General features: G+C 33.8%; 9 protein-coding genes, 1 long non-coding RNA gene and 1 pseudogene across 12 annotated transcripts in view; 8 read left to right on the forward strand and 3 right to left on the reverse strand.

Moving 5' to 3' along the window:
* The window catches only part of LOC131605309 (protein MAIN-LIKE 1-like), a 2834-nt gene extending 400 nt beyond the window's left edge, over positions 1 to 2434 (forward strand). The window contains exons 1-4 of the mRNA XM_058877683.1: positions 1 to 173; positions 262 to 635; positions 2219 to 2303; positions 2414 to 2434. The exon at positions 1 to 173 is cut by the window's left edge and continues 400 nt beyond it. Coding sequence (XP_058733666.1) covers positions 1 to 173; positions 262 to 635; positions 2219 to 2303; positions 2414 to 2434 — 653 coding nt within the window. The remainder of the gene's footprint in view (positions 174 to 261; positions 636 to 2218; positions 2304 to 2413) is intronic.
* A 34-nt stretch (positions 2435 to 2468) lies between these two features.
* On the forward strand, positions 2469 to 6587 carry LOC131607176 (uncharacterized). Of its 2 annotated transcripts, XR_009285220.1 has the most exons (6): positions 2469 to 3620; positions 3692 to 3750; positions 3907 to 3963; positions 5366 to 5761; positions 6001 to 6242; positions 6330 to 6587. It is a non-coding gene; the product is annotated as an uncharacterized LOC131607176 (long non-coding RNA). The 2 variants fall into 2 exon arrangements; XR_009285219.1 differs by having other exon boundaries at positions 2469 to 3750.
* Positions 6588 to 27519: 20932 nt separating this feature from the next.
* LOC131602275 (sulfite reductase [ferredoxin], chloroplastic) lies at positions 27520 to 31813 on the reverse strand. The gene is made up of 8 exons (XM_058874351.1): positions 31484 to 31813; positions 30448 to 31227; positions 30072 to 30368; positions 29334 to 29531; positions 28569 to 28703; positions 28350 to 28466; positions 28089 to 28247; positions 27520 to 27976 (listed from the first exon to the last, which is right to left on the reverse strand). Exons 1-8 carry the CDS (start codon positions 31643 to 31645, stop codon positions 27758 to 27760), a joined length of 2067 nt encoding a protein of 688 aa, XP_058730334.1. The 5' UTR covers positions 31646 to 31813; the 3' UTR covers positions 27520 to 27757.
* Positions 31814 to 33160: 1347 nt separating this feature from the next.
* Positions 33161 to 61081, forward strand: LOC131605310 (protein FAR1-RELATED SEQUENCE 5-like; annotated as a pseudogene).
* Positions 61082 to 74617: 13536 nt separating this feature from the next.
* On the forward strand, positions 74618 to 79061 carry LOC131602277 (cytochrome P450 81Q32-like). Its single transcript, XM_058874353.1, has 2 exons — positions 74618 to 75578; positions 76568 to 79061. Exons 1-2 carry the CDS (start codon positions 74679 to 74681, stop codon positions 76643 to 76645), a joined length of 978 nt encoding a protein of 325 aa, XP_058730336.1. The 5' UTR covers positions 74618 to 74678; the 3' UTR covers positions 76646 to 79061.
* A 144-nt stretch (positions 79062 to 79205) lies between these two features.
* On the forward strand, positions 79206 to 87245 carry LOC131602276 (cytochrome P450 81Q32-like). Its single transcript, XM_058874352.1, has 2 exons — positions 79206 to 80566; positions 86447 to 87245. The coding sequence occupies exons 1-2, from the start codon at positions 79664 to 79666 to the stop codon at positions 87065 to 87067; spliced, it is 1524 nt and encodes a 507-aa protein (XP_058730335.1). The 5' UTR covers positions 79206 to 79663; the 3' UTR covers positions 87068 to 87245.
* A 20843-nt stretch (positions 87246 to 108088) lies between these two features.
* On the forward strand, positions 108089 to 112842 carry LOC131602278 (cyclin-B1-2-like). The gene is made up of 4 exons (XM_058874354.1): positions 108089 to 108302; positions 108575 to 108675; positions 110787 to 110884; positions 112582 to 112842. Exons 1-4 carry the CDS (start codon positions 108174 to 108176, stop codon positions 112680 to 112682), a joined length of 429 nt encoding a protein of 142 aa, XP_058730337.1. The 5' UTR covers positions 108089 to 108173; the 3' UTR covers positions 112683 to 112842.
* A 2936-nt stretch (positions 112843 to 115778) lies between these two features.
* LOC131602281 (protein VASCULATURE COMPLEXITY AND CONNECTIVITY-like) lies at positions 115779 to 117481 on the forward strand. The gene is made up of 3 exons (XM_058874356.1): positions 115779 to 115939; positions 116367 to 116569; positions 116789 to 117481. The coding sequence occupies exons 1-3, from the start codon at positions 115844 to 115846 to the stop codon at positions 117123 to 117125; spliced, it is 636 nt and encodes a 211-aa protein (XP_058730339.1). The 5' UTR covers positions 115779 to 115843; the 3' UTR covers positions 117126 to 117481.
* Positions 117482 to 118191: 710 nt separating this feature from the next.
* Positions 118192 to 120514, reverse strand: LOC131602279 (glycylpeptide N-tetradecanoyltransferase 1-like). Its single transcript, XM_058874355.1, has 2 exons — positions 120344 to 120514; positions 118192 to 119738 (listed from the first exon to the last, which is right to left on the reverse strand). Exon 2 carries the CDS (start codon positions 119712 to 119714, stop codon positions 118410 to 118412), a length of 1305 nt encoding a protein of 434 aa, XP_058730338.1. The 5' UTR covers positions 119715 to 119738; positions 120344 to 120514; the 3' UTR covers positions 118192 to 118409.
* Positions 120515 to 131381: 10867 nt separating this feature from the next.
* On the forward strand, positions 131382 to 136971 carry LOC131602282 (uncharacterized). Of its 2 annotated transcripts, none has more exons than XM_058874357.1 (10): positions 131382 to 131517; positions 132309 to 132731; positions 132817 to 133061; positions 133785 to 133869; positions 133979 to 134164; positions 134256 to 134423; positions 134520 to 134666; positions 135713 to 135884; positions 135980 to 136151; positions 136405 to 136971. In XM_058874357.1, the coding sequence occupies exons 2-10, from the start codon at positions 132366 to 132368 to the stop codon at positions 136496 to 136498; spliced, it is 1635 nt and encodes a 544-aa protein (XP_058730340.1). In that variant the 5' UTR covers positions 131382 to 131517; positions 132309 to 132365; the 3' UTR covers positions 136499 to 136971. The 2 variants fall into 2 exon arrangements, with proteins under 2 accessions (XP_058730340.1, XP_058730341.1); XM_058874358.1 differs by having other exon boundaries at positions 131408 to 131517; positions 132298 to 132731.
* Positions 136972 to 142757: 5786 nt separating this feature from the next.
* LOC131602283 (altered inheritance rate of mitochondria protein 25-like) overlaps positions 142758 to 144179 on the reverse strand; it is a 7420-nt gene continuing 5998 nt past the window's right edge. Inside the window, exons 9-11 of the mRNA XM_058874360.1 lie at positions 143381 to 143458; positions 143198 to 143304; positions 142758 to 143004 (exon numbers count right to left, since the gene is read on the reverse strand). Of these exons, the coding sequence (XP_058730343.1) occupies positions 142974 to 143004; positions 143198 to 143304; positions 143381 to 143458 (216 nt within the window). The 3' untranslated portion in view covers positions 142758 to 142973. The remainder of the gene's footprint in view (positions 143005 to 143197; positions 143305 to 143380; positions 143459 to 144179) is intronic.

A 144179-nucleotide genomic window follows, 5' to 3' on the forward strand; every position in this document is an offset into this window, starting at 1 on the left:
TGGACAAGAGCGCCAGGTACGTCGACGTGACCTACCTCCGCTATTTCATGGACCTGGATACCGTTCACCAGTGGAACTGGGGGGCAGCTACTCTGGCATATCTCTACCAGAAGCTGAATGAGGCCTCCAACTGGAGGACGAGGCAGCTGGTCGGATCCTGCACTCTGCTTACGGTACGTTTGATTTTAACACATTCTCGTATTTATTTATTTATTTATGTTTCGTATTTATTTTTAATACATTATCGTATTTGTGTTTCAGAGCTGGATCATCTCCTACTTCTCCCGCATCCACGGCTTCCACATCGATCCTGCGTACGTTGACGCCATGCCCAGGGCCGCCAGATACGCCCTCCAGAGGGGGAACGATGCGGTGGGACCATACCGCCTGTACCTGGACCGCACGATGCACGACGACGTCACCTGGAGGCCGTTCGCCGACTATGCTCAGGTTGTCCCCTTCGACGGGGTTGCTCTATATTCAGGCTGGTTGGCATGCGGGACCGGCATCATGGTCCGGTATCTCCCGGAGCGGTGCATGCGGCAGTTTGGGTTCGTGCAGATCATACCCAGGTCACCCTTCGAGGCTGCTCCTGACACAGTGACCAGAGTGCAGCTCACTGCCATATGGGAGGAGTGGCAGCATCATGTGGTACCGGAGGAGTACCGTCGCATGCGGGTCACCCAGGACTGGCACAATGTGGAGGGGTACGTCACATGGTTCTACCGGGTGTCCCATCCTCTCTTGAGACCCGACGTTCCCGACGCTCCTAGGCCAGCACACGAGGAGATCCTAGAGAACCGGCAGGCGGAGGATGACCACGCCATTGATCTCCTTCCGATCTGCCAGCGGATAGAGATGCTTTGGCAGGACGCGTTGGATCGAGGTGTCATTCATCAGGGCGGACCAGAGGCAGTCGCCGTGATGGAGATCATCGTCACTGATGCGGGCCGTGCGGCGGGGTACAGGCGGCAGAGGAGGGCCCAGGGTGAGCGGGTTAGGCACACCCAGTAGTGGTGGGGTTTATTCATTTTTTGATTTTGGATTGTATATTTAGCACACTATTTTTATTTATTTCGGTTTGTATATAATATTTTCATATTAGTATTTTTTTTTGTTTATTTATCATATTAGTGTTTTCAGTCTATCTATTGTTTATTTTATTTGCCGGTAACGTTTAATTAAAATGCGGTTGCGTTTAAGAAAAAACATAAAAAAAAACACAGTTTCTGCATAATTCGGAAGTTCATTTCCGAATTCACCCTCCATGAGGTGTTTTCGGATGTTCATCTCCGAACGCACCCCCCATGAGGTGTTTTCGGAGATGAACTTCCGAATCAAGGAAATTTTTTAAAAAAAAAAAAAAGCGCTTCGGAAGTTCATTTCCGAAGCAGGGGTAGTTTGGGAATTTCGCTGGGGGTGACCCCCCATAGGGAGGTGGGTAAAGAAATTTTCATAAATTTATGTTTTATCGTTTGAATTGATTAAAAACGAATGGCATTGAGCGGTATCGTATGAATGCATTACGTCTCATTCCATCATTTTATATACCCCCGAGTTAGACAGAATGAAAAAATTGTTCTATTCCATCATGAAGTACCCACTAGTGCAAAAAGCACAATATAATTTTAACATTTACACCCAATATATTAAAAACGGGTGTAAATAAGAAACGCGGTGGCAATTTTGTAAATAAATATCATTTTAAATATTAGCATGCGACAACTTACACCCTATTTTTTAAAAACGGGTGTAAACGAAAAATATTATTATAATTAGATCTCAATTACTCCCGTTAAATTTAAAATGGGTGTAAATTTAAATGGACTAAAAAAATATTTAATTTTATAACATAAAATATTTATCTATTTCACTGAAACCTTATTGTATAACATGTATTGTTATAATATATATTAAATATAATTATCACTTATCATATGTTTTATTACATTTCATTTAATATGTCACTTAACATTCATTATGCAAAAGAAACAAATAATAAGTTACCTACAAAGCGTAGCTTCAACAAACGTGAAAATCGAAAAGCGATTCTTGCTCCTCTTAAAAGTGCTTATCTAACGTGGTTTTCATTCTCGTGGCAGAGCATGGTGATTAATGGAACAAGCAAATGAGAATGAAGTTAAGAGAAACCAAAGATACATGAAGATGATGCCGACGCAGATTCATGATGGAATTTGGTACGTGCATTTTTTTCCAGTGAATTTCACTTTCAATCTTCTTCGTCTCTCTTTTTCGATTGCTGCTGTGTGATTGTTGTTCAATTATGGATTAATAACGAATTCGTAACATGCACACCAAGTGTTGGGTGAAATGCCTGAGCTGAATTCTTTCTCTTTTTTGTTTGATATCTACTGCGGAATTGTTGTTGTGTTGATATTCAATGTTGTAACAGGTTGTGGTTGGCGAATTATGATTTGTTATTTAAAGGTGGGAAAGGGAAGGGAACAGGTAGGGTATTTTCCCATTAGAGCTAGAATTGTAGGTTGAAACTGAATAATATCTACTAGAGCAGGTGCTAGATCAAAGTCAGTTACCTAGAATGGAGAGGACTTGGATTAGACATTGGTCAAATGGTTCAATTTACCAATCAGACAGGTTACTATGATCCTCAAACAATTCATGTTCCTTTATGGAAAAGTTCCTTTGGAGGAATTGAGTGTTGTTAGGGCCTAGCCATAGCCCAATATTGTTGAACCTGCCCAAAATCTCTAAATAGTCACTGGCTAGTCAGCAAACCTATAGTAGAGAAGCTCCAATAATGTCAAGCAGCTCTCTTATGTATTTCGAGATTCAGATGCCTAGAGTGTTGGCTAGGTGACAGAGAAGGATTATTCTGATTTGTTATTCTTTGTCCCTCCAAATAAATCATTGTTCAAGACTTCTAGTACCCTAATAAAAATATAGGGACAATTTCAAGGAATTTAAACGAGAAAATATTTGAGCAAACAAGAGCCATAATTATTAGTAGCATCCAATATGGGTTCAACCTGGGCCATAGAAGCTTTCGCGTGGTAAAGCTTGTGGCTGTTGCTATTTCATTTTCTTTCACGTGGATAATGCACAACGTCCAAGTAGAGTGTGACAAGGATCTTTTACTTGTCATTTCTTATTTATTATTTGATGAAAAATATGATGCAATCCACTCACTTTTAAATGCCAATTATTTTAGTCTAACTCTTCATTGCTGTGAATTTAGTAATCTTAATCTTCATAATTATTTTTATTTACTCACGCCGTTATCTAGATTTATCATTGCTTAATGAATATAACTTGATTGGTTCACTTGTAATGCTATATGCTAATGCTTCTGAGCTTTTCAAAAGCACCATTTGAATTTTGAGCAAAAGTGTTATAGTTTTCACACCTTGTTTTGAGCCACTAGTGCCTTTTGGAATTTATTTGCAAGGCAGAGTTGAAAGATTCATAAATGATGAATCCTTCGATTTCCATGTTTGTTTCTTGAAGCTTCCCTGCTGCATTCTTGAAGCTCAACTTTTGATTTCAATTTCCAAAAGTTCTCATTTCACTTTTCTTCTTTCCAGTTTTGTCATTGAATTTCTATAGGTTTCGGCTTCTGTTTGTTCTGGTTTTTGTCTAAGGTACGCTAAAACTGACCTTTAGTTTACAACTTTTTTAGCTGCCATTGTTTTGTACTAATCTTATTTGACAGTTTTTTAATATATGTAATTTGGCGTTTGTCATCGAGACATCAAACCACATAACCTACTGGTAAGTTTGGTTTTGTTAGTTTCAGTATTTCAGCTAGATCATTGTTTTTAAATTTCATTTCCACTTTTTACTCTTTATGTATGAACTCTTGTAATGAATATTCCAACACTATGAGAGCATTTTGAAATTTGAACTAACATGTGATGTAAATGATAGGTCAATCAACAGACACATCAGTCGAAGATATGTGATTTTGGGAGTGCAAAGATATTGGTGAGTTTCTTCACTCTTTGAATTTGAAGAGTTTATGTTACTATTGAATATGATGATAGTATGTATATGAGTTTATGATATTGTTGCATTTAAGTTACCTGGTGAACCCAACATTTCGTACATATTCTCAAGATATTATAGAGCTCCAGAACTTATATTTGGAGCACCTGAATACACAACTGCTATTGATATGGGAGCATACAAAACTTGTATCACTTTTTGGATGCTGCCAACCAGGTGTATTTTTTAGTGCAGCCAATCGTAAATCTCAGAAAAGGCTATATAGCTATTGGATAACCTATTATACTTCATCACCTATCATTACAACACTATAACAGCAATTTGTCAACACTGGTTTTTTGTTTCCTTCAAGTAGATGAACGGTAGAAAATCCTAGTATGTGTGTCCAATATATATCTTTATTAGTGCACACAGATTGAATTAGTATCATTCAGAAAACTAGAAATCCTAGTATGAAACTATGACTATAAATTCATTATATTGATATATATTTTGTCGACAAGGAAGAGATTCCATCAAGTGTTAAGAATCACTTGCCATTTAAGTGGCCAAAAATAAAGGATACAACAAGATTCATATAACTAATCAATACTACTTTCTAAATAAAATAAAATTTTAAATATATTCTTGGCAAAGTGAGATGCATGTTCTTATTGGGTCAAATAATTGCCTATCTTTATCAATCCAGTGCATGACTAGGTGGCACATCACATGTATCCACACTAAGGAATAACTCTTTATATCAGTCCCATCAACAGTTTTTTCACTTGGGATCATGCTCATCTAAAGTGAGATGCTCACTTTAAAATGTCAAACATTGATAAACAAATCAGTGGTTGTTAAAATGTAGTTTTGATTTTTTTTTCTTCACTTTATTAACTACTCACTTAAAAGAAGTTAAATCATTCATTTATCTAACTTTACACCAATATAAATTCTTTCTTTTAATTCATTGTTATTAGTATCACATCAATAAAAGGATAAAATATGTTCAGGAACCGTAGTTTTTTTAAAACTAAAAATGTGATACTAATAAACATCAATAAAGATCAATAACACTTCCACCCATGACTCTTGTGAGACTTTTCAGATTTGAGAAATATTTGATTAAATCGTCTTCGACTACTGTCTTTAGTTCGGTTGATCCATCATTCGACTAATAGAAAAGTGATGTACTTCATATTTCATTTGTTTGTACTGAATCTTTAATGCATAGAAAAGTTATTATTTTGGTATGTGTTTCTATCCTTTGTATAATGTCCAATAGTTCTTGGTAGTAATGAGGAGAAAACTATATGGAGAGGTCTACATTAATTGATAACTACATCCCATGATTGTTATTTGAATTATGACGCATGGAACATGTTTATTTGTGATGAAGATGGGATCTTGTTGCTTGAAGTTAATAGGATGCTAAGAGCATGAGGGTATTTTGTTTGGGCTGCCCAACCGGTTTATAAGCACGAAGAAGCTTTAGAAGAACAATGGGAAGATATAGTTGAAATAAGTTTCCATTTAGATTGAATTTATTGAAGCTATTTAGCTATATTTTTATTGAATTTATGTATTCTTCAGTTATGTACTTTTCTTGAACTGGCCTGAACAGTCAATAAGTTATTGGAGAAGAAGGATCCAAGTGCATCTAAGATTATCAGTCAGCACTCAAGAAGAAATGACATGTGCAGGATGATTCAACAAAAAGCCTAGTTTCTAAGGCTCTTGTCTCCCATCCAATTCTCCATTCATGGACGACGCCTTTGCTAGATATATTCCGGAGGTAAATTCCCATTGTTTATATAACTTTTCACTCGTTCTCAATCCATCAAATCTTATTGTAACTTCAGAAAAGAATCTAGATGCAAATATTTGTTGATTGTTCTTGAGTTCTATATACAACTTACTAATATATATCTAAGTAATTAGTCGCTAAAAAAATCAAAGTAATTACTATAGTTGAAATATTTAATATGTTAGTGAAAACAGTCTTACATGATTGTTCTTGGTTTTTTTTTACAGTTATGTTTGATTGATGTGCATGTAAATCTGAAATATTTGATCATATAGACTCTTAAAGAGGCTTTTGAGGTCTTTTGCAACAAAGGTGTTGCTGGAAACTCTAGTGCAGAACTTCTTGCCACTTTTTGTGATAACATTCTCAACAAAGGATGCTTTCATTATTTTATGGACTTTGGCAGTACATGTTCAACAAGTTAGAGCTTCATGTACTCATTTTAGGGATTGACAAGGCTGGCAAAACGGTAAAACATTTTTTAACCTCGTAGTTTTTAAGAAATTAGAGGTTTGTTGTTTGACTCTGAATTGCTATATAATGAATAATTTTGTAGACTTTGCTTGAGAAGATGAAGTCGGTGTACACGAATGTAGAAGGTCTTCCTCCGGAACGAATTGTGGAAAGCAATTGCTTCTCCAGGGCGTGGTATTTTGGCCATGGATGAATCCAATGCTACATGTGGAAAGCGGTTGGATTCAATTGAACTAGAGAACACCGAAGCTAACCGTCAATCATGGCGTAAAATTATATATGAAGAAAGTGTTATGAGTTGGTTAAAATATAATTTTTATGTGTATGATTTTATAGTACTTGAAATATTATGAATGCACATGATATTGTATACTTTTTGGTTAATATTAAAAATATTTTGAGTTAGTCAAAATATGATTTTATAGTATTTGCAATATTATGACTGAAAATGAAATATAACTAAATGGTGTATATGAAATAGGGTGTAAATAGATTTAAATATAATATAATTGTTCATTCATAAATGACATATTTACACCCGATTTTTATTAAAATAGGGTGTAATTAAGAACATATCTACACCCGATTTTAATTAAAACAGAGTGTAATTAAAACGTAATTACATCCGATTTTTATTAAAACAGGGTGTAATTAAAACGTAATTACGCTCAATTACACCCAATTTTTACTAAAACAGGTGTAATTAAAAACGTAATTATGCCCAATTACACCCAATTTTTATTAAAACAGGGTGTAATTAAAAATGTAATTATACCCAATTACACCCGATTTTTATTAAAACAGGGTGTAATTAAAAACGTAATTACGTCCAATTACACCCGATTTTTATTAAAACAGGGTGTAATTAAAAACGTAATTACACCCGATTTTTGTTAAAATAGGGTGTAACGTAGAACATATTTACACCCGATATTCTTAAAATAGGGAGTAATTACGAACGTATTTACACCCGTTTTAAAATAGGGTGTAAATGCGTTAGACATTTCTCACCCTGTGGATATACACCCGATTTTTATTAAAAATAATGGGTGTAAATTAACATTTTTGTACTAGTGACCCAAACAATAAAATGACATATTTATTACATTTCGCTCAATTCCGCTCCATTCCACTCTATTCTTTTTATTGTATCCAAACTTAGTATTAGTGTCTTCATTGTTAGATAATATTATTAATATTATTATATGATTTATTTTATCTCAGTAAAACTAGTTTATTCTTTTTTATTTTTACTTTATTGTAATATGTACACTTTATATTTTGTCCATTCTAATAAAACTCTAAGTTAAATGTGTTCCTCTTCTCTCTAGGTTTTGATTGATTATTTTTGTATTTTGACATGCTTGTGCAGCTAAAATAAGGAGAAATACATATTGATGGAATGTAAAGTTTGTCGTTTTAATCCTTCATTCTCATTTGGAAAAGTTAATAACACGTAGTGGAAAAATGTGTGAAAAGTGTTGTTCCTGTTTTGAGAAGAAAAAAAGTGATTTGATTGTTGTTTTTATCTCTCCTATTTGTATGTTTGAGTTGCTTATGTTGTGAAGCTTTGACAATAGGAAATTAATTTTCACAATTTACTCAAATGGTTAGTGATAATGATTCCTTTCAATATGGTAATGTTCAATTTAATGGAGTAAATTAACCTTATTTGAGTTATAAAATTAGGATTTTTTCGAAAATAAAAGAGGATGTGGAGTTATATTGATGGAACCTCTATTATGCCCACAAATAAAAAGGATAAAGCCAAATTTGTAATAAAGTTAGAAACTTAGGATGATAGCAATTCAAAAATCCTTACTTGAATCAATAATTTTGTTTTTCAGTCAATAGATCTGCAACTAGAATAATGTGATATTACTAAGAAGGTTTGGAACCACTTAAGACATTTGCATAATCAGTCTAATTTTAAAAAATGGTATCAGGTAGAGAGAGTGATTTTAGGGTCCTTAATAGTGTTCACAAATTTTATTCAGGTATGGCTAATTTATGGAATCAATTGGCTCTTACAGAATCAGTTGAATTAAAAGTTGTGAGGTACATAGATAAAAAAGGATAGTGTTTAATTGGTTCATTTTTTGATGTCTCTTCGAGATGATTTTGAGGGCCTTTGTAGTAGCTTTCTACTCCCTCCTTTTTTTATAAGTCGTTTTTTTGACTTTTCACATATATCAAAAAAGTTGTCATTGTCGTATGAGAAAGAGAAATTATGAAGGATTTTATAATATTGTCCTTTACTAATTGCATGAGAAAGATAAATTTAAATAATTGAAAGAAGAGATTATAATAAATACTTAAGGGTATAATAGAAAAATGACATTAATGATTCCTTAGTATTGTAAAACGACTTATATTTTGGTACAAATTTGTTCTCCAAAGCGACATATAAAAAAATGGAGGGAGTACATCATACTCTTTTTCCAAGTGTTAATTCAATTATTAGTGAATTGTTGACAAAAGATATAATCAAGTCTAACTCCATAATGATTTGAGATAAAGGAACGCTCTTCACTCTCCTATCTATTTGTTTTGCTTATGTTCACAAAGAAATGCCTCAAGGGAGGATTTTTCTTTACAGTGATGAATGCATTTTTTGCAATGAGAAAAGTCATTGGATAGGCATAGTTTCCAAAATTGTTTAGAGCGAATAAGTAGAATTTTAAATGTTTGTCATCAAATGTTGTTGTTTTTCCTACTACCATTGGTTCCCGTCATGTATATCCAAGTTAGACTATTTCTCAATATGTCTTTGCATATGAATTCTTGACTATGGAGCATCACACAATATGTCATATGATGATAAATCATTTATGTCTTTAAATCATGTACCATCTTTGTTAATTATGACTTGATGACACTCCAATGCCATTAACAGAAATTGGTTCTATATCTACACCTAAATTGTCATTTTCTAATGTTTATTATATTTCTAACCTCACCTTAAGTATTGAGTTTGTGAGTCAGATGTGTGGTTCTAGTTACTCATTTATGTTTTTTCCACTTCTTGTTGTGTGCAAGATCCTCAATCCGGGAAGTTGATTGAGACTGGCCGTAGATAAGAGGAAATTTATGTTTTAGATGACCTAAGAGTCCTAGATATTACAACTTCTACTTCATATTCTAATTTACTATCCTCTTTTTGTTTGAACTCTTCGTCTTCAAGCTTTTATTTATGACATTTTTATCTTGGACATGTTTCTGCTTCTATGTTAAATTATTTGGCTTCTATTAGAGCTATAGGAAAGTTAAAATTCAACATTTCAAATTATTGTGGTTGTAAGCTTACTAAAAAATTTCAATTTTACCTTTTAATAAAAGTATTTCTATTTGTAATAAAAACGTATTTCCATTTCACGTGCACCTTTTGACTTAGGTCATTTTGATGTATGGGGTCCATCGTCGGTTCTTATCAAAGGTCGGTCTAGTATCACATTTCATATATTATTGCCTATACTCGTTATTGTAGGGTTTACCTTATGAAAAATCACTATGAATTTTTTTACAATTATCATTGTTTCATGTTATGATTAAAACTCAACATAATATTTTTATTAAGTTCTCCAATTGTAATTTAGATGGTCAATATACTTCTAATGAATTCTTTTAATTACTTGATTATGATGATAATGTTAACCACGCGTCTTGTACTAATACTTCTAAACAAAGTGAAATTTTTGAAAGAAACATTGTCACATTGTTGAGACGCTCATTCTATTTTGTTGTCTTCTTTGATTCCTAGTAAGTTTTTGGGGTGAAACAATTATTACTATTGTTCATGTTATTAATAGAATCTCCTCATCTATCACATTAGGTTTGTCTCCATTTAAAAATTGTATGACTCTATACCTTATTATTATTCTTTGAAAGTCTTTAGTTCTACTAGCTTTGTTTTTTTGTCCAAAAGTATAACGTAGTAATTTTTCTTCTCCTCTGCCATTTGTATTTTTTCTTTGTTACAAGAATGGCCAAAAGGGTTGTCGTTATTATGATTTCATGCTTAAAAAAATTGTTTTTTGTCTTGTTGTTTTTCTTGAACGCGTTTCTTTTTACTCTATTTCCGATGATTCTCATATTATTAAAAATTATAAACTCACTCATTAATGATAATGTTTTAAGTGATTGTAGTTTTCAAAAATTGCAGGGCTGATATTAATGTTACTCTTGATATTGACACCCTCATTGTACTCACGGTTACCTAACAAACTTTCCTGATTGTCGATCTTATGCCTTGTACGCATCATCCACTTATTCATTATCCATATTGTAACCGTAAGTCTACTCAATTGATTGATTTTGTCTATTCCACGTACTTTGCTTATTTTGCTTCTTTTCAAACATCTATTCACACACTATTACGGAAACCCCATTTAACAACGGTTGGAAAGTACATATAATCACGCGGGTTCATGCGTTATCATGTAGAGTGCTGTTGTAAATATGTTATTTACAATCATGATCCTGAGACCGTTGTTGTATTCTAGAAAGTGTGCATGATATCACAACGGTTAGTTAATCCAACGGTTGTGATAGACCTAATGGTCCCAAGATCGATTCTCAGCAACGACATTTTGGAACATGGATTATAATTTATCATGGTTACATTAGATGACCGTTGTGATAAGTACCCATAGTTTATTTTATACTATAGAGATTGCTTGTTTTTCCATACACCTCATTAAAGAAATACAATCATTCAAATTGATGAAGAAGTATATAATGTGAAAATTAAACTATTTTTGCATCTCTCTCATCATTCATTTCCTGCTCTTTAACACATAAATTAGATTTTATTCAAATTAAACTATAAGAGAAGATATCAATGTAATGAAGGAATCGGGTCATTGAATCACATTTGAAATGCTAAAGAGCGTGAAATAAATTATGAGAATTATGTAATTCGGAGAATATTAATTTATATAAGTTGGTTTTCAAATACAACTTAATTTTCAGATTATAAGTTTCTATATCAATTTAAATGAATGTATTTTCACTGAAAGGTTAATGAAACAAATAATCTACGTAGCATATAATAAATTATACTTCATCTACTATCAACCTGTATAAGAATTTAAAGAACAAAACATTGGTAAGTCACAAGAAGCCTCTTTCTTTCTTGTGACTTAGCAATATTTTATTCTGATTTTTTTACTCATGTGCCACAAAAATGAAACAAAAATACCAATTTTGCCACAATTTAAAAAAAAAAAAATCCCTTTCTGCCACCTTTCCAGTTATGGTTCGGCCAAGGGTTGGCTGAACCTATGCATGCATTTTTTTTTCATGTTGGAGTTCGGCCAAGGGTTGGTTGAACCCTAACTAGGAGTTATTTTTTTGTTTTTTAATTTGTATGAATTTATTTTTAATGTTTTTGAATTATTAATAATATTAATTGATCATTTTAAATATTAATTTAATTTAATTTATATATATTTTTAATATAATATAATTATTTTATAATTTATTTAATAATATAATATAATATTTTCGGTAATTTAATAGCGAAACAGTTGAAACGAGTATACCAAAATGCCGCACGTTGAAAAAAGTGATTCAGGTAGTCACCTTTTTAGAGTAGGTTTGGCAGAATCTATGAAGGTTAATTTTTTTTTCATTTTCCAAAATGTCACACTGTTGAAGAAATAGAATTTGTAATGGGCGGCGGTCAATTTCAGCAAAATGCAACCCCTCAATCTGAAAAGAAAAATATTATAAATATTTTGAATAAATTTTAATGTTGTCCATTTCAGGTTGAGGAGGTGCGTTTTGCTGAGATGGACCACCGCCCATTACAAATTTTAGAAAACCAAAAAAATTAATTTATTAACTAAAATATATTATTAAATAAATTATAAAACAATTATATAAAATTATTATATTATATTTTTAAAAAGTATTAAATTAAATTAATATTTAAAATAATTAATTAATATTATCAATAATTCAAAAACATTAAAAATAAATTCATACAAATTAAAAAACAAAAAAAAATAACTCCTAGTTAGGGACTTAGGGTTGAACCAACCCTTGGCCGAACCCCAACATGAAAAAAAATACATGCATAGGTTCAGCCAACCCTTGGCCGAACCATAACTGGAAAGGTGGCAGAAAGGGAATTTTTTTTTCAAATTGTGGCAAATTGGTATTTTTGTTTCATTTTTGTGGCATATAAGTAAAAAAATCTTTTATTCTTGTTTTAAGAACATTTGCCAACAACATCCAACAACACAATAAATACATGCAACAACATAAAAAAAACATACATTTTAGAAACAAAACACTAACAACATACAACATCGCAAGATATATTGAATAGTTTCAAGAATGTACCTTTTATTGAAAATGATTGTGGAACTATAACAAATTATAAAGTTCATCTAGTTTGTGATGCTATGAAAAAGAAATACAAGGTGAATGAAGTTTTTACAATAACTTCATACTTCTTGTATTTTTCCATAGCAACGCAAATCATATGTACGATAGACACGCATGCGCTTTGTTAAGGTGGTAAAGACGAATCTGAAAACATCATGTCAACAAACATTTATCTACATTTATCAACAACAACATATAACAACAGCAAAGCTAATGACATTGAAGAAGAGAAAATCTTATGAAACTCATGTGAAACATAGCAACAACATTCACGAAAACGAAAGTATAAGGAAGAACAAGAATACCTTCATGTATGAAGAACAAGATCGACGGTTATTCTGTAGAATAGGAAAGCTAATGACGAAGAAGAAGAGAAAAAATAGGTGCTAGGTTTTTTGCTGTCAAGGATACGGTGATACTGTCCAGAAGCGAGAGTTTATTCTCTTATATATAGGTAAAATTATTACAATGATTTTCATTACCAACCGTAGTGATATCCCTTTTATTTATTTTTTAAAAACTAAATAAAAAAGAAAATGTGCGTCTTAACGTTAAAGGAATAAAAAAATTAGGACGCTGAGGTTTGAACCCATGAAAGCTGGATTTTATCACCACGGTGAGCATAACAATCGTTATCATATCCTAACAAATTTTAATTTAAAAATAAAAAAATGTTAGAACCTGAGAGTTGAGATGTCACCACGGTGTTTGGAAGAACCGTGGTGACTTGGGCATTGTTGTTTGCACGTTTTGAAGTAGTGACAGTTTTTCTGATCCTTTTTCTTATAAAGATGATATTCTTGATCCACTTCGGCACCAAGCTATGGCAAAAGAACTTTCTTCTTTATACAAGACAAATAATTTGGAAGTAGTACATCATACTCTTAGATATGTGTTATTATATGTCTCGTTGGGTATACAAAATCAAAAGTAATTCTGATGGGTCAGTTGAGCGCTATAAAAACATGTATTTTTCCTAAGAGATTATCTCCATGATATGGTATGGACTATGAAGAAACTTTTTCTCCAGTGGTCAAAATGACTATTATTCGTACTCTTACTCCAATTGATATGTTTGTAATTAGCTGCATATTTAACAAATGGGTGTTAAAAAACGTTTACACATTACGAAAAACTTGGGAAACAAGATTAAACACATTATTTGACACAATATTTCAATAAATTTTGTAAAAAAATTGATTAAAATTCATCCGGACCTAGGACCTTATAGGAATTCATAGAGCCTTATAGAAATTCATAAAGAATATAATTTTTTTAACATCCAAAAATGTATCAAATTAAAAAAAAAAAAAAAAAAAAAGAGAATATGATGATTTTGATCCATTCGTAGTATACAAAACTTTAGGGATCACAATTAGTTATTATTCTAGAAAAGATTTTTAAATATTAGTTATTAGAGAGTAACATTGTATATTTTAATATAAAAATATATTTACACTACAATTTAAAGATAATTAAAAAATGGTTAAATCATCTAAATTAATAGTTGTGCAGCTATAAATGATAAATGATTGTAGAATTGTTGGTTCAAATTTTCTACATTTCATTTATTTATACCTCTTGTACTAAGCTATTAGACCTAAAAAATATATAATTAAAAAAAAGGAATATTACCTATTTTATTTACTTTATTTAAAAAAAAAACTATGGGTCATTGAATGAAACATTCACCCAAACAAGTGAGGGAGACATCACTTATTTATCCAAAACTTTAAAATATTGGGTGTATGAGTCGTCTCACTTATAAAATATTCAACCTCCATTTTTTCAAGCAATGTGAGACTTTTAACTCACACTTATTTTTTAATATTCTTTCTCTCACGTGTGAGTCCATCAACTATGATTCCCATCACATCACGTTACACCCTTACCACATCACGAAAGTTTTTACTAGTCACGTCGCATGATCACCACCTTGTCAAGAAATTTTTCGATACAAAGAGTCGGTTGCTTACTCGAACTGTCGGCTCTAATACCACAGTTCTAAAATGTTAAATCTTTTCCCTTAATAATACATTCATTGTCCATAAACTTTAAATTTTACATATAAAACACTTATAAACACATTTTAGCTAATATGAGATTCATAATTAGTATATCTGAGCTCCTTAAGATACTAATTCAAAATTAATCCATTTAATACTACTATTAATTTTAAGTGGAGAGAATTCTAGCCACCATTCTCTATACAAAACGAATTATTTATGGGATTTGGCCCTCTAATATATGTGCTAACAAGAATATAAAGGACCATGTGTTTAATTTATATATAAATTAAATATATTAACTATTTTCACCTTTTGAAGATATTCATAATTTTACCGTTACGAATTGTACCATGTTGTCTTTTCCTGAGCAAGTTGTTAGATGCCAATTTGCTAATTATAATTCTTTATTGCAACTTTCTAAATAGAATAATTTTATTATTCCAGAAACTTTGCTTTGTTAACACTTCTTTTCAATAGAAATATATGAGATATCCGAGACAAGTCGCAATATTACTATATAACTCAATCTTTAAGCTTTTTTTTAAAGGCACACAATATTAATAACAAAACAATAGTATATAAAAAATTAAGAAAGTATATAGATAAGATTACATGATCTTTGTTTTAATTTTTACATGCAACTAGTAACAAAAACACATATTTATTTTAAATAGAAAATTAAAATATATATATTTAAATTAATAAAAAAAATGATTCGAAGCAATTTGTATTTTTAACTAAGTTATAATCAATTTTATATTTTGAATTTTTTTAAGTCAATTTCTTTCAGAATATTATTTTCATGAAAAAATTATTTTCTTATTTTTAGAAAAAAAATTAGAAATTTAAAAAAAAAAATCAGGAAAAAGTATTTCATTTTATTTTATGCGGAGGGAATTACAACTAGAAGAAGAAAACTAGCGATGCATTGGGGTCCTTCTCATTTCCAAACTAACCTATACAATACAATTATTTCTGACCAAGGTAACTGCCAAAACTTCAGAGGCTGATTTAACTGTTAGTTTACAATCTTATGTGATACACATACACCATATAATAATATTTCAGGCGTAATTATTGGACTGGCTCTAGATACAAAATACATTAATTTTCTTGGATGAATTTTTATTTTTATTTGAGACCAAAATTTCATTATTATCTTCATCAATTTAAGAATTAAAAAAGAAATTCTCAATCTATGCATGTATGTTTAAGAGTGCCATTGATAAGATTAAAAAATTTAGTTTGAAGTTTTAGACTTGTTATTGTTTCTTTCATTTATATTGTTATTATTTTAACAAAAATTCATTCTTATATTATATATTTTATTATAATTTGAAGTAAAATAAATATGTAATAACACTGTAGCTTTATTGTGGAATATAAGTTAATAAATTTATTTTTATTATTATTTTAAATTACATAATTGAATTTAATATTAAAATGCTATTATTTTAAATTAATAAAACTTATTTTTATTATTATTTTAGATTAATATAACTTATTTTTATTATTATCTTAGATAAATATAACTTATTAAATTTTACTACTATATATATATATATATATATATATATATATATATATATATATATATATATATATATATATATATATATATATATATATATATATATATATATATATATATCGTTTGTATAGGTCTTCACAAGTAATGGTGTGATGAATTCCTTCCTCTGTACCACACTTTTGTTCGGTTAGAGATTTTTCTCTTTTCTATCTTTGGCGTTGATGCATAAATTTGAGGTGGTTCTCGAGCGTACTATTGTTCACTGTTTTTGTTTGGATGGTTCTCCGTAGAATTGTTTCAGTCTACTTTGTGAACTGATTGTTTTGTCATGAAAAACAAACAAGAGTTTATTATAAATTGTTGGTTAGCGGGGGTTTGACTTGTCTCTAATCTCTGATTCTTTTTAAATTTATTAAGATCAACACTTTTCAAGGTGTTTGGGTTGACGTCATCCAAACAATGAATTTGTTTTGTTTCACAGTATTGTCGTCGCCTTGTTGTGTGTGTTTTTACTGTTGGAAAAAACGTAATCATAAGATAATGATTAATAATGGAGAGATGGAGAGAATGAGAGAATTATAGAGAATTATGGTGAAAATATGATGTTACTTTATTAATGACCCAACATGGGTATTTAAACAATCATACAAAACAATGTAGCTAACTTGGTGGAGGCTTGGGTCTTGAGAGTGTGTTGCTCTCAAGGTTCTCAGTTAGTCCATACAGAGAGTGGACTGAGAGATTGGTCCTCTTGGATTAGTCGGTCGCAAGACCAGATACCAAGATTTAAAAAAAACAATGTAGCTAACTAACTAATGAGAAAAACAAATTTTGCAACCCTGTAACCGGTCACACCAAACATGTAGTCGGATACAACAAGCTAGTGACTTCTATAATCTGAAATACTTTATTTTCTTAACACACCACCTTAATTCAAGTTCTACAAGTCCTCCATACTCATGTGTTTCTTAAACACTTCAAATGTTACTCCTTTGGTTAACAAACTGGTCACTTGATCTTCACTTTTGCAATACCCCAACTTCAATTTTCCTTCACTCACAAGCTCTCTATAAGTAGTAAAATCTCATATATATATATATATATGTGTGTGTGTGTGTGTGTGTGTGTGTGTGTGTGTGTGTGTGTGTGTGTGTGTGTGTGTGTGTGTGTGTTTGCTTCTCTCATGTACAATGGGATTCTTAGCCAGGTTTATAATGGAAACGTTGTGTATCATCAAACTCATAACTTCATACTCTTCGTTGCATAGCTCCTTCATCAACCATACAACTTGACACGCACATATAGACACTACAATGTACTCTGCCTCATAAGAAGAGAGCGCCACAATTGGTTCCTTCTTAAAACATCGAGAGATTGGTGTTTTTCCATACATAAAGATGTGTCCAGGAGTGAACTTTCTATCATATTTATCTCTACGCAAGTTTGAGTCGGTATAACTGAACAATTCATAACTTCTACCTTTATCCATTGTGGGAAATAGAATTATGCATCCAATCAAACCTTTGACATATCTTAGAATTATCTTGATTGCTGCCAAGTGTGATGCCTTTGGCTTCCCCATAAATTTTCTCACCATGCCTTCTCTTCACCAAAATCCTTTTGCAAATAAGCGAGCCTTATGCTTGATTATTTCACCCTTGGGATTTGCCTTCACTTTGTACACTCATCTTATACCAGTTGGCTTATTTCCTTGAGGTATATCAACTAGTTTCCATGTCTTGTTTTTCTTAATTGACTCCAGATCCTCCTTCATAGCACATATCCACTTTGGATCACTCAAAGCCTCCTCCGTTTTCACCGGTTCGAATTCATCCATGAGCACAAAATGGATGAGATCACCATTGTCGTTTACTTGCAGCATGCCTTTTTTCCTTGTTAATTTTCTAACAATTCCTTCAATTTGGACTTCATCAACTGCATTTTATTCATTTTCAAATACTTCAGGAACAACTCCTACACCATTTTAATTAATTTTAACATGTTGCCAGTCCCTCAATTCATCAAAAATAACGTCCCTACTAATCATGATCTTCTTGTTAAGTGTGTTATAGAGTTTGTAGACACACGTAAAGTGATACCCAACAAGTATCATTTACTTTCCCTTGTCATCTAGATTTTTTTAAGTTGATCTGGAACATGTTTATGCGCAACTGACCAAATACCTTCAAGTGACTCATTTTTGGCTTGAATCTGGACTAAGATTTTTTAAGTGTAATATTTTTCAGCTTCTTTGTTGGACACTTATTCAACAAATATGCAGTTGTGGACACCGCTTCTCCTCCATGATTATTTTGGCAAGTCCTTCCATTTCAACGTGCTTTTCACCATGTTCATAATCGATCGATTCTTCCTCGCGACGAATCCATTTTGTTGAGGCGTATAAGGTGGCATTGTCTCATATACAATGCCTTATTGACCATAAAATTTCACAAATTCATTTGAGACATACTCTCCTCACCATCTATTTTTAGAGTTTTGATTTTGTGATCACTTTGTCTTTCCACCTTGGATTTGAACTTCTTGAATACTTCCATCACCCCTTCTTTTCTTTTGATCAAGTAAGTCCAAAACTTTAAACTAAAATCATAAATGAAACTGAAAAAGTACTTATTACCTCCGATTTAATCAACTTGCATCAGTCCACAAACCTCATAATACACTATCTCAAGATGACACTTGGTTATGCATCCTGCATCTTTGCTAAAGTTGCCTCGGTGTTGCATGGCATGTACATACTATTCATAACTTTAGTTGGCATATTGATCAATGGCAGCCTTGTAACTAGGGGTGGAAAACAGGCATGCCCACCCCATTTAGGCGCGCCCCCTAAAAATGGGGCGGGGCGGGCCCGCTGGCACCTCTCTTTTTAGGTCTAAAAATACAAAAATTCATGTAAATACATGTGCCCTCAAAAGCCCTCATAAAAAGCAGGGTGGAGCGGGGAGGTCACATTAGAGGGTGAGGGTCTAAATCCTTGGCCCGCTCGCACTAAAGTGCTGGTAAAACGGGCATGCCTAATGGGTCAAGCCCATTTTTGCACTCTTACTTGTAACCATGTTACTTTTTTGCATAGCATTGATGTCATTGAAACTCAAGTGCCCAAGCCTATAGTGTTGTACCCATTCTTCCCTACTAGCAGCTGTTGCAACCCATCTATGTTCCATTACTTTGAATTAAACCTTAAAGGTTCTTTTTTGAGCCATGGGATCATTTAGGATCAAATTCCCATTTGCATCCATAACTTTCAACACTTTATTCTCAATGTGAATTTTTTAATTTCTTTCAAGTAATTAACCAATGCTTAAAAGATTACACTTGATTCCCGAAATATAAAACACATATTTAATTAAGGAATGTTCACCATTCTTCCTCTTGATTAATACGTCGATGATACCCTTTACTGCAATTGTGTTATCATTCGCGAATTTCATCTTGTTATTTCATGCTTGATTAATTTTAACAAACCACTTCTTCTTTTCCATCACGTTGAATACTCGGAGTCTAGGAACCATTGATCGTTGCATTAAGCATCTTCTTGTGTAGTCATCATCATGTTTTCAAGTGATTGTACACGGATTTGGCTTCATTTTTCTGTGTTATTTTATGCTTCAGCAATCACCATTAACAGTATGGTCTCATCATATTCTTGCCTTGAGAAATTTGCTTTAACTTCTTGTGGATCATTTTTGTTGGCATGATATTCGCGAGCAAAATGTCCAATTTTTTGGCAATTGTAACATTAAATGTTGCTCTTGTCATTTCTCCATCTTCCTCATATTCCTCTATTGTTGCCACCTTTGTTTTTGCTTGATCCACCATCTTTGTTGTAGCTTCTTTCACCCTTTTGAAATGTTGAATTATTGGAATTTTGGGAATCTCTCCCACCATTGTTGTGGTAGTTTCCTCTACATTTACTCATGGACCACTTTCCCTTCACCTTCTTGTCCTTCCAAAGAAATGAGCTTGCAAAGCAACTTTAACATTTGCTTTGTCAACATTCCTCTCCTCCATTATCTACTCATGAGCCTCAAGAGAACTTTGCAAATCTTTTTTGTTCATGGTTGAAAGATCCTTGGACTCTTCAATAGTAACCATTACATTATCGAATATTCACATCAACGAATTCAAGATTTTACCAACCACATACTGCTTAGTGATTGTCTCCCCACACGCTTTCACTTGATTCACCAATCTTGTGATTTTTGTAGTAATTTTTTCTCCTCCATTTGAATTAATTTTAGCTTCCTTTTGTGATTTCGTAACCTCACCACCTTTTCCTTATCAGCTCTTGCATAACATTTCTCCAAGATTTCATAAGCTTGTTTTGAGGATGTACAATCACCAAGTTTCTCAAAGCTGTCAGCACCAACATATTGATGAATGAGATACAAAGCTTTAAAATTTTCCAACCTCTCTTCCTTGTGTGCCCTCTTTTGTGCAACCATTACACCTTCTACAAGTGGATTAATATCATTCTTAATCATTTCAAGAACATCTTGATAACCAAACAACACATTCATTTGTTTACACACTTGTTATAATTATTTGCATCGAGAATTGGGAGAATCGCAGGAATACATTCTTTGGAGATGGAAAGCATTTTCACACACTAAGTATTCAATCAAAGAAAAAAGGGCACTTGATATCAAATGTTAGGAAAAAACTCAATCACAAGATAATGATGAATAATTGAGAGATAAAGAGAATAGGAGAATTAGGGTGAAAAATATGGTGTTACTTTATTAATGACCCAACATGGGTATTTAAATAATCATACAAAACAATGTAGCTAACAACTAATGAGAAAAGAAAACTCTGTAACCCTGTAATCGGTTACACCAAACCTGTAATCGATTACTATAAGTTACTTACTTCAAAAAACTGAAAAACTGGAGGGTGGTAACAAATTACACAAAAGTTGTAACAGATTAAATGATGCTTCTGTTTGATTCTAAACACTACTGAAGGAGTGATAACTGATTACACTTCTGTTGTAATTGGTTACACACTTGTTGTAACCTGTTAAACCAACTTAAATAACTATTTTCATAACATTTACTTCTTTCTTTTAGACCTGTAATTGTAGTCTATTTGAGATGTTTACTATTTTTTAATGTGGTCTAACTTTTAAGTGTGTGTGTGTGTTATGTTTAATTTTAGAATTTTTTTTTCAAATAGTCAAGTTTTTCCAATAAAATACTCAAATAACCAACATTTCAAATTATTCACCAAAGTACCCAACTTTCAAACAAAAAAATTTGCATGCAAGAGGATGCGCCAATGCTGACGGCGCATGCACTCTAAATTTAACCCATTCTCTAAAATCTCTGGTGCATGTACTAGTATCATGCCAAAGCTATGGGCGCATGTTTTTGAAATTTAAGAGCAGTTTTCAATACCCTGACGTCTATGTAGATTTGGTTAGTTTTTTAATTAACCTAATAACAAAATAATAATAATAATAATAATAATAATAATAAATAAAATGTTAAATAAAATTAAATTATCACATTATTTCATAAAATAGAACTACACAACGATTGAAGAGAATTTTAATGACCTGCTCGTTCATAACGCCCACTGGTTCCACACCTCGGCGCATTCGCTTGTCGTCATGGCCTCCCATGATTTTATTAATGTGATTGGAGTCTCCTAGTATTCTCCTAAGCTTGAGGCATTTGGTGCGAGGTTCCTAGGGTATTAGTGTCATCTAACCAATTGTTGATCATACCTCCTCAGTAGTCTGTGTTACCGTAATGGATATTGGTGCTCATGTCCTTGTAGTTGGGTCGTGTTGGTTAGGTTATATCTGGGTGGTTTGGTTGGTTGAATTATGGCATTGATTCATTTTGGAAACGTTGTAATGGTTGTTGTGGTGTTTGATAGGTATAAGATGGTTGGGTGCTTTGGTTGTGTGATGTTTAGGTTCTTTTGTAGTGTGATGTTCGGGTGTATATTGGTTGGGTGTTATGGTAGGATGGAGTGACATCATATGCCTCATTGGCATATGGTTGTTGGTATGTGTCGTGTTCTTGGTTTACTATTGGGTGTGTGGCATGAATTGATCGCAGATTTGGTAATGGTGTGTGGTTGGGTGTATGTGGTTTGGTAATGTTGTGAAATTGGTTGTTAGATGTAGGTGGGATATTGATATTATGGGGTAGGGATGTCAACAGGGCAAAGAATGTTCGGAGGATGCTTCCCCGCTCCCTTCCCCACCCCTAGATTTTTTTCCCGTCCCCATCCCTAATCCCCGCCACGGAGGAATATTTCCCCCCATCCCCATCCTCACGGATCTCCACAGAGATCCACAGATATTAAATCTTAAAAAAATTTCTTTACTTTTTTATCAAAAATGTAACACTAATATTTAGTTTTTTTCTTCCTTTGTTTAGAATTAAAAAATGCAAAAGCACTGGTTGTTTCTATTTTTTTCTATAAAAAAAAATAAATATTCAACCGAACTTGTTGCTACAATGCATGCCCTTGTACAACCATGATGTAATGCCACAATACATAAGCAAAAAAAACAACAATAACCCCTTATGAGATGATGAATAAGGAGACAAAGAGTTGAGAAAATAAAAGGAGGATACGACATGTACACTGTATGTATTGGATACACTTTTCTAGGGTTTGGTAATTAGAGTAGTGAAATAATACATTATACAAAACAAAACAAAAATGATTCATCCACTAATGACTCTTTATTTTCTAATACATTAATATATTTTTTGTAAAAAAAAAAACATGTTAAATTATATATATGATTATATATTAAATAATATATAAAATATAAAATTTAAATAATATGATTGGGGTCAGAGAATCTGCGAGGCGGAGGATACTTTTCCAATCCCCGCCCCAAAGTGTCATCGGGGGAACCTTTGCCTCCATCCTCGTCCCTATGGAGGAAAAAATCCCCAACTTCGGAGCTCCCAACAGATAATCTCCACATGGATCCCCTTTAACATATGCAAATTGACATCCCTATTGTGGGGTTGAATGTTGGGTGTATGTGGGTTGGTGATATTGTAGAGTTGGTTGTTGGTAGGTAATCATGTTGGGTGTATAATGACAAACCTTGTATGCATAAGTAGATCAAATACCTCGGGTCAAACACAAAATATTGGCTAGTCACCGATCTATACCAATTCATATAATTTTGAGCTGGTTAAGATTCTTCCGACATGATAGGTCCGTTTATGGTTCGTTGATGATGGCGATTCCACTCTTTACGCGCATCCTTAACGAAATATCTCTAATCGTTAAAATTTCATTGGGCATCAACTCTAAGTTTATGCCATTGTCGGTCACTATGGTGCATCTCCACAGTAGTGAACCTGGTCATTGTTGATATGGCCTCTAGATAAACTGTAGAGGAAAAATAAATTATTGGATTAATAAATTATTAATATTAAAACTAAATTAACGAGATGATGAGTAGTATAGTTGAAATACATCTTCTGGTCTAAGGTGATTCAAAATGGTAAGATTATGCAGTACATGTTATCAACCCGGACACAATCGGAAAAAATTGTTCCAATGTTGGTCAAGCTCTGCAACATGATTATTGTATGCACTCTTGATATGTAATTTATTTTTTGTAACCATGAAATTTCATATTGAATACAACTTTCAATTCATATCGAATACAACTTTCATTCTATATCGAATACAACAAAACAAACACCAGCACGCAAAAAATAACACGAAAAAACAAATAAAAGACTAAACACAACAACATATCTAAGAGATTACAATCATCAGGACAATATCATCTGATCCATACATCATAACAAGGCAGTCACTGTCAATTTTAATTGACTCCCACACACTATGTAATCCATTACTGTTGAAAATCGTAACAAGTCTATCGATTCTTCTAATCTGTTCACTGTCTTGAATGTATTTGTCTAACCAACAGATCAAGCTCTTCTCAAGATTATCAAAAGTCTCAATGTTCCAAAGTCGAATCTTCATCGGAGGCTTTTATGACAAATAAAAAAATTGAGCATTTCTTTTAATAATGTGAGACATTTTGAAGAAAGATTTACGAATGAAATGAGAATATGGGTCAATAATGGTGGAGAATGAATGACCTATTTATAAAAAAAACATTACGGCATAGGCGTCGGAGGAAATGACGGCTTCTCTTAGGAAAGCAACACATGCGCCAGAAGGAATGGCGCTCTGGCGCCTGCTCTTAAATACACAAAGCATGCCCCACATGCATTGACATGACAGCAGTGCACGCCCTAGAGACAATGATGCATGAATTAAATTTTAAATGCACGTGTCAGAGGGAGTGGCGCCTTCTCTTTGCATGTGAATTTTTTTAAAAAAAAGCATGGTTACTTTAATAAATAATTGAGAATTGTGGTTATTTAGATATTTTATTTGAAAAAGTTGGTTATTCGAAGAAAATAAATCTTAATACTACTCACATATCTAAAATGTTGCATATGTTTATTAATGCATTTATTTTGATCGAATAAAACTTAATTTTAAAATATTATATAAAAAATGAAACAATTATTTATTAATTAAAAATATCTTTTTATATCATTTAGTATAACAATTAATTTATCAAAAATTAGTTATTTCTTAAATTAAATTATTAACTATCATTGACTCTAAATTATCAATTATCAACTATAACTAATGGTGACAAAACGGGCCGTGGCCCGTAGTGCCGGTCTACTCACCCACCATAAATGGCGGGTTGGATTGAGATTTCGATTCCACCAAAGCTCGCCCATTCAAAGTATGTTGTCTGCCACGCTTATTTGTTTCCACCATTTTTAATTTAATTCTAGTAATTTTAATTTTTTTATGGTTTTATTTTATATATTTATTTGTAAATATATGTAATTTTTTTTAAGTAAAATATGTTTAAAATATCTTTTATAAGAAATTATTTTAAAAAATAAGTGAAAAATCTAATTGAAAAGTAAAAAAAACTATTAAACTATTAAAAAAAATAAAAGATAGGCGGATAAATCTGCCGTCCGCCAACTCACCATCTTGACGGAGCGAATTAGATTTGTATGCTCATTTTCACTTAGCAGATTTGTTCGTCCCGCTCTTTTTTTGACGGACATAAGGCAGGACGGATGACCGATTTTATCATCCCAAACTATAACTTTTGATAGTCAACACCTATTTTTACTTTATCATCTATCAATTTTTTTCCGAACAAAACCTAAATAAAAATATGATATAATCGGCTGTTTTTCTAAAAGATTCATTGATAAACTCCAAAAAAATCACCTATTATCAATGGCTTCTTTTTGTTTCTCATCAGTTCACTTATTAGCCACTTTTATTTTTCTTGTTAGTTTAACTGTCAATTTCTTCTCTCTTCGTGTATCCTGTCAATTTCCTGTCTTGCCAAACTGTTGTTCTCATGTGTAGTTCTATTCGATTACTTGCACATCTTCATAACTTTTCAATTGTCAGGTGTTTTTAAATTTACCATTTCTTCATCAAAGTCATTTTCATCAGCTTTAAATGTTATCAATTTATGATATCGTCAAATTTATATACAAGACCTCGCAGAAGTTTCTTATTTCGGTAAACACAAATTTTGAAAGATTGAACCCAAACATATGCTCCATGAATCAAAATTCATTCCACTCTAACCATCTCCTTTACAATGTCAGTGAAATCATTATCATCAACACCATTATAAAAAAAAGTAAAAACGGAGCAAGTTCACATGGATCGTGAGAAATTAAAATATTTGCATTCTGGCCCAAACACATCATATGGTTCTCAGATGCACCATAATATGTATGTAACTAGTAGTGACTATTAATCTTATCATTACAATTATTAAATCCTTATTCAGATTGATTGACTTTATAGGAATAAAAACAAAACTCAGCAACAGATCATACCAAACAGGAATAATTAGGGGTGTAATCGGATCGGTTTGGACCGGTTTTTGGTTGAAAAAAGGTCCGAACCAATGATATTTCCATCGGTTTGGTTTGGTTCGGTTTTCAACATTTTTCAAAAATGGAACCGAACCAAACTAACAGGTTTGGTTCGGTTTGGTTTGGTTTGGTTGATCGGTTTACAATGTTTATTTTTTAAAATATTATATTCATCCGTATATTCTCCATTATCGTGTTTTTTGGTGTATTTTATACTATTATTTTTTGGGTTAATAGTCATTTTCCCCCCTGCAATAGTAGCGATATTCGGTTTACCCCCCTTTTAAAAAAAAAATTTGTATTACCCCCCTATAATATTTGGGTACCCCCCTAAACGTGTAAAAACCAGGGAGTAAAATCAAAAAAATATATTTTACAGGGGGGTAATTTTCCCTCTTAGGGGGCAAAAGACTTACAATTTTAATATTATAGGGGGGTAATACAATTTTTTTTTTAAAAGGGGGTAAACCGAATATCGCTACTATTGCAGGGGGGCAAATGACTATTAACCCTTATTTTTTTAAACATTATATTCATCTGTATATTCTCTCCATTATCGTATTTTTTGGTGTATTTTATACTATTATTTTTTAAAATAATATGTTTCATGCTATATTTGTTCAAACAAATTACAAGTTGCTCTTATTCCATACGAAATAGTAACATGATTTCCTTTGAATCATGAAATAAGTTTCCTATCAAATAGAAAAGTTAACACTTAGTATCATAAAGTTGGAAAGGGATTTCAAAGCTTAACATATAGAATATAACAAAACACACATTCATTAACATGTTTCACACCTCAAACACACATCAAAACTATTTTGTAACAAGATCTAAATGAGTTTTGATGAAGAAAAAGAAGAAAAAAAGGTACAAAAATATATGAAAATTAACAAAGAGAACTTGAATACGAAGAAGACGACCATAACATATCATAATGACGGTAGTGAAAGGAACAATAGTTGTGGGCAGCAAGAGCATCAGTTTTGTGAAAGCATAACTTTTGTGACTTATGGTTTCTATTGTCTATGCTTTAGAGTTTGATTCTAGATGTGTGTTTTGCTTAAAGGAAGGAAGTGTAAACAAAGATGGATAATGGTTGGACCGATAAAAAAATTGAGTTTAATGATGGGTAGAATAAAATATATAGAGAGTCATTATTTCCATTGGTTCGGTTCATCGGATTGGCGGTTCCTAAAAACTAAATCCGAGAACCGAATCAAACCACATCGGTTTTTATTGGTTTGGTTCGGTTTTTGAACCAAACCAATAATAATCGGTTTAATTTCGGTTTGGTTTGGTTTGGATTATCGGTTTAATTGGATTTTTTTTATCCACTTACACCCTTAGGAATAATTGAAGAAATACCTGACGTTGTGCAAACTCAAAAAGAAATAGAGGCTTATTTCTGTCTTCAAAAAAGCTCTAAATGAAAATAAAGTACCAAAAGACTCTAGCTGAAAGCTTGTTTTATACAAAAAAGTAACGAAAAACCAAACATTAATTCAGTCTATCCTCAGGGTTACCACACAGTAACAGTACTGAGAGTTTTGCTCAGTAGCCATTCCCAGTCAACCAAAATGCAACATCACATACATCTTCAATGGCCTAATCAATTAAATGTTTCACCTTTTCCATTTTGGTTGGAAGCAATATAATTGCGGACAACTTCCATGGCCAACTGATGAGCATTTTTGTTTTGAAGCTTAGCTAACCCATCCATTGCTTCGTATGTCTCTTTATCGGTAAAAAGCTTCAGGTTGTGGCGTGCTGTTGGTGCTACTACTGGACCCTCCCATTTCTCAATGAATTCTTTAAGCTTCTCAAATCCCTATAAACAGACAGTGGTATCATTTTGGCTAAACACACCAATAATATTTTTTTAAAAGAAAACTAAAAAGAAGGCTCCAAGATGCAACAAAAAACATAAAGGTCAAATATACCAGTCGAACTGTAAAGTCGCCAAATGATTCTTTAGAATTACGCTTTTGCTTCCAATGATAAAACAATGGCTCCAAAACTTTTTCAAGGTCTTGAAGCTTCACCTTGTCCATGAAACTCCGCGCTATTGATGTTTGGTTACTGCTGCCTCCAAGCCAAACCTATATCAGGATCCGGAGAGAAAGAGAGGGAAAGATGTGATCAAGGTGAGCTTTTAGAATTTTCAACTAACCGTAATTGGGTTGAACCACTGATTAACAAACCTGGTAGCTATTTGGGCCGTCACCAACCAGTCCAAGTTCAGCCATATATGGTCTAGCACAACCATTAGGACAGCCAGTTATCCTTACAACCACAGATTCATTATACTTCAGACCAACCTGAATTGGGATGAGATAATTAGAAAGTTTCTTAATTAGTTATTTCCATCAAATCAATAATGTCATATACTTCAGAATTAGACTTTTATCTGGCAACAATACCTTCTCAAACATGTCACGGATCCGCTTAAGAATACTTGGTATTCCACGTTCAGCTTCAGTAATTGCCAGGGGACATAATGGGAAAGCAGGGCATGCCATAGCCGTTATATTAAGGGGATCTACATACCTAGGTTGCTATTCACAGCAAAACAGAGTTATTATAGGTCTAATAATGAAAAATGAAATAATAAAACATATATAATAAAGTAAGTGATCTAATAATGAAAAATGTAATAAAACATAACTAACAATTAGCATGATGTCAAGCAAAAGTGATCTTTAAGAAATTGACTAAAGTTCAACCATATATAATAAAGTAAATTTATGTCAAAATATATTCAAATATCTTGCAAAATATTGACTGTGGCTAAGAGTAATTTAGGGTAACTTAGATTATCTCTAAAAATTGGTTTCCATAATTCCTTATATATAAGCATTAGTCAAAAGTGACCCCATAGAAAATATGTCATCACAAAAGCAGCAGCTAATCAGATTTATAAACACCTATAAGATACAAATGAACATCCTTTTCTTAATGGAATAATCAATATAATGTGGAACTTGTAAGCACAATTTACACGTCTTCTAAATGCACCATCTAATTGACCACTAAATGACGCAATGTGGGGGTAAAAAACAATGTCAAATGTCAACCACGCAGGGATAAGCCAACTGCATACTTTATTAACAAATATAGCTTAATATAAACAATCAGGGCAAGGGTATATCTATTTCTCTGTAAGAATTAAGCTATGGACATCTTACCAGCAGACCAGCCTGAGAAAGAATGGTTGTGATGGGACGTTTCCATGCAGCTCGAATATCAGTCAATATGATGTTCTGATTTGGAGTTAATCTAACATTCAAATGATACTTCTCAATAACCTCCCTCAATGCCGTTTTCATTTTTCCAGCAATACGACCATTGTCAACATGAAGCCCACAATATAAACCACCATCGCCCTGGAAGATAAAACCCAATGAGCCAACATACATAAAGTCAGAGTTACAATTTAGCCAAAGACAATATCATCATGGAATGAGCTACCTGCAGGTTACTTTGCCACATATAAAGGAGATATGTAGTTCTTTCACATAGGCACACAGCAAAAAATTATATGCATATTTACGGTACGGTTACGGAAAAATTTAAAATGCACCAAAACATCAGAACTAACTATTAGCTTCATTTAAGTACTCAGCCCGATATTTTGTCTGTTTATATGTTATGCTTGGCATACCTTTACAGATAAAACAGAACTGAAACAAGTGTACACTTTGGAGGTGAGAAGGCATGTATGAAGAACCATTGTCATCATATCAGCTATTAAATCCATGAAAAGACATCAAACATGTCAAAAGCCTGTCCACCCACTTTCTGATCACATGGAAGTCTATGCAACTATGAATGGTGTGCATCAACAACCAATCAACAAACAATAATAGTATACCTACAAGCAAGCATAAATACATTGATACTATTCACTCATCTGGAGAACCAACCTGCTGATGCCATCCAAGATAACTTTTGAATTCCCATTCTGGCAAGCTGCGGAAAGGTTCAAACTTCTTGCCATAATATTGCTCGACTTCATTTCTGAACTTATCTATTCCCCAAGAGTCGATCAGATATTTCAATCTACTATACCTGCGGTCATCTCTTCTCCCGTTTTCTCGTTGTGTAACAACAATTGCTTTCACTGCATACAAAATATCCTCTTTTGGCACGTAACCCAATGGTTCAGCCAAGCGGGGAAAAGTGGTTTCCATCCTGTGTGTTCTTCCCATCCCCCCACCAACCTGCAAAAATAATTGCAAAATCCCAGTTAGACTGATGCAGAAAAAACTTTAAATGAACTGTCATTTAAAATAGTCTTACATAAAGATTGAATCCTTGAGGCTCCCCATCATCACCAGTAACAACAACAACACCAATATCATTTGTGAGAATATCCACAGAGTTATCAGTTGGCACGGTAACTGCAATTTTGAATTTCCTTGGCAAGAACTGAGTTCCATATATGGGCTCAGGTGAATCCGTGAAGTTTGTACCATGAGAATTATCATTTCGTGCCTGAACTACCTCAGGCGGTTCTGCTGACATAAATCTTTCCCCATCTACCCAAACATCATAATAAAAACCAGATTGAGGAGTCAACAGTGCAGCAATATTCTCTGCAGTTTCCTGAGCAAAGAGATAATCCTTCCTCACAATCGGAGCAGCAGGAGCCAGCACATTTCTATTAAGATCACCACACGCACCTAAACTCGACCCCATATTTCTAATAATAGAACCCATAACCGTCTTAAGATCCTTCTTAACAACACCATGCAGCTGAAACGTCTGTCTAGTAGTCAATCTAAGTGTCCCAATTCCAAACTGATCAGCAAGATCATCCATAGTCAAGTAAAGCTGATTCGAAACCTTACCACAAGGGTTCTTCGTCCGTATCATAAACGAATAGGTTCTCGAACCACGCTCGTCTCTGTTGTACTGTTGATAACTACCATGAAACTTGATCAACTGAGTTGCAGCTTCGCTTAAATTCGGCGCATCATTCAACATATCCTCGTTAAGAGGATACCTTATGAAATTGCTCTGTTCCTTGAATATCTCAACCTTGCTCCTCTTCTCAGTAACTGTTTCAGACTTTGCAGGCTACAGAGAAATAAAATAAAATCCAACCACAACAGCATCATCATAATCATCAACAACAACAGCTTAATAACAGTTCATAACAAACTCATCAAAATGAAACTCAAATTCACTATTCGAAATATAAAATTAAAGAATATTACATGAATTTAAAAAATATAATTAACGGAGGTGTCAATTCAAGAAATGAAAGTGGATAATTAATAATCGGAGATTATTGGAAGAAGCTGAAAAAGGAAAGCGAAAGGTGAATACGAACAGTGGAAACAGCGCGTATGAGGGAGGAGGAGCGAGTGGATGAAGGGATGGAGAGAGCATTGCGGGAGAGAGAAGATGCGGCGGAGGAAGAGCGTAAGCCATGGTAGGTTGGGATCTGAAGCTTAGGGTCTCTGAGCGCCGCTGCTGCAAACGACGTCGTCATGAGAGGGTTTTCGGTTTTCGATTTTCGGTAGCGTTGTTTCTGAGAGAAAGAGAGAGCACAGTGTGAGAGTGAGTGAGTGCTATTAGATGCTTTTTAGGCAAATAATATCTGCTTTTGAGTATTCAATTATGAATTAACGCAACTTTATACCACTAGTAGTGAAATGAAATGAAATTTGTATTGTTCGATTGACTGAAAAGGCGAAGGCAAAATTGGTTTTGTTTTTTGTGTGGGTGTGCGCAGCCACGTGCTAACCACGGGACCATATTTAAAGTGGAGCATTATATTTATTCGGTTATTGACTGATTGACGTACGCGCTCACGCACCACGCTCCTTCTTTGTGGGAAAAGGATCCCTAACTTTTTAGCGGCAATTGCATCATTCCTCTCTCTGCCCTACAATAAATAATCCAGCACACTATTTCATACAGATTAAAAAAAATATAAAAAAATTAAGAGAGATAATATTATTTTTATTATAATCCTATTATCATGTATTGGGAATGATGAATTTTTTAATAATTGGAGGGTAAGATTGAAAAAAATGTATTGAAAATAGAATTAGATCATTCATTTTAGGACATCATTTTATTCCAAGTGAGTCACTCATTGTGGAACGGAGAGAGTACATGATAATACATTTCTTTATTTAAAAAAACATAACAAAATATTTAAATATGAAAAAAAAAACATTACTTTGGTTTTCTTTCATCTTCTTTAGCGTCGTGCATTTCAGCTCATCATGGAACTTATTTGTCGTCGTCCTCATCATCACCGTCATCATCGTGTCTTTGATTGTCATCACCATCACCGTAAAGTTTCATTATCATCAACAATATTCTTTGTTATTCAATTTCGTCGTTGTCATTGTTGTTGCCGCCGAACATCACCGTTGTCACATCTTAGATCATCGTCACTGTTAAGTTTTCTGTAAAATCACCAACATTACATCTTTGATCATCGACACAGTTAAGTTTTATGTAAAATCATCATCTTTTCATTTTCTATTACACTGTTTGTTTGTGTATTTTTCTATTCTTTCTTTTCTTTTGTGTTTTTGTATTGTTCTACAATTAACATTATTTTTTGGATTAAATAAGTTTTTGGTCTCTATAAATATCACAATTTTGGTTTTTAGTCCTTATAAAAAAAGTTGACTTTTAGTCCCTATAAAATTACATTTGCACTCACTTTTGTCCTTGTAGAGGGACTAAAAGTGAATACAAAAGTAATTTTATAGGAACTAAAAGTCGACTTTTTTTTATAGGGACTAAAAATAATTTTTTATAATTTTATAGGACTAGAAACATATTTAACCCTTAGTTTTTTAATCTTTTATTTTTTTATTTTATAGGTATTTCACGTTACTTGGTTTCTATTTTTATTTTTATTGAAATTCATCCAAGTTGTTTTGTGGTTTATATTTAGAGTATGTGTGTTTAAATTTTTTTGAGATACTTACTATTGCTTTTTCTTCTTAATCAGATTATAAGACATACATAGAGTTTGATTATTATGGGATCTTCGACTATTGATTGGAGGCCGTTGATTAGAGGCCATTGATTGGTATGAAATTTGACTCAATAGAGACGACTTATCAATTTTGGCTCGCGTACAGTGCACACGTTGGCTTTGGTGTTAGAAAGACGGTTTTATATCATCATGCAGGTTTGTTTGTAGTAAGGAAGGATTGCGATAGCCTGACAAGAGAGATGTCTTTGTTAGCAACCATAGAGCTGAGACCAGAATAGATTGCAAAGCAAGGATCTCTCTTGTATTGAAAAATGAAAAATTTGTCATCCATAAATTTGTACAAGATCATAATCACCATTTACAACCACCGGAGATAACACACATGTTTGCATCACATAGAAAGATAATTGAAGTCCAAGCGCGTGAGATTGATCTAGCTGATGACTCTAGATTGAGACAAAAATCAACATTTCAACTCATGAGCAGACATGCATGCGGGGCACAAAGCTAATCTTGGATACACGCTTGGATGTAAAAAATTATCTTAAAGCAAGAAGACAAATAAGTATGGTGTATGGCAAGGCCAGATGTCTTTCATAATATTTTCAACGACAATTGTTGGAGAATCCATCTTTTTTTCATGCATACCAGATGGATATAGAAGAACAAATCACCAATGTGTTTTGGTGTGATACAAATATGGTGTTGGATTGCGGATATTTTGGGGATATTATGTATTTAGATACTACCTATTGTACCAATCATGCTAATAGGCCATTTGCTCTATTTTCCGGATTCAACCTCCATATGGGTTCAATGATTTTTGATGTTGCACTATTGTATGATGAGACTATTGAATCATTTAAATGGTTGTTTGAGACATTTTACAAGCACATAGTAAAAAAAACATAGACTGTCTTTACGGATCAAGATCAGGCAATGTCTAGAGCTCTTGCTGAAGTGATGCCTGAGACTTACCATGGTTTATGCACGTGGCACTTGTTGCATAATGGAATTAAACATCTTGGAAATTTGATGAAAGGAGGCAGTTATTTTTTAAGAGATTTTAAGAAATGCATGTATGAGTTTGACACTAAAGAAGAATTTGAGGCAACTTGGAAGTACTTGGTCAATCAATATAATCTTCATGAGAATAGGTGGATCAAATCAATTTATGTTATAAAAACAAAATGGGCTTCGTGTTACATGAAGAAAGCATTCACACTTGGTATGTGAAGTACCCAACTTAGTGAGTTTGAATGCTCACTTCAAATCTTGCATGAAACCAAATGTGGATATTATACAGTTCTTAAAACACTTTGAATAAGTTGTCGAGGAGAAAATAGGGAACAAATTAACTTGTGAGTATGAGTCCAAACACAAGCTTGCAAGGTTGAGATATGAGACATTTCCGATATTAATACAAATGGGAAAGGTTTACACACATGTTGTATTTGATTTGTTCCAGAACGAGTTTAAGTTATTCTTAGCAATGAGCATACTAGAGAGAAATGAATCTCACACTTTATGCAAATATACCATATCATTATGGAAAACCATGAAAAATCTTGGAAAGTATCATTTGACCGTGTTTCATCATCCATATCTTGTAGTTGTAGAAAATTTGAAACATTTGATATACTTTGGTCACACACATTAAAAGTGTTTGAAGCAAATGATGTTAAAGTTGTTCCTAATGAGTATATTTTAAGAAGGTGGACATTAGAAGCTCGTTGTGGTGTTGTGCAAGATTTGAGGGGGAAAGAGGTAGAAGGAGATCCAAAATTATCAATCATGCAAAAATGTAGAAACGTTGTTTCTAAATTCATTAGAGTAGCAGCCGAAGCATCTCCTTTTGAAGAGTGTCTTGAGATTGTAGATAACAGAGTAGATTTATTGAGTAAACAATTAATGGAATTTCACTTACAAGCTAGAAACAATAATGGTGATAATCTGAATCCGTGACTTTTAACGTTACGCAACCTAATGGATCCAAGATACGACTTGGCTCAAAAGGACAAAAGAGACATAAAATTTGGTAACAAGTTATCTTTCTTAAGGAGTATCTTGTTCGGCACCTCCAACTTATGAGTTCCCTCAAACACAAGATGGCCAATTTATTTTACAGTATTCTTGATTATAATTTCACATGTCTCACTATGAATATGACTGCAGAATTTTATAGAATTGTCTACAGAATTTTGTATAATTTGGTTGTAGAATTTGAATGAATTTTGTATAATTCTGCTGCATAATTTTGACGGCATAAGTAAAATTATTCTATATAGCTTTGTAACATACATGCATGATTTTGTAACGTTCAGCTGTATAATTTTGTAACATTCTGCTGCAAGATTTTGTTATATTTGATTGCATAACTTTGTTAAATTAGAATGAATTTGACTGCATAATTATATTTTGGCTAAATAATTTGGTGATGATATTGATTATTTTGTACTATTATGCAGGCACCTTTCAATGATGCAAACATTAAAACAATGGATTAATTGATTCAACAACTACCTAAAAAATTTGAGTTGTTTGATGATAATATTACTTTTTGGTACTTATATTATTTTGATATTGATGTGTATTCTGGTTTTTTGAAATAGTAAAGTTCAATCCAACTAACTAGAGAGAATCACAGTTATAGTTCATACAATGTGTAGTCTATGTATTTTGTGAATTACAAAGTTATGTTGATTTATAACATTCTGCTAGAAATATATTGCAGAAAGTGATGTTAATAGAAATTAGTAACATAATCTCCATCAATTATTATGTTTTACATTGATATCAATTATTTGAAAAGTTATGCAGAATATTAATTAATTGGATATCAATTATTTGAAAAGTTATGAAGAATGTCAAATATATTACCCTGATATATTTATACAAATGTAAGCATAAATTTGTAACATAATCTCCCTTATCCATGCAATTCAATTGGCAATATGAATTTATCCATTTCAATGCTAGACTATATAATATAAGTACCATTCAATTGACAACTTTTATATAATGAGTTAGACTATATAAATTTATCTGTATATGTGATCGGTAAAATAGCAAGTGTACTATTTTGCCTCTGTAGTAATAAAGGGAAAATTCCCCGAATATCGATCTCAAGGACTGCGTGATATTATAGAGTTAGTAGGAATTCAATTAAACAAAAAGCCTTGGGGTTTTTGGTTTTTATAATTACGAATTAAATTGCAAATAAACTTAAAAAGGTTGATTTGGCTAAATATGAGTAACATGTCAGGATAGGTGTGTGCATTAACATGTAACAATTCTGAACCCTTATTTCACTAACAAAATTCAACTTATCAATTACCGGTTCTTAAGGGTATTTGCTCCTAAGTCCTTAGTGGGCAAACCTTTGAACATTGAAATCCTAATCCCAAAGTCCTTCGAAATTAGTGATCAAATCAAGTATTATTATAATCAAGAACAATCCGGTTACTATAGGGTATCCCTAGTCCTAGGTGATATCTACTATAGTATAATGGTATAAAAACCCTAACAATGGAGGTCAATCCTAATTGTCAGTCATAAATCGATCCAGTTGGTCCGACGAGGAAAGCGTTAAAAACCTTATACCATTAAATTGAACGTGAAAGAGAAATATGTTATTGAAATTCGGAATTCAAAATCATCACAAATGTTAATCAGGGACACCCCCTAGCATTGGGGGGTTTAGCTACTCATATCATCCAAAGAAATTACAAAGATATCAAATAAAGACATTACAATAGAGATGATGAACTTTGATCTTCAATGGCTTCCGCTCATGAGAGTTCTCTGTTCTTCTCCAATTGCATAGGCTTCTTTTTCAATCCTTCAATTCTTCGTGTGGCAAAAAAGATCCCTAATTCATCTTGAAAACCCTCCTAAATAGTACAGACTCACTTAAGTTGGTTGGAAATCTCAAAAACACCCTTGCAGACAAACCACTGAACAAAATCACAAAAATCACTAAAATCAACGTCAAACCTAACACGGGCCGTGTTGAGCAACACGGGCACCCGTGTTGGTCCCCTGTCATATTATTTTTATTGTTGAGTCCCAGGATGTGTAACACGGGCACCCGTGTTGCTTCACTGTCTTCCTTTCTCTCAAACTTCGCTCCCAGCTCTCTTCCTGACACGACCCGTGTTGAGCAACACGGCCACCCGTGTCAGGCCTCCTGAAACATGTTTTCTGAACTTCCTCGAAACTCCGAGTTTTGCACTGATTTACTCCGATTTCTCCATATTAGTCTGAAAACATTAAAACATACAACCAAAGCATAAAATGGCAAATAATGAAATAAAACACTAGATAATATAACTTAAAGATACTTAAAAACAATGATAAATATATGTGTGAAAACCACTGATCAATATGACATTAACAATTTATAATTAGAGCTAGACTAAATAAGTAAGAATTGATGTTCCAATTCAATTGAAAATCAAATGTCAACTTTTTATTCATAAATTTGCATTACATTGATATGGACCATAAATTGATCCTCTTAAATGAATTTATACATGAAAAAATAAATTGATCCTCTAAAACTATTATCTTTCTAAAACTTTCAACAAGTGTAGTGTAGTGTTCCTAAATCTATTATGTTCCTTTATCTTCTGCTTCATAGTGTTCTGCTTCCAAGTTGCAAAAATTCACATGTGTGTTCTTTCGAGTTGCAGAAATTCACAAGTAGTGTTGACATAAATTCATCAAATTTTCTTCTTCATTCTTCAGAAGTATTTGTCCTGCATAATACAAATATATCAGTTCCAATGTTGACATGAATAAAATAAAGGTTAAGAAATTTACAATTGAATTCGACTCATAACCAAACAAGAACCACTTAATTCAACTCATAATCGGAATTCGACAATTTTTCAAATTAGATCTGATGATGACGGCAAGACGATGACATAATGTCGGCATAAATGCATCAAACTTTCTTCTTCATTCTTCAGAAGTATTTGCCCTGCATAATGCAAATTGAAATATATCAGTTCCAATTTTGACATGAACAAAATAAAGGTTGAGAAATTTACAATTGAATTCGACTCATAACCAAACAATAACCATTGAATTCAACTCATAATTGGAATTTGACAATTTTTCAAATTGGACCTGATGATTGTTAGAACAAGATTTGTTCTGATCAATTATCTTAGTTTTGATGATAACAATAATATGAATTTTGCTTAAGATTATATGGTACTCTAATCCAATGCAATTTCCTTTTCAGGAAATATATAAAGAGTACGCATAATTCAACGCTCAGAAGCTTTGTCTCAAAGGGTTCAGCATGCAACATCAGAACATGGTCTGGCAAGACATCAGAAGATGGTCGAAGCAGAATCAGAACATGGGTCTATGGAAGCATCAGAAGAACAAGAGAACAGAAGCACTGAAGTACTGATGGTATCACGCTCAGAAGCACTTCAAGGTCAGAAGATCAGAAGATGCTATGCACCAAGCTGTTTGACTCTGATGATATTCAAATGTTGTATTCACAAACATCAGATCAGAAGAAAGTACAAGTGGCAAGCTACGCTGACTGACAAAAGGAACGTTAAAAGCTATTAAAGGCTACGTTAGTAGACACAGCGTGAACAAGGCTCGAGGTAGTTGACAAAAGCGTATAACATTAAATGCGATGCTGTACGGAACACGCAAAGCATTAAATGCACTCAACGGTCATCTTCTCCAACGCTTATAAATATGAAGTTCTGATGTGAAGCAAGGTTAACAATTCTAACGATTCCGCACCAAAACAACTCAAATTAACTTGCTTAAACTCTGTTCAAATCAAAGCTCAGAATCTTCATCTTCATCAAAGCTCACTACATTGCTGTTGTAATATATTAGTGAGATTAAGCTTAAACGTTAAGAGAAATATCACAGTTTGTGATTATCGCTTTTAAGAAGCAATTGTAATACTCTTAGAATTGATTACATTAAGTTGTAAGGAACTAGAGTGATCGTGTGGATCAGAATACTCTAGGAAGTCTTAGAGGTTATCTAAGCAGGTTGTAACTAGAGTGATCGTGTGGATCAGTATACTCTAGAAAAGTCTTAGAGGGTATCTAAGCAGTTGTTCCTGGAGTGATCAGTGTGTGATCAGAAGACTCTGGAAGACTTAGTTGCTGACTAAGTGGAGAACCATTGTAATCCGTGCGATTAGTGGATTAAATCCTCAGTTGAGGTAAATCATCTCTGCGGGGGTGGACTGGAGTAGTTTAGTTAACAACGAACCAGGATAAAAATAACTGTGCAATTTATTTTTATCTGTCAAGTTTTTTAAAGCTACACTTATTCAAAACCCCCCCCCCCTTTCTAAGTGTTTTTCTATCCTTCAATTGGCATCAGAGCGCCGGTTCTAAGGTGCAAGCACTTAACCGTGTTTAGAAAAGATTCAGGAAGAGAAAAACGCTTCAGTAAAAGATGGTTGATGAAAGTGAAAAGTCTACACCTGCATCTACATCTGGCTCTGCTGAGCAATACAACGGTAACAATGGTTATACTAGACCGCCGGTATTTGATGGTGAAAACTTTGAATACTGGAAAGATAAACTGGAAAGTTACTTTCTTGGTCTAGATGGTGATCTATGGGATCTTCTGATGGATGGTTACAAACATCCAGTAAATGCCAGAGGCGTAAAGCTGACAAGGCAAGAAATGAATGATGATCAGAAGAAGCTCTTCAGGAATCATCATAAATGCAGAACTGTTTTGCTGAATGCTATCTCTCATGCTGAGTATGAGAAGATATCTAACAGGGAAACGACCTATGACATATATGAGTCCTTGAAAATGACTCATGAAGGAAATGCTCAAGTCAAGGAGACCAAAGCTCTAGCCTTAATCCAGAAGTATGAAGCCTTCAAGATGGAGGATGATGAAGACATTGAAAAGATGTTTTCAAGATTTCAAACTCTTACTGCTGGATTGAGAGTTCTTGACAAGGGATACACCAAGGCTGATCACGTAAAGAAGATCATCAGAAGCTTACCCAGAAGATGGGGTCCTATGGTGACTGCATTCAAGATTGCAAAGAATCTGAATGAAGTTTCTCTGGAAGAGCTTATCAGTGCCTTGAGAAGTCATGAAATAGAGCTGGACGCAAATGAGCCTCAAAAGAAAGGTAAGTCTATTGCATTAAAATCCAATATCAAGAAATGCACTAACGCTTTTCAGGCTAGAGAAGAAGATCCTGAAGAATCAGAATCTGAAGAAGAAGATGAATTGTCCTTGATCTCCAGAAGGCTAAATCAACTCTGGAAGACCAAGCAAAGGAAGTTCAGAGGCTTCAGAAGTTCAAAGAAATTTGAACGTGGAGAATCGTCTGATGACAGAAGATTTGACAAGAAGAAGGTCATGTGCTATGAATGCAATGAGCCTGGACACTTCAAGAATGAATGTCCAAATCTTCAGAAGGAAAATCCCAAGAAGAAGTTTCATAAGAAGAAAGGTCTTATGGCAACCTGGGATGAGTCAGAAGATGATTCAGACTCTGAAGATGAGCAGGCTAACTGTGCGCTGATGGCGACAGAAGATGACGGATCAGAATCTACATCAGAATCAGATTCTGAAGAGGTATTTTCTGAACTTACTAGAGATGAGTTAGTTTCCGGTCTAACTGAACTTCTGGAACTCAAGTCTCAGATAAGTCTCAAATACAAAAAGCTGAAAAAGCTATTTGAATTTGAAACAAAGAAGCTTGAGATGGAGAATTCTGAATTAAAAGAAAAACTTTTAAAATTATCCAATAATGTTGGATCTCCTTCTGATTCAGAAAAATCCACTCCTAGTCTAAACCATATTCTGAAAGAATATGACTTAAGCTTCAGGAAGTTCTTATCTAGAAGTATTGGCAGAAGTCAGCTAGCTTCTATGATATATGCTGTGTCTGGAAACAAAAGAGTTGGCATTGGTTTTGAGGGTGAAACCCCATACAAACTTGAACCTGTTGATGAAATGAAATTCACATACAAGCCATTGTATGATCAGTTCAAGTATGGCCACTCTCATGATATTAGGCACACTTCACATGCTCAAAGTTTTCACATAACACACACCAAAAAGCATGTGACACAACCTAGGAAATATCATGAAACTCACATTAAAAATTATCATGCTGTTCCTCCTATTGCTTACAATGTTAAACCCAAGTTCAATCAGAACTTGAGAAAATCTAACAAGAAAGGACCCAAAAAGATGTGGGTACCTAAGGATAAGATTATTCCTATTGCAGATATCCTTGACTGCAAAAAGGACAAAGCACAACATGTCATGGTACCTGGACTCTGGATGCTCACGACACATGACAGGAAGAAGGTCTATGTTCCAAGACCTGGTGTTTAAGTCTGGAGGAGAAGTCAAGTTTGGAGGAGATCAGAAGGGCAAGATAATTGGCTCTGGAACTATAAAGTCTGGTAACTCTCCTTCCATTTCTAATGTACTTCTTGTAGAAGGATTAACACATAACCTCTTATCTATCAGTCAATTGAGTGACAATGGTTATGATATAATCTTCAATCAAGAGTCTTGCAAGGCTGTAAATCAGAAGGATGGCTCAATCCTATTTACAGGCAAGAGGAAGAACAACATTTATAAGACAGATCTGCAAGATCTTATGAGTCAGAAGGTGACTTGTCTTATGTCTGTTTCTGAAGAGCAGTGGGTCTGGCACAGAAGATTAGGTCATGCTAGTTTGAGAAAGATTTCTCAGATTAACAAACTGAATCTTGTCAGAGGACTCCCTAATCTGAAATTCAAATCAGATGCTCTTTGTGAAGCATGTCAGAAGGGCAAGTTCTCCAAACCTGCATTCAAGTCCAAGAATGTTGTTTCTACCTCAAGGCCATTAGAACTCTTGCACATTGATCTGTTTGGCCCAGTCAAAACAGCATCTGTCAGAGGGAAGAAATATGGATTAGTCATCGTGGATGATTATAGCCGCTGGACATGGGTAAAATTCTTGAAACACAAGGATGAGACTCATTCAGTGTTCTTTGATTTCTGCATTCAGATTCAATCTGAAAAAGAGTGTAAAATCATAAAGGTCAGAAGTGATCATGGTGGTGAATTTGAGAACAGATCCTTTGAAGAATTCTTCAAAGAAAATGGTATTGCCCATGATTTCTCTTGTCCTAGAACTCCACAGCAAAATGGAGTTGTAGAACGAAAGAATAGGACTCTGCAAGAAATGGCCAGAACCATGATCAATGAAACCAATATGGCTAAGCATTTCTGGGCAGAAGCAATAAACACTGCATGCTATATTCAGAATAGAATCTCTATCAGACCTATTCTTAATAAGACTCCTTATGAATTGTGGAAGAATAGAAAGCCCAACATTTCATATTTCCATCCTTTTGGATGTGTATGCTTTATTCTGAACACTAAAGATCATCTAGGTAAGTTTGATTCCAAAGCACAAAAGTGTTTCCTTCTTGGATATTCTGAACGCTCAAAAGGCTACAGAGTATACAATACTGAAACATTGATTGTAGAAGAATCAATCAATATCAGGTTTGATGATAAGCTTGGTTCTGAAAAACCAAAGCAGTTTGATAATTTTGCAGATTGTGATATTGATATATCAGAAGTTGTTGAGCCAAGAAGAAACGCATCAGAAGCAGAGCTTCTCAGAAGCAAAGAATCGGAAGATCAAGTATCAGCTTCTCTGGAGAATCTAAGCATATCTGAAGAACCATCTGTCAGAAGATCATCCAGACTCATCTCTGGTCATTCAGAAGATGTCATTCTTGGAAAGAAGGATGATCCAATCAGAACAAGAGCATTCCTTAAGAACAATGCAGATTGTCAATTAGGTCTTGTATCTTTGATCGAGCCAACTTCTGTTGATCATGCTCTAGAAGATCCAGACTGGATAATTGCTATGCAAGAAGAACTGAATCAGTTTACAAGGAATGATGTTTGGGATCTTGTTCCTAGACCAGATGGATTCAATATAATTGGTACAAAATGGGTCTTCAGAAACAAGCTCAGTGAGAAAGGTGAGGTGGTAAGGAACAAAGCCAGACTGGTGGCTCAGGGTTATAGTCAGCAAGAAGGGATTGACTATACAGAAACCTTTGCACCAGTGGCCAGGTTAGAATCTATTCGTCTATTAATTTCATTTGCCACTCAACATAACATCACTCTCTATCAGATGGATGTTAAGAGTGCCTTCTTAAATGGTTATATAGATGAAGAAGTTTATGTCCATCAACCTCCTGGTTTTGAAGACTCTATGTCTCCTAATCATGTTTTTAAATTAAAGAAATCGTTATATGGATTGAAACAGGCTCCCAGAGCTTGGTATGAACGCTTAAGTTCTTTCCTTCTGGATAATGGTTTCACTAGAGGAAAAGTGGACACTACTCTCTTTTGTAAAACCTTTAAAAGGGATATTTTAATTTGTCAAATATATGTAGATGATATTATTTTTGGAACATCTAATGCTACACTTGGAAAGGAGTTTGCTGAGTCTATGCACGCTGAGTTTGAAATGAGCATGATGGGAGAACTCAAGTATTTCCTTGGAATACAAATAAATCAAACATCAGAAGGAACGTATGTTCACCAAACCAAGTATGTGAAGGAACTTCTGAAGAAGTTTAATCTTCTAGACTGCAAAGAAGCCAAAACTCCTATGCATCCAACATGCATCCTAGGTAAGGATGAGGTAAGTAAGAAGGTAGATCAGAAGTTATACAGAGGTATGATTGGATCTCTTCTATATCTGACTGCTTCTAGACCTGACATTCTGTTCAGTGTTTGTTTGTGTGCTAGATTCCAATTAGATCCTAGAGAATCTCATTTAACTGCTGTTAAGAGAATTCTAAGGTATCTGAAAGGTACTACTAATGTTGGCTTAGTTTACAGAAAATCTAAAGAATACAACTTAGTAGGATTCTGTGATGCTGACTATGCTGGAGACAGAATTGAAAGAAAGAGTACTTCAGGAAGTTGCCAATTTCTTGGAAGTCATTTGATCTCCTGGTATAGCAAGAAGCAAGCAACTATTGCTCTATCAACAACAGAAGCAGAATATGTCGCTGCTGCTGGTTGTAGTACACAGATGCTCTGGATGAAGAGTCAGTTAGAAGATTATCAGATATTTGAGAGTAACATTCCTATATTCTGTGATAATACTTCTGCTATATGTTTATCTAAGAATCCTATTCTTCATTCAAAAGCTAAACATATTGAGATTAAACATCATTTCATAAGGGACTATGTTCAGAAGGGTGTTATATCTTTAAACTTTGTTGATACAGACCATCAATGGGCTGATATTTTTACAAAACCCCTGGCTGAAGATAGGTTTAAGTTCATTCTGAAGAATATCAGTATGGATTTATGCCCAGAATGAGAAGATGAGAAGTTCTTATGTATGAGTATCTTCTGAAATGAAAATGGATTATTTTTTTCGGAAGTTCTGATTGAAATCTTTTAGAAATTATGATTCCGTTATTACTAACGTTTCATTGTCTAAGTTGATTCAGAACCTCTTTTAAAGCAAAACAGCTGTAACGTTTTATCTCGGGATGGTAAACCTGTCGTTACTATTCATGGATAAGCGCGCGTGCAGTTGAAGGGACGCCGACCATAGGTAACTGTGCTAGTCACCTCATTTGTCTTTATTATCTCTCCTCACGTCACGTAACATTAAATGCTTTTCATCATTTACTCTCTTTCAGTTTTTCTTTATATTCTTCAAACATTTTTCCTTCCCTCTCATATTTTCTCTATTCACTCTATCTTTTTGCTTTCATATCAAACCCTACCCGTTCATTATCTGCAAATCCATCATGAACTCCTCATCAAGCCCAGGAAACCATGGAAAAGATCAAAACAACAAGAGGAAAGCTGTTGAAACATCTCCCTCCAAACCCAAAAAGATAAAGATCACCTATGACCCTCTCAAGGTGAATCCTTTCGAAGCAATGTTATCTGGAAACTATTCTAGACGTGTGTTTCAACCCCCTGGTGAAAGCCCTCCATCATCTCCATCTTCTTCCTCATCCTGTTTCCTTCTAGACTCAACTTCCTCTTCATCTAATCTTTCCTCTCCCTCAACCCATTCCGAAGAAATCTCTTCATCCTCACCCGCTGAGAATGTTGTCTCTGATAAAGATTGTGGAAGATCTGCATCAGAACCAAGTCTCCCTGACCCCTCGCCTGAAAGCCCAAGAAGCAGTCAATGAGGCGTTTCTCTCCTTCATGGCATGCTGGCACAGACTTTGTCTTAGCTAGGGTCTTAGGATTTGGTCTTAATAGTTTTTCTTTCCTTGTTGCATCTGCTTGTTAAAAATCTTCTCTTGTAATCTGTTTTGATTATCAATAAAAAGTTTCCTTGATTTACATTCCAGTGATTTTATTTGTCGTTTTATTCATCTGAATTTTTTTTTTAAATATTCTTTTTGATGTTATGACAAAAAGGGGGAGAAGATAAATGATAAATGATTTGATTAATCTATCAGTTGCTGGGTAAAGCTCCCACACATTTACTAACAAGAACTGCAAGTTCTATATGGTTTAAGTGTTTTGCAGGTATAAAGAAGTGAAGAGAATCTTCAAAGCAAACACAAGAAGCTAAACCATGGAAACTGAAGCAAGCTAAGTGCTGTCAAGCTTCAGAAATCAGAAGCAAGAAAGAAGAATGAATCAGAAGCACTGATAATAGAATTTGATCCATATTTGTCTATTTGATCTGACAAAATTCTATTTGCTTTGATACATTATTTTAGCCTATATGGCTCTGATACATATAATGTGTTCTAATATACATTTTATGTTCTGACTTGTTCATGCTGACTTTTGTCGTTTAGTTTTTTGTTCTGTAACATTTCAGGATGTAGAGATGCTCAGATGATGCTCTGGTACATTCAACAATGTTCTGATACAAATCTAGCATGAAGTGATGTTGGTAGAAATTCAAAGCTCTGAAGCTATCCGAGGGAAGCAGAAATCAGAAGCTGTGAATGTTCTAAAGATCCAGAAAACTCAAGTTCTGAAGCTGTCCTAAATGGAAGCAGAAATCAGAAGCTGTGAATGTTCAGAAGATCAAAGAAATTCAAGTTCTGAAGCTGTCCTAGATGGAAGCAGAAGTCAGAAGCTGTGAATGCTCAGAAGATCAAAGAAATTCAAGTTCTGAAGCTGTCCTAGATGGAAGCAGGAATCAGAAGCTGTGAGTGTTCTAGGGATCTAAAGAAATTCTAGTTCTGAAGCTGTCCAATGGAAGCAGAAGTCAGAAGCTATGAATTCTCTAAAGACAGAAGCTTATATGATCGTCTCTACCGAAATAATCAGGGAAGTCTTTTATTAAAGTTCTTCGAGTATTTATTTCAGGGGGAGATTATTTATCTCAGGGGGAGATTGTTAATCTCAGGGGGAGACATATTCATATGCTTATGCTATAGCTGTGTAATTTGTCTTTTGCCGTCTATTCTTTCTGATCGCAAATTCATATCATTTATATATGTTTTTGTCATCATCAAAAAGGGGGAGATTGTTAGAACAAGATTTGTTCTGATCAATTATCTTAGTTTTGATGATAACAATAATATGAATTTTGCTTAAGATTATATGGTACTCTAATCCAATGCAATTTCCTTTTCAGGAAATATATAAAGAGTACGCATAATTCAGCGCTCAGAAGCTTTGTCTCAAAGGGTTCAGCATGCAACATCAGAACATGGTCTGGCAAGACATCAGAAGATGGTCGAAGCAGAATCAGAACATGGGTCTATGGAAGCATCAGAAGAACAAGAGAACAGAAGCACTGAAGTACTGATGGTATCACGCTCAGAAGCACTTCAAGGTCAGAAGATCAGAAGATGCTATGCACCAAGCTGTTTGACTCTGATGATATTCAAATGTTGTATTCACAAACATCAGATCAGAAGAAAGTACAAGTGGCAAGCTACGCTGACTGACAAAAGGAACGTTAAAAGCTATTAAAGGCTACGTTAGTAGACACAGCGTGAACAAGGCTCGAGGTAGTTGACAAAAGCGTATAACATTAAATGCGATGCTGTACGGAACACGCAAAGCATTAAATGCACTCAACAGTCATCTTCTCCAACGCTTATAAATATGAAGTTCTGATGTGAAGCAAGGTTAACAATTCTAACGATTCCGCACCAAAACAACTCAAATTAACTTGCTTAAACTCTGTTCAAATCAAAGCTCAGAATCTTCATCTTCATCAAAGCTCACTACATTGCTGTTGTAATATATTAGTGAGATTAAGCTTAAACGTTAAGAGAAATATCACAGTTTGTGATTATCGCTTTTAAGAAGCAATTGTAATACTCTTAGAATTGATTACATTAAGTTGTAAGGAACTAGAGTGATCGTGTGGATCAGAATACTCTAGGAAGTCTTAGAGGTTATCTAAGCAGGTTGTAACTAGAGTGATCGTGTGGATCAGTATACTCTAGAAAAGTCTTAGAGGGTATCTAAGCAGTTGTTCCTGGAGTGATCAGTGTGTGATCAGAAGACTCTGGAAGACTTAGTTGCTGACTAAGTGGAGAACCATTGTAATCCGTGCGATTAGTGGATTAAATCCTCAGTTGAGGTAAATCATCTCTGCGGGGGTGGACTGGAGTAGTTTAGTTAACAACGAACCAGGATAAAAATAATTGTGCAATTTATTTTTATCTGTCAAGTTTTTTAAAGCTACACTTATTCAAACCCCCCCCCTTTCTAAGTGTTTTTCTATCCTTCAATGATGACGGCAAGGCGATGACAAGACGAAGAAAACCAAATGAGACTACTGGAGGCAGCAACAACAACAAACCAGTGGTGGCCGGAGTCGAAAATGAATGAACCATCGGAGGCGGCAAGTGGAAGTGGCAATTTTAGTAGATGACGGTAAGGATTTAGGGATTTATGGGTTCGTAACAATTTTATTTCTCCCTTTCTTGATTCCAAATTCTCTCTTTTGATTCTAAATTTATTTGTTGAAACAAATCACACGTGGAAACATCTTAACATTTTGATTGATCGTACGACTGAGAAATGTTGCAAGTTACTCTAACGTTCCTACGTGAACGTTAGAGAATCTGTTCCCTTCTTTTTGCTGCTAACTTTTTTAGAAACGGTGATAAAACTTGAAAACGCTTGTTGATTGTTTTGTATTTTAAAATTTAAATTGAAGTTATTTTTTAAGCCCTCGATAAAGGAGAAAGATTTGAATTGAAACAGATGGTATCATGGTCATCAAAGTTTTCTCCATCTCCGGATTTATCCCTTTAAGGCTTAAACATAGGTGACAAAGTAATGTGGATCCTTATAATCAAAGTAACATCATTATCACTCATATACACATAGAAGGGAACTCTTGTGTTGATTATTTTACAAATATAGATCTCAATACAAGTTCTATCATATTGTTTTACTCCATTCTAATAGAGATTAGGAGGGATTTTGTAAAGAATAAATTAAGTATATATTTCTTTAGATTTTCTACTTCTTGATGGGTTAACTTAGTTATTTTTTGTTCCTTCGTAACATCTTTCCTTTTCAATATATGAGCCTTTATTCAAAAAAGGATGTCATTATTGATAAAAAGATATTAGAAGGATAATCACACAACATGAGGAATTCATTGTGAAGCATGTGTATAGAGAAGCGAATGCATGCTGATGCATTGGCCAAGGAGGGGTGTAATAAGAAGTTCTCTAGAGTTTATAATGAAGCTCCTATTTTTGTCAAGTCCATGTTGGACATGGATGAAGGATAGAAAAACACTTAGAAAGGGGGGGTTTGAATAAGTGTAGTCTAAAAACTTGAAAGATAAAAACAATTTGCACAGTTATTTTTATCCTGGTTCGTTGTTAACTAAACTACTCCAGTCCACCCCCACGGAGTGATTTACCTCACCTGAGGATTTAATCCACTAATCGCAACAGATTACAATGGTTTTCCACTTAGCCCACGACTAAGTCTTCTAGAGTATCCTGATCACAACCTGATCACTCTAGGAACAAATGCTTAGACACAAGCTAAGACTTTCTTAGAGTATCCTGACCACCACGTGATCACTCTAATTACAACTGCTTAAACACAAGCTAAGACTTCCTAGAGTATCCTGATCAACACTTGATCACTCTAGTTACTTACAAATTAATGTAATCAAATAAGAGTTTTACAATACTTCTGAAAAGCTATAATCACAACAGTGATATTTCTCTTAACGTTTAAGCTTAATCTCACTAATAAATTACAACAGCAATGTAGTGAGCTTTGATGAAGATGAAGTTTCTGAGCTTTGATTTGAGCAGCGTTTTAGCAAGTTAATATTCACAGAAATCGTCAAGAATTGGTAACCTTGCTTCTCATCAGAACTTCATATTTATAGGCGTTTTGAGAAGATGACCGTTGGGAGCATTTAATGCTTTGCGTATTCCGTACAGCATTGCATTTAATGTTTCACGCTTTTGTCAACTACCTCGAGCCTTGTTCACGCTTTGTCTACTGACGTTGCCTTTAATAGCTTCCAACGTTCCTTTTGTCAGTCAGCGTAGCCTGCCACCTGTACTTTCTTCTGATCTGATGTTTATGTATACAACATTTGAATATCATCAGAGTCAAACAGCTTGGTGCATAGCATCTTCTTGTCTTCTGACCTTGAAGTGCTTCTGAGCGTGATACCATGAGAACTTCAGTGCTTCTGCTTCTGCTCTCAAGTTCTTCTGATGCTTCCATAGACCCATGTTCTGATTTTGCCTTGACCATCTTCTGATGTCTTGCCAGACCATGTTCTGATGTTGCATGCTGAACCTTCTGAGACAAAGCTTCTGAGCGCTGATTTGTGCATACTCTTTATATATTTCCTGAAAGGGAAATTGCAATGTATTAGAGTACCACATTATCTCACACAATATTCATATCCTTGTTATCATCAAAACTAAGAATATTGATCAGAACAAATCTTGTTCTAACAATCTCCCCCTTTTTTATTATGACAAAAACATATATAAATGATATGAATTTGCGATCAGAAAGAGCAGACGGCTAAAGACAATTTACACAGCTATAGCATAAGCATGTGAATATGTCTCCCCCTGAGATTAACAATCTCCCCCTGAGATGAATAATCTCCCCCTGAAATTAATACTAGAATAATTTTATAAATAAAAGACTTCCCTAAGTATTTCAGTAGAGACGTTCACGCATGCTTGATCTTCAGAACATTCATGACTTCTGATTCTTGCTTCCATAGGACAGCTTCAGAACATTGAATTTCTTTAAATCCTCAGAACATTCACAGCTTCTGACTTCTGCTTCCATCGGACAGCTTCAGAACTTGAATTTCTTTGATCTTCAGAACATTCCCAGCTTCTGACTTCTGCTTCCATCGGACAGCTTCAGAACTTGAATTTCTTTAGATCTTCAGAACATTCACAGCTTCTGATTCTTGCTTCCATTGGGACAGCTTCAGAGCTTGAATTTCTTCTTACATCACTTCATGCTAGATTGTATCAGAATATTGTTGAATGTACCAGAGCATCATCAGAGCATCTCTACATCCTGAAATGTTATAGACCAAAACTAAACGACAAAAGTCAGCATGAATGAGTTAGAACATAGAATATGTTTCAGAACACATAATATGTATCAGAGCCATATAGAATGTATCAGAACAAATAGACATAATGTTTCAGATCATATTCTATCATTAGAATATCTGAACATTCTTCCTTCTTGCTTCTGATTCTGATTCTGAAGCTTCATAGCACTCAGCTTGCTTCAAGAATCCAAGAACTTGATTCATCTTGTTGCTTCTTATATTGATCTTGAATCTTCAATTCCTGCATCAACACAACTTAAAGCATAGAACTTTGCAAGTTCTGTTAGTAATGTGGGGCCTTTTTACCCGGTAACTGATAATATTAATCAGATCATTTATCATATATTTTCTCCCCCTTTTTGTCATAACATCAAAAAGAATATAAAAGATTCAGATGTAGAAAACGACAAAGGAAAGAAACAGAATAATTTTTCATTGATTAGTCAAACAGAATTACAAAAGATGTATGCAGAACCAGCAGATGCAACAAGGAAAGAAAACTACAAAGACTTAAAGACTACAACCCTAGCTTAGACATAATCTTAGCTAACATATCATGAATCCCTGCGGTGTTCTTAGTTTGTCTAGCCATGAAAGCTTGAAACTCTGCATGCCTGTCCAGACTGGAACCTCCACTGTAAGAGAATGCATGAATTCAAGGAGGAAGTGAGAGACAGTTCTCAGGAAGAGAGCTAATGTCTCAAACGGGGCTTTCCCTTAACATAGAAGTCAAGAACATGATCCTTAACTTCATCCAATATTTCAAGAAAGTCTTCTTCCTTTGGATAAATGTTGATAACAGCATCACAGAAGAGATCTGACTTGAGACTTCTTGGAATCTTGAGAGATCCGTCTTGAAATCAATGTTAGCGATCCCCGAGATTTGTTTCTCAACCTGGAACCAGACAACCCTTCCAACCGTTCTATTCAAATAGATCGACCACCCTTCCATTTCTGATGGAGAAAGGTAGCGAGTTCTCAGTGGAGAAACCTCTTGAGAGGAATTTAAGGACGGATTCATGGTGACTGCTAGGTTGAAGATGAGCAAACTAGGGTTTATGCAAAATGCAGATAGAGAGAGAGAGAGAGAGAGAGAGAGAGAGAGAGAGAGAGAGAGAAATAGAGGGAAAAGAAACGTTTGAAGAGTATTAACAGAAAAAATAAAAGGAAATGATGGATAGCATTTAATGTTACATGACGTGAGGAGAGATAATAATGACAAAAGAAGTGATTAGCACAGTTACCTAAGTAGGCTTCCCCTCAACTGCACGCACGCTTGTCCAGAAATAGTGAACACGTGTTTACCATCTGGATAGCCAGTTACAGCTGTTTTACTTTAAAAGAGATTCTGAGTCAACTTAGACAATGAAACGTTAGTAATAACAGAATCACTACTTCTAATTGATTACAATCAGAACTTCTTATAAAAGAATAATCCAATCTCATTTCAGAAGATACTCATACATAAGATCTTCTCATCTTCTCATTCTGGGCATAAATCCATACTGATATTCTTCAGAATGAACTTAAACCTATCTTCAGCAAGGGGTTTTGTAAAGATATCAGCCCATTGATGGTTTGTATCCACAAAGTTTAAAGATATAACACCCTTCTGAACATAGTCCCTTATGAAATGATGTTTAATCTCAATATGTTTAGCTTTTTAATGTAAAATAGGATTCTTAGATAAACATATAGCAGAAGTATTATCACAGAAAATAGGAATGTTACTCTCATATATCTGATAATCTTCTAGCTGACTTCTCATCCAGAGCATTTGTATGCTACAACCAGCAGCAGCAACATATTCTGCTTCTGTTGTTGAGAGGGCAATTGTAGCTTGCTTCTTGCTGTACCATGAGATCAGATGACTTCCAAGAAATTGACAACTTCCAGAAGTGCTCTTCCTTTCAATTCTATCTCCAGCATAGTCAGCATCACGGAATCCTGCTAAGTTGTATTCTTCATATATTCTGTAGACTAAACCAACATTAGTAGTACCTTTCAAATACCTTAGAATTCTCTTAACAGCAGTTAAGTGAGATTCTCTAGGATCTGATTGGAATCTAGCACACAAACAAACACTGAACAGAATGTCAGGTCTAGAAGCAGTTAAATATAGAAGAGATCCAATCATACCTCTGTACAACTTCTGATCTACCTTCTTACTTACCTCATCCTTACCTAGTATGCATGTTGGATGCATAGGAGTTTTGGCTTCTTTGCAGTCAGAAAGATTAAACTTCTTCAGAAGTTCTTTCACATACTTGGTTTGATGAACATACGTTCCTTCTGATGTTTGATTGATTTGAATCCCAAGGAAATACTTGAGTTCTCCCATCATGCTCATCTCAAACTCAGCCTGCATAGATTCAGCAAACTCCTTTCCAAGTGTAGCATTAGATGTTCCAAAAATAATATCATCAACATATATTTGACAAATTAAAATATCCTTTTTAAATGTTTTACAGAAGAGAGTAGTGTCCACTTTTCCTCTAGTGAAACCAATTTCCAGAAGGAAAGAGCTCAAACGTTCATACCAAGCTCTAGGAGCTTGTTTCAATCCGTATAATGATTTCTTTAATTTGAAAACATGATTTGGAGACATTGAGTCTTAAAAACCAGGAGGTTGATGGACATAAACTTCTTCATCTATGTAACCATTTAAGAAGGCACTCTTAACATCCATCTGATAAAGAGTGATGTTGTGTTGAGTGGCAAAAGAAATTAATAGACGAATAGATTCTAACCTGGCCACGGGTGCAAAAGTTTCTGTATAGTCAATCCCTTCTTACTGACTATAACCCTGAGCCACCAGTCTGGCTTTGTTTCTTACCACTTCACCTTTCTCACTCAGCTTGTTTTTGAAAACCCATTTTGTTCCTATAATATTGAATCCTTTAGGTCTTGGAACAAGATCCCAAACATCATTCCTTGGAAACTGATTTAACTCTTCTTGCATGGCAATTATCCAGTCTGTATCTTCAAGAGCTTGATCAACAGAAGTTGGCTCGATCAGAGAAACCATACCTAATTGACATTCAACATTGTTCTTGAGGAATGCTCTTGTTCTGATAGGATCATCTTTCTTTCCAATAATGACATCTTCTGAGTGAGCAGATGTGAGTCTAGATGATCTTCTGATAGTTGGTTCTTCAGAAATTCTCAGATTTTCCAAGGATGCAGCAGCCTGATCTTCTGATTCTTTGCTGCTTAGGTTTTCAGCTTCTGAAACTTTTCTTCTTGGTTCTTCAACTTCTGAGATATCAATATCAATATCTGCAAAATTCTCAAACTGCTTTGGCTTTTCAAGACCAAGCTTATCATCAAACCTGATATTGATTGATTCTTCTACAATCAATGTTTCAGTATTGTATACTCTGTAGCCTTTAGAGCGTTCAGAATATCCAAGAAGGAAACATTTTTGTGCCTTAGAATCAAACTTACCAAGATGATCTTTAGTGTTCAGAATAAAACAAACACATCCAAAAGAATGAAAATATGAAATGCTGGGCTTTCTGTTCTTCCACAATTCATACGGAGTCTTATTTAGAATAGGTCTTATAGAGATTCTATTCTGAATATAACATGCAGTGTTTATTGCTTCTGCCCAGAAGTGCTTAGCCATATTGGTTTCGTTGATCATGGTTCTGGCCATTTCTTATAGAGTCCTATTCTTTCGTTCTACAACTCCATTTTGTTGTGGAGTTCTAGGACAAGAGAAATCATGGGCAATACCATTTTCTTTGAAGAACTTCTCAAAGAATTTGTTCTCAAATTCACCACCATGATCACTTCTGACCTTTATGATTTTACACTCCTTCTCAGTTTGGATCTGAGTGCAGAATTCAAAGAACACTGAATGAGACTCATCCTTGTGTTTCAAGAACTTTACCCATGTCCAGCGGCTATAATCATCAACGATGACTAATCCATATTTCTTACCTTTGACAGATGCTATTTTGACTGGGCCAAACAGATCAATGTGCAAAAGTTCTAACGGCCTTGAGGAAGAGACAACATTCTTAGACTTGAATGCAGGTTTGGAGAACTTGCCCTTCTGACATGCTTCACAAAGAGCATCTGATTTGTATTTCAGATTAGGGAGTCCTCTGACAAGATTTAGTTTGTTAATCTGAGAAATCTTTCTCAAACTAGCATGTCCTAATCTTCTGTGCCAGACCCATTGCTCTTCAGAAACAGACATAAGACAAGTCACCTTCTGATTCTTAAGATCCTGAAGATCTGTCTTATAAATGTTGTTCTTTCTCTTGCCTGTAAATAGGATTGAGCCAGCCTTCTGACTTACAGCCTTGCAAGACTTTTGATTGAAGCTTATATCATAACCATTGTCACTTAATTGACTTATGGACAATAAGTTATGCGTTAATCCATCTACTAGAAGAACATTAGAAATAGAAGGAGAGTTACCAGACTTTATAGTTCCTGAGCCAATAATTTTTCCCTTCTGATCTCCTCCAAACTTCACTTCTCCAGCAGATTTAAGCACCAGGTCTTGGAACATAGACCTTCTTCCTGTCATGTGTCGCGAGCATCCAGAGTCCAGGTACCATGACATGTTGTGCTTTTCCTTCTTTGCAGCCAAGGATATCTGCAATAGGAATTATCTTCTCCTTAGGTACCCACAATTTCTTGGGTCCTTTCTTGTTAGTTCTCCTCAAGTTCTGATTGAACTTGGGTTTAGCAGAATATTTAACAGGAGGAACAGCATGATATTCTTTAGGTTTGTCAGCATGATATTTCTTAGGATGTGTCACAAGCTTCTTGGGGTGAACAGTGTTAAACTTCTGTGCATGTGAAGTGAGCCTAATATCATGAGCATGGCCATATTTGAACTGATCATACAATGGCTTGTATGTGATCTTCAGATCATCAACAGGTTCAAATTTATGTGAGGTATCACCCTCATAGCCAAAACCAAACCTTCTGTTTCCGGAAACACCATATATCATAGAAGCAAGATGACTTCTGCCAATACTTCTAGATAAGAACTTTCTGAAGCTCGAGTCATATTCTTTCAGAATATGATTCATGCTAGGAATGGATTTTTCTGTTTCAGAAGGAGATCCACTATCTTTGGATAGATTTAAAACTTTTTTCTTCAGTTCAGAATTTTCCAATTCCAGCTTCTTAGTTTCAGATTCAAACTGCTTTTTCAGCTTTTTGTATTGGATACTAAGATGAGCCTTGAGTTCCAGAAGTTCTGTTAAACTGGAAACTAACTCTTCTCTAGATAGTTCAGAAAATACCTCTTCAGAATCTGATTCTGATGTAGATTCTGATCCATCATCTTCTGTAGCCATCAGCGCGAAGTTGGCTTGCTCTTCTTCAGAGTCTGATTCTGATTCCGATTCAGAATCATCCCATGTTGCCATAAGACCTTTCTTCTTATGAAACTTCTTCTTGGGATTCTCCTTCTGAAGCTTTGGACACTCGTTCCTGTAATGTCCAGGCTCATTGCACTCATAGCAGACAGCCTTCTTCTTGTCAGATCTTCTGTCAGATGATTCTCCTCGTTCAAATCTCTTTGAACTTCTGAAGCCTCTGAACTTCCTTTGCTTGCTCTTCCAGAGTTGGTTTACCCTTCTAGAGATCATGGACAGTTCATCTTCTTCTTCAGATTCTGATTCTTCAGGATCTTCTTCTCTAGCATGAAAAGCGTTAGTTCATTTTTTAACATTAGATTTTAATGCAATAGACTTACCTTTCTTCTGAGGCTCGTTTGCATCCAGCTCTATTTCATGGCTTCTCAAGGCACTGATAAGCTCTTCCAAAGAAACTTCATTCAGATTCTTTGCAATCTTGAATGCTGTTACCATTGGACCCCATCTTCTGGGTAGGCTTCTGATAATCTTCTTTACATGATCAGCCTTGGTGTAGCCTTTATCCAGAACTCTTAATCCAGCAGTTAGAGTTTGAAATCTTGAGAACATCTTCTCGATATCTTCATCATCCTCCATCTTGAAGGCTTCATATTTCTGGATTAGAGCAAGAGCTTTAGTCTCCTTGACTTGAGCATTTCCCTCATGGGTCATTTTCAATGACTCATATATATCATGGGCAGTTTCCCTGTTAGATATCTTCTCATACTCAACATGAGAGATAGCATTCAGCAAAACAGTCCTACATTTATGATGATTCTTGAAAAGCTTCTTCTGATCATCATCCATTTCTTGCCTCGTAAGCTTTACGCCACTAGATTTCACTGGATGTTTGTAACCATCCATCAGAAGATCCCATAATTCACCATCTAGACCAAGAAAGTAACTTTCCAATTTATCTTTCCAGTATTCAAAGTTTTCACCATCAAATACTGGTGGTCTAGTATAACCATTGTTACCACTGTATTGCTCAGCAGAGCCAGATGTAGATGCAGATGTATTTGTTGGAATTTCACCAGCCATCTTTTACTGAAGCGTTTTTCTCTTCCTGAATCTTTTCTAAACACGGTTAAGTGCTTGCACCTTAGAACCGGCGCTCTGATGCCAATTGAAGGATAGAAAAACACTTAGAAAGGAGGGGGGGTTTGAATAAGTGTAGTCTAAAAACTTGAAAGATAAAAACAATTTGCACAATTATTTTTATCCTGGTTCGTTGTTAACTAAACTACTCCAGTCCACCCCCACGGAGTGATTTACCTCACCTGAGGATTTAATCCACTAATCGCAACAGATTACAATGGTTTTCCACTTAGCCCACGACTAAGTCTTCTAGAGTATCCTGATCACAACCTGATCACTCTAGGAACAAATGCTTAGACACAAGCTAAGACTTTCTTAGAGTATCCTGACCACCACATGATCACTCTAATTACAACTGCTTAGACACAAGTTAAGACTTCCTAGAGTATCCTGATCAACACTTGATCACTCTAGTTACTTACAAATTAATGTAATCAAATAAGAGTTTTACAATGCTTCTGAAAAGCTATAATCACAACAGTGATATTTCTCTTAACGTTTAAGCTTAATCTCACTAATAAATTACAACAGCAATGTAGTGAGCTTTGATGAAGATGAAGTTTCTGAGCTTTGATTTGAGCAGCGTTTTAGCAAGTTAATATTCACATAAATCGTCAAGAATTGGTAACCTTGCTTCTCATCAGAACTTCATATTTATAGGCGTTTTGAGAAGACGACCGTTGGGAGCATTTAATGCTTTGCGTATTCCGTACAGCATTGCATTTAATGTTTCACGCTTTTGTCAACTACCTCGAGCCTTGTTCACGCTTTGTCTACTGACGTTGCCTTTAATAGCTTCCAACGTTCCTTTTGTCAGTCAGCGTAGCCTGCCACCTGTACTTTCTTCTGATCTGATGTTTATGTATACAACGTTTGAATATCATCAGAGTCAAACAACTTGGTGCATAGCATCTTCTTGTCTTCTGACCTTGAAGTGCTTCTGAGCGTGATACCATGAGAACTTCAGTGCTTCTGCTTCTACTCTCAAGTTCTTCTGATGCTTCTATAGACCCATGTTCTGATTCTGCCTTGACCATCTTCTGATGTCTTGCCAGACCATGTTCTGATCTTGCATGCTGAACCTTCTGAGACAAAGCTTCTGAGCGTTGATTTGTGCATACTCTTTATATATTTCCTGAAAGGGGAAATTGCAATGTATTAGAGTACCACATTATCTCACACAAAATTCATATCCTTGTTATCATCAAAACTAAGAATATTGATCAGAACAAATCTTGTTCTAACAATGGATAGTGTAGGTTTTGTAACCTCCTTCGAGGGTATTTCTTAATTTTTTTTGTTAGGCTTATACCCTCATCAACACTAAAAAAAATGTGATTATTGAGAATAATTTTTTTTGTTAGGCTTAGGCCCTCATCAACACTAAAAGATGGTGATTATGATCCAATGAAGTTCAATATAGTTTTTTCCTATAATGTGATGAAAGAGGAAATTTTTGGTGAAGATGGTGATTTTCTTCATGAAGAGCTTGTTGCAAGGTTTTTGGTATTGTGAATGTAGTTGATGTTTTAATTGAGGGCGTAGGTTTGGAGGTTTCTAATCCTCTAGTTAATGAGGAAGCAATGGTCAGGAAAAGGAAGTTGATATGGCTTCTTATCATTCCAATGGTGTTCCTTTGAATGAAGATATCATGCCCTTCTTGGAGGTTGAAGATGATGGTGACTTGGTTACTAAAGTACATGGCACATATCACTTTGTTTGTGGTTGGGAATAGTCGAATACTTGTCAAAGTTTGAGTGGCAGTGGTGGAAAGTCTAACCTAGTTGGTCTTATCCCTAGGTCGGTTGAAAGGATGAAGGGTCTTTTTCAATATGTCTCTTTGTTCTCTTTGAGGGAAGAAGTAGAACACCATATTTCCATGCAAGTCAACTTAGATAGAGTAGATAAAGGAGAAAGTAAGTCTAATGTTGGAAAATTTTTATCATGTTTTGATGTTTTGCGTAATGTAGCTTCCCCTAATCTCAATTCAAGGTGTGTGTCACCAGATTCATATTTGGGCATATTGCTTTCACGTAAATTTTCTTTGCATGGTGATACTTCAAAAGCTCAATGTGATCAGCGCATTATTTCCTCACGTGGAATTTTAGCCAATCCAAATCATTATTCCTCTTATGGACTCGTGTTTAATGCAACGAGCACAAACTATTTTTCGAGTTCAATATTTAATTATTCCTCTTAGCAGCCTAACTCACTATGTGAGTTTATGGTTTTTGAACATTCTTCTTAAAGGGGTGCTAATCTTATTTCTAAGGAGGGCCCTACTTCATGGCCTTTGATGGGTTATAAAAAGTCTTAAGATCAAGACATCTCACTTAAATCCCTCATCCTAATTCATTTGTTTCTCATGTAGGTGTTGATTCTAATGTACGGGTAATTGGATCGTGAACTAAGAAAGCTTAGTTCCCACCCATATTTCTCATAATATTTCCCTCTTCCACTAAGGTGGGTTTTTGAGATTTTATTCTCTCTCTCTCTCTCTCTCTCTCTCTCTCCTGATGGCAAAGACTCTCCTTTAGCACTGGATATATCCTTGCTCAGACTTGTCCTTCTAAGGTGGTGTCATCCCATTCCCAGAAGTCAAAGATTAGATTAGGGTCCCCTAAAGATGTTTACCTGTAGGCTGCTCATCCTTTAGAATTCTAGATGTTAGACTCAGACCCGTATCCTATTATAGACTAGTTGATCCAGGTATTCCCCACTATTTCTCGAGAGTCAGGTATGGCTAACACTTTTGCTATTTATTTTACTTTTATTAGTGTTTGCATACATGATAGTATTCCTATGCTGATTCCAAAAGGAGGTTTAAGTTGTATGGGACTCTCTTTGTCGTTGTGTTTAGATGATTATGTAGTTCCCGCTCCTTCTCATCAGAAGATAACAATATTGATCTTATCAAATTTTCCTAATGTAGTATATAATTTTGTTGCTAATAGGGTTCTTAAGGTTACTAAATAGTTGGGTTGCAAACATTTGGTGAGTGATGAGACTGTTGTGAAAGATATTGTGTCTTTGTAAAAAGAAAGATAGGAAAAAATAGATTTTCGGTCGACTAGGGGTAGGGGTCAATGTTAGTGTGTTCCTTTAATATTAGAGGGTTGGGGAGTAGTGTCAAGATAAGGAATGTTAGAGAGCTCATCCTTGTTAATTCCCTAGAGTTTGTGGCCATCCAAGAGACTAAGCTTTTAGCGATCTCTAATTCTCTTATCCATTCCCACTAGGGAACTCATTATGTGAGTAGATTTTTATTCCTATAGAGGGGAATAGTGGTGGTCTTATTTCGATTTGGTGTAGTTATAAAGGTAAAGCATTTTTCTCCTTTTTTGGTTTCGAGTTCCTTGGTATTTTCCTTGAGTGGGATAATAGAAGTCTGTTTGTTTTGTGGTTAACATGTACTCTAAATTGTTGTTGGCGGATAAAAGGGGGACGTGGGATCATCTTTGTTTATGCAAATCCATATTTAGTGGTGACATTTGATATGTCTTTGGGGATTTTAATGCAACATTGTCCTAGAACACGTAAATAGGTAGTGTTGGTGCTTTGGTTTCATCGTGAAATGTTGAATGTCTTGCTTTCTCCTCTTTCATTACTCAGATAGATTTGTTTGATCTTCTCCTTTTTGGTAGAAAGTTTACATGGTTCCAACCTCGTGGTGGAGAAATTAGTAGGATCGTTCGCCTTTTGGTTTTTGATGGGTGGTTAGATGCTTGGGGGCCCTCTGCTCAATGGGCCCTCCCTAGAGATGTGTCTAATCATTGTCATATTATTCTTAAGTACGGTCATCAGTCTTGGGAATATAAACCTTTATGGTTCAATAATCATTGGTTATCTCATCCTGACTTCCATGATTTGGTCTCTAATTCTTGATTATCCTCTTCCAATGCCGGTTGGAAGGATTTTACCCTCTTGGGTAAGTTTAGATCTCTCAAGGTTGCTCTTAAAATCTGGAAAAAGGGAGTCTTCGATGCTTTTGATGCTCAGATTGAATATCTTATGGGTGTAGTGAATGACCTTGATCTTTCAGCCGATACTTAATCCCTCCTTGGTTATAAGGTGAATTTGATCTAAAGCCCTTAATGACCTCTAGTCTTTACTTCAGGTTAAGGGTTCTCAATTGTGTCAGAGAGCGAAGGCTAGATGGTTGAAGGAGGGATATGTGGATTCTTCCTTCTTTTATGCCTCTGTTAAGTGTAGAAACATAAGTAACTCCATCTTAGCCATTACGAAAGGCGAGGTTGGATTGAAGGGGTGGCGAAGATCTGAAATGATATTTTCTCTCGCTTCATTAAGAGATTTAAAGAACCAGATATTACTAGTCCTATAGTTGATGGGGTGGCTTTAAGGTCCATCTCTTCTTAGGATAATGTAGCTCTAACATCCCCTTTCAACATTGATAAGATTGAAGCGGTTGTGTCTCTGTGTGATGGGAATAAAAGCTTTGTGTCTGATGGGTTTAGTTTCTATTTTTTTTAAAGGTTATGGAAGTTGATGAGATCTGATGTAGGGAGTATATTTAGTGAGTTTCATAGATTTGCATCTCTCTCACAGTTTCTCTTTGTTTTTATTGCAACTCTTGTTCCCAAAGTCAAGAGTACGACTTCCTCAGGTGATTTTAGACCCATTTCTCTGGTAGGTTCCCTTTACAAGTTGGATGCCAAATTTTCGGCTTAGAGGTTTGGAAAATTATGGATAAGTTGATTAGTCCTAATCATCTAGCCTTCCTCAAAGGTAGAATATTGGTTAATAGTGATGTAATTGTTAATGAGGTGATTGATCTAACAAAGAGATCTAAGAAGGAGTGTCTCATTTTTAAAGTAGATTTTGAGAAAGTGTATGATTTAGTAAGTTGGAGCTTTCTGGATTATATGCTTATCAAATTTGGCTTTAATGATAAGTGGAGATATTGGATCAAGGTATGAGTTTTCTCTAGTAATTTGGAGGTCCTGGTTAATGGTTCCCCAACTCCTGAAATCAAGATTCAAATAAGGTTGAAATAATAAGATCCCCTTGCTCCCTTTCTTTTCCTCCTCGTGGCAAAAGGTCTCAATGGTTTGATTCATCGAGCTACATATCTTAATCTTCTACTAGGTTTTAAAGGCGGCTCCTCTTTGGAGGTCGCTCATCTCCAATATGTTGATGATACCCTTATATTGACTAAGTTATCGATTGAGGCTCTTTGGACTATCAAAACTACCTTGATAGGTTCCGCCGAAGAATTATAGGTTTCGCTGAAGATTGCTTCGAGATTTGGCCTTGGAGCAACTGTAGAAAAGGTTGGGAGATTATAAGACCTTGAAAGGTTCGTTGTCCAATATCTGAAGGTGATAGATTTTGTAGCATTGGAGCTATAGGAGGAGTAACTAAGATCATAACATCTTCAATAGAAAGAGGAAGTGGAACCTTCGTAACTAGATCAAAAGCGTTGATTACATTAGTAGTTTTGACACTGGCACTGCGTGCGGTGGCTAAGCGAGTGGTTTTTTCTATTGCCATGATAGTAGGAACTGCATAAGTCATATGTACAAGGAAGAGATCAACGCTTTGTAGGAGGAAAAATTAGTGATATGAAAGAGAAAATATCGGCTATCTAGAATCAGGGTGAATATATGGTAGTTCTTCATGGAGCTTCGCGAGAATCAAAAGTTGATTTTCTCATACTGCGCCACAGTTTCAAATTAGAACAAAAAATTGGTAGAGATTGAATGGAAGGGAGTTCCGGTGCGGTGAAGTGAACTTCAAGTACGATAGAGCAGGGATAAGCATGTAAAGTTAGCATTTCAATGCTCAAGTTAGCGAATGAGTGAGAAAGTAATATAAGTGTATGGATGAAAGAATACTCATAAAACTTTATATACTACAAACACAACACCTCACACATGATGTTGTCCGATCAAATATAACTGTGGGAGATGCGCTAGAGGCCGAAATTGTCTATGATTAGTTGGGTAAGATCCTACATATTCCACACGTCTTTATGTGTGATGCATGTTATTGAACCTTCTACCATGGACAACAATCATAAGAAAAAAGGGAAAGAAAAAAAAAACTAAAATTACTTGGTCAATATTTTGAATTAGTCAAAATAAATATAAAAGACTAAAAATAAGAATACTAGTGTATTCCTAAAGAAATAAAATATGTATTGTATGCTATGTATAAAACACATTATTTTCTAAAGAAATAAAATATGTATTGTATGCATGTATAAAACACATTATTTTCAAAAACATTGTTATAAAGATTAGCTCATCTAAGTACTCCTACTAGTATATTTTATCAAATAAAATGATGAGTGCTTTTGTACTTACATAGTCACAAAGCGCGTGCAACAAAAAAATATTTGAAAGCCGTGCATAAGTGCTTATTATGCTTTTGGAGTAGGTGGGTAAAAACTTACGAATCTAGACGGAATTTTGGACGTTGCGGTTTATGCTTTCAAGATATAATTTTTTATTTTATTATACTTTTAGTTTTTTTATTTATACTATGAAATTTTGCTTTTATTTTAAAAATATTTATTTTGGTCAATCCTTCATATTTTTACTTATTTATGAAAATCTTGCTTAAAATAAAGAAGATTATATTTACTCCAGGAGTAAGTTATAACTTACTCCAAACTAGACCATTGATTCTTCCCAATCTAATGGTTAAAAATAATAAATAATAGTTTTTTCTCTCCACATTTAATTACTTATTATTTTTAACCATTAAATTGAAAAGATAATAATATGGCATACTACATATTTGTAATAATAAATATAACCCTCCTCTTTTAAAAATATTTATTTTGGTCAATCCTACATATTTGAATAATTAAAAAAATAGTAATATGGCATACTTTAAATAACATAATATTATATAATAAATATAGAATCATAAATATCAACTAAATTGCGAAAAACATATTTCTTAAAAATTTTAGTTTTAATTTTAAAAATCATTATATGGCACTTAATTTAAGAAATGCCACACACCAATGATCAAAGTTTAGTAATTGTAATGAAAGGACTAATTTTGTTAACATGTAAAAATAAGAGGATTAGAATTATAATTAGGATTTAATTAAATTTTTAGTCCCATAATTTAATTATTACTTTTGTATTAGTCTCGCAATTACTTTTCATTATTTTTTAGACTCATATTTAAAATAATTGTGAATATCTTACTAATACAATGTATCTATTTTCACTCTATCTTCCTCCATCAATTTCACCCTTATTTTTTATTGGCTTAAATAGTTCTCTATGTCAATTTCTTGTGTGGGTTTTGAACCCACTCCCTTTAAACATTTCTTTCATTCATTTCCACTAAGCCACTTGTGCTTGTTGATATATTTATTTGCAATGCATGCTATTTGGTTATAAATGATATTTGATTTTTAATTGCATTAAATGTTGTTTGCTTTTTAAATACAATGTATCCTCTCTTTTTTTGGTACAATAATGTATGCTATTTTTAAATGCATTTTTATGTTATTTTTAAATGCATTAAAATGTATCATATTTGTATTCATTAAATGTTGTTTAATTTATCTAAAAAATAATTAACAATTAAATATACTAATTACAATAAATAATATGTTTATGTTTAATGTTGTTTTATACTAATTACAATTAAATATACTAATTACAGCAATATATTTGTTTTTATTTTGTTATAATTTTTGTTTTGTAAGCAGCAAATTTTTTATTTATAAACAACGATATATTTATTTATAAGCACTGGTATTAATTTTTATTTTGTTCTAAATAAATAGTAATATACAGTAATTTATATATATTAAATAGTTTAAAACATTTTAATTATTATTTAACTATATTATATTATTATTATAAATTAAAATATTAAATATTTCATATTTAATATACTAATTTAATAGTTGAAAATATAAAATAATTATTAAATATATAATTATTGAAGGGTAATGCTAACGAGTGTCCCTGGGACACTGGCTAAGAGATTAAAAAGATAAGTTGAGCATTGTTTAATAAAGTAAAAAGATAAATTTTTACCTAAAATATATGTATTCAATACATTGAAAACATAAATAATTAACGTTTCAAAATAATATTATGTGTATTCAATGCATTGAATAAGTAATATTTTCTTTATTAGGAATGCTTAACCAGTGCCCCAGGGGCACTCGTTAGCATGACCCATTATTGAAATATTTAATAGTTGAGATACTTATCGTTAATATTTATCAATTTTTTAATTTATTAAATATTTTATTTATTAATTTTTTAAATTGAAGACTAGTAAATACTAAATATTTGAAACATTGCATAGTGGAAATAATACCAAAACTCAAAATAAAACTCAAAATATTTGCAACATTGCATAGTGGATATAATATGAAAATATTTGCAGTTATGTAAAATTAATACCAAAATTCAAAATAAAATAAAGTCTATTTCAAAAAAATCACCTCATTATGTAATGTATACAAATGAATTACAAATATATTACAAGTAATAGAAGTGGCTGACTGGAAAGCCTTTGGTGTTTTTAAGCTAAATGTCATGGATTCAAAACCCTTTTTAACGTGTGTTTATTGTTATATTTAATTTTATTGAATATAAATTAATTTAATAATAGTGTGTAAAAGATAATGGATCTCCTAAACTACTAATTAAAAATGTTATTTTATGGCATATTACATTTATCAGATGGTGAAACTGTTCATTTATCAAACATTTCAATTAATTTATCAACATCAATTATAAATTATCAATCATCAATTATAAATGATCAATTATTAGTCATAATCTAAAAACTACCAACTATCTTATTATTATCAACTAGTTTTTACTAAATATATAAGTATATTAACACCTGAAACTATTTTACTTTTACTATACATTTCTTCTTGCAAATTTTTATTATTGGTTTCATCAAATAAATTAAAATTTAGAAATCCCACATTATAATTCTAATTGCATAACATACAAAAAAAATATATAAATCCAATTAATTTATCAACATCAATTATAAATTATCAATCATCAATTATTATAAATGATCAATTATTAGTCATAATCTAAAAACTACCAACTATCTTATTATTATCAACTAGTTTTTACTAAATATATAAGTATATTAACACCTGAAACTATTTTACTTTTACTATACATTTCTTCTTGCAAATTTTTATTATTGGTTTCATCAAATAAATTAAAATTTAGAAATCCCACATTATAATTCTAATTGCATAACATACAAAAAAAAAATATAAATCCAAAAATCCTAATTTAAACTCAAAATTCATAAAACTCTTCGTCATCTTCAATTTTGAATTTATAAACGTTTTCATCATATGATTAATTTTTCTAATATATATATATATATATATATATATATATATATATATATATATATATATATATATATATATATATATATATATATATATATATATATATATATATATTTATAATTTTGATATACTTAAATCAATCTCACATATTGTAAGAATTTCAAGAATAAGGAGAATATCAAATTAAGTGTCTGTAAATTCTAGTTCAATGGAAAAAAATCAATATTGTTAGGTTGGATGTCAACATCAAAGTTTGAGCCTTGAATCTCACGATTGATTGTATGTGAGTTTATAGTGATTATTACCATTTTGTCTACAAATTATAAAAAAATCAATTTAAGTTACTCTAAAAATGGTGAAAGTTCCCAATGTTAAATAAAATTTTGGGCAAATTTTGTTCCATTTAAGAAGCAAAAATAGTTGAAGATGAAGTAAAATAAGGTTCAAATGTGATTGAGTGTGTTTCATATACAGCAAATAGAGCAGACCTGCAAGGTAAACACTTCAACTCCGAAGTCAATGAATGAATGAATGAGAATTAGTTTAAGTGTGAAAATGAGTATAATACATGGATCTGGCGCCTGCACAACTCTATATAGTCTAGGTAGTTAGATATGCTTCTGCTCGTCTGACGCTTTGCGTGAATCACCATGTAATTAGGCCCAATGATGGGAAGCTAGCAAAAGGTCAGAATTACATGTTCTGTGCTCGAGCAAGATCACACTTGTTCCCTGCGTCTTTCCTCACGATGCTTGCAATTAGCCTTTATGCACGAGCCTTGTAAGCAACATGGAATAGTTTCCCATAAACCCTTGTTTCTAGTTGATGAAATAAAAGTTTTATTGTGAGGGGGCTTCTAGTGCATCCCCTGAAAGAAGGGAACGGGAAAGCAATAACGCCGATATCATTAGGGACAGGGGCATTGAATGTCTTCCTTATAATTTGCAATGTTTTGCTAGAGAGTTTTGATGTGTGGCCCTAGACTGACAGTAATGATGCCCTCTTATCTTAGGGTACTCGAGTGTTCTGAATAGTTCAATAGGAGATTATGATCGTTGGTAGCATGGTGGAATTTCCCAACATATATTGTCATGGACCGTACAATTGTTTGAAAAATATATAAAGAGTTCTTGGGTAGCTACCCTTCTTTTTCTCATTTGTGAGACTCAAGAATCCTTCCCCTGTTTATAGTGTTTATTATCATTTCGTCTGCAAATTAAAAAAAAAAATACATTCAAATTAATTTAAAAATGGTGAAAGTTACCAATGTTTAATAAAAACTAAGATTTTGTTTCATTCTAGAACCAAAAATAGTTGACGTTGAAGTGAAATAAAGTTTAAATTTGGTTGAGTGTGTTTTAGACATGGCGTAGCGGAGTGGACATTAAAGGTTAGAACTCCAACTCCAAAGTCAGTGAATGAATGAGAAGTAGTTTAAGTGTGAAAATGAGTATAATACCTGGATCTGGCGCCTGTAGAACTCTAAATAGTCTAGGTAGTCAAATTTACTTTTGCTTATTCCGACGCTTTGCGTGAATCACTATGTAATTAGATCTAATAATGGGAAGTTAGAAGAAGGTCGGAATACATGTTTTGTGCTCAAAAGAGGCCACGCCTGTTCCTCGCGTCTTACCTCGTGGTGCTTGAAATCGGGCCTTTATGCACAAGCCTTGTGAGAAGCCTGGAATAGTTGCCCATAATCCCCTGTTTGTACTTGATGGATGAGAGTTTTATTGTGAGGGCTTCTTGTGTAGCCCCCGATAGAAGGGAATGGGAAAGCATTGACGTCAATACTAGAGCTGTCAAAATGAGCTACCCAGCCCTAAACGGGCCGGTCCTGACGGGCTCTGGGTTTTTTAGGGCTGGGCCAAAAAGGCCCTGTGTAATATGGACTCGAGATTTACTACCCGAACCCGGCCCTAGATGGGCTTCGAACTACCCGGCCATAAATGGGCTTTTTTATTTAAAATAAATTAAAATAAAAACTCCATAATATTTATTATAAATGAAATTAAAAATTATGTTATTCTAAACATAATACATTTTTAAGTACGATATTATCTCTTATAAATACTATAATGTGTTTTTAAATATAATATATGTCTAAATTGTATAAAATAATACTTGAATATATATTATAAGAGAAAAACTAATATAATACGAAATATAATACGGTAAAAAATGTTGATTATATTAATGTATAATATTTAAAAGAGAAAAATTGAATAGAATAGAGATAAAATTTAGTGAAGTGAGAAAAATCAATATGCTATTTTGGAGTAAAATAATATAAATATTAATAATTTTTAAAAAAAATTATAATTATGCGGGCCTAATGGACTACCCACAACCCATATGGGTTAGCCCTAATGGTAGCGGGCTTTTCAGGGCTGGGCTAAAAAAGCCCTGAAAAATATGGGCTCTAATTTTAAGGCTCAAGCCCTATAATTTTTCGGGCATGGAGGGCCGACCCATATGGGCTAGCCCGTTTTGACAGCTCTAATTGATACCATTGGGAACACACACATTGAATGTCTTCCTTATAACTTGCAATGTTTTGCTGAAGGGTTTTGACGTGTGGCCCTAGACTGAAACATATGATATATCTTGTGGAAACTCTGATATATTCTTTACTTGGCACATACTCTGATTGTTGGCACGTTTAACTCTGATTAAAATTTTCCTGTTCTCAGAGCGAGCTTGCAAACCTCATTCTAATGAGACTAATTTTTTTAATATGTTTAAACTCAGAGATAACTTACAAACTTAACTCTGTTAATCTAAACTACCATGCATCTTTTATATTGATTAATCCAGGAACATTCATATTGATTAAATTTTCGAAATTATAAATTTTTTTCTAAATGATACTCTCAGGGGGGGCTTGCAAACCTAACTCTGAAGTAGCCATGAAAATGTTCGATATTATTCACATGGGGAGCTTGAAAACCTCATTCTGTTGAAGTTGAAAATTTTAATAAGTTTTAAACTCAGGGGTAGCTTACAAACCCAACCCTGATGTTTTTAAATATTGTGCATTTATCATAGGAAGTTTTTTCATCAAAATACATGGTATTGTCATCATCAAAATGGGGGAGATTGTTGGAACAATTTTGGTTCGTCAACTAATTCATGGAGTTTTGATGATAACAAGTTCTTTTGTATGAAGAATAATTTTGTACTCTAACTATTTATCTAAGTGTGCAGATGTTTTTTCATAGATTATGGATTCCGAGTATGCAAGTTGTGGACTTTGGACAAGTGTAGATCTAGATTATAAACTGAAGCAAATTTGCAATTTGGGCTATCCCAACACACTTTCAACTGTCAAAAAAAGAAGTGTTTACAGCGACAAATCTGCTTCTACAAAGTATAAAGTCATCTAGTAAACAAAGTTTATCCAGATTGAGTCTAATAAATCAAGAATTTGAAGACTCGATGTTTCTCAAAGCACGAAAGACTACTCTGATCAAGCTTCATCTTAAGTCTACCAAAAGCCTCTGACTCAAATAGTTTGAAGTGAATAGAGTTAGCAACTCTTGACTCTGAACAAGCTTCAATTCAATTATATCAGAAGCCTATGTTTGAAAGAGATTACTACAAAAGAAGTTAGTATGAAAATATTAAAATAATTTCAAATTATCAACATTTCCACTTACTTGTAAAAGAGGATAAAGGACTGTGTCAGTACCAACTTTTGCAAAATGTCACATCCTCACCTTCCACGATGTTGTTGTCACCACTCTACTACTGAACTATTTAACGTCTCAATGCAAGCTATGATTTTCAAAATTCCTTCTTCACCCTCCAGCAGATTTGTTTTTCATCTATTTAAATGAGTATTTGAAGCTATGGAAAAATGAAGAAAAAGAAAAAAGCATAACAAATAAATCAATTACAAAAATTTAAATCCATTCAAAGAGAGAAACACAAAAAGTAGAGCATCAACATAAAAAAGAAAATTGTTCTAATTGTTGATAGCTTCATAACTTTCATTCTTTGTAATTATCATTGTATTGTAACTGTGTGTATCTGCTTGTTAAGAAGCACTTTATAACACAACTCTTTGAAATATTTAAACAGATTGGTTAAGATTCCTTGGGGGCTAAAGATTTAGTTAGAAGTCTCGAAAATAATTACACAGGTTATCTTTATGGTTGTAATAAAAGGTTTTTTATTAGTGGATTAAATCCTTGTTGATAAGGAAAATCACCTGAGTTGGGTAGACTGGAAGTAGCCTAGTTAACGATGAACCAAATTCTTTATCCTTTATGCTATCCTTTAGTTTATCTTTTGGGTGTCTAAAAAGCGTTAAATTTTGAAACTCAATTCAAACCCCCCATTTCCTGTGTTTCATTAAACCTTCAGTATCTTCCTTCTCATGATTTCCCTTAAAAAAACCCATTTGCAAAATGACAACTTTTCTAATACCAAACAACAACTAGCCACCTTTAATTCCTCAAATATTGTTTAGGGGAAAATACAAGTTATATACTGAATTTTCTTTCTCTGCTGATATTTCAAAACAAGAACAACAAAAGAAAATAACTAAAATAAATATGGAGATCTAAGTGAAGAAAAAGAATCCATCACAGGTTCATGGTTACCAAATTTTGGTGAAACAAACATTATCAATGTCATAGAATTCAACTTCAACAAGACACCACAATCAAAAGCATTTGTAATTTGAAACATGTGCCAAAAACCAAAATCCGAATATAAATATTTTTGTTTAAACTTCATAATAAAATTAGACCATTTATTAGGATAAGGTGTCTAAATAAAATTCAATTTCAAATTCATCTCAATTAATAAGATATAAGGTAAACAAAAATAGATAAAATTCAACTAAGATTTATATTGGTGGCAAGTAATACTTATATAGATTACAGCAATAAAATCTCTCGGGTACTAGTACTAAGTTTTAAATGACTAACTATGTTAAATTTCTCAAACTATGTTAAGTTTAACTTATCCATTGAAATGTAAAAACGTTTATTAACTTATTAAAAAAAGAAAAAGAAATAAAAAAAAGTAGGCGGGCAAGTCCGCCGCCCGCCAACCCGTCACCTTGGTGGGGCAAGCTAGATTTTTAAGCTCAATTTCATTTGGTGGGTTTGCCCGCCTCACCCCTTTTTTGGCAGGCTTAAGATGGGGCGGGGCGGGCAGCCTGTTTTGCCACCCCTAAAGCCAATAATACTCATGTCTTCCATGTCTTTCATAGTCACTAATTTATTCGAGAACACTATATCATTTTGAGATTTCCAATTCGAACACACCATAACATGTCAAATCATAAGACACCCCCTTTGATTAGAAGTTTCGCTAAGAGGTAAAAACATTTGAAAAAGAATCAGGGCATCTAAAAACATTATACCAAACATAAACACTACATCACAGTCAAAAAACGATGAGCAGATGACTCCAGGGTTCTAGAACATAAAGGACATGTGAGACCTTCTGGAATAAAAAAAACCCCACTTTTGAGTAAATTATCTCAGGTAGGAATCATATCCTTTAGGAGCTGCCATGAGAAAATGATTTCTTTAGAGGGGGTCTAGCTATTACTCTAAATACAAGAAATGACCTCCTCCACTAACGAAACCTAACGATCACTAGGAAACTCACAGGTGAGAAGAAAAGAGTATGTAGCAGCATCCGAGTAAGATCTATCTTTGGAGTGGCACCACCACCACTTATTATATTGCGAGGAAGGAATAAATTCCCCGACAGCTTGGAGAATATCAATTATCAACACATGCTCATGCTAAAAAATACAGACTCCCCTCCACTTAAAACCCAAATCCAAGACTGGTCATCCCATCTACCAACCTCCCATATAAAATAACCATTCTGCTTGGAGATAGAAAAAAGACAAGGGAACCTAACTCTAAAAGGAAAATCCTCCACCTAAATATCACTAAAAAACTTAGTAAGGAGATCAGATCTAACCTTCTTGACAATCACTATTACGTAAAAGTGATACCACAACGGTTAGAAAAGGGATACCACAACGTCTGACCAACCATTGTGAGGTAAAGGGTGGTTCTATGTATGATGATATCCACCACAGTCGCGCGACCATGATTATATGTCAAGAAACGCGTTAACTATCACAACGGTTACTTCAAACAACTGTTGTGGTATATACACTAAGTTTATTATAAACTATATAGAATGCTTATTTTTCTAATGTTCACTAAACATATTATCTATCAATCAGATCTAGAACATTCTAATATGACAAATTAAGTTATATTAGAAGAACAAGTTACACGTTCAATGCTAGACAAGAATTCTTCAGCTCCTTATCTGCATTTTACTCTTTAAGTGTTAGAACTTATTTTAATGCTATTTGTTCTTCAACCCCCTTCCTCCACCTCTAGTTTATTTTGCAAACTAAATTAGAAGTAAAGGAAGGGGAGGTTGAAAAATTAGAAGCGTTAAACCAAGTTCTCACTATTAAAGAGTAAAATGCAATTAATGGGCTATAGGATTCTTGTTTGGAATTGAACGCGTAACTTGTTTTCAAATATAACTTTATATATCGTATTATAATTTTCTAATGCAATCCGAAAAGTTATATATTCGATAAGATGTTGGAAAAACACTCAAACCACATAAGATATAATAAACTCATCTTAAATAAATATTAATAACAACATTCATCAACACTAAACCTTAAACAACATACAATTTTTATTCGTAACAATAACAACTCGAAAAATGTGTCAGAAACGTACTTGTCCCATAATGGAACAAGTCAAAAACATAAAAAAGTCACAAAATTATGAAACAACCTATTGAAACCTAAACAATAATAGATAAAAATATTTTGAAACATAAATGAAATCACTGCATAAGTTTGGAGAAGACGAGTAGACATAGGTCTGAAGAAGATGAAATTGATGCATAAATTTAAAGTTTAAATATGATTGAGACGAGTGACATAGATGTTAGAGTTTTGTTTTGAGAGAGAAGAGTGAAATAGATGTTAGGGTTTTCTTTTGAGAAAAATGACTATTATGTACCGAGCGAGAGATAATTTTGCTTTAGGGTTGGTAAGACGAATTGTGATGAAATGGTTGAACTTTACACCAAGGTTGACTAAAAAAACTGTGGTGATATACAAGGTCAAGCTCATTTTTGTGCGATAAAAGGAAAATTATTTGAGCTGGAATTCGAACCTCGTCACTTCTGATATATTTTACTACAGTTTTTAACTATGACCGTACTTAAATATCTTTTAGTAAATAAAAAAAAATATCCAAAAACCATTTATTACTACAATTAATTTGAAGGCCGTTGTAATATTGTATTACGAAGAATCTATTTTATAGTGGTGAATATTATCATAAAACTTGTCCGAAGGATCATTCTTTTTGCCACCTAAGAAATACACGATCTCCACCAAAGACATAGAGTGGAGACATGAAGCTCTACCATGCAAGAAGTTAGAATAACTCCATATCCAACAAAAAGGATATCATGTCGGATACCTCTATCACCTTTCCTATAAAAAAAATCAATTATTATTAAATTTTGAAAATTATAGTGGTGTGAAAACAAATACAATTTTACTTATAAAAAAAAAAAAACTATGTAAAATTCTACAACCGTGTCATTAGAATGAATTATTTTATAATAATAAACATTTCATCAGTTGCATAATTGTCACATGCATACAAGAAATTGTTCCAACAAAAATGTTTTTTTTTTTCAAATAGCCTTGTTTGGTTTTTAAAATTTTATTAATTGTCATTTATTTGTATAATTTTATTAAAATTATAAACATTATTATTTCATATAGATTTATTACTATAAAATATCAATAATAATTAAAGCGAATAATTCCATAAAATTGGTTATTCTCTTTTTTTTAAAAATATATATTTTGTAAATAACAAAATGCTAATTTATTGATAATTTTTTTTTTTATTTTAAATTTTTTTGCAAATAACCAAAAGCTAATTTATTGTAGTAAGGAAAAAGTAAATTTTATGATGAAATACATATTTGTGGTTCTCCTGTAGATAAGATAACCATATAAACCTATCCACCCAAGTACAAAGATCAACTATTTATCTATATATAAAACAAACTATACCACTCTCTTATAACTTGAAAGAGGAAGCTCCAAACACCAGAATGGAAGAAATAAAATGGATAATACCAACTTCACTCTTCCTCCTAACTTTCCTCATCCTTTTGAAATTGATTCAAAAGAAACAAAAGTACAAAAACCTTCCTCCTTCCCCGCCATCTTTCCCACTCATAGGCCACCTCCACCTCTTGAAACAACCCTTACATCGAAGTCTCCACAACCTCACTCAAACCTACGGCCACGTCTTCTTCCTCCACGCCGGAATACGCAACATCCTCGTCGTCTCTTCACCATCCGCAGTAGAAGAGTGTTTGTCAAACAATGACGTAACATTCGCAAATCGCTCCGTAACACTTGCTGGAAAATATCTCAATTACAATAATACAACATTAGGGTTTGTTTCTTACGGCGAACTTTGGCGCAAACTACGTCGTTTAACAACTATGGAGCTTTTCTCCACCAATCGCGTTGCGATGTTCGCGAAAGTTCGAGAAGAAGAGGTGAAATTGTTGATTAAGCAAATATTTGAAGGGTGCAAAGGAGAAATAATGTCAAAAGTTGATCTCAAAACAAAAACTTTGGAGCTTTCTTTCAACATCATGTTGAGAGTGATATCCGGGAAACGATACTATGGTGAAGGTGATGGTGTTGCCTTAGGAGGAAAGGAGTTTCAAATTTTATTGAATGAATATATAGAGCTACTTGGAAGTGGAAACTTGAATGATTATTTTTCAATACTGAAATGGATTGATTTTCAAGGGAACAAAAAGAAGATGGTGAAGTTGATGAAAAAAATGGATACTTTTCTTCAGAAACTGGTTGATGAGAAACGGAGAAATTGGAGCAACGAAGAAAGAAATATGACGTTGATTGATGTTATGTTAGACTTGCAGCAGAAGGAACCAGAATTCTACACGGAAGAAATTGTGAAAGGTGTTATTCTGGTGAGAATGATATACTATATATACTAGTACTTTCTTTCTTGCATACTAATTAATAAAATATAAATTTAGTTGAAAATTTCATATATTAAAAATGATTAATAGTATAGTTAATGTGATTATTTTGTGTATGAATATTATTAGAGCCAATATATATAAATAATTTATTACAAAAATAATTTTAATTAGTTTAGTTTTACATAATTTTTTTTTGAAAATTAATTGTTTATAATTTGTTATGTGTAAAATAATATTTTCAACATGTATAATTGTAAAAGTTTATTTTATTATCTGTTTGAGATGTAATAAAAAGAATAGAAAAAAATATAATTACTTTTATAACTAAATATATTTTTGGTTTTTATTTTCAAGAGTTTTGAATATTGTTTAAAAAAAAGAAGAAATAATTGTATACCATATCAAAATAGCATATACATATAGTATCAAAGATTTAAGACACGAGGAAAACAAAATTATTTTAAATAGTAAAAATAGTTATTTTTTTGCAAAAAATTATAATAGTTAGAAATTCATTTAACTGCTATTAGAAAAAAAAATCATACACCTAAAATGAACTTTTACTAAGTTGAAGTTCAAAGAATTCTGTCAATGTAATGAATTTGAACTAAAATATAAAAAACAAAGTGTGTATATTACTATCATTAGAAAGTCAATTATAAATTAAAATTGTAGTGTGGAGGAATTCTAAGAGAAAATATTCTATAAGAGCCTTTTTTTTTATAATCCATATTGATCTATATCAATAATCTATAATATTATTAATCTTATAATTGATTAGTTATTTTTTTTAAAATGAGAAAATTAATTTGAGTTTTATACATTAAAGTTAATTTCTTTTTTTACCAATTTAGACTTAATTATATTAAAATAAATACAAATGTATATTATTAATATTAAAACTTTTAATTTTTATTGAGTCTATATAAGTGTAGGTTAAAATGATTACTTACTTTCTTATAACTTCCTTATAGTTTTTAGGTTCTTCGTCTAGAACCTCATTTGCAGAGATTAAGGCACAGGCTATAAGATATGCATACCCAAGTCTCTGAGGTGGCTTGATGACTCTTCTCTACCTATCTCTTGACAATAGACAGTCATCGACAGTTTCCTCAACTTCCTCAGCATCTTCTAATTCTTCTTCGACTTCATTCGGGATATCAAATTCAGCATCAAAATGCTCCACCTCAACAAGAATCTTTACCTGTTCCGGCTCTTCATTAGATATTTTTGTACTTCGACCAACATCATCAGTTTTCTTAAAAGCCATTTCAGCTTCATTGAAAACTACATCTCGACTGGTGATACTCTTTTTGTGACCTGGCTCTAGGTACCATAGCCTACAAGCTTTTACTCCTTCAGAGTATCCCATGAACATGCATTTCAGAGCTCAAGGTTCGACCTTGTCTTGCCTAATGTGGGCATAGGCTACGCAGCCAAATAATCTCAATTTGTCGAGATCTGGTGAATGTCCCGACCAAACTTCTTCAGGTGTTTTCATATCTAACGTAGTTGAAGGACATATGTTTATCAAATATGTTGCTATCGAAACAGCCTTAGCCCAAAACACCTTTTTTTAATCTAGCACTAGTCAACATGCATCTAACTCTCTCCCAAATAGTTCGATTAAACCTTGCAGCCAAACCATTTTGTTATGGAGTACCTGAAGTAGTTTTGTGTCTTGCAATACCAAAGGTAGCACAAAATCTGTCGAACTCCTCATTACAAAATTCATGGCCATTATCGGTTCTCAACCTCTTGACCTTTCTGCTAGTCTGATTTTCGACCAAAGTCTTCCAACTTTTAAAATTCTCAAAAGTTTCATCCTCAGTCTTCTGAATGAATACCCATAATTTTCTGAAATAATCATCTATTATGGATAGAAAATACCTCGCTCCTGAATGTGATGGACACCTTGCAGGCCTCCAAAGATCAACATGGATGTAATCAAGGGATCCATCCGTTCTTTGTTTGCCTTTGTTGAACTTCTTTTTGCAAGGTTTTCCAAGTACACATGGTTCACAAAATTTCAGCTTTTTGACTTTTTCTCCACCAAGCAGATTTTGTTTTCCCAATTCGACTAGACCCTTTTCACTGGCATGGCCCAATCTCATGTGCCAAATTTCTATCTTCGACAAAGTTTTCGTGGATGCAACATTTGTCGAACCACTTACAACTTCAGTCTCAATGGTATATAAGCCTTGTTTCTTCACGCCTCTCAAGACTTTTTTCGACCCCTTCATGACTCTTAGGATAATTTTCTCTCATTGGAAAATATATCCTTTCTTGTCGAATTCACCAAGAGAAATCAAATCTCTCTTCAAATCAGGAACATAACTGACTTCAGTTAACAACCTTATTGACTCATCATGGAGCTTGAATCTCACAGATCCAACACCTGCAATCTTGCAAGCTTTGTTATTTCCCAGTAATACAGATCCACCATCTTGATCACATAATTCCTCGAACAAGTTTTTGTTTGGAGTTATGTACCAAGTGCAATCTGAATCCATAATCCACTCCTTACTCGAGTCACTGCTTAAAACCACAAGAACATCAGATGATTCGAAATCATGTTGAACAATGGTTGCATTGCCATTATCCTTACCTTTAGATCTTTCAGGCGTTCAGGACACACCATTCTTGTGTGACCATCCTTCTTACAATGATAGCATTGAATACCAGATGCTTTGCAACTGTAAGACTTCTCTTGACTTTTACCTTTCTTCTTGTCGAACTTACCATTCTTTCGCAAGAATTTTCCCTTAACGGACAAACCTTCACCAATCGTTGAAGGTTTATGCTCCTTTCGTTTGTTCTAGTCCTTAGAATATAAGGCAGATTGAACTTCTTCGAAGGTCAGATACTCCCTTCTATACAAGAGAGTTTCTTTGAAGTGAGCACGTGACCTAGGCAAAACGCACAACAATAACAGCGCTTGATCTTCATCATCGATCTTCACATTAATATTTTCAAGATCAAGAATCAGCTTGTTGATCATATCCAACTGCTCAACCAACACTTTGTCTTTAATCATCTTAAATGAATACAAAGCTTGCTTCAGGTAGAGTCGATTTACTAGCGATTTGGTCATGTACAAACTTTCAAGTTTCACCCATAACCCAGATGTCGTCGTCTCCTTCGATACCTGTCGAAGATCCTTATCACCAAGGCTCAACAAGATTGCATTGTGGGCTTTCTCTATCATGGTCGTCTTTTCTTTTTCCGTTAATGAAGCGTCCATAGCTGCCACTTTCTTTAACGCTTAACAACCATGCTGAACCAGTAGGGCTTTCATTATGCAGGCCACGCCATGCGATGGTAAAGCTTTTCTCGAATATATAAATTATGTATTATGCAGGTTGTGTTATATGTAATTAAATAAATAAAAACATGTGTGAAAAATAAATAAAAAAATTGTAAAAATAAAAATCGACTTCCAGTATATTTTTTTTATTTGGTGTTGAATTATTTCCATACCGTCATAGTTATTATATGAATTTACATGTATCATTCTGGTACTTGTACATAAAGCACGTGTATATTACTAGTTTATTATAGTAAGGAGAAATTAAATTTTATGATGAATTACATATCGAAAAAAAAGGATATACACTGATAGTGTAAAATAATTTTATACTGTCAATCAATCGCAGTCATGTTAAATATGAAATCATATACTAAATTATTTACTGTTATTCAAAAAAAAATTATTTGACATGACTTGATGAACGTCAATGATACACTGCTTATTACATATTTGTGGTTCTCCTTGAGATAAGATAACCATATAAAATTGTCAACCCAACTATCATATATAAAACAAGAGCCTTGCTATTTTGACACTAGAAAAACATACACCGTATCTTACACCCTATGAATTGCAGCATGATTATGTATTTGTTTGCATGAGAAATAAATAAAATATAATTATTATACATGATAAACATACAAAACCGTAGACAACTACGGTGTAGTTGTCAACATTTAGTGTATGATTAGCCTTTCTCATAAAACAAACTATATCACCACTTTCTCATAACTTGAAAGAGGAAGCTCCAAACACTGGAATGGAAGAAACAAAATGGATGATGCCCACTTCACTCTTCCTCCTAACTTTCCTCATCCTTTTGAAATTGATTCAAAAGAAACAATCCAACCACAAAAACCTTCCTCCTTCTCCGCCATCTTTACCACTCATAGGCCACCTCCATCTCATCAAACAACCCTTACATCGAAGTCTCCACAACCTCACAAAAACCTACGGCCACATCTTCTTCCTCCACGTCGGAACCCGCAAGATCCTTGTCGTCTCTTCACCTTCCGCAGTAGAAGAATGTTTGTCAAACAATGACATAACATTCGCAAATCGCTCCGTAACACTTGCTGGAAAATATCTCAATTACAATAACACAACATTAGGGTTTTCTTCTTACGGCAAACTCTGGCGCAAACTACGTCGTTTAACAACTACGGAGCTTTTCTCTTCCAATCGTCTTGCCATGTTCACGAAAGTTCGAGAAGATGAAGTGAAATTGTTGATTAAGCAAATATTTGAAGGGTGCAAAGGCGAAATAATGTCAAAAGTTGATCTCAAAACAAAAACTTTAGAGCTTTCTTTCAACATCATGTTGAGAGTGATATCTGGGAAGCGATACTATGGTGAAGATGATGATGTTGCCATAGGAGGAAAAGAGTTTCAAATTTTGATGAATGAATATATAGAGCTTCTTGGAAGTGGGAATTTGAATGATTTTTTTGCAATACTGGAATGGATTGATTTCCAAGGGAAGAAAAAGAAGATGGTGAAGTTGATGAAAAAGATGGATAGTTTTCTTCAGAAGCTACTTGATGAGAAACGAAGAAATTGGAGCAATGACCAAAGAAATATGACGTTGATTGATGTTATGTTAGACTTGCAACAAAAGGAACCGGAATTCTACACAGAGGAGATTGTGAAAGGTGTTGTTCTGGTGAGAATTATTAACTATATAGTACTTTCTTTCTTGCACGCTAATTATAAATCTAATTGAAAATTTCATATATTGAAAATGATTAATAGTATAGTTAATGTGTTTATTTTGTGTATGAGTGTTATTAGAGTCAAATAGATAAGTTGTTAATTAATATATACACCCTCCGGTCACTATTATAAGCAAAAAAAATGATCTAATTCTTGGTCACTATTATAAGCAAAAATCAATTATTACTAAATCATTTAATGCTGTAATTCCTAAGATATCCCTATATTTCATTTTCCAATACTTCATTAAATTTAATAAAGAGGATATTATAGTAAATTTAATCAATATTTTCTCCGAAATCTAAAAAGTTAACTACACTTAATTGAATTTCTTAATAATCGTGAAAACCATTTTTTTTGCTTATAAATGTGACCGGAGGGTGTATATGATATGATACGATTTGCTTGACCCTACAAAAGACAATAGTGTCTTTTAAAATACTTATGTAATTAATGTGTGAATAGGACTAGAACACATTGCATTTTTAGGTGACACTCATCGTTTAGGAAGTCAAGATCTATAGTGTGCATGGTGATCATTTTATATAAAGAACTACATTAATTAATAACTTTTTTCTTATCAACATTAATTAATAACTCAATTAGTAATAGTATCTTTGACATTTGATTTATACTCAGTTTTTTAAAAAAACTGAATCAATCATCAAATCAGATATTGGGTTATTATTTATTGATTGTATTATTGGATCACTGATCGAACCGCATTACTAAATCAGATTAAATCAGTTAAATAAATCAGTCTCTATTAGAATACTATATATTTATTAAACCGGTCAAACTGGATGACTCAGTCTATAAAAAATATCACAACACTTATAAAATTTTAAAATTTCAAAATATCATAATTTCACATGTTTATTCTTTACATTTAAATTTTAAATATAATTCAAATTCTAAAAATAATACAAAATATAAATTTAAATAAATTTTAAATCAGGTCTAATTGCAAACAGGGGAAAATTATTTCAAATAACATTTGAATAAAGTATAATTATATTTTAATTATATTTTTAAAAAAAAATCATGAAAACGACGTCATTTTGTACGGAAAAAATCATGCATTTAAACCATCGATTTTCTAAAATCGCCGGTTCATCGATTTTTTCTGGTGTTGGCCAGTTCTCACCAATTCAATAGCATATTCGTGAATCAGACAAAACCAGTAACCCGACCCAATCAGTCCGACTGTTCGATCCAATTTTTAGAACACTGATTATACTTAATATCTTTTATTTTTTTAAGCAACTATTGTTTTTCCACATATCTGGTGACTTCCAACAAATATTTGTCGGACTTAGAACATGCCTTGAAATGTGCATAGTTTTGAAGATTATTCACTCAAGTGTGTTTGAAGTACTAAATGTTTCCTCTATTCGTATTTATAAGAAAATTTTTATTTTTTAGATTTATTAAATAACTAATGTATCTTGACAATATATAGATCAAATACATTGATTATCTAATAAATATATGTAAATTTTTTTTTATATAAGACACCAAAGGAAATAGTAATTTTAAAATATAAAAAATTGTCGTACAACATAAGAATTAAATAGGATAAAAATATAGTAAAAGTTATTCTGAAAGTTAAATTTCTTAATATGTAATTTTTTTTATCTACAACAATATAATTTTATTAGGACCTTAAGAATAGGTAGTATGTGAAAAAGAATGAAGGCTAGGTGCAATGGTGAGCGGCGAGCTATCCTACAATGTCAGTGGCCGCCTAAATGAGCAAAATGGTCGTCCGAAAGATGCCATGAATATATTTGAATTGGGTTTCTGCTATCCACTTGCCCAATAAACATGGTTGATGACGTGGGCCCACAGCGACTAACTGATAAAGGGTCAATCAAAGGGAGGAAACCACTCTCCCCTAACTCTAAAAATACCAAATCCTACCATCTCCACATTCCTTGGTCATAAAGTTAGGGTAGACCACTATTTGAATCTCTAACCTAGACTCAAGAATTCTCTATAAGAGAAGTGTTAGCAACACTCTATTTTTAATGAAGAGGGACAAATCATAATTTAACCAGCATAACATACTGTTTAGGACGAGTTAGTTAAGTGCTTCTTAAAGTACACATTGAACAATTCATTAAACAAAAATGTTATTCTTACACCAATCCTTACACATACACCGTATGTACGGACGACACTATTCATATACGGACGATATTGTTCATGTACGGACGAATACTATTCATGTACGGACATTTATTTTTAATACTTGGACGTGCATTAACCAACTTCATTATTGCATTAATCAAATTTTTACACTGCATTAACCAAGTTTGATGACAGTTAAAAATTATTTTTAATACCTGGATATTGTATTAACCAACTTTATTACTGCATTAACCAAGTTTTTACACTGCATTAACCAAGTTTGGTGACTGCTAAAAATTATTTTTAATACCTCGATGTCGCATTAACTAACTTGAAGTGTGCATGGTTTTGAAGATTATTCACTCAAGTGTGTTTGAAGTACTAGATATTTCCTCTGTTCCTATTTATAAGAAAAATTTTATTTTTTAGATTTATTAAATAACTAATGTATCTTGACAATATATAGACCAATTATCTTATATATGACACCAAAGGAAATAGTAATTTTAAAATATAAAAAATTGGCGTAGAACATAAGAATTAAATAGGATAAAAATATAGTAAACGTTATTCTGAAAGTTAAATTTCTTAATATGTAATTTTTTTTATCTACAACAATATAATTTTTTTAGGACCTTAAGAATAGGTAGTATGTGAGAAAGAATGAAGGCTAGGTGCAATGGTGAGGGGCGAGCTATCCTGCAATGTCAGGGGCCGCCTAAATGAGCAAAATGGTCGTCCGAAAGATGCTATGAATCTGTTTGAATTGGGTTTCTGCTATCCACTTGCCCAATAAATATGGGTGATGACGTGGCCCACAATGACTAACTGATAAAGGTTCAATCAAAGGGTGGAAAAACCACTCTCCCCCAACTCTAAGAATACCAAATTCTATCATCTCCACATTCCTTGGTCATAAAGTTAGGGTAGACCACTATTTGAATCTCTAACCTAGACTCAAGAATTCTCTATAAGAGAAGTGTTAGCAACACTCTCTTTTCAATGAAGAGGGACAAATCATAATTTAACCAGCATAACATACTGTTTAGGACGAGTTAGTTAAGTGCTTCTTAAAGTACACATTGAACAATTCATTAAATAGAAAAAGAAAAAGTGTGTTAGATGATGAAGAGGGCCACATCTAGTATATATTATAGATATGGAGGAACCGAAAGAGCGCCATATTATTTTAGTCATATCTTGAATAATGTTGAGAATATATATACACCTATAGAGAAAAAAATGTTTATCCTTATTTATTCCTGTACAAAAAATGAATATTATTTATTACATAGTGATGTTTTGGTGTCGTGTAAGATTGACATAGTTATGTATTTACTCAATAGGAATGTATTATTAAGGCCAGGTAATTAAATCAGCCATCCAACTTAATTTTTTTACATTAAAATGTCTATCATTAAGGCTCTCTTACGAATTTAGAATGGAGAGAAATTGAGGGCTTTGGAGGGAGAAAAGCATAGAAGAAAAAACTCATTTTTTTGAGAGAAAGATTTTAAAATATTTAATTTTAAGATTATAATAATATTGATTGAATTTAAAATATTAATCTAAACCTTTCAAAATCCTCATTTAATATAATTTCTAAAATTCTCCTAAAATGAGAAAAACTCAAATATTACACGAGGGCCTTGGGGATTTAAATAAATTATTCAACTTAACTATATTTTTCATAATACTCTTAAAGTTTAAAATATATTTATGATAAATATTCACTTATCTTTCTTTATAAAGTAAATCTCTTAAAAAATAAGAAAAAAATTAACTATTTTTTTTCATTCTCATGCAAGCAAACTCGGACTTTATTTGAGAGTTTTGAGGGGAGAGGAATGGAGAGTTTTGAATTTTTTTTTTAATATAGATAAAATTCTAATATTTTTTGAAGAAAAAAAATTGTTTAGACTGATAAAATAATGATTATCATTAATGTTATTTTTATTTTTGAGATATTGTAACAACAAAAATTATATTTGAACAATTTTTCTAAATCCTCTAAAATCCTCCAAAACTCTCCTCCAATACAAAATTTTAGTTCCCCAAATTAAGAGGTTTTTGGTATTATGAAGAGAAACAAATCCTCCAAAACTCTCTCAACTAAAATCTTTCTATTCTTTTCACCGATCTTTCTTATTTTTCAAAACTCTGCCCTTCATTCCTCTCTAAACTCTCAAACAAAGTCTTGGAGTTATTGAGGGCTTGACTCTGACAGACTTTTTAGCATAATCTTTGTTTACAAGTTTAATAGATATCCAAAATAGATCTTGATTTCACCGTCAAGCTTGGGATACCGATGTTCAAAGGATTTAAAACCCAAAAATAAAATAGAATAGAAATGAAGTTGTTATAATTAAACCTAATAGGAGAGTTTGGAAATTCAAATTCCATGTACATCCTTAGTTTTTCAAATAATTAAGTCAAAGTCAATACTATGATTACAAGACTTAGTATCTTGGAAAGCATGGTTAAACCATATGATCATAGACAAGTCAAATGTGATTCTCATTTGGTAATCAAACAGATTGCTAGAGAAACCAACATTTGAATCCAAAACTTCAAAGAAGTTATAAAACAACTAAAAACTACTACATGTACTCATTTGGTAATCAAACAGATTGCTAGAGAATACCAACATTTGAATCCAAAACTTCAAAGAAGTTATAAAACAACTAAAAACTACTACATGTATTTGTCAAGGTAATTAATAAAGGGTCTGTTTGTTTCAGTTTTAAAAAAATGGATTTTTTTTTTTGTATTTTTGAAAATAGATTTTATAAAATTGTTTTTCAAAATATTACAAGTTTTTTGAATTTGTTTTTTCTAAATGAAGCACTAATTTTGATATCCTATAACATAAACATATATTATTGAAAACCAAAAGCTAGTCAAAATCGCAACTTTTTCAAAAAGTTGTATTTCAAAAATGATTTTATGAAAATCTATTTGAAATAGTTTCAAAATTAAGTAATTTTTTGAAATTTTGATATCCAATTTTTTTCCCCATAAATAGATGAAATACCTAAATCACATTTTAAGAATAACTATTCAAATCAAATTTTTATTTGAAGATTTTATAAAAAAAAACTGTATAAAATCATTTTTTTAAAAAGTCAAAACAAATGGGCCCAAACTCAAAAGACTGGTGGTTTTAAGGAAACACCGGTCAAACTTATACATCAAGAATATCTCATTGAAGAATGTGAATAATGGTGGAGGTTTAGATCAAATAGCTAGATAACTATTTGTAAAGGAAAATACCTAGATACGATTTCTTATGTATGGTTTGTACTATTTTCCAATGAAAATATGATAAACGTATAATTTTTTCTTACACATATTCAATTTTATATTATTTCCACTCCTTAAATGATGTTAAAGTACACTTTCTTATTTTTATTAACAAAAAATATAAACCAAACCTAATGAATTGTAGGTAAGTTTCCTCCTTTGTAAAACTTTTTTTTTTGTTAAGATGAAAGTGAAGCTCCACTCCTAATTGTAGTGGCTATTATCATGGAATAAGCATGTTAACTTTATATGTATTTTAATTTACAGTTGTAACAATAATTTATTGATTTTTCTTCTTCTAAAGTTAGTTTTTGGGTGATAAAAAGTATACATAATCACAGACAAAAAAATATTTTGTTAACGATTCACATGATATGTCAAAATAATTATGCAGGTAATGCTTGTAGCTGGCTCTGAAACTTCAGCTACAACTATGGAATGGGCACTCTCACTTCTCCTCAACCATCCAAAAAAAATGAATAAGGTTATGACAGAGATAAACACTTGTATGCATCAAGATCAACTTATGAATGAATCAGGCGCTTTAAAACTAAAATACTTGCAAAAGGTAATTATGGAGACACTTCGTTTATATCCCGTGGCTCCATTATTAATACCACATGAGTCCTCCAATGATTGCAATGTTTGTGGTTTTGATATACCAAAAGGGACAATGCTTCTTGTGAATCTTTGGACCTTACATAGAGACCATAACTTATGGGTGGACCCAACAAGGTTTGTGCCAGAAAGATTTGAAGAAAGTGGGTTAGATAGTGAGATTTATAATATGATTCCATTTGGTGTTGGAAGGAGAGCTTGTCCTGGATCTGTTTTAGCAAAACGTTTTATGGCAAATGCAATAGGGTCTTTGATTCAATGTTTTGAGTGGGAGAAGATTGGAAATGAAGAAATTGACATGACCGAAGGAACAGGTCTTACAATGCCTAAAGTTGAACCTTTAGTTGCTTTATGCAGGCCACGCCAAGTTATGGTAAAGCTTCTCTCGAATATATAAATTAAGTATTATGCAGGTTGTATTATATGTAATTAAATAAATAAAATTATATGTAAAAAAATAAATAAATGTGTTGTAAGATAAACTAAATAAAAATGGACACCCAAAACATTTTTTATTTGGTGTTGAATTTTTAACATATAATCAGGCTTAGCATATGAATTTGTTGGCATAAAGAAAGTGATAATGTTCTGGATATAAGTTTAAAATTGTCATTCTCTTCTAGTAATAACCTCATTTTTCTTTTATATATATATATATATATATATATATATATATATATATATATATATATATATATATATATATATATATATATATATATATATATATATATAGGGGACGACTCAAGTGAGAACACTTGGTTATTATGAGAAATGAGAACAATGAATCACGACCATTAAATTTTGATTTTGTTGATTTTAATGGACTAGATTGGTTTTTATTTCTATTTTGATTTAAAATAAATATTAAGGATCATAAAAAAAGAAACCAATCTAATCCATTAAAATCAACAAAATCAAAATTTAATGGTCGTGATTCATTGTTCTCATTTCTCATAATAACCAAGTGTTCTCACTTGAGTCGTCCCCATATATATATATATATATATATATATATATATATATATATATATATATATATATATATATATATATATATATATATATATATATATATATATATAAGTATTTGAATGTTATTAATTTGAACATATATTTATTTAGTCAGATATGATACCTTGACATCATTTTCTACACTAAATGCCTACATCGTCTACAATGTTCATCGTATTTATACGGTGAACATTGTTTTTCTATTAATATAATATTGCTTTTAAAAAATATTTCTTTTTCAAATTTATTTAATAACACAAATATAAAATTGTATCATTAACCAACTTCACAATTGTATTAATCACAAAAATATACATCATTAACCAATTATTTTACTTATTGAAATTCTGGCACTAACATAACAGACGTCGTATACGATGTTAGGACACTAGGATGTCAAGCGCAATTTCGAATGCTATGTTAAGACATCGTAACAACAGATAGAACAATAAACAAATTCAAGTGAATTGCATGAAATAAATAACACAGGTCAATTGTTAACCCAGTTCGCTGCAACGTCACCTACATCTGGGTGCATCCAAGCCAGGAAGGAAATAACTTTTGGTTTTACAAACTTCGTACCTAATCAATAATCGTGCTATTTCTATCTAAGACACTCCTAAATATGAGACTTATCTCATTTCTCTTAAATCACACAACATGTGATAAACAACAATGACAATCAAATAGGAAACACACTCTAATAAATAGAACCAACTACTGCTTAAAAGCGTATGAGTGATTCACAATTACAACTTAACTAACAGTACAGCCCTAGCATCAAACGATACAAGAGCGACTCACAATAGACAATGAACATACGAAGCTTTAATAATTGACACTTTTACATATGCTCGTGCTCTTCTTAGGTTTAGAGACTTCCTTTATATAGCCAGAGAAACGCTTGGTCTTGGGCTAAAAACTGCAGCAGATTCAATCTGAACTGTTGCACAAAATCTGCAGAATCTTCTGCATAAAATCAGAAACAGATTTAAGTTGTTACAAGATATGTTTTGACATTTAATTTTGGCAAGCAAATCAAATCTGAATCCAACCAATATAATCTCCTAGATTAAATCCTTCTTAGACCGCAAACAATATGAATAAAATCTGCAGAGGATCTTCAAATATCTCACATTAAAAATAAATCTTTCAAGAATAGAAAACAAGGCACGTTCTGATGTCGTACCAACATGTCAGGACATCTTGTCCAACATCTTGCTGAAATACTTTTTTTAACAAAATGCAACCAACAAAACAAAACCTAATAATATCCCCCATTGGAAAATTTTGGCTAAAGAAACCTTTGTATAAAACATCTTGCAAATACCAAACTATAGCACAAACATCCAAGAACAAGAGGGATAAAGCTTCAACATTACCTCACAAAAACATCTTCAAAAATAATGCACAAAAATAAATTGGACATCAGAGGCATACACAGTCATAAATATTTAGAACTCAGCCTCACAGAGCACACTTTCAGAGAGAAATAAACTCTCACAACAGAACCTTGGAACTTCACCAAGACACATAAGAGGCATACACAATCATAAACATTTATAACTTAGCCTCACGAAGCATACTTTCAGAGAGAAATAAACACTCACAATAGAACCTTGGAACTTAACCAAGACACGTCAGAGGCACACGCAACAGGAAAGATAAAACACAGCCTCACAGAACACACCAACAGAGAGAAATAAACTCTAATAAAAAAATCCTTCAAAATAAATTCTCCAGACAGGATGTCAAGACATCATGTATGACATCAATCACATAAAGCTCCACCTAAACACGTGATCATCTCACAGTCATGTCAACATCAAAACATCATGCTCCCCCCAAACACTAGATCAGGAGAAAAAACTACTACTCTCCCTCAAGTAGTACTCCCCCTCAAGGAAAAATAATTTAAAAAAAAAAAAACCAAACTACACCAAAACACATATCACCTCCTTCCATAGTACCAAAAAATATCTTTCCTAGAGCTCACCCAAAACAGAACAAGGTGCCTCCTCTAATACCAATTGAAATCTTGGCACTAGCAGAATGGATGTCGTATACGATGTTAGGACACTAGGATGTTGAACGCAATGTTAAGACATCGTAACAACAAATAAAAAATTAAAGGGATAATAGCTATTTTACCCCCTGCCATATTAGCGAGGTTTGAAAAAACCCCCTGTAAAAAAAAAATTTAGATTCCATCCCTAACATTTTCAGATTCATGCATATTGGCCCCTCCCCCCAACCAGTCACCAGAATCTTCATTATTTTAATAATTTTTTGAGTTTTTTTTAGTAGCACACATGGATTAGATGATGAGTTGGCATGGTAATTAAAATTAGTCGCGGTAAAAAAATTGGTTTAGATGACAAACCTTAATCCCAATCCGAAAACCCTAAAACAATCATTCGCGGCTTGTTAACGTTAAACCTAAATGTTCATCTTCCACATCAACCACCTGCAAATCGATATTTGAAGCAAGGCACAGACGATCTTCCGTTCCTAAGGTAAATTTATTTTTAAACCTTGTTTTTGTGTGCGTTAAAAGATTGAGTTGTTCTGAACATTTTTTAATTCTGTTGTGGTCCCAAACCAATTTTGTGGTCCCAAACCAATTTTGTGGTCCCTAATGCGATTTGTTTATGTTAAAATTTAGAAATGTCCACGATCAGTGTCGTATTTCACCATGGGGGCCAATTTGTGCGTGAAAGGTTCATCTTCTACAAGGGTGGGGACGAAACTACTGTTCATGAATAAGACCTGGATACTTGGAGCTACTTTGAAGCTATTAGTTTAGTTAAAGATTGGGGTATAGATGGTTTTAGACTGTGGAGGAAGATCCCTGGTGTTGATGATAGTTACTTCCACGTCACTGATGACAAAGAAGCTATGGAAATTGCCACACATTGTATCGATAATAACGTAGAAGGTCATATATGGGTTGAACACAATGTTGTGGATACCGTAAGCAAGGTTTCTGTGCCAACTGTTTGTAACCCTATGCAAGAAAATGATGGCAGCAGCAGTGATGACAGTGATGTTGAAGGAAAATTGTTTGACGATAGTGAAGAAGAGAGAACAACAATAGGAAATGAAGGTTACGAGGAAGAACAAGCAGCCCCTGAAGTTGAACAAGCAGGCCCTGAAGTTGATGTTGATTATGCTGAAGTGGAAGTAGACAATTCCACAGAGGGTAGAAGGCTTGTGGTGAATGGCAATTCAGTTGGTTACAAGAGATGTGCTAGCAAGAAAAGCAAGATGACTGAACAATCACCCAAAGTCAAGGTATTTGTTCCATCTAATCTGTTTGGTTGTACCTCAAGCAAGAAACCCACTAATATCCCAAGAGATGATGTTGATTATTGTAGTGAGGAATTGGACAGTTCTGATCCCGATGATAGTGGTGATGAAAAGAATCCAAAATATGAAAAGTTTAGAAGTGAGTTGATGAATAAAGACTTCAAATTCAAGTTAGGAATGGAATTTAATTCTTTGGTGGAGTTCAAAGATGCTATTAGGGAATGGTCTGTTCTTAATGGAAGAGAGATAAGGTTTGTAAAAAATGAAAATTATAGGGTTAGGGTGGAGTGTAAGGGCAAATGTGGTTTTTTGGCTTTGTGTAGTAAAGTTGGTGACAGACACGCTTACCAACTAAAAACATGGGTGGGGACACATAGTTGTGCTAGGGTTTTAAATAACAAATCAGCCAACTCAAAGTGGGTATCAAAGCTAGTGGTGGAAAAAAGGAAGTCCATGGGAAAGGTAAAAGTGTCTGAAATAATGTCTGAAATGAGGATGAAATATGCTGTGGGTATCACTAAAGGCAAAGCATGGAGAGCACAATGTTTGGCTGAAGAAATAGTTGAAGGAGATGCAACTAGGCAATACACTATGTTATGGAGGTATGCAGCAGAGCTAAAAAAACAATGTCCTGGGAATACTACCAAGATTGATGTGGAGAGGCCTCTGCCTACTATTCAACCAAGATTTGCTAAGTTTTACTTTTGTTTGGATGGATGCAAGAAGGGATTTGTTAATGGCTGTAGGCCTTTCATTGGTGTGGATGGATGCCATCTTAAATCAAAGTATGGAGGTCAACTCTTAGTAGCTGTGGCTAGGGATCCAAATGACCAGTATTATCCATTGGCTTTTGGAGTTGTGGAGACTGAATCAAAAGAAAGCTGGAGGTGGTTCTTGCAAGTACTTATGGAAGATGTTGGTGTAGAGAGGAAATATGTGTTTATATCAGATCAACAAAAGGTTTTCTCTTTTATAAATCTTTATTTTCTTACTTCTTGTGTATTGTTCTTTCTTTTCCTGACTAATCCACTACTTACAGGGCCTGGTAGCAGTGTTTGAGCAGATTGAGCATAGAATTTGTCTTAGACATCTCTATGCAAATTTTAAGAAAAAGTTTGGTGGTGGTGCAACAATTAGGGATCTCTTAATGGGAGCTGCTAAAGCAACATATTTTCAAGCCTGGGAGAAAAAGATGATTGAGTTGAAGGCCCTTGACAAGAAGGCATGGGAATGGCTTATGGGTGTTCCAACCAGATTGTGGTGTAAGCATTCTTTCTCTTTTTATCCAAAGTGTGATGTATTGATGAACAATTTAAGTGAGTCATTTAACAGTACAATCTTGCAAGTTAGGGACAAACCTATCCTCACAATGTGTGAGTGGATTAGAAACTACTTGGAGCAATAGGATTGTTAATAATTTAGAAAAGCTAGGCAAGTGGAATCACAATATTATGCCAATGCCTAGGAAGAGACTAGACAAGGAAGTCTCAATGAGTGGTCAATGGCTCCCTACTTGGAGTATGGGTGACATCTGGCAGGTGCATCACCCATTCAATGGCCAACAGTTTATAGTTGATCTTGGGAAAAAAACATGTTCATGTTGTTTTTGGGAACTAGTGGGTATACCATGTATGCATGCTATGTCTGCCATGAGTTATCAAAGTTTGAATCCAGAGTCATATGTAGACGAGTGCTATACTAGAGAGGCATATCAAAAGTGTTATGAACATAATGTGAGCCCCATCAATGGGATGGAAATGTGGCCATCAGTAGATGTGGAAGATATGCTGCCACCTATGTTTAAGAAAGGACCTGGTAGGCCAAAGAAGTTAAGGTATAGGGAACAAGATGAGTCTGGTTCAAGAATGAGAAGGCCTGGTATTTCATATAGATGCACCAAGTGTGATCAGTTTGGGCATAACTCAAGGAAATGCAAAAGCAAGGAACAAAACCCTAATGCACTAAAGAGAAAGGTAAACCACTAAATACATTTACTCAATTTATTAACTTGTTGTAAACACTGTGTTGCTTATAATAAATTGCATGATTTTCAGAGAAAGGCACCAAGAGCCAAAGCTGCACCTGCTGGAAATAATAGAGATCTCCCTGCTGAAAATGATGAAGCTGCAACTGCACCTATTGGAAATGAGGAAGCTGCACCTACTGAGAATTATGATGATCCTGAAATAGATGCTGTAATTGAAGCTATGCTGCACCAAGAAGAATTATCACAAGTCTGCAATCCCACACCCTCTACACATGTTCAAGCTGCAGCAGTCAATCCAGTCCCTGCATCACATGTTCAAGCTGAAACAACAACCATAGCAGTTGATCAACCTAAGTCTACTGCATCTGTTGCAAAAAAAGAAAAGAAAAAGGGACCTGTTAACAAGCCTAAGAGGAAAAGGGTTAGTGAAAGGATTAAGATTTTGAAGAATTCAAGGCAAATTAATGGGCCTGGCTCAACTTCAAGTGCACCATTGGTGATGCATCAGAAAAATGGGAGGACATTGCAAGAAGAATGACTCAGTAGTTTATTTGTCTCCTATTTTGTAACTTTAAGGACCTCTAATTGAAAGAAATTTGTCCCAATGATATTTTGTAATGAACATGTTATTAGGGGAATTCATTGTTTTTGGTGACTGTTTGCAATGAATATGTAATAGATGCTGTAAGGTTTCTAAGCCTCTTTTTGTAATGAACATGTAATGATCATTGTAATGCAACTGTTATGAATATTATAGTGTTATTGATCATTGTAATGCAACTGCTATAGCAGCCTGTTATGGCATACCATATGGCATTATGGTATTTTGATATGTGGTTCAATTGTTTCTGCATTCCATAGATAAGTTGGTAGAGTTTATTACTTTGAAAACTATACTAAACTAAACTAAGATAAACATTGACTGCCAGGTGTGTATTATGGCATTATGGTATTCTGATATGGTATTTTGATATGGCATACCATATGGTTTTGTTTTATAATAGTACCCATAAAAAAGTAATACACTATAGCAGTCTGTTATAGATCAGAAACAATTTCTCTGTTATAGCAGTCTATGGCATTATGGTATTTTGATATGGCATACCATATGGCAGTCTGTTATGGCTCATAAATTAAGCTTCATTCACAACAAGCTGAAATTAAGCTATCATATAAATTAAGCTTGATTCACAACAATCTGAAATAACATTGAGCAACATTGATTTACATTAGAAATTTGAGTTACACGACATTCATACATCATGTTTCTTACATTCTTCCTAAGCCTATAACAGATATCCTTACATTCTTCCAAAGCCTATAACAGATATCCTTACATTCTTCCTAAGCCTATAACATAAAACACCCAGTAACAAGCAACTATTGATATCACAAATTTCACTACTTTTCTAGTGTTATCAATAGTAATCTTCAAGTCTTCCATCTCCTTCGTGAGCATCTTAATCTGGTGAGCCACAGTCTCGCACGTACAGACCAAACGATCTTCCTTTGAAACGTCCACTCCAAAATACTCATCATCCCATAGAAACAGCTCGCAATCCTCCTCTTTCTGCAAACACATAATACAGTTATGTTCCAAATAGCTGGAAATCAGTATAAGTAGAAGAAATAGAAAATTGGAAAGCTAATGAATCTAACCCCCCAGTGCTTGCACTTCCAGTATTTTTTCCCTGGATTTGGTTTGGATTTGGAAATAAACATTTTCATTGGGAGATCGTGTCCACATTTGGGTCTTGTTCTTCCATTAGAGAGGATGCTTGTGTTTGAGCTTTCTTCCATGAAGACGAAGATGAGAACGCAACGGCGGGAATACGGCAAAGGAAGATCGAGGGTTTTGCTAGTAGAAAGAAGAAGAAGATCGAGCTTTCTTATAAGAAGAAGAAGATGACTTTCTCGGGCTGCTGTTGAAGAAAGGAGAAGAAGAATATAACCTAATTTGTTTTAGGGTATTCGGTTTGGGATTAGGGTTTGTTAACTCATGAAATTTTTTTACCGCGACTAATTTCAATTACTGTGCCAACTCATCATCTAATCCATGTGTGCTACTAAAAAAACTCAAAAAATTATTAAAATAATGAAGATTCTGGTGACTGGTTGGGGGGAGGGGCCAATATGCATGAATCTGAATATGTTAGGGATGCAATCTAAATTTTTTTTTTACAGGGGGTTTTTTCAAACCTCGCTAATATGGCAGGGGGTAAAATAGCTATTATCCCAAAATTAAACAAGTTGAAGTAAATTGGAGGAAATAAATAACACATGTCAATTATTAACTCAGTTTGGTACAATGTCACCTACATCTGAGGGCATCCAAGCCAGGAAGTAAATCCACTATAATAGTATTAGTTTGAAGTTCTAAACAACTAATGGTTTTACAAAACTTCGCACCTAATCACTACCTGTGCTATTTCTATCTAAGACACTCGTAGATATGACATCCTTCTCACTTCCCTTCAATCACATAACATGTGATAATCAACAATGACAATCAAAGAGGAAACACACTTCAATAAGCAAAATCAACTACTGCTTAAAAGCTTACGAGTGATTCACAATTACAATTCAACTAACAGTCCATCCGTAACATCAAACAATACAAGAGTGACTCACAATAAAAATGAACAGACGAAGCCTTAATAATTAACACTTTTACATATACGACTTGTGCTCTTGTTCGTTTTAGAGACTTCTTTTCTATACCCAGAGAAACGTTTGGGCTTGGGGTCGGACTCAAAACACAACAGATCCAATCAGAGCTATTGCACAAAATCTGCAGAATCTTTTGCCTAAAATCAGGAACAAATTTAAGTTATTACAAGATCTATTTTAACATTTAATCTCGACAAGAAAATCATATCTGAATCCAATATAATCTCCTAGATTAAATCCTTGTTTAACCGCAAACAATGTGAACAAAATCTTCAGAGGATCTTCATATATCTCACATTAAAAATAAATCTTCCAAGAATATAAAACAAGGCACGTTCTGATGTCGTACCAACATGTCAGGACATATTGTCCAACATCTTGCTGAAATACTTGTTTTAACATAATGTAGCCAACAAAACAAAACCTAACACTTATACATCATTAACCACTTTCACTACTTCATTAACGAATAAAATACATACTATTAACCACGTTCTAACACTAATTTATAAATGTATTAACCAACTTTATACTCAATTAACCAACTTTATTTTACTATTGATTTTTTTTAGAACTCATTAACCTAGTTATGAATTGTATTAACCAAATTTATACATAATATTAACTAAATTTTGAATTGTATATGTATTAACATTTTTATGTCAAAATATATAGTAACCAAACTTTGAATTGTATTAACTAAGTTTTAATATTTCATTAATTAAAATAATTTTTTAGGAAAAATATATTAAAATATTAAGATGATATGAAAACTCTGTTCATGTATTTATGAACCGTGTATACAATGTAGTGTCATTTTTAGGTGCCAAGATATATTTTTCTTATTTAAATTTAACAGGCATGTATTTTTATTAAATTGATGCTTAGTCGAATATCAGGTAGTTTAGAATAAAACTTGATCAAATTAAAATTAGTGGAGTGTGGGTTAAAAATTGAAAAATTATAAAAGTTAGTAAAAGACACATGAATAAGGAAATTTGAGATATCCTGAGATAAAGGGAGAAAGAGATAATCTAAAATTGTAATGTACACATGGATAAGGAAAATGGAGATATCGTGAGATAAAGGGAGAATAAGTCAAACATAATGCACAATGTAAACACATCAAAAGGAAGAAACACATATTATCTACGATAATAGTTGAATGAGACGAATTCAATGTTAAATTTGTAGGATACTAGAGAAATAAATTGACTAGATAAGTGGAAAAATATTTCTCATATAATTGAATGAAAAGAGATATAATACATTTATATTAATTTATAGCTACAACGGTAATATTGAGAATTATAACTAAATTCCTAAATAATATGAGAATAAAATTAATAATCATTAATTTTTAATAAAATCAATAACAATTAATCCCTAATAGTCCATCTTAAATTGGAGAATGTATGTTTAACATTCACAACTTAGCAAAAATAGTATAAAAAAAAACAACATTGGTTCCAAAGGCTTGGTCAATGAATTTGCAAGTTAATTTAAAATAAGTAACATACAAGAGATGAAAATACCGCTTTGAAGTTGTTGACGGACAATGTGGCATTCAATATCCAAACTTTTAGTTCGTTCGTGAAAGGTAAGATTCAAGGCAATATGTCAAGCAGAGTTCCCATCACAGTAGAAAAGAGAAGATTTTGCAAAATTAATGCGCAAATCTTGGAATAAGAACGAAAAACTACTAAAATTTTACAAGTAGTAGAGGCAAGAGCCTTGTATTCAGCTTCTGGTGAGGAACGTGAGACATTAATTTGTTCCTTTGATTGGCATGAGAGTAGTGAAGATCCTATAAAAATGCAATATGTTTTTGAGTAATAAAACATGTGACATGTAGCCCAATTAGAATTAATAAAAGCCTTTATATGAGTAGGAGAATCCAATGACAAAAGACCATTGCCTTGAGCATTTTTTATATTACAAAAAATTCTAGTTAATAACAACTTCATAGTGATTTGTTGTTGGATGTTGCATAAATGAGCTAATATGTTGAGCAACAAAATTGATGCCAAGACATGTGTTTGATAAGTAAAGAAGACGATAAACGAGGGAACGGGAGACACTAGGATTGTGAGGAGGAGAAGTTGTATCATAGAAAGGTTCGAAATCTTCAATCATTGAAGTTGGGGTAGGTTTAGCTTCCAGAAGACATGTATTGGCTAAAAGATCTAAGGAGTATTTGCATTGACATAAATGAATTCCTTTAGTGATGTGTGATACTTCGAAACCAAGAAAGAATTTGAGATTGCCCAAGGTTATAGTAGAATGAAGGAAGTATTTGACAACAATACTTTCAAAAGGAGAAATGCCAGTGAGAACGATATCATCATTATAAATGAGTAGATTAGTAAAGTGAATTGGAGAGGACGACATGGACGGTCAGTGATCATATTCTAAATGATGGTATCCAAGAGACATGATTTTTGAAGAGAGTTCACTAAATTATTGTCTACTAACTTGATGAAGACCATATAAATATTTTTTTAAACAACACCCTTTATTTATAGAGGTAGATTAAAAACTCAATGGAAATTCCATGTAAATTTTTTCATATAAATCATCGTGAAGAAAAGAGTTGTCGACAATTAATTGTTGATGAATCAAACCTTTTTAGTGGCTAAAATAGAAAGTAAAAGATGAATATTAGTTAGTTTAGCAACTAATGAAAAAGCATCAAGAAAATCCACCTCTTTCTAGTTATGTATAACCTTTGGCGACAAGGCAAGTTTTGTTGTGTTCAATTGTGCCATCAGCTTTACGTTTGATGTGATAAGCCTATTTACAATCAATGACAATTTTATTCTTATGTAAGGTGGTTAAGGACCAAGTGTTGCTAGCGGAAAGGACTTGTTGTTCAGTGTTCATGGCATCAATCCAACGTTGGTGCTTGATAGCTTTTTTGTATTATTTTTCTAAATGGAAAATATAATTTATTAAATAAAGGAAAAAGTATAGAACAATATGACACCCTAAAAAAGGGGAAGTCAAAAGGGATCCCACGTGTATGAGAAATACCAGGATGCCCATCTAAAACAACAATAAAAGCAATAAAACAATCCAAAGTAACCAACCAAAGGGACAAAAAAACACCCAAAAGCCCTGCAAAAATCTAGAGAAGCAAAAAACACAAAAAGGGGGAAAGTCTAACTGCAAACATCACAGTTAAGATTACAAGACAACAGAACCATATACCTTCAACAACTTACATGAACATTTCATCACAAGAGAAAGAACAACAGTTATCAATTTGATATTAGATCATGAAGAAAATAGGATTATGAAGACAAACAAAGAAATGACAAGAATATGTCGTAGACTTACCAAGATTTCCATGGTGAAAAGATACTCATATCTTCCAAATTATTCATGTCAAAAGGAATTCTTGAAGAAAAAAACAATATAATTTCAAGATTTCCAAATAGATCACACAACTGAATGTCATATCATAATAAGTCCACCACAATTCCTAAACGGCCCATCTAAAAAAAGAAGATCAAAAGGTGAAGATAGAAAATAATAGGAGAGTGGAAGAAAGAAACGAAGAAAGAGAAAAAAATAAATAAAATGAAGGGAAATAGTTATTTTGGTTTATATAATAATGAGGGGTAGTAATATTATAATATTGAAAATTAGGGTTTTAGTGTATAAAGACCAAAAAACCAGCATTTTAATGATGTGGCAAAAGTGGAGTAAAGGGTATATTAGAGTTTTCCAAAGACTCAAATGTTCTTATAAGATACATTTGTGAATCTTTCAATCGACAAACATATTCTCTTTAATGCAAAATTTGCTTCCGCCGCGTAAAAATAAACTATGTTTTTGAAACCTTGATAAAAACTTTTTTTAACGAATTTTTAATTTGAGAGGTCTATTCAACCTCCCCCTCCCCCTCCCCCTTTTCTAGACTGTTTATTGTCCATATTTTCACCCAACAATTATATGTTTGTTTTTAAAAAAAATTGTAAAGAGAGAAGTAAATGAGCGAGAATATAAAATTAAAAAAAAAAAGAGAGAAAGATGCGAGAAATGTGATAATTCAAAGTATTGATTGATTTGAAAGAAATAAAAATAAAAAAGAAACAAAAATATAATTTTTTGAATTTAGTAATAAACTCTTATTTAGAATTTTATGTACTAAAAAAAATATACTTCAACTTTAAAAAAATTATTTGGACAAATTAAATTCATACAAGAACTAGATATGGATAGACAAATATTGCTCTCAAAGTTCTGTTGTTCTATGAACAACCATGATCTCAACTTATGTCTAGGAAGAGCTTCATGAAGATGGTATATATATATATATATATATATATATATATATATATATATATATATATATATATATATATATATATATATATATATATATATATATATATATATATATATATATATATATATATATATATGGGTTAAATATACTTCACCCCCTGCCAATGTAGCGAGATTCGGTTTGCCCCCCCTGAATTATTTTTTTTAGCAAAAGCCCCTTAAAAAACCCAAATCATGGATTTACTACTCCTTGTTACCACACCAGCTGACTGGGCAACGAAAGCCTGGACACGCTGGCGCTGACATGGCAAACCCACCCTCATAATACTAGGGTTCATCTTTCCCTAATTCCTTCGTCCAGACTTTCCCAGCTTGGTATCTCCATCGTCTTCCTTCTCTTGCTCCGCTTCCATCATCGCTTCCATCATCGTCTTCCTTCTCTTCCCCGTATTCGTTTTCTTCACTCAGCCATCTTCCTACCCTTCAGTCATGGCGGAGAGCAACTCGTATAGCAGTGTCAACTCGTTTCAAAATCCGGATTTACCTAGATGTGGCTGTGACAGACCCATGAAGTTATGGGTGGCCAACACGGTTCAAAATCGCAATCGCAAGTTCTGGAAATGTCGCAATGCTGGGGTAAGTATCCTTCTCTATTATCTGGAAAATTGTTCAACATCTGGGAAAATTGTGGAAAGTTGGTCTTTACTAAACAAGCCTTCATTGTGTGTGTGTGTTTTGCAGTCTGTGAATAGCTGTCAATTGTTCTTGTGGGATGATGAAATCAGAGACCATATCAATATGCATCGGATGAAACTACCAGAATGTAAAAGCTGTGATATACTATCAGTGAAGTTAGAGACCGCAACAAACAAAATTGAGAAGTTGAAGAAGAAGAATGCAAGTCAGAACAGTGTTAATATGAGGCTGAAGAAGACTATTTTGATTCTCTGTTTATTGCTTATTGGCATTGTGTATTACTTAGATTAAGAGCTCTTTATTTGACATTGTGTATTTTGGTGGCATTTGGATGTATAAACTTGTTGAATTTATGGCAATAAAATGAGTTATGTTTTATGTCAATTGGAAATGTGTAATTTACATCAATGAAACCTGTCTGTTAACATGATAAAATTGATGAACTAAATCTGAAACTGGTGAACTAAAACTGAAACTTTAACATAACAAGTGCACCTTATCAAGGGCATAATTCAGAATACACATGACAAAATTGTCTTAGCAAACATTAGCTTGTCAAAATAACTGTCTTAGCAGCACACAGATGCACCAAACATGTGCTACTCAAAATAACTGTCAAACTTTAACCTTACATTAGTGCACCAAACATGTGCTAGTCAAAATAAACAACCTTAGCTAATCAAATTAAACATAATGAAATTTCAAGTCTTCTTTGATGGAGTTCCCTTCTTTGGAGTAGTCTTCTTTGGAGTATTCTTCTTTGGAGAATGCTTGGATGGCTTTTTTGGAGCAATCTTGGATGCCCTTTTTGGAGTAATCTTTGAAGATTTCTCTTCATCAATGTCCATACAAATAGGCTGCTCAGGGTTTGAACCTGGACCAGTGAATGGTTTTGGTTTCTTGAACCAGTTCTCCTTTATCCTCTCACTTACCCTTCTCCTCACAACTGGTTTGTCAATCATCTTTCCCTTGCCCTTGTAGTTGTTGCTTGTTGATGCCTGAGAATGGAAGTCTGGTATGCTGCTTAGCATGTCATCAGTTACATCTCCGAACAATGAATCAGTCTTGGTATCTTCATGGATTTCATTGTTTGTAGCAGACTGGTTCCCAGGATTTTGTTGACCTTCTTCATTGTTTGTAGCAGACTGACTTCCAACATTGCTAGTACCTTCTTCATTAGCATTTGGTCTCATTTTCTTCTGCATTTAAAAAGCCAGATACATTATAACCAAAGAAACTATATTACATACAAAAACGGTTGCAGTAGATAAATTACCTTTCTTTTCATGGCACTCTGATTTTGCCTCTTGCTCTTGCATGTCTTAACATTGTGGCCCACCTTGTCACACCTAGTGCATCTATAAGATACACCAGGTAACCTTCTTCTAGCACCCTCTTCCCCACTTTCCCTTATCCTTAGCTTCCTAGGCCTTCCAGGTCCTTTTTTGTAACTAGGAGGTAAAAGTTCTTCACTTTCTACCTCAGGCCACATGTCAATGCCATTAATTTGACTAATAGCAAATCCATAGCACATGGCATAGCTGTCTCTAGTGTAATACTCATGAACAAAATCCTCAGGGTTCTGTTGTCTAAACCCTAATGCAGCAACAGCATGTCTACATGGAATACCTACCAGATCCCAAAAATTACATGTGCAATTCTTTTTAGCAATGTCAACTATGAACTCTTGCCTGTTATAGGCATGTGTGACCTGAAATTTCTCTTCCATAGCCCATGTTGGCAACCATTGACCACTCATAGCTACCTCATTGTCCAATCTTTTCTTGGGAATAGGCATCACTATGTGTGGCCACTTGTCTAGTTTCAAAGTAGAACTACTACACCTACTCATCAGATATTTTCTAATCCATTCGCACATGGTCAGTATAGGTTTATCTCTAGCATTCAAAATAGTGGCATTGAATGATTCAGCTATGTTATTCATAAGCACATCACACTTAGGATAAAATGAAAATGCATGCTTACACCAAGACTTTGTAGGAACTGCCATGAGCCATGCCCAAGCCTTTGGATCTACAACCTTCAACCCATTCATCTTCAAAGTCCATGCTTGTTGGTAGGTTGCCTTGGCTGCTCCCATCATCAAGTCTCTTATCAATGCTCCTCCACCAAACTTCTTCTTAAAATTTGCATACAAGTGCCTCAAGCATATTCTATGTTCAATTCTTTCAAACATCTCTTCAAAAACTGCAACCAGACCCTGAAACAGAACAACAAACAATCATTAGAACCAAGGATTGAAATAGAATGAAACACAATGATGTATAACATTAACTCCACCTTTTGCTGATCTGAGATGAACACAATTCTTTTGTCCTGCCAAGTGTCTTCCATTAACAGTTGAATAAACCACCTCCATGATTCTTTGGTTTCTGTTTCCACCACTCCAAAGGCCAAAGGGAAGTATTGATCATTTGGATCTCTTCCAACAGCAATCAATAGTTGACCTCCATACTTTGTTTTCAAATGACATCCATCTACCCCAATGAAGGGTCTACAACCATTTGTAAAACCTTTCTTACATCCATCAAAACAGAAATAAAAAGATCCAAACCTTGGTTGGATGGTAGGTAAAGGCCTCTCTATGTTTATCTTCACAGTGTTTCCAGGATTGCCCTATGCAACTCAGATGCATACCTCCACAGATTTGCATACTCTTTGTCTGCATCTCCTTCAATGATTTTTTTGGCAATCAACTTTGCTTTCCATGCCCTGCACACAGTGATCCCAACAGAAAAATTTTGTCTCATGTCTTGGATTATGTCACAAATCCTTACCTTGTCAGAAGTTCTCATCTTTTTGACCACAGCCTTAGCCACCCACTTAGAACTTGCACTTTTGTTATCCAAAACCCTAGCACATGTGTGGGTATCTTTTATAGTCTTTATGGCATAACTGTGCTTATGGCCCACTTTAGAGCAAAGCATTAAAAAACCACATTTGGCCTTGCACTCAACCCTCACTCTATAACTCTCATTTTTTACAAAGGTAATTTCCCTCCCATTTAATACTGTCCACTCACGGATGGCCTCTCTAAAATCATCTAGGGTATTGAACTCCATACCCCATTTAAACTTGTAATCCTTATTAAGCTCCTCCTTCTTAAACTTCTCAAACCTAGGCTCTTTTTCATCCCCTGATGCATCAGGATCAGAACTTAGTAAATCCTCACTTAGATATTCATCATCCTCACCTTTATTTTCACTCTCACCTTTACTCTTACTAGGATAAGTCAACAAACCAGCTACAATAGGACCCTCACTAACTGGTAAAGTAACATCAACAGCTCCAAAGCCATCATCAAGAGCTGTGGCCCTCTCATCCTCACTATCATTCATCCCTTCTACAATCTCTTCATCACTTACCTCTAACTCTACACTTTCATTCACACACCTAGGTTTACTACTGTGTATATCTACATCATGTTCAACAAACAATTTCCCATCAACTCTCATTGTACAAGCAAACGCAGCTAAATCATAAGCATCAGAATCACTCTTAATCTGGAAATAATTAGGATCTATTTCAGGAATTTTGGTCCATAACCTATACGATCCAGCTACATACCCCCACCCACTTACCACCTTTTGAATGTGACTCTGAGTCCAGCTTTCAATGTGTACACCGGTGAGAAGCGTCGTAACCCCGCCTCTGTAAATCATCTCACCGTCGTGAGGCTTCATGAATTCTCCTCCATGGTGAAACAAACAGTCAAACCTTACATTCAACTGCATACAAAACATCGTTTAAGACAGCATAATACACGAAGTACCAGTGAAGAACAACAACTGAACACTTACCTCAGCTGATTCCACCGTTGCGTCGCCGTCTTCAGCCATCGTTCCCGTCTTTAACCCAAATCTCGTTTCTAATTTTGCAAAAAAACCCTAATTTGGAAAAGTATGATTTGGGGGGGTAAACATATGAACTTCCTTTCAAACATAACAACTAAGCCATGTCAGCGCCAGCGTGTCCAGGCTTTCGTTGCCCAGTCAGCTGGTGTGGTAACAAGGAGTAGTAAATCCATGATTTGAGTTTTTTAAGGGGCTTTTGCTAAAAAAAATCATTCAGGGGGGGCGAACCGAATCTCGCTATATTGGCAGGGGGTGAAGTATATATATATATATATATATATATATATATATATATATATATATATATATATATATATATATATATATATATATATATATATATAAATAGAATGCATAATCTAGTGGTTAAGAAGTTAATCTTATGGCCCAAAAATCTTAGGTTCAAATTTGTCTAATCTCAATTTTAGTTTTTTTTTCTTTTTTTGAAATGGAATTTTCTTTGTAGACCCCCTATGGAGAGAATCCCTACCGAAAACTTCAAAATACCCCTGCTTCAGAGATGCATCTCTGAAATATATTTTTTTCTCCAAATTTTTTCTGAATTAAGAGATGTATCTCCGAAAACATCAATTGGAGGGTGTTTCCGGAGATGCATCTCCGAAAACACTAAAATAACCCATTTTTGGGTATTTCGGAAATGGACTTCCGAAATAATGTTTTCCCCTCTTAAATTGTCAAGTTGTTCAGAGGCAGATTCCATCTTTCTTTTTTCTTGTTCCAAAGCATTTGTTGCCTCTTTTATTAAATTTTCCTTTTCTTCCACTTTTGATTTCAACATAAGTATTTCAGATATTTGTTTTTTGTTCTCAACAGCTTTGAGTTTTAATGTTTCATCCGCATCTACCAAAGCTTCTTTGAATATAATTTGATTAATATCCAGCTGCTCTTGCATCTTAACTGACTCGATATTTGCTTCTTCTATTTTTAATCTATAAGAAGCTTGAACACTATCAACAGTATCTTGCAATATTACTTCATATGTTTCTTGCATGAAATCATTCTTGAGTTGCAACTCTTCAGTAAACAGAATCGGAGGGAGAAAATGATGTCGGCCAAACAGAATTGGAGAAGCTGCAGAGGTGCCACATATTATTTCGGAAGTCTATTTCCGAAATACCCAAAAATGGGTTATTTCGGAGATGCATCTTCGAAATCCCCTAGAAAAAATGTCTTCGGATGTGCACTTCCGAAATATAGGAGCATTTCAGTATTTTCGCTAGAGGTAACCAATAAAGTAGGGGGTCTATAAAGAAATTCTATTTTGAAATTTCAAGCAATGTCATTAGTGTCACGTCATTGGTCCCTTTTATTTTTCTCTATTTATTTTCTTTCATACACCAAACAAGAGAAGCAAACACTCTCTTCTAGTTCTCTCTTCTCTATTTCTCTATAAACAAACATTAGTGCCGTAATTTTTTTTAATTATTTAATTGGCGAACGCAGTATTTAATTAATTAATGAGTTAGATATACAAAGCCCCCTGTAATATTAGCGAGATTTGTTTTTAGCCCCTGGTAAAGTTTTTTTTTTAAACGCCCATTGCAATTTCCAGATTCTATGGCTATAGCCCCTGTTGAGCTCAGATCCATTTTTAAATGAGTTGGCAGTCCAGATGGATTTTAATTTTTTTTTTAATTCCACGTAGAATTCCTTAATTATTTTATTTTAATTTTTGGTTTTTTTTATATTATGTAATATTATTTACTTTTCACGTTTATAAATTTTGAAATTTTCTTAAACTATTTTTATAAATATTTTGTATTTAAATCTATTTATAAAGTAGTCATTAAAATATAATACTGAGCTTAAATACCATGATATTATTGGGCCAATAGCACTTCTAAAGTAGACCAATACTTAATGTTTTGATGTCTATTGTGTCAAATGGTTTTATACACTTTAATGCTCTTTCAGTTTTCGATGTGGGACTCTGGTTAATAAAGTAAGACAACAAACAAGATTCTTTACAACAATAATTCCATTTAAACTTTCTCCTCATTGTAAATCTTTCTAATTTGTTTGTATGAACACAACTCCATTAACTTACAATATGAGGGGTCTCGAGGGATGGTCTGTAAGGGTGAGTAAAAGGTTCCCCAGTTACAAAAGGGTGTTTGGAAGCCTGCAGGAAAACAAACAACAATTGGATAATTATTAAACTTTGAGTGAACACAAGCCAAATTTTAACTTAAAAGATAGGTCAGTGTAGACAAGACATACCTGGAAGGGAGACCATCGTTTTGCAGGGTCTAATTCAACAAGCCCTCTCAAAAAGTCAATAAGAGCCAATCGTATTTGACTTTCTATAACACAAGTGCAATTCAAACAGCATTAATCTGTGACACATGAATTGAATATGGAAACGAAACATGCAAACAAAACAAAATAGAATAACCCTGTTGAGGAGAAATTTCAATCCTTCAGAGGAACAATTACTTTTTTCCAATTGATGGCTTCTTCAAATCTCTCTGAACAGGAACCAGAAATATGATAGCTAGATCAAATATTTTAGTTTCATATTCGAGTTTTGAGAATGCGAGAAACTGGTTAGTGGAGCTAAGAGAATTCGGCGGCGAAGACATGGTGGTTATTCTGGTTGGAAACAAGGGTCATTTAGTTGGATCAAGAGAAGTTGAGGAAAAAGAAGGTAAGGAGTTTGCAGAGAAAGAATGGTTGTGTTTTATGGAAACTTTTGCTTTGAAGAATCTGAATGTTGAGCAAGTGTTCTTGCAAATGATCACAAAGATATTTGAAATCACATCACAGGTCTCAACTTTAAACTTGTTCCATGGAATGATAATGTTACTGATAATACAGTGGTGTTGGTAATGGTGATAGAGGCATGAAGGTAATGGTGAAGATGAAATGCATTCAAGTAATGGAGACAAAGACAAGAGGAGCTGCATGTATGTTATATGATTTTAGAGTCCCACGTCGAAAAAAGGTCATCAAATCCAAGTGTTTATAAACCTCTTTAGTTCAATTATTCTCAAATCCGAAAGTAATGGGTTAAGTGAACAAATCATAGGCTTTGTGGAAAATATTAAGCCCCAAATTATTCTCTTGATAACTAATTTAAAAATATAATTTTATAAATAATATAAATAAAAATAATTTAAGAAAAACAGTAAAAAAATATAATTTATACGTGGACTTAAAAAATTATTAAAAATTAAAAGAAAATCTACGTGGACTGCCACATAGGCAGCAAGAGAGAATTTTTGCTGCAATGTGGCAGTCAGGGGTCCTTGAAGGAATCTGGAAATTGCAAGGAGGTTTTTAAAAAAAAAATTACCTGGAGCTAAAAGCAAAACTCGCTAACATTACAGAGATTTATATATTTAACCGGACAAAACTTAGGTACAATTCTTTAGGTGTGGTTCTTACTATTTTTCAATAAAATTATGACAAGTGTATAATTTTCTGTTACACGTATGCTAATTTATTCTATTTTCATTCACTAAATCATATTTAAATATATTTGTCATATTTTCATTGAAAAATACTTAATTAATTAACTTGTTAACAAAGAAATTTGTCAAAACTGATATATAAAGCGACCCTGTTCTCCTGCAATCTATCGTTCACTGTTGAAGCTTGAAACCGAAAGAGAATTGAAGATCGAAACTCACACAAAAATGGAGGAAGCATCTAAAACTATTGCACACCAAATCGGAGGTATCCAAAACGACGTTCTCCGGTTCGGACTCCCCGGAGTCAAAAGCGACATCGTCGGCTCTCACCCTCTCGAATCATCTCTCCAATCTGTAATCCCGTTCTCTCTCCCTTCTTTTCAATTTCATGTTTTTGGTGCTTCTGCATTTACCTTCTATCGGATCTAGTCGTGTCTGTTTCAACATCTTTATCCAATTTCTGCTGCTATGAATTCCCTTTTTAATTAGGGTTTTGAAAAAAATTGATCAAAGAAAACCCTAAAAGTGTCCCATCTAATTGAACCTAATATTCTTTTGTTTCTGATTTTGCAAGTTCGGTTTTTTTAATGTTGTTTGTTTGTTTTTCATTTGGGTGTAATTGTTAGGTGAGGGGAGTGGAAGAAGCCATGACGAGGCAATGCAAAGTGAACCTGTATGGAGCTGCTTTTCCACTGAAGGAGGAACTTGATAGGCAAATACTTTCTCGGTATGACTATTTCTAATTTTATTGATCTGATTTTCATGTCTAGCTAGCTTTAGAAAATGATTCAAAATCAGAACAGTTAATTTCGGCGGTAACATGATATGAAACTTCGTTTGTATAAGTAGCGAGTGGTTTAATGTGATCGTGATTCAACGGTTGATAATACTGACAAACCAACAGGACAGAATACCATTGCAGATAAAAAATTACGATAACAAACAAACGTCAACTGCATGGAAACAGGAAATAGTTAAAGGAATTCGTATATTTGTAGAGATAGAAAGCATTACCAGCTTAGCAACACGTCCAATGTCTGGGAGTATCATCGTCTGTCAAACAGTGCATGTGATCATGGGGGAAAGTTAATTAAAATGATATTATTTTCGAAATGAAATTAATGCATTAGAGTCAGATATTTAGGATATATGCAACCACTGTGAACTATCCGGAAAATATACTATAAGAGGTTGTTTGGAATTCAAAACCTGCAAAAGCAATATTTGTATGTCACCTATCATCAAAAAATATTTTAATCCCCTTATTATGGGATTTCAAAAAATAGAAAATTACCAGAGCACTATACCTCACATAAAGCCTCCACGGCTATGTAGCAATCCTGTGTTTGAGCATCGAGATTGTTCTCAATGTAACTGTTTAAAATTTTAATTTGAAAAATCTTAGTTTCCTTATTGTCAGGAGAACAAACATATTTTACAATCCATAAGGGAGGAGTAAAGTTAACATACTTATATCAAAATAGCTGCAGCTATCAAATATTGAGAAGTGCTACATAGCACAACTCATTTCCCAATGAAAATAGAGCAGCGGTTAGATTAAAATATATGGGGAGGGAAAGAAACAAAACAATAGAGCAGCGGTTAGATTAAAATATATGGGGAGGGAAAGAAACAAAACGGTGCTATATATGTTTTCATCCAAAGGTTAGAAACAGTTTGTCGATCTTCGTACCAACAAGCATTTTCCTCAAATATAATTCTAAAAACTTTCTCTAACCCTCTAATAGAAACTACTACTTCAACCTCTGATAGATAAAAATGCTTCCTAACAATCACCTAAACATAGAAAATAAAAGGAAGCTGACTTCAAAGTTAAGAAATTGAAGTTCTTCAATATTTTGAAAAAGAAAAATGTATCATTTATCCAATAAACTGATGCTTTTGGACGATCATTGTTAGGGTTCTCGACCTCACTCTCATTGGCTTTCTCTACATTATCTTCCAAGATAACCTCAGCTTGATCTCCATTAACATCGTATACCTCTCCTCTTTGACCATTATTTAAAATTGAAACCCTGCAATATATGCACAGTTGGTTAATGGCCAAAAAAAAAGCAATAGCTGCAAGCTATAAGATTCTCCGAAACCTATAATTCTCTTTTGCAATACGTTGTGGATATCAATAAAAAATAATTTGGGTGATATTAAAGGAAATCACACCAGGATTTTAATTGTGGCACAAGATAGAAGAAAAATGAATCTTAAATATCCTACTAGCAATTAGTGTTACACCTTAGTATCAGATATAAAACCAATGACCAGAAAAGGAAAACACAAATACATGCGGAAAAAATATACAAGACGACCAAAGAAGCAACATATAAAATCACAATTTATGAATATTACAAATTTGTAACATGCAAATAGAAGGCAATGCAACATTTATATTTAATTCAAGATGTTTCATCTTCTGCAATTTTAATAACAAAGAATAACAAGAGTATGCCTCTTGCCCTGATAAAATATACAACATGAATAATCAAACTATCCCACAAATGCTAATAGGAATTGTAAAAATAATTAGTACAAACTAATTCGTAATCTATTCTTCCATTATTGTTCAATTACAGTACATATATTGGAAGTGATAGGGGAAACAATGGTATACTAAAAATGTCTTGGTATGTGAATGTGAAAATAAGTATTGATACAGTGATATGTGAATGCGGGTAACTAACAATGACTCTGGCCGGGTCTGGTGTTTTTATTTGTTTGGGTTAGATCTGGTATTCTTTTGCTGTAGAAAAAATTGCTTAAATATCTTTAATGAAAAAGGAGAGTGATTTGAATTTGATGTAATACGATTGTTCCCTGTAGGTTCCAGAGGCCTCCTGGGGTAATTCCTTCTTCAATGCTGGGTTTGGAGACTGTTACAGGAAGTCTTGATCACTTTGGTTTCGAGGATTTTCTAAATGGTAATATGACTTGCCTTTCTTTTTTCTTGTTGGCAGTTGTTATTACTCTTTTTTCATTAGCTGAACTATGTTTTTTTAAATGACTAATGGTAATAGTTAGTTGTTATTTTTGTTAGAGGGGGAGTTGAACACGTGATCTCCTTATCACTTTTATCCCTATGTTCCTCTCCCAAACCACCTCATGACTCCCTTTAGCTGAACTATGTATGGAAAGCTACACATAGTCAGTACTCAGTACGGCCAATCATTGTTTCTCTCTATGTATGGAGCTACATGTAATCAGTACTCCATACAGCCAGTCATTGTTTCTCTCCGAAACATTTAGTTTCTCTACTTAAGTAATGATGCTTACATGACACTCTTTAGCAAACACTTTCCAACCAACTCCTTTTATGTTGGTTAAATGGGTCCCACCATATTTTTACGCGTCCCATGTGATTTGGTTAAACCAATATTAGAGTGTGTTGTAAATGTGTGTTAGAGGTATGTTCGTCGCACTCCTTTAAAATTGTGCTTCATTACTCACATGAAACCGATTATGTAAATTATTTTGCTTCATTCACTAAATGATATGATTTTGATTCATTATCATCTGACAGGAACTCTATTATTAGCAGATCCTGCATAATATAATTGGATTTCATATGTTATGAATTGTTCTTTTTCAGTCTAACTTTTTAAGTCTTTTAAACTTTGAAAAGAACTTATGCTCTACACCTTATAACATTGTGTTCAACTTGTTTAAACTTAGATTATATTCGTAAGAATAAGGTGTTTTTAGGACTTAGGTTTATATAATTAAGTTCTATTTTGTTTTGAGATGATTGTAGCTGTTTATGTTCAGCGAACTTTGTTGTGAATCTCGTGATTAAGATGGGGTATTGCAATTATGCTCCATCTGTTTTGTGATGATTATAAAAGTTGGAAGGACTTATACAATACTAATTATTGTTCCACAATCAAACTGAGTTATTTATTATGAAAATTTTCATAGCTGATTTAGAACATATTGTGAATGTGCATTGCTATTGACAATTTGCACTGTGTTACAAAGCATTATAATGTATATGTGTAGTTTTTATCCACTAATTTTAGTATTTTAAGCAAGTAATATTGCACAGTGCATCCTAAAAAATAGTTACAAACAGCCCACCCAAGTGGATTGGCGGCATTTCCAATACTCGTTTTTCCCTCAACTCGGGTCTCTCCGTCATTGACTTAGTTTGCAGTAACTCGATCATCTTGACTCAGCTTGACTGAGTCTTTAAACTCCATGGATTCATCTTGAAATTTAGTAAAGTCCGTTAATCGTATTGTAGCCAAGGTTGGAACAGCTGTTGTTAGTCAATGAAAACGATGCCGTTAGTACTAGGAAGGCACCATATGAGGATTCTTCTGGTATTTTTTGGGACAATGACAGTTTGGAATAGTGTTATTCTCCCAGTTATTTTAGAAAATTGAATTTGTTTTAATTTTAAGCATTATTCATGCCCTTGGACTGAATTCTACTAAATAATTAAGTTACTTTCAATCCAAAAAAAAAGCTATTGGATTGGCAATGTTGTGAATTTTGGATCCATGATAAATAGTTAAGGATTGTTTTGTTATCTATCTGTACCTTTTGATTCATTGGCATATGGAACTTTTGTTAGCACTTCTATCTGTACCTTTCTCAATGTTTTTAATGTTGCATGCAGACCCTCGCGAATCAGAGACTTTCCGGCCATTGGATATGCATCATGGAATGGAAGTTCGCCTTGGGATATCTAAAGGACCTGTCTACCCAAGTTTAATATAATTAAGTTTTACTGTTATTTCTGTACTAAGAAACCAGTATTTCTGTTGAGCTCATTGGAAGTATAGGATCCAAGGATCTTGCACATTTACTTGTAGACTTGTGTTTGCCTGTGTTTTGGATGCTATAAATGTTCTGATCAATATAAACTTCGCCATATCTATCTATCTCCTAAAAGTAAAGTATAATTAATGTATTTTAGGCACTTGAGTTGATCTTATTGCGTTCTCCAACTTTTGTGATTGGAGAATTCATGAAATTATCCATTCCTATAATGTGAGAAGTGTTAGCCATTGTTGTAAGTGGATGAACTTAGATTGAAGCTTCACTAAAATGAAATGACACCACAAATCAAAGTGTTTGCTTCTCTCATAGAAAGTGGGATTATGAGTCAAGTAGATGGTTGATCTGTTGTCGCATTAACAGGAGCATAAACTGAATAACAATTGAAATCTTTGAATAAATATTATAACTATTGAATTTTACAAGTTAAAGAAGCAACTGGGATTGATGCAGCTGTCTATTACAGTCCAGAAATTTTCCAAGCAACTGGGATTGAAGATTAAAAAAAATGCTACGGTTGCTGTAGGTATATCAAAGACTTTTTTTTATTTTGGCGGCCATTTAGATAGCTTATACTAAAAGCTGGCATAAATAAGTCTGACTCCAAACTAGTTATGTTGGCTGGACTGAGAAGACTCTAATTGGGCCCGAAAGAGAGAGGCTAGTAGTTCAATCAGTCCAAAAGCGTCATAAACGAATTATGTGGGCGAGTCATAGGTCGCCGGATCCAATCCATCGTGCCTAGGACATGGACTGCACGGCTCAAAGTCATATCCATTAAGTGGCAACCACATTAATGCGTTTCAGACCACGTATTCATGAAGGAGCGGTTATTGCCACTCTCCGAGGAAGGATATGACTTTGCGGTTATTGCCACTCTCCGAGGAAGGATATGACTTGTACAACTCTTCCTATTTTCCAACTCGCGTTTCTAGAGCTATTTACTCAATCATGGACATTTTTAGAACACCTCTAACAAAAAAAGAAATAGTGAATTTTAAAATAACTTATTGTCAACTTCTTTCCGCTATTAATATGACATATTCAAAAGGGAAGAACTTGCTTCAATATATTGATTTCGACTCAAACATTTATTTAATTGACATTATATTCTGAGAAATGGAGGAACCTGTTACAAGATTAGAAAGATTATCAGTCCTTGCAACATAAGCAATGATGTGAGATGTGAGAGCTAAACTTTAAAGATACATCCTTGAATCTCTTAGCATTTCTACATTTTCATTTAGTGTTGAGAGTTTTGATAATGGCAGAACAGATAACTATAGAACATTGGGGACTCCAACCCTTGTTGCAGACCTCAAAAATTGCAGGAATAAAGGATAGGTCAATTTTGTGATTGATCATATTTTGTAACCAAATCCAAAGTTGAGTGGCAAAAGGACAATTAGAAGAGGTGGTAGGATGTTTCAGTGGTCCTTTGGCATAGACTACACATGGAAGGAGAATAACGGCCTCTAATCATCAAGTTTTTATATGATGGCATTTTGTTGTATATGAGCCTCCACACCGTGGTAGAGTTAGAAGGTGGAATTGCATAATTCCAAATCTTCTTGGACCAAACCTTTATGTTTGAGGGAGCTGAGATGAAATTATAAGCATCTTTAAGGGTGAGTAAACCTGAATTAGTATGCTTACAAGCTAAACATGTCATCAATACCTTCCATAAAGATTATGGCATCCTTAGTTAGACTGAGAAGGATATAGAAGCAAGACTGAAGAACTTGAGGAATAAACCAGTTCTTGTTATATTTGAAATCCTCCACTTCAACCTTCAATTTGAGTTGAACATGATAAGGGATATGCAAGAGATCCCCTAAAGAACCAACTCATCAGTCATCCATCCAAAAATTAATCCTAGAATATGTTCCAACAATTCACCTAGAGTTGGAAATGAGGTTTTATGCCACTCCAAATTGAGGAGAAAGTGTGATATTTGATGCAGGAGCCATGTCTCCAAGTCCTAGATATTAAAAAAATAAGTCCACTAATAATTAAACCCCAACCCAATTTTATGTTAGCAACATCATTAAGAGAACCAAGAAATTTGAGTCTAAGCACACCATTAACAGTTGGAGTGCAGACATTTTTCCAAGAAATTGTCACAAGTTTCCTCTGCTTCATATCTCCATTCCAAGAAAAGTTCCTTAATTTTGGTCATTGGATAAATGAGATTTTGATGAACAACTATTTGATTTTTTTTCTTTAAACTATTCTTTTATCCTTCCAACTTAACGGGTTCGATTCCTGCTACCCGCTTATATTCTATTTCTCTATATATTTTATTTTTTATTTAGTTTTAGTTATGAATATTCAATTTGAATGATTTAAGTTTTATTCTATTTATAATTATTATTATTTCTATGTTCTCATAGATAAAGTATTTTATAGAATTCTTTTTTCATTTACTTTTCACGAAAATTTTGTAAAAAGTGAAAGAAAAACAAAAAGTGTCCATTGCCCAATGAAGGATGGTCATAAGAAAGTTTAGAAATTATTTTTTGATATAATTTAAGATAAAAATAGAAGATTTTGAGAGACTTTTTTAAAAAAATTAGTTGATTATTCAGGAATCTGAATTATATTTATTTGTTTGTAATTTTATTTAATTTATAATTAATCTTTAAATAATTTAAAGATTAGTAATAAAATAAATAAAATAATAATTAAAAATTATTGTATAATTCAAATACTTGTCATTTCAAGAATTTATTAATTCTTTTATACTTTATATTAATATATGTGAAATGGTCCTCTAAAAATATATGTTAAAAACTAAATATAAATATATTAGATTAAAAATTATTTATTAATTTTATAAAATTAAAAATTATTTTATTTATTAAAAAATATATTTTAAAAATATATCTTTATTCAAAAAATCAACATGAAGATTATTTATATTATTACTGGATTATTAGTGTAATTATGTTGTTACCCAAAAAAATTATATATGATTTTTTTTTTTTTGCTAGTTTGGAGCATAATCCAAATATCTGCCACTTTTTACCAACATTTATTCTCACTGAAAGAGACAATCAAAACACAAAAGCAAACAGAGAGAGAATAGCAGAGAAGCGAAAATGGAGAAAAAAGTTATTGCCGTGTGCTGCGTTGTGGGCTTCTTAGGGCTCTTATCAGCTGCAACTGCCTTTGCTGCTGAAGCAACAAGGATTAAGGTTTCTCTTTTTTCTTCATACCCACTTTTGATCTTTTGCATTGATCCACCACTTTTCTTGTGGTTGATTTCACTGTTTTTTTTGAAGATTTTGATTTACCTATAGTGTTTAGTACATTCTATGTGCTGTTCATTAAGCTTTCTCTTTTACTGAATCTTGTATTTGATTTTGTGTAATTTGTTGAATGTCCTTTTCTTTTTCCCAATTTTGGAATAGATAGGGTTTTACACTACAACATGAAGTTAAGGGTTTTTAGTTCAAAAATCTCTTGAAAATTCTCGGATTCGCGGTTGAATTCTGATTTTATAACCATGTTTTATTTGATTTGTTTAGTTTATTTTGAGTTTTAACTTATGCTGTGCCAAAATTTGCTATGAATGAAATTGATATGATAACTACCTCTGCTAATAATGTGCAAGTTCTTCAGGGCTATCAAATTCAGTTTATTTCGCCAAATCAGTGCACGTATCCTCGAAGTCCAGCTCTACCTCTTGGTTTAACTGCGGCGCTGACTCTTATGATTTCACAAATTCTCATAAATCTTTCAACTGGGTGCATTTGTTGCAGAAGAAATTTGCGAATCCCTGATGCCAGTTGGACGGTGGCACTGGCCTGCTTTGTTTTATCCTGGTAACTCTCACTTTGTGCTACTATTTCTTTTGCATTATAGCTTATATTTCTTGATGTTTATGTTTTTATCTGCAATGTTCTGCTCTGTAGAAGAAATTATGTGTAGGATTTGAAAACCCGAGCGTGGTGTTGTGTATAAGATTAGAGTTGGACTAGGATTGTAAATGATACTCCTATAATAATTTTATGGTTCTGAGGTTATAATCTCTGTTCAAACAGGTTCACATATTTAATCGCATTTCTCCTGTTGCTAACCGGTGCTGCACTGAACGATCAGCGTGGCGAAGAGAGTGTATACTTTGGAACCTACTACTGTTATGTTGTCAAACCTGGAGTGTTTGCTGGTGGTGCAGTGTTATCTCTTGCAAGTGTTGCATTTGGAATTATCTATTACATTACAATAATGGAGGGAAAGAATGCTAGCAATCCTTTTGGTAATTCCTCTAACCCTAATCAAGGGGCTATAGCCATGGGGCAACCACAGATTCCAGCTCAAACCGGTCAAGACCCGGTATTCGTGCACGAAGACACTTACATCAGGCGACAGTTCACATGATTGATGAACAACTGTCTGTCATTAAAAGCTGTTAATCAGTTTCCAAAGCTTAATTTTGGCATTGAAATTTGGAGATTGCTTTAGTCAAAAACCTGGTTTATGTGTATTCCTAGGATGTAGTGTTTTATTAGTTTTACGTACATGTTTCACCAAAAAATGGTTTGTGAGATTATGAATTTTATGGTGTTTATAATTGAATGGTATATACTACTAAGGTTGCAATCTTTAATATTGCATTATAATTGCAGTCATATGTGGATGATATGATCTCAATTGTGGCCCAACTATAGTCCAGGAGACATGAAATTTCTTGATTTTTGCTACCTATATATTGATTGTAGACCTTTTTTTTTAAACCCTGCATTCGATTTTCAGTTTGAGCTTTTCATTCATTCTATATTAGCTAATATTAGATGTGGAAGTGTATGTGGAAATTATCTCTGAAATATTCACAAGGTATTTGAACACCATGCAAATCAATTTGTATATTTGTAAGTGATATGTATTTATCAATGGAACCTTCGGAATTGTATTTGATGTGAAATACTTTAGCCAATTTAAGTTCTAACTGATAATCATTGAACTTATGGTTCATCCAAGGTCGATGAATGCAAGGTTGATGAATGAATAGAATAGTTTTTTTTTTTGCTTTTGATATGAGAAAGATTGCTGTCCACTGAAATGGTATTTTTTTTTAACAACTTTTTCGTAGGGTACATTCAGCAGATTCCTTTGGCATTTTGCTTTCTTAAAGTTGAGGGGAAAGTTGTGTATTGTCAAACCTTTTCTTTAGCAGTAAAAGACAGCCAAATTGTATGGATATTGGACCTAAAATCGAATCAGCATTATACTCAATTCCACTAAAAACAAGTTAAAATGAACGTATTTTAGAAAGTTTTAAAATATATATTTTCAATTTTTCACCAAATAAGAGAGATTTATAAATTTTGCAAAGAATGTTAGAAGACAAACAGTTCTTGACCAGATAAAAGGGAAAACACTTGAAGACAATTACTGTTATCAGCATGAACAAATATAGCAAAGCATGAACAAATATAGCAAAGCATGAAGGGAAATCCTCAAGTTCAACCACTTATGATTTATGAATCACTTATCCTCTAGAATGGTCTCTGAAAAGAGCTTCAAATTTGTTTGTGAAAAAATTGAAGCAAAATTTAAGGTCTAACAAAGGATCACCACATAAATATGCAACCATACAAAGTTTATCAGAAAAATCATTATGGTTTCTAATTCATCCATAGCATAAATTTCCAAAATTTCAGACTACAGAAGCACAAGCCCGAGCTCTGATGACTTCAATGCTTGCCTTACTCGGTAGTTGTAAAGATAATAATGAAGTTTACCGTCACCCGGTCCAAACTTCAGCTCCTTCAAGAAGGTTTCATTTTGCATGACATCCAATGCGTTGAAAACATCAAAATCCTTCTGTTTTGCTACAATGAGAGCGTCATTCATCAGCTGAAGTAAAGGGGTTGCTGTTGAAACGTTGTAAAATGAATACGCTGCTTTCAAATTTGAATAATTTGGGTTGCCAAGGATAGAAGAGGGAAGTGTGTAAAAACTACAAAAGTCAGTGACTTCATGAGTTTCAGGACTTTCAACCAGATAACTATCGACAACATTCTCCCTTGGAAGAAGCCAATGCTCCACATCATTTTCATCGAAATCAGGTGCAACAATAAAATGGCTCAAATAATTCCTAATTAGCCTCGTAACTGCAGGAACATCATGGATTTCCATCTTTCTAAACCCTGGTGTGACCGTTGATTCTGGTAGCTTGTAAAGCTTGATAGTTCTACTCATTGTCATCCGTGCACCAAGCCGAGAGAAACCAACATCAATTAGCTTCTTGGGATTCAAAGATCTGTGCCAGTATTGGCAAGTTGCTACAGGTGTAGGAAGAATCACTCCAGCAGTATAAGCTGCCTGCCATATATTCTCCAGGTGCACCCTCCTGGTTACCTCTTTGATCATGACAGGAGCAAGCCTCTTTGTTCGAAGCTTCTTGTGAACACACAGAAAATTAATTTCTGCCATATTAACAACCTCATCACGAACTCGGATTCGAGCAGGGACACCTGTTATAAAAGCAACCATCTTCTTGGAAGTTTTAACACGGACACCAATATGCCAACTCGTGAAGTAGCCAGGAGGTTGCAAAGCCCAGCGCAGAAACTCCTTTGAATAGTTAAACCTAAACATGTTCTCATCATCCTCAACATAATTATTAGCAAGAAGGGTGTATATCTCATCACACATCTGCTCATCATGAATATCACAAGTAACCCATTCATAAAGGTTAGGAAGATTGTACGGCTCCTGCTTGACCTCAGATAAGGCGGTTGGAGGTTCAATAGGACCTTCTGGCAAAGAGGGGTTTCCTATATCCTTAAACTGCCCAACAGGTTGTGTTTCCCAAAATTTATGTCGTTGGTCAAGAGATAGAGATTCTTGAACTTTTTGTGCTAGATTATCCAATGCAAGATCACTTTCAGCAGGCGCATTCCCATCTGGGATGGGATTTTGAGTCTCTTCAGGCGACCCAGAGGAAGCATTGCTGTCAACCATTTCAAAAGTTTTCCAAAAGATAACCTGAAAGTAAAAAAACACATTCTTTTATAAAAATATTTTATAAAAGAAATAAAAAAAAAAAACTTCCCTCAACATTAGATGGCTGCAAAAGTAACAAGATGAACGAAATCAAAATACCACTGCACTCTAGTCAGCATGTTACTGCCAACTACAGCACAATTCCATTAGCATCAATGAAAAATTGAGAAAATTAACCAACATTATATGTAAACTTACACTCACTCATCTTTTATGACTTATTCGGATTACAAAAATACACGAAAAAAACACAGTGAAGGCGGCGAATTTTTGTTATTGCTGTGTGTAAACAATTATGGACTGATAATATAAAAACAATTATAATTCCAAACAATACAATATGAGAATTTGAAATGAACAGTAAACACATAGTGAATACAAATCAAACATAAGTAGAAAGCAAATCAAACAAAATCAGTCATAATTATAGTGTTTTTTTCAGCATACAAAACTGAAAGCAAATCAGACTTAAGTAGAACAAAATCAAACATAATTAGGCTTTAGGTGCAATGAAAATTATATGAAATCTGTGTGCGAGCAACTGAAAACGAAATCGGTCTGATGAACGGAATGAAAAGAAAACTTACAGAAGAGAAGCACGGAAAGTCTGAGTAGTAGAGAGATATGGAAGAGGGTGAGGAGATGAGAAGCGAGGAGAAGGCGGCCGGCGATCTAGAGCGACGTGAGTTCTGAGGTAGCGTCTCCGAATATTTTTTCAGGTTTCGTTTAGTTTAAGCGGGGCTTATTCATGCTATAGGCCCATTGGGTCATAGCAAATTTACAACCACATGTAGAGGAATTTACTTCACACCCCAAAGTTGTTACACCTGTCACTCCATATATTTTTTTTAAAACGCCAATTATGATTCTTTTATAATTTTCCTATCATTTACATTTACATGTTTTTTAAAATTTTGTTAAGTTTAAATTTGGTGTCCATATAAATATAATGTGTCAAATTTGGCTCGTTAATTATAATAATTCTTTTTCTAGTTGTCTTAAATGGATGAAAATGAGATAGATCCGGCTACGAATGATTTTACACTACTTATCGTCACTACATTAAATATAAGAGGATTTATCTTCTTCACATGATATCAATATGAAGTCAAAGTTGATATTAATGTTGATGCTTTTTAAAAACATTTATCATTCAATGAAACTTTTAGAATTATCATATCATATGGTCTTGTATCTTGAAAGATCAATTTTAATGTGATAATACTAGCATATGTTATCATATTACAAAATGGTTAATAGTGCTTTGTTACCCAATATTCTTTGGGTCCTCTTGGTTTAGATCCCTTTCTCATTCATACATACTCACCATAAGGAATGCCATAATTTCATATGTAGCAAGCATTCAAAGTATGGTCTATTGCATTACAATAAGAACGAGTAGGTCTAAAAACATGAAAGTTATTTCTATCATAAGGTCTTTCTATGATGATTTACAACCGGTTATTTCTTTGATTTCTCATTGTTGAATTTGCTAGTAGCCTTTACAGAGGTAGTTTGACTTATATTAGGTTTATCAAAATTAGAGTCAAGTCCTCATTTATTATTTGAAAATCTTTAACTACTCTACACATTATCCAAGTCATTTTGCCCCTTTTCATATTTGGCAATGACTTGGTTTAATTCCATAATTTTTTACTCAAAAGAAGAAGAATTATTGCAAGCTGAATTTTTTATTAAGATTATTTTATTTTTGACTTGGTTTAATTCCTCACTTTTTTAGAATTAAAATAGTTTTCTTTTGTTCTGAAAATTTTCCAGAAAGTTTCAAAAATTCATCATGTAATTTATCAAAAAAAACTTTGTAATTCATCATATGAAGGTTTATCATCGATTTCAGAATCACTAACCTTATGTTCTACATCACTTGAGTGATGTGATGCCATCAATATCTTGCTTGCATAACTTCATCTAAAGATGAACTTATTTCATTGTCATCCAATGCATGTTACATATACTTTATTTGGCCTTTTGTTTTTTTTTTGCTCTTAAATCTATTCTTCTTTTAAAGTGTATGGCATTCACTTTTAACAGGTCCTCTTTCTCCATATTCAGAACATGTAACCTTCCTTATTGGTGCTCTTTTTTGTAATGATCTCCTTTTTTCTTTCTTTTCTTAAGAACTTTTCAAACTTCGTCATCATCTTCATCATTAGTGGACTCATCCTCTTTATTGATATCATGATTTTTTACTCTAGTCTTTAAGGCAAAAAAAATTGGATTCTTTCTTTCATCTTCATGCCTTTATAGTTTTTCAAGTTCTATCTCGTGTTCTTGAAGTTTATCGAACAATGCTGTAGAAGACGATTTTGAAAGACTTTTCTTTTCCGAAAGTTTTCAAAATTTCCCCATATGTTTTGAAAGTTAGGAAAAAGGTTCATTTTGAATTTTAAATTTTCACTATTTATCATGATCATACACCTCTTGACTTTCGAAAAGTAATTCTTGGAAAAAGAATATGAATAATTTCCACGATTTATGAAAAGGTTTACAAATGAAGATATGTGATGGAATAATGCAATATTACACTATAATTTCAAAAAGAATAGGTGTTAATTGATTAGCGCATGGAGGATTGAAGTTTCTGGTGCAGCAGGGACACAAGTGGAACCTGATGTTCCAACATGTGTGCTGCAATGTCTAGTCCCTTATAACAAACTAATGTTATCACAGTTATGGTTCTGAGTTATTCTATCCAATATTCACTCTATAAAGAAGATCTTCATATTCAAGCTGAGCAATTAATTTGGATGTATTGGTGCAATATGTTGAACATGATGCTTCAACATGTGTGTAGTGCAACATCTGGCCTTGATAGTAGGTCATATGGATGTCGCTTGGTGCACAATTCTGATAAGGATTTGATCAGATTTGTTGCAGTTATTTTAGGAATGGTTTATTTGATTAGTTTGATTGTTCGAGATGTTCAAATCATATTTAATTGAAATTTGAATTTGAATTTGAATTAGAAACAAATCACATCTTATTGTTGGAGATATTTTAGGAGAAGATAGATTACTGTTATTTTTTGGAGGCAATAAAATCATATATCGAAAAGAGAAAAGTCCTTAAGACATTGTTATATAAGGAGGCCTAGTCTCACTCTTTAGACATGGATTTTGTGCGTAAAGAACAAGTTCTTTGTGATAAGGTTTGAGTCTTTGTAACTTGTATTCCACGCTAATTCCATTTTAAAGGGATAGTTGATAAGTGTCAAATTGTAGTTATTATTAGTAGTATTTTGTGGCACTTATTAGATTGTTTCTTTCGATTTCTTTGTCAAAACCTCAACTTTAGTAATTTGGTTGTAGATTGTCTACTCCTGATCTGATGTGTGCATGTGGTGACATACTAACAAGGAGTAATGGTACGTATAGGGGTAGTTTTTATGACTACTAACTTACTGATGACTGACTACGGGGGAGTTGATTTTTGTTGTTCTCTAATGTGTTTAGTACTAGCTAATTGGTTCTCTGGTTTTCTGTAGAAATCACACATGCTACAACATCTGACGCAAAATCGTGTGTGCTAATTTTATTGAGTGTTAGTAGTAGCTCCTGATCTTTGACTACTGACTACTAACTAATGTGTGTTCATGCATGACTAACTCATCTATAATGATTGCATGATTGTCTATTTTAGAGCTTAATAATGATAGTGTAACATTCTCGTGTGTGTGTGTGTGTGTGTGTGTGTGTGTATAACTACCTCATGACTCATGTGGGTGTAACTACCGCATGACCCCTAATATGCAAACTCATGTGTGTAACTACCTCGTAGGGATGTCAATGGGGCGGGCGGGGGCGGGGGATACATTCCCATTACAATCCCCACCCTCGAACTTATTCCCCATTCCCCATCCCATGGGGATCCCCGCTAACTGAGGCAAGTAACATCTGGTTCACAGAATCCCAACATGTAATCAAATCACCCTTGTTATTTCCTAGGAAATTCTTTAGACAAGTATGAGCAGACTCAACTCGATTTGTTGTTGTATTTCTGAGATGCATAACCTCACCGGTCCAGGCACAAAACAATCTTCTCCTTTACCCGATCAAGTATTATGCTATCAACATATTTAAATAGATCATGATGAAATTCTGGTAAGACAGAACCCGGATGTCATATACGATGTCGTGACATCTGGTCTGTCATCAGTTTAGCTGAGGCAGTACATACAGATCCCTCAATTATTTATTACTTCTAACATCCAGAAGTCTGGAAGTGTTGGAATCACAGAGATTCTGTGTTAGCACAGTCATTAAATCACACACTGATGTCAGGCACGATGTTATGACATCCAAACTGAACTTACAAATAAACAATGCAGAAACATAAACAACACAACAGAATTGTTCACCCAGTTCGGTTCAATCAACCTACTCTGGGGGCATACCAAGCCAGGGATGAAGTCCACTATTAGCAGTATCAATTCAGAGCTAAACTCCCAGTTTACAACTCCTCACTTAATCACTACCCAATGACCCCTCTACCTAGGTTCTCCCTAGATATGGAATATCTCCATTCCACTCCCAATCATACCAATGATGTCTAGCAGTCAGCAACTCAGCCACTGCATCGACAGCTTAATCACCAACAACTTAAATATACATAATGGAGTAGTTCCAAGAACACAATCTTCACTCATTGCTTCACAGCTTCTGAGTGAATAAAGTAAACCTCTTACCTACAGGCTTCGAGGCACAAATCAGTGACCATCCCACAACCTGGGTGATTCACTTAAACAACAAACCCTAATGACTACATTATGATCGTTAGGTTTTACAAGGCAACAAAGATTCCTATATATAACCTGATCCTAGTTGGACTTGGGCTTAAAATCGCAGCACTCCATGCTGTTACAAATCAACAGATTTCTTCTGCTACAAACAAGGCCTTTTGATCATAAGTTACCTAATTTATCTCCTAAATTAGTAACTGCTGAAACTTCAATCTTAGATTTGATTCTGACTTGATTCTTTGACCTTTAAGACTGCGCCACATAGGATTACATAATATCCACATAGAATATTCTGTATCTTTTAAAACCAAAACTGAATCTTCCTTCCTCAGTTCTGCAGGCGCGATGTCATGGTTAATGTCATGACATTCCTTGTAACATCTTGTTTCAGTACCTGTTTTGTTCTTTTTAATATTTGCAAGAGTACAATACATTACATTCAGCTGCTATTATGTTTTAGCCAAGCATGGATGCCAATAAGACAATAATACAGAACAGAGCACACTAACAATCTCCCCCTTTGGCTTATTTTGGCTAAAACTAAACATAAATAATAGATACACATTAACTCCAAGAGCTGCTTCAACTTTCAGGATACCTGGGCTGAACCACATCATAACATCTTCAGTCTGCTTCTACTTCTGTCTTCAAATCTTCCTTTGTTTCTTTTGACAGTAGCAAAATCAGCGTCAGCCTCTCTCCCCCTTTTTAGCCATAATATGACAAAGATGTATACAATGTCATAATATGCAATGGAAGAACGTGTAACTCCCCCTGCACATGAGGAAGAAGATACGAAAACTAATTCTTGCCACTGTAGTTCTTCAAGAACTAGCCCTTGTAACTCAGAACACAAATCACAATTGTGTTCATAACTCAGATCACAAATCACAACTAAAATGCCTCCCTTCTCTAAGACTGAACAAGAAGATGCATGCTCATTGTCATTGCTGTAACACCATTGGTAGAGGTTCATGATTTCCCCACCCTGTGTTATTCTGAGCAGATTTTGGTAGAGGAACCCATCGCAATACCAAATCTGGACGCACCCAACACAAACACATACGAAACACATCTTTGAGAGATTTGATATCTGAAGCTTGCTGCGAAGTTGCTAATTTATAGCCATTGGAGCATCATAGGAAGTAACGATAGTCTTTGGTCTTGTTCAACGGTCAAACTATTAATTAGGAAACAGTTCTAAAAGCAATTACTCTTTCCAAAGCAGTTTTTCCTTGTTTGTCTCTGCAGAATCAATGTCTTTAACTATGTCATGACATCCTGTCAGACATTGTCCCTCTTTCACCCCTCAAGCACATAGCTTAAGATTCTTTAAGAGACTTTGACAAAGCATCCTATGAACCACGTAATAGACCTCCTACTCCCTTACTGACTCACTAGTCATAGACTTCTGTTGTTCTGATCACCTTGAGACTGTATACTGCAACTGTGAAGAGCCTTCCAACACTTGTTGTCATGCATCCACTAGAACAGATTAAGATTTGTGGCTACCAGACGCACATGGTTAGATTCAACCATTCCCAGAAAAACTGACTGTAATGATACATCTTGTTAAATAAACCTTTTCATAGGAAACTTCCTCTAACTAAGTTGAAAAAGCTCCTGCTGACTTGGACCACCTTCATTATGATGATAGAGTATAAAGACCAAGATAATTTTCTAGAATTATATCTTGAACTAAGAAGACACTCCCCCTATTTTAGATAAGTTGTGCTTCATACAGGAAAACTTGTAATGATGAATGGAAAATATAAGACGCATCTTCATATCTTCAAGAGCGCACCCTCTGCCCAGCTAACTAGCTGACACACTTCACTATTACAAAGTAACTCCTTTACAAAAGATACTCACATCAGAATTTAGATGTTATAACATCTTGTATAACATTAAGATACAGTTGAACAGTTCAGTAATATCAACTAACTCCACTTCTCTTTCTTCAACAGATTCAAGTCTACCACCTTATCTCCACCTGAAATAATCAACAAATAACCCTTTGACACTTGATGCTTCCATAGAAAGGTTGCCACAAACTCAACATAAAGAACTGCCACTTCTTCCACTTGTTGATCATAACCCTACCAAGTTGCACTCTGACCAAGGTCTGCCAAGATAATTTGAAATCCTCCTTGATATGATGTTTCTCATAATGCTTAACATACTCTCCAATTAGAATTAGAAGAATCCTTTTTATCCACAACTAAGTTGATCATCTCACCAAACTTCTGAGATGAACCAAATGTCAACACATTGTGTTTTAACATCTAGCTGTTGAATTCAGCTCCTTCTTCTGCCACTTGAAAGAACTTCCTCCCTTTACAGAACCAGAGTTCAATGCTCTCATAGACCTGATTGTGAAACCAAGTTTGAGTATGCAACCTCCATCCTGCAGTTATGCAGTTATGTCATCAAAGCTCACACTTTTATGAATCCCTGCTTCTTTTCCAACAACATCAGACACTCTGATGCATGAGTCATCAGAAGGACTAGTTAGAGACTAATCCTCTAGCTGTACCAAGGATGCCACTTCCTTGAGCAAAGCTATTTCCATGATGTCAAGAATACTGCCACTTGTTCTTGACTTCACAGTGTGCATTAGCCAATGCACTTCCTTACCTAGATCAGAAATAAATTGATCCAAGTAACCACCATCAAGATTATGATGTCTTCTTCTTCTTGTGCACTCCAAAGCTGAACATGTTTCTTGCCAGGAAACCTTTTTCAGTGATCATATGCTTCTGCTGCCACCAAAGAGATAGATCTTAAAACAATTGCACTATCCTTCCTGTACATGGTCTTGAAGAAGAGATGTTCCAACATCTTTAAGAACATCAGTTATCTTGAACTTCCAAGGATAATCAATTAAATACTTGTACTTTGCACAAATAACAATTGATCTTAAATCCTTTCCCAGTTAGATTCACCCTTAGGAAAGAGAGAGATGAATCTTTCCTTACAAATGTGTCACACAACAACCAGAACCCATGTGACATCGTTCAATAGCCAACTAAACACAAGGCTGAATCAGACGTGGGGAGGTTAACCAAATCTCCCCCTCAAACAAACAATCATGGAAACTCCACACCGCTTATCCATGCATTGAACATAAAAGTCTCATTATACAACATCCCTACCAGAGGCAACTAACTCCATGAGTTATACCTATACCTACTTCATACACCAGTTGAGGATACTATACTTACGTAAACCATGGTTAACAGAGATACCATGCAGCGGAAAACAACTAAAATTTATCCTCAATAAACCTCAGGCCTAAAACAATAACCTTTGCATCAGTCAGCTACACATCATTCATGATTAAGGGATAATATATGCCATATCTCAACAAGGTTTCTGGAACAGATTCACTTATGACATAACTCCTGAAAATACCTCAGATTCCACACAGTAATCTGACTCCCTTGAATCATCACACAATATTCAAAACCATATTTCACTATGCACGATACACAGTATTTAGTTTTCAACACTAACTGTTCTATGGTTAAGAAAACAATTCACACATCTGGTTCCTTTGATCAAAAGGACATACCAGATACAAGCTCATCTTTGGATTTTCATAGAGGTCTTGAAAGGAAAACCTGAATGAATCCTTTCACTTACACTGAGCTCTACTTCCAACTCCCATAAGCTTATGCCTGAAATAAACTAACATTTGGGATGGAAGGTTCAATTGATTGTATTCTGACCAATCAACACAAAAAGCAGATGTCTCCTCTTCCAGATCAGGAGTAGGTTCCAAACAAATGTACTCACACTACATAAGTTCAGCACCAGAACATCTGTTCTTCAACTGGTAGCTGCAAACCAGTATGCCATCAGTTCCTTCTTCTTGGAACACACAATTCTTGACAATCTTGAAGATCATCAAACAACTTTGCAGATGAATATGAGGAGCACTGATCATTTGAACCTCTTCAACCTCAATAACCATGCCTTTATGAGTGGACTTGAGAAAAAATCTCAAGTATCTTTGACACTTGTACTAAAGTTGAAAACAATCTGCTACAAATTCTGTTGAAAACCATATAACCTTAGAGATCTTCCTTCAAAGATAGGATTATGCATCAGATGCTATGCAGCAGAAAATAGCCATATATCAACAGAGATTACACAATGCTTACTCCCAGAACCAGTTGTAAGCATGACATCCAAGAATTGCAGCTGAACAATCCAACAATATGCTTGCTTCTTCTTCAAGCAACACAACAAGACCTAACCAATATTCTGACCAGAAAGAAACAGATAAGCACAAGGAATACCTTATCATTAACTTCACTCCCGCATGAAGTTTTTGACAATCTTCTTCTCTGTACCTTGCTATATGCTGAATAAAACACCCCAAATTCTTCACTCCCGCATGAATCATTTGGATATCCTTGAAATCAGTAACACCATCTTCCCTTGCCAAGAGAAAACACCTGTTATGGTCAGTTTGGTCCAGTCTTCCACACATAGGTCCATCCTCCACTTCTAGGGACCATTCAATATGAACATGAATGTTCAAACAATCAACTACCTCCAACAACCAGAAAGTATCTCTCATGGATCTCATCCAGAAACAGACAGGATGCCTGCTCTGATACCAATTGAAATTCTGGTAAGACAGAACCCGGATGTCATATACGATGTCGTGACATCTGGTCTGTCATCAGTTTAGCTGAGGCAGTACATACAGATCCCTCAATTATTTATTACTTCTAACATCCAGAAGTCTGGAAGTGTTGGAATCACAGAGATTCTGTGTTAGCACAGTCATTAAATCACACACTGATGTCAGGCACGATGTTATGACATCCAAACTGAACTTACAAATAAACAATGCAGAAACATAAACAACACAACAGAATTGTTCACCCAGTTCGGTTCAATCAACCTACTCTGGGGGCATACCAAGCCAGGGATGAAGTCCACTATTAGCAGTATCAATTCAGAGCTAAACTCCCAGTTTACAACTCCTCACTTAATCACTACCCAATGACCCCTCTACCTAGGTTATCCCTAGATATGGAATATCTCCATTCCACTCCCAATCATACCAATGATGTCTAGCAGTCAGCAACTCAGCCACTGCATCGACAGCTTAATCACCAACAACTTAAATATACATAATGGAGTAGTTCCAAGAACACAATCTTCACTCATTGCTTCACAGCTTCTGAGTGAATAAAGTAAACCTCTTACCTACAGGCTTCGAGGCACAAATCAGTGACCATCCCACAACCTGGGTGATTCACTTAAACAACAAACCCTAATGACTACATTATGATCGTTAGGTTTTACAAGGCAACAAAGATTCCTATATATAACCTGATCCTAGTTGGACTTGGGCTTAAAATCGCAGCACTCCATGCTGTTACAAATCAACAGATTTCTTCTGCTACAAACAAGGCCTTTTGATCATAAGTTACCTAATTTATCTCCTAAATTAGTAACTGCTAAAACTTCAATCTTAGATTTGATTCTGACTTGATTCTTTGACCTTTAAGACTGCGCCACATAGGATTACATAATATCCACATAGAATATTCTGTATCTTTTAAAACCAAAACTGAATCTTCCTTCCTCAGTTCTGCAGGCGCGATGTCATGGTTAATGTCATGACATTCCTTGTAACATCTTGTTTCAGTACCTGTTTTGTTCTTTTTAATATTTGCAAGAGTACAATACATTACATTCAGCTGCTATTATGTTTTAGCCAAGCATGGATGCCAATAAGACAATAATACAGAACAGAGCACACTAACACATGATATTTCACGCAAACATTCCTGAATTGTAAAACAACATCAACATATAACTCTTTTGCAGATGCATTTATTATAACATTCCATGCATCCATAATTTTTTTCACAATGACGCCCGCCTTGACCAGTTTTCCATCTTTCGCATGTGAAAGTCACATATGCATTTCTTCTATCCGTACCATTATCGTACCTTTCAATCACAACACCAAATCCTAGTTTCGTGGCCTTTGTACAAATTCACTGCAACATGTCTTCATGTAATTCAAACTCTTCTCCATTTTCAAAATGCTCACGAATATCTACCACCTTAGTTACGATAGGAGATACAAGAGGTGAAACAACTTGAGACACATTAGGTTTGGGAATGTTATCGGGATGAACCATACCTAATGTTATAAAAAACATAAAACTCATTAACACTTACATAGAACATGGTAAAAGCTGTTGTTAAATAAACACAGACAGAAACTAGAATTGCATTTTCGATTATGTTCAACTATCAACCGGAAGTATACATCCGATTTTCGCGTAACCTTTTTCCACAATGATAAACAAATTAATGTAAGGAATGAGGATTGGAATGAATAAACTTTACCTTAAGAATGAAGATTTAGAGTGGAAAAATGGATTAAGAATGAAACGGTTTTTAAGAGATATTATGGAAATAAGAAGAAATTGTTTGATCAAAGTTGACTATGTTGGTTACTGTTTTAAGCATTATAATTTTTTTATAATACCGGAAGTATACTTCCGGTTATATATGAAATGACAAGATGATAGAAAAAATCAATCTTCCCGCTCTAAAAACCAGAAAAATAATACTAGTATAAAACCGGAAGTATATCTTCGGTTTTATTTTTACCTTTTGAAGGGTGAAACCACATTTAGTCTGTTTTTGTGAAATATATGATACGAACCGAAAATATATTTTCAATTTTTAAGGAACAATTTCGGAATTGCAAAGTGTCTTTCTTTTGGGCATGGGGTGGAATAAGAAATTCCCTCGGGTGTTAAATCCAAAAAGTCATAATGGTTTTTATCTCGTTTTAATCTTAGAGAGCATAAATGGGCCGCACGTAACAAAAAAGCCCACATAAGCTGGAAATTTTTTTGGGAGAGGAAATCTCTCAGTCACCCTTACAGTCGCTCATCGTCCTCCCGCTATCTCTGCTTCTCAATTCTCTCACGCACACCGTTTCTCTGCTTCTACTCTGTAAGTTTTCCTTTGATTTTTACGCACTCATTCGTTAGGTTTCGTTTTCAGTTTCTTGCTCACTGTTTTCGTATGCTATTTGTTCCCTTCATGTCGTGAATCAGAGGTAGAAGATGAATTAGTTGTATACCTAATTTTGAAATCAAGATAAATTGTTTTAACATCAATGCTCAAGTGTTGAACATAAACGAAATCCTAACGCCGTCTTTTTGTATATCTTAACGAAGTTGAGATTTGAGACCTAAATTCACCTTTGTCTCTGGATGAAATTTTTACTATGAAATATTGATCATAACAAAATATTTTACTAAATTAAGTATATGTTTAATCGTATTAGAGTTTAATTTTGATACAGCGACGCATGACTTTACAAGTAATTATGATTAAAGTCAATAGTATTAATGATATATACTCTTAACACATTCTTTATTACTAGGTTCATAAACAAAAAGGATGATCTCTGCGCATTTTCTAGGTATTCTAAACCACGATTACCGATAGCTCTAAATGTAAGGTTCCAGTTATAACTAGTTACAATAGCAGTGCAACCATAAACCCCTAAAAAAGTCACCAGATAACACATAAGATGCTTCTGGATTTGCGCTGTATGAACTCGTAACACTACAATTTGAATTCTTTGAAACACACCTTTTCCGTCCCTGCCACTGCCTGCTACAGCTACTGACTATGTTCTTTTTTTTGCCTGTTCTTTTATTGTATTTTTGCCTCTTCCATATTGAAACTTGTCTATATATTAAAATTGTTGGCTTACTTTTATAGTGTTTTTGCAGGAGCATTTTTTTGCTTGTTGTATTTGTTGCTGATTTCAAAGTGTTTTAGGAAAGAACATGGCATCAAAAAGGGAAAGGGCAACTGGTGATAGGGTAGAGGAGGAAGGGCTTGATTTTGAATCGAAAAGGCTAAGGGTGGATAAGGACTCTTCCCCCTCTCCTCCTCCTGTTTCCATTGCAAATCCTCTTTCTGGGTTGGCTAATAACTATGCTGACATCGATGAGGAGGAAGATTATTATCAAAGGGATAAGGGTGCTGTTAACGACAATAGGAATGGTGCGTCTCAGCATAATGGGCATAAATATGAAGGGGATGATTATAGCGATGAAGAAGAAGATTCACAGGAACAACTATTTGGTGGAAGAAGTCGCCAGGTGGAGGTTCGGAAGGACTGTCCTTATCTTGACACCGTAAATAGACAGGTATCTTATTCATCTGGTCCATTGTAGATATGTGTTTTGCTAGTTAGCATGTGTGTATTTGACTTTTATATCATTTTGTGTGTAGGTTTTGGATTTTGACTTTGAGAAGTTCTGTTCTGTCTCGTTGTCCAATCTAAATGTCTATGCGTGTTTGGTTTGTGGTAAGTATTACCAAGGGAGAGGGAAAAAATCCCATGCTTATACGCATAGTCTGGAAGCCGGACACCATGTTTATATCAATCTCCAAACTGAAAAAGTATACTGTCTTCCCGATGGCTATGAAATTAATGATCCCTCACTAGACGACATTCGGCATGTCCTGAATCCGAGGTTCGTCTAATTTTTCATTAGGCTTTGTTTGCTGCACACAATTTTGCAAATTACAGTTTGGCTGGTGACTATTATATTTTTCATCTTCTGTCCAATGTATGTATAGTTGTATCTGCTATTGGCCCGACAGCTTTGTCCCTTTGTACCTCTACTTCCCCTGAAAAAATAAATGATTTGCATCCACTTTTTTCAAAATTCAAGTTATGGAACTTCCAAAATAGAGTATTTCCTCCCAGGGTTGTAGTTATGGTCCCTTGTCTATACAAAGTCCGTTAGAATGTGGTTTGCTCCATAATGGACTTGGCAGAACCTTGGACAACTCCTTAGATTGGGTAGTTTAGGATCATCGTTGATGTTTGGGCCACCTTGGAATTCCATTTTAGGTACTGAAAAAAATGTTTTTCACGAGGAATAATTATTTTATGCCTGTTTCTTAAGTCGGTCAGTAGTATTAATTTTTCTCTTAATTATATACTTAGTAAATAGCATTTGTTTTTATAGGTTATGGTCATTGCGTCAAATGTGTCAGTTTTTTGCTCAATGAATTCAGTTACCCATTTGATATCTTTCAGTAGATCAGTTTTCCTCTTAATTCAGAATTACATAGAAACCTCTAAAGCTCTTCCATTAGTTATGGCTTATTTTTATAGGTTATTTTATTGTTTATGTTTGTTTATGTTGGCTTTTTCTAAAGATTAACTACTAGGAGATATCAATCTGCAGGTTTACTGCAAAAGATGTTGAACAACTTGACAAAAATAAGCAGTGGTCCAGGGCACTTGATGGTTCTAGTTACCTTCCGGGAATGGTATATTTCTTCTTTCATATGGAAAATAAATTTTTGCTTTTAGTTGACTTGTAGTTTCAAGTTTGATGCCTTATGGCTTATCTTTATCCATCATATGAAAAAATTTCAGGTTGGACTCAATAATATTAAGGAGACTGATTTTGTGAATGTCACAATTCAATCCTTAATGAGAATTACCCCGTTGAGGAATTTTTTTCTTATCCCGGAAAACTATCAACACTGCAAATCTCCACTTGTTCATCGATTTGGTGAACTCACTAGGAAGATCTGGCATGCACGGAACTTTAAAGGACAGGTTTGTTTCTGATGTTGTCATTGTGTGTGTGCGCGTGTGTGTTTATATGTGTATTTAATTTTATTTATGCTTTCTTTATGCATATCAACAGGTCAGTCCCCATGAGTTTCTTCAAGCAGTGATGAAAGCTAGTAAAAAACGATTTCGAATTGGTGCGCAGTCTGACCCAGTTGAGTTCGTGTCATGGCTTCTTAATACGCTACATGCTGATCTTAAAACTTCAAAGAAGAATACCAGCATTATTTACCAGTGTTTTCAGGTTCTTCTTTTCATGCTAGTTTTTTTGTTGATATACTCTATCTGGTTGCAACTAGTCACTTACGTTGTGTTTTAATTAAATTTACTGTTCTTGCAGGGTGAACTTGAGGTTGTTAAAGAGATTCCTAATATTGGAAATGCACCCTTCAAAGAAACTTTGAAAATGCCATTCCTAATGTTAGGTTTGGACTTGCCGCCGCCTCCTCTTTTCAAGGATGTGATGGAGAAAAATATAATACCCCAGGTACTTCACTAATTGTTATTTTGCTTGTTACATATAGATTTCTCTGCGAGGCCTGAACCAGATACACACTCAAATCTTCCCAATTTTGACTGGGTTTAGGTTTTCCCCGATTTCCTAAGTTAGGGGAAGTGATGGGGTATTAAGACCCGAACCCGTCCCACTTATTATATTATTTTTTTATTTGCATTTATTAATTCATATTAATGTTCTTTATTTATGTAAAAATTTAATCTCTTTTCAGTAGACAATTGCATTTCAATATTATTTTATTATGATGTAGTAATTATAATTTTATCATATTAATTAAAACAAATACGACTTTTCAATTTTATTTTTCTAAATATATGGCCGGGATGGGGATGGATATTCATTTTCTAATCAGGACAGGGGAGGAAAATCTTGCTCTTGCCCCATTTTGAAATATTGTAGTCAATGTATTTTGGATTGAAGTGACCCTAAGTTGAAGCTTGATTCTTGTTATTTTGTATGTTATATCCACTGGATACATTATACATCATACATATATAAATTGGAATAGTTTGGATATGAATACCAAGAAGGATGTTGTAAAACCAAGACTGGTAACTTCATATCACTTTCAAATTATCTTATAAACTGTGATATTTACTTGACAAATTGAGTGTCCACTATCATGCATCCTTTTTAGTTTCTAGTGAATTTTTCTCTTGATTTCTCACCATCTCTTAATCTTTTTCTTTTCAAGTAAAGTAGAAGTTTTTTATGGTTTATTTTGCATGCTAGATGGAGTGTGTCATGTCTGCTCTTTTACTATCTTTTCTATAGACACTTTATATATATATAACAAGGCACTTCATATGGATCTGCATAGCTCTTTGCTTCCCTTTAGACAATGAAGTTGTTAAAACAACTTTATTTTATTGAAACCAAATGAAATGGACTCGAGTTTGAACATAGTCATCACTTGAATGGTTTGTTTTGCTGCATTCATTTAAATGTTTGCAAATAAATGTCAATGTCAGTAATTTCTTTACCTATAATCAGTGCTGATAAGGCTTGGTTTCTAGGTTCCACTCTTCAACATACTAAAGAAGTTTGACGGTGAGACTATCACCGAGGTGGTCCGTCCTCATATAGCAAGGATGCAATACCGTGTTACGAGACTGCCTAAGTATATGATTCTTCACATGCGGCGATTTACAAAGAACAATTTTTTTGTGGAAAAGAATCCTACTTTAGGTGAGAACTTATGTTGAAAAAACTGTAATGTATTCAAGTTAATATCAGCCTACTTATTTCTAAGCTCACTCTAATTCAGTGAGTGTTTGTTTCAGTCAACTTTCCTGTGAAGAATTTGGAGTTGAAGGATTACATTCCCTTGCCAACACCAAGAGAAAATGAGAAATTGCGCACTAAATATGATTTGATTGCAAATATTGTTCATGATGGCAAACCAGGTGAAGGATCCTATAGGGCGTTTGTGCAACGAAAATCAGAAGAACTATGGTAATATATATTTTTGATAGTATGAAAATGTATAAATCTGATTGAGTGTTAAGAACACTCTATTTTTAACACTAACTCTTTTATTGGGTGAAATTCATATGGATCTCACAATTTTAGGAATAGGTCCCTCATAAAGCTGTGACCCGCATGATTTCACCCAATTAAGTTAGTTAGTATTTGAAGGAGTTTTAAAGCGAGTGCTCTAAGCACTCTTCGTTTAACAATATTAAGGTCTAACTCTTTGATTTTTCAGGTATGAGATGCAGGATTTGCACGTGTCAGAAACACTCCCTCATTTGGTTGCACTTTCAGAAACTTACATGCAAATATACGAGCAGCAGCATTGAAAGGCCGGGTTCAAATCCTTTTCCTAGCATACTGTAACCTGAAAGCAAGTCTTTTGAAGGATTTAGAATACGAGACACAATTCATGGTTAGCCACACAATTGGGGAAATATAATGCGTGATTATTGCAGCTGAGTGGCTTTATTCAAATGTAATGCGCAGCTGAGGGACCTGAATTTTGTTGTTGCTGTACTTGATATGATAGGTTGCTTGAGTAACTTGTGGAATGTGAGGTATCCACTTAGCTTAATCCAGATTAAATTGTATTGCTTAACACTTATAATCCGTTGAATCTCCAAGTAGCATGATGCATAATGTTTCTGCAGATAAAAATTGATGGTATTGTATTAGTGGATTATCAGGTGTGTAGCTAGGATTTGTCTAGTAACTTTTTATCATCGTACCTTTGCACATGTGTTGTTATTGATAGATTTGCAAATTAATCTAGCTATACAAATGATCTCAGTTAGGGTAACCTGTTATGGCTAACTCTACTATAGTTTTTCTGAGAACGTTGTAGTCACCAAGAGTCTGGTAACGATATATCAAGCAGTTCAACGTTGTTGTCACCAAGAGCTTGGTAACTGTTTAATAAAAGTAGTTCTGAATAAAAAGCTCTAATAATAGTTCTTTCAAGGAGTAAGTTTATTTTATTTTGGTATATTCTGTTTTGCTCTGAACTGTAGAAGTACCAAATATATTATAGATTTTAAGCTAGCATTCCAAGTCAATATAAAACTAAGATTTTTAAAAAGAAAAGTAAAACTAATATAGTTTTCTGTAAGTTATATCACAAATTGTAGTAATATTCACTGTCTTATTTATATAACGTGTTCGTTTAAATTTCTTTGTTTTATTTTCTTAAAATGTAAAATAATAACACTGTTTTCTTATTAAATTGTAAGAAGAAGACATGATTTCCTTTGTGATTGGAAGCTCCCACCCACGAGATTCTATCAACATAATATTAGCGGAGATTTTTTTTAACAACTGAAAAATACTAATTTTGGTATATGTATTTGATCACTATGGTAATTTTGTTCGGGCAGAAACAAGCTTAGTATCTTATTGGTTATCTATTCTTGATGGTGAAACTATAGATCTTCTTAAACCTAATTCATGAGTGAGGGGACATTGGACCTACCATTATTTTAGGGAATTTCTTACGCATCTTTATATATATTTTTTTAGGTCCCGTGTGAAATTTCTAAAATGCTCATTGTTTTTGGAAATATATCTCTGAGCGCACTAATTTTTTAATTTATTTAAAGGTTAATTTGGAGATATATTTGCGAAGGAGTTTTAAAATAGTATTTGCATTATTGTTTCTTTATGTAAATGACTCACTCGTATAGTATCAAACTTTCGGACTCTGAATGGTCTGAAATCACTAATGTAACAACTTTGATATGAAAGATCTCGAAGAGGCAATTGTGATTTTGAGATCAAGATCACTAGACTGAAAAGGGAATATCTTTGGATCAATTTCATTATGTGAAAAATATCTTAAAGAAATACAATTACTTTGATTGCAAATGTGCATGCACACCTTACGTTCCAAGTATAAAACTATTTAAGAACACTAGTTAAAGTATTAGACAAAGTGAGTAAGCGAGCATCATTAGAAGTCTTATGTATGTCATTGCTAGACCATAAATCACATATGTGGTAGAATTATTGTGCAGATTTACTAGTATAACGATTAATGAGCATTGACAAGATATTTAGAGAATCGTGTGGTACCTTAAAAGGACCATGGTTATCATATTACATTATCAGAGATTTCTTGTTATACTTGAATGATACATTAATGCATAATAGAACACCTTGTCTGATGATTCCAAAGCAGCTAGTGACTATATATTCAACATAATTGGAGGAGTTGTATATTAGAAAATAAATTAACGAACTATATTGTCTTGTTCCACAATGGAGTTTGAAATGATATAATTAATGACCGCTAGTAAAAATTGAGAATCATTATTATGATGTTAATAGACGACAAATAAGAAGAAATTACAACACTATAAGAGATTTTACCTCTAAAGAAGTTGTAAGAGTGGATCATGTACGCACTAATGAAAATTTAGTTGTATAAGAACATGAGACTAATGCCTATAGATAACTCAGTTGCTCATGGGGGTAACCCGACAAAAAAGACTAGAGATTTCAAGAATTAGGTTCCATTGCGCTCGAAGGGATACACAATTTTATAGACGGGAGATAGCACACCACTCATGAACACCACACACACACACACACACACACACACGCACACACACACACACGTAGCCACACTGTCATTTGTTCGATTGGACGACTCGACTCAGTTTGGTCAAGTCAAGCTTAGGTGAGGTGTTATTTCTTTAGTACCCGGAATTGAAAAAAAATTAATTTATTAATAAATGTATTATTCTCATTCATTTCATTAATCTCACACACATTTTGTGTGCCTCTAATCAAACATTCAGTTGCATGCTCCCACGAATTTGAATTTTCAGAACTGATTCATCAGATCGTGAGAAGAACTTGAGAAGAACTGGTCAAATTTCCCCAACTTCCATTTTCTCTCATTTTGTGTTTTAGACTTCAGTTACATCTCATTATTTTCACTCTAGGATTCTATAAACCCAAAATCTAGTGGGTGTGATGTTCATGAGTCGTGTAGTACGATTGGTATTTTTGAGAAACCACTCATTGTTTTGTCTAAAAAATTATTTAGACAAAACAATGAGTGGTGTATAAATAATTTTTTTATTTTTTATTTTTGAGAGACTGATTTGTGTCATACGATTGACATTCTTACAAATTCCAGTGGTTTTCATACCATAGAGGGTTAGTTCTCTATTGGTTATCTATTGTGCATTAGTAGCCATAATAGTTCAAACTATGTTGTTTTATCTTGTCGTGGTTGATTGTTTGCCTTGCACAATTTTTATAGTGGTGTAAAACAACTTAAAGGGAGTAACCTATTATGCGACTCGACCAGGTGGTTTCTTCAGTGACATATTTTTAAAATTGATTTTTAAATCAAAAAAACTTGTTAATTGTTACTAAATATACTCGAATATTAAGAAATTTAATACTGAACTATAAAAGGGCGACACAAATCATGTCTTGTGTTCAATATAGATATAAATACAAAAAGATAATTATTTACATCACCATTTTCGCATAAAGGTTCTGTTAGATCCCATGACATTTTCATCGTTTAAGTAGCAGTAAAGGATTACTAGACATCACTCTCTAATTATAATATTAAATAACTGAGTTAATATTGTTGGCAACACAATGAGAATATAAAGATTCACACACATAAAGACAAAATAAACAAGATAATAAATAAATTATTAAAATTCGTTTATAATTCTGTGTTGCAATTCTTACAATGCACTAGGGGTGGGAATAGGCTGGGCCGAGCTAGGGTTTGCCAAGCCTGAGCCTGGCCTGTCAAAAATTTCAAAGCCTAAGTTTGACCTGTGGCCTATCAAAGGCTTATTTTTAGGCCTAAGTCTGACCTTTTCGAAGGCCTGTTTGGCCTAAGAGCCTACATAAAATCCTATTTTATATGAGCATTTGTAAATAAGAAACTTAACTAATGTTTAAAGAGACTAACAAATTAAAAGATCAACAAGACTAAATGCTTATTTGCGTTGACTTATTCAAGTTAACTTATTAATATAATTTTTTTGATAATATTTGTTTGAGAGAACTTAAGAAAACAACTTATGACATTGTTCATAAAGTTTTTGCAGTTAATTTTCATTCGTTCATCAAAACGACTAAGCTATATATATATATAGGTCAGCCTAGTAGGCTTAAAAGGCTTTTCGTATGACCTATATATATATAGGTCAGCCTAGTAGGCTTAAGAGGCTTTTCGTATGGCCTATGGCCTAGCCTTTTTATCTAAATAGACTTTTTAAAAAGCCTAGGCCTTTTCTATTTGAAAAAAAAAGCCTAACCTGGCCTATGCCTGTGTAGGCTAGGTCGTAGGCCCCTATTAGTCTGTCTGACCTATTCCCACTCTTACAATGCACTAGCACTAATTGGATAAATATGATACATTATAAACTACTATGGTACGTATAAGTGACTTTTAAATAAAATTATTGTACTAAAGTGATAATTCCTTCGTTAGTGTCTTATTTGAGGAAATGCACGGTTCTTAAGAAAATAATTAGATATGTTAATTTTAATGATAAAACTAATATCAATTACTATAATAGAAAAAAAATTAAATAATCAGATTTAAAAAAAAATTCAAAATATTTACTTGGGTAACCAGGTTTGGGGGGTGCCTTACACATAGGAGCCACCCCCCATGCCAGTGTGTTACATTTTAACCTATGTGTCACCCCAAATGGCGCCATAGTGCAAGCCCAATTAGGACGACCATGTGCATTTGGTTTTTTTAAATTTTTTTTATATTTTCTTTTATATAATATTAAATAAAACGATGGAAGAAATGTGTGAAAAATGAGGGGGAATTGAGGGTATATTTATAGGAAAAGTCCTAACACATAGTAGTTGTCCCATATGGCTCTTATGTACAAATTTTGTACATAGGTGTCACCTGACCCTAAATCCTAATTTCCCTTACACTAAGGCGACACTTGGGGTGGCGCATACACACAAAATTTTGGCCTTAGGCGCCATGGGTGGCGGCGCCTATGTGTTAGGCACCCCCAATCCTGGTTACCCAGGTAAATATTTTGAAATTTTGTTTTAAAAAAAAAAAATTGATTATTTTAAAAAAATCACTAGAGTATGTCTATTAATTATAGTTAATAGAGTAGTTGAATAAAGTAAAAGCTAATAAATAGGGGTATAATAGAGAAAAATAATAATAAATACTGCACTGATATCGTAAAAGGACAATTATTTTGAGACAGAGAAAAGTGCAAATAAGACAATTTTTATGAGAGGGAGGGAGTAGTCAATCATTCAAGTATTTTCAAAATCTTAACTGCACTAAGATTCTAAGGTTGTGATTTCTCTAAACTTCGTTTACAGCTTGCACTATAAGAAGAATCCCCCATTGCATATTATGTTATAGGAAATTGAGTGGAGGCATTGTCATTTAAGGTTGTGATTTCTCTAAACTTCGTTTACAACTTGCACTATAAGAAGAATCCCCCATTGCATATTATGTTATAGGAAATTGAGTGGAGGCATTATCATTCGTGTGGCGCTCGTGATCAATTAGTTTTGACAGTCAAAATTTTTATATTACATAAGATAATCAATCTATCTTTGACTCATGATCGTTCATAACAATCTACCGTGAGAGAAATTTCGGTTGCATTTACCTTGACTATTTGTGATTTACCTTCAAATTTAAACAATAATAATCAAACCATGTCAACAAAGCTCAAGTTGAAGTTCATTTTGAATTCAATCTCATTCACACGAAGCCTAAAGTCTCACAACCCTAAAACTGAGGTCATTATCATCACTTCATCAACTTCAGCATGCGGCCTCATATGAGTTTAAATTTGGTTTATCAAGTTCTTGTCTGGTATGTTTGTAACCCTAACTCTTCGATTCATTGTTCATCACTACCTCGTTTTTTCTTTTTAAAGTAACTCAAGAAATCTGAGTTGAGGTAAAGAAAATGAAAGACAATTAAAAGGATAATGGTTGTGACTTTGTTTTAGAAATGAATATTATCTTTTGAACAGTTTTTGAGAAATGAAATAATGAAGTAATAGATCTAAAAACAAGAATCAAGGTAAAACTTTGGTTCTTCGGTTTGTGGTTTTTATCGGTTTCATTGGCAAATTCTCTTCAATTCCTGCACTACCAGATGTTAAGTTCACTCATGTAAACTATGAACAATCCTAACTACGTTTACTAATTAATAAATTGTTGCACTTTGTTATATAAATTAACTACTCACTAAACATATTTGAACAATGTTCACCGTCTAAATTACCGTTAAATTTTATTGTCAACTGTTTGTTAAAAGTCTCATCTCTTTTCTAAATTAAAAAAAAAAATCCATCAGATAGTATTTTAATACCCTGAGTTGATTTAATATTACTAATATCCACAACATGTATAAAAATTCCTAATTATGATTGCTGTTTTCAGCCTTCCAAGGTCAAAGGTCCTAGAAGCTTAATTTCGTAAATACCAAAATGAAAAGAGAGGTGAAAGTACAAGGATTAACAAGGCATTTTAGTCTCTACTTTTAACCAACTAACAAAGAAATAATCAATCAGGATTATCTCATGACTTTGCCATCCAACAAAAAAGGAATCAACAGACAAAAGTAAATATCAGAGTTAAAATTCTCATTTTGTTACATGAATTTATAGACCCATTACCAAGTATCACCTATCATGTGTACGTAAATGGAGTCATCTTTGAAGTTAGCTTGGAACACAAATTTAAAAACTACATGGTAAAGATTGGGCCTCAGGGATTACAATGCCAACAGATAACCAGATGATACTGTCATTCAAATCAAATTTACTCGCCGACGTCAAAGAAGGGTAATCCCCTAGCAACCCAAAAAAAAATTAAGGAAAAAAAGAAGATCAATACCGTTTCCAGTTTTCTGACTATTGGCAAGTCAAAACAAGAGAATTGGATTAAAAAATAGGAAAGAGAGAATGTACATGAAGTCCTAGCTCAAAAGTTTTTCTAGACTATTTACATGAAACAATGTCGGGCTAAAGATCCAAATCACTTACCAGCCTCCATGTCTTGAGAAGTAGTCATTATCTAGTGATATTGCAAGAGCTACTGCAACGGCTCTCTCTGCGAGGGTCAGTGGGCGTCCGACATCAAGATCTTGAATCTGCAGAAAGAATAACTTATCAATTAGTTAAGAAAAATGGAGTTTGTTTTCTTTCAAAAAGATAGGGGATTCTGACCGCATTAGCAAGACCAATCTTGGAGCTGGGATCAGAACCTCCAAATCGAATCACATACTGACCAGCATCAGTTAGAATCTGCACATACCAAAAAATTATGCGTATCAGCAAGCTTGAACTTCAATACATAAGATAAAATGTCAGAATAATTGAACATGAAATCCTTCAGTTCAGATCAGTAAAATGACTCAGCGACAGCAGTTAGACTAGTACTGCAATATGATAGGAGACGCAGAGTTAAAGTTGTAGCACTAAAGAAAAAGAAAAAACAAGAGGCAAGAATATCTGGTACACCAGCCAAACATGCACAGCCTCTAATAAATATCTACATGTTCAAACGTGATTCCAAATGCTACCATCACTCATCCAAATATGCTATAAGGCGGTTTGAATGAGACTAACTGTACAGACATAACAAAATGAAACAAGGTTGCTGCAATATTTTAGAACTTCGCATAAATGACTACCCTTTCTCTCTTATAACCCCCATGTCAAAAGAGCAGTGGTACAGACCTATCTAAAACAATGTAAACCAAACCTTGAATCCTAATGAAAACAATTGAGTAGATCAATCCCCCAAAAGGCATTTAAGTATTAAAAGTACTTAATCCACACACTTTTTTTGATAAAGTTAACGTTTGGATTAATTTTGTAGAAGAAAATTAATGGAAATTCCGATAATGCAATACAAATTTGGAAAAAGAAATTTTATTTAATATGTTTTGCAATAAATAAGCATGGCAAAAGAGAATAACAGTAATGGACATCTAGCAAATATGTTTGAATAAAGAAAACAATA

The sequence above is a fragment of the Vicia villosa genome, linkage group LG5 (assembly GCF_029867415.1).
Source record: "Vicia villosa cultivar HV-30 ecotype Madison, WI linkage group LG5, Vvil1.0, whole genome shotgun sequence".
In the NCBI taxonomy this organism is placed as follows: Eukaryota; Viridiplantae; Streptophyta; class Magnoliopsida; order Fabales; family Fabaceae; genus Vicia; species Vicia villosa.

Bases quoted from the DNA above. Each gene is read 5' to 3' on its own strand.
- LOC131602279 (XM_058874355.1), bottom strand. From the start codon at position 119,714: ATGGTTGACAGCAATGCTTCCTCTGGGTCGCCTGAAGAGACTCAAAAT.
- LOC131602275 (XM_058874351.1), bottom strand. From the start codon at position 31,645: ATGACGACGTCGTTTGCAGCAGCGGCGCTCAGAGACCCTAAGCTTCAG. The intron at 29,532-30,071 runs GTTGGTTCTCCA...TTTATCTTCCAG, and splicing joins ATCTTGGATGGCATCAGCAG to GGCGATGGTGGTTTATATTG. The intron at 28,467-28,568 runs GTATTGTTGCCA...ATCCCAATTCAG, and splicing joins TCCGTGACATGTTTGAGAAG to GTTGGTCTGAAGTATAATGA.
- LOC131602277 (XM_058874353.1), top strand. From the start codon at position 74,679: ATGGAAGAAATAAAATGGATAATACCAACTTCACTCTTCCTCCTAACT. The intron at 75,579-76,567 runs GTGAGAATGATA...ACTTCCTTATAG, and splicing joins TTGTGAAAGGTGTTATTCTG to TTTTTAGGTTCTTCGTCTAG.
- LOC131602276 (XM_058874352.1), top strand. From the start codon at position 79,664: ATGGAAGAAACAAAATGGATGATGCCCACTTCACTCTTCCTCCTAACT. The intron at 80,567-86,446 runs GTGAGAATTATT...ATAATTATGCAG, and splicing joins TTGTGAAAGGTGTTGTTCTG to GTAATGCTTGTAGCTGGCTC.
- LOC131602278 (XM_058874354.1), top strand. From the start codon at position 108,174: ATGGAGGAAGCATCTAAAACTATTGCACACCAAATCGGAGGTATCCAA. The intron at 108,303-108,574 runs GTAATCCCGTTC...TGTAATTGTTAG, and splicing joins TCGAATCATCTCTCCAATCT to GTGAGGGGAGTGGAAGAAGC. The intron at 108,676-110,786 runs GTATGACTATTT...TGTTCCCTGTAG, and splicing joins GATAGGCAAATACTTTCTCG to GTTCCAGAGGCCTCCTGGGG.
- LOC131602281 (XM_058874356.1), top strand. From the start codon at position 115,844: ATGGAGAAAAAAGTTATTGCCGTGTGCTGCGTTGTGGGCTTCTTAGGG. The intron at 115,940-116,366 runs GTTTCTCTTTTT...CAAGTTCTTCAG, and splicing joins CTGAAGCAACAAGGATTAAG to GGCTATCAAATTCAGTTTAT. The intron at 116,570-116,788 runs GTAACTCTCACT...CTGTTCAAACAG, and splicing joins GCCTGCTTTGTTTTATCCTG to GTTCACATATTTAATCGCAT.
- LOC131602282 (XM_058874357.1), top strand. From the start codon at position 132,366: ATGGCATCAAAAAGGGAAAGGGCAACTGGTGATAGGGTAGAGGAGGAA. The intron at 132,732-132,816 runs GTATCTTATTCA...TTTTGTGTGTAG, and splicing joins TTGACACCGTAAATAGACAG to GTTTTGGATTTTGACTTTGA. The intron at 134,165-134,255 runs GTTTGTTTCTGA...GCATATCAACAG, and splicing joins CACGGAACTTTAAAGGACAG to GTCAGTCCCCATGAGTTTCT.